This window comes from Myxine glutinosa, chromosome 5 (genome assembly GCF_964187855.1).
Source record: "Myxine glutinosa chromosome 5, kmMyxGlut1.1, whole genome shotgun sequence".
Taxonomy (NCBI): Eukaryota; Metazoa; Chordata; class Myxini; order Myxiniformes; family Myxinidae; genus Myxine; species Myxine glutinosa.
The window spans coordinates 45,099,408-45,243,586 of NC_136265.1; the positions used below are offsets into that span (position 1 = coordinate 45,099,408).

At 45.1% G+C, this 144,179-nt stretch overlaps 2 protein-coding genes across 3 annotated transcripts; both read left to right on the forward strand.

Moving 5' to 3' along the window:
- The first annotated feature begins 35,691 nt into the window (after window positions 1–35,691).
- On the forward strand, window positions 35,692–77,236 carry LOC137427572 (CD9 antigen). The gene is made up of 9 exons (XM_068117168.2): window positions 35,692–35,974; window positions 56,582–56,684; window positions 63,591–63,688; window positions 63,893–63,967; window positions 67,758–67,859; window positions 67,970–68,074; window positions 68,846–68,929; window positions 71,598–71,679; window positions 76,350–77,236. The coding sequence occupies exons 1-8, from the start codon at window positions 35,909–35,911 to the stop codon at window positions 71,661–71,663; spliced, it is 699 nt and encodes a 232-aa protein (XP_067973269.2). The 5' UTR covers window positions 35,692–35,908; the 3' UTR covers window positions 71,664–71,679; window positions 76,350–77,236.
- A 9,298-nt stretch (window positions 77,237–86,534) lies between these two features.
- Window positions 86,535–116,294, forward strand: LOC137427571 (CD81 antigen). Of its 2 annotated transcripts, none has more exons than XM_068117165.2 (9): window positions 86,535–86,647; window positions 95,856–95,939; window positions 99,414–99,511; window positions 99,707–99,781; window positions 103,989–104,090; window positions 104,208–104,315; window positions 105,931–106,005; window positions 112,755–112,839; window positions 115,662–116,294. In XM_068117165.2, the coding sequence occupies exons 2-9, from the start codon at window positions 95,891–95,893 to the stop codon at window positions 115,763–115,765; spliced, it is 696 nt and encodes a 231-aa protein (XP_067973266.2). In that variant the 5' UTR covers window positions 86,535–86,647; window positions 95,856–95,890; the 3' UTR covers window positions 115,766–116,294. The 2 variants fall into 2 exon arrangements, with proteins under 2 accessions (XP_067973266.2, XP_067973268.2); XM_068117167.2 differs by lacking the exon at window positions 86,535–86,647 and adding an exon at window positions 94,847–95,391.
- Window positions 116,295–144,179: the final 27,885 nt, after the last annotated feature.

A 144,179-nucleotide genomic window follows, 5' to 3' on the forward strand; every position in this document is an offset into this window, starting at 1 on the left:
GTGGATTATGCTGAGAGAAATGGGGATGTCGGAGCACCTGATATGTGTGTTTGATAAGAATCCAGTACACTAAACAAGAAGCTACAGTAAGAACAGAGTTTGGAGAGACAGAATGGTTTGCAATTGCAAAAGGGGTTAGACAGAGGTTTCCCTCTCTCCCCTTACTTGTTCAATCTGTATTGTGAGTACATCATGAGGAAATCAAACCCGGATGCCATGGAGGCTGGAGTCAGGATCGGTGGAAGATGTATCAACAATCTGAGGTATGCTGATGATACCCCTCCAATCCCACCGACTGCAAGAAGCACAAACAAATCAGCTCTTTGAAGAAATTAGACCTCCATGTACATTAGAAGCCCTGATACTAAAACAGAAACTGTCATACTTTGGACACATCAAGTGTGTGGAAAACGAAAGTCTGGAGACATCAACCATGCTGGGTGTGTTGAGGGAAGAAGAGGAAGCGACAGTCCATGCAGTTCTGTGCTGGATGGATGAGACAAAGGCTGCAACCAAACTGTCTGCCAGAGCTTCAGGAAGCAGTGCAAGATTGGGATGTTTGGAGAGAGAAATCTGATCATGAATGTCACCAGAAGTCGGACATGACTTAACGGAACTAAATAAGTACCGGTAACAGCATATTGATAAATAAAATATCATTTCTGTATCTTGGACAAATTTGTAGAACTGGTTGAACATCCCACTTATTGGGATTGATGAAGACAAGGACTGGAAGGAAAAGAAACAAGGATACAGATGAACATGCTGGGGAAAACACTCTCAATCATGACAAACCAGGAAATCCATGACAAAGGTGCATGCCCTGAACCACTCACCTTACTTCCGCCAGCACAACAGCACATAGGCCTCGACTACTATTACAACTTCCGTCGTGAATAATGAAAAGCATTGCTCTCTCATAACTTTCTTGCTGCTTCTATGAAATGGTGAAGTTTTTTTTGGTGAAGATCCGGATGTGAATCTGAGAATTTATTAATTTTCAAAGTGATGCTTCACCATTAGAAATAGGCTCATAAACGATATAAAGCATGAAATTTCAAAATGTTGTGGATGTATTGGGACGAAACTTAATGGACAGGTTGGGTATGTGACATAAACGAATTGATTGGATTTTGGTGAAGATTTGAATCCGGATCCGGATACGAGATTTTTAAAATTTTTAAAGTGATTCTTCTTCTTCACCGTTGAGAGATGGGGCCAAAATGATATACAGTACTGTATTGCATGGTATTTCAAAAATTTATTGGGCCCGATATTTTCTCCTGGATCAGGCAATGTGTGGCCGAGGCAAGCGCTCTACCGAGTGCCCTTCTAGTTTATTTTTGTAATTCTCTCAGGTTCACAAGCTTGTACATATATCACATGATTCACTTGCATCAGTGTTCTCTTGCATGAATTACAGGAGTAATCGGAGACAATGAATTCGTAGCTAACACGGAGACGTTGCGTTAACGTTGGCCGAACATCAGGACTACAATTGGCCCAACATCAGCACTACCTTTGGCCCAACATCAGGACTACCATTGGCCCAACATCAGCACTCCATTTGGCCCAACATCAGGACTCCCATTGGCCCTACATCAGCACTCCCTTTGGCCCAACATCAGCACTTCCATTGGCCCAACATCAGCACTCCATTTGGCCCAACATCAGGACTACCATTGGCCCTACATCAGCACTCCCTTTGGCCCAACATCAGCACTCCCATTGGCCCAACATCGGCATTCCCTTTGGCCCAACATTAGGACTCCCAATGGCCCAACATCAGCACTCCCTTTGGCCCAACATCAGGACTCCCATTGGCCCTACATCAGCACTCCCTTTGGCCCAACATCAGCACTCCCATTGGCCCAACATCGGCACTCCCTTTGGCCCAACATCAGGACTACCATTGGCCCAACATCAGCACTCCCTTTGTCCCAACATCAGCACTCCCATTGGCCCAACATCGGCACTCCCTTTGGCCCAACATCAGGACTCCCAATGGCCCAACATCAGCACTCCCTTTGGCCCAACATCAGGACTCCCATTGGCCCTACATCAGCACTCCCTTTGGCCCAACATCAGCACTCCCATTGGCCCAACATCGGCACTCCCTTTAGCCCAACATCAGGACTACCATTGGCCCAACATCGGCACTCCCTTTGGCCCAACATCAGGACTACCATTGGCCCAACATCGGCACTCCCTTTGGCCCAACATCAGGACTACCATTGGCCCAACATCGGCATTCCCTTTGGCCCAACGTCATCACTCCCTTTGGCCCAACGTCATCACTCCCTTTGGCCCAACGTCATCACTCCCTTTGGCCCAACATCACGACTACCATTGGCCCAACATCAGCACTCCCTTTGGCCCAACGTCATCACTCCCTTTGGCCCAACATCAGCACTCCATTTGGCCCAACATCAGCACTCCATTTGGCCCAACATCAGCACTCCCTTTGGCCCAACATCAGCACTCCCTTTGGCCCAACATTAGCACTCCGTTTGACCAAACATCAGCACTCCCTTTGGCCCAACATCAGCACATTTGGCCCAACATCAGCACTACATTTGGCCCAACATCAGCACTAAATTTGGCCCAACATCAGCACTACATTTGGCCCAACATCAGCACTCCATTTGGCCCAACATCAGGACTACCATTGGCCCAACATCGGCATTCACTTTGGCCCAACATCAGGACTCCCAATGGCCCAACATCAGCACTCCCTTTGGCCCAACATCAGGACTCCCATTGGCCCTACATCAGCACTCCCTTTGGCCCAACATCAGCACTCCCATTGGCCCAACATCGGCACTCCCTTTGGCCTAACATCAGCACTCCATTTGGCCCAACATCAGGACTACCATTGGCCCAACATCGGCATTCCCTTTGGCCCAACATCAGGACTCCCAATGGCCCAACATCAGCACTCCCTTTGGCCCAACATCAGGACTCCCATTGGCCCTACATCAGCACTCCCTTTGGCCCAACATCAGCACTCCCATTGGCCCAACATCGGCACTCCCTTTGGCCCAACATCAGCACTCCCTTTGGCCCAACATCAGCACTCCATTTGGCCCAACATCAGGACTACCATTGGCCCAACATCGGCATTCCCTTTGGCCCAACATCAGGACTCCCAATGGCCCAACATCAGCACTCCCTTTGGCCCAACATCAGGACTCCCATTGGCCCTACATCAGCACTCCCTTTGGCCCAACATCAGCACTCCCATTGGCCCAACATCGGCACTCCCTTTGGCCTAACATCAGCACTCCATTTGGCCCAACATCAGGACTACCATTGGCCCAACATCGGCATTCCCTTTGGCCCAACATCAGGACTCCCAATGGCCCAACATCAGCACTCCCTTTGGCCCAACATCAGGACTCCCATTGGCCCTACATCAGCACTCCCTTTGGCCCAACATCAGCACTCCCATTGGCCCAACATCGGCACTCCCTTTGGCCCAACATCAGCACTCCCTTTGGCCCAACATCAGCACTCCATTTGGCCCAACATCAGCACTCCCTTTGGCCCAACATCAGCACTCCCTTTGGCCCAACATCAGCACTCCCTTTGACCCAACATTAGCACTCCGTTTGACCAAACATCAGCACTCCCTTTGGCCCAACATCAGCACTCCCTTTGGCCCAACATCAGGACTCCCATTGGCCCTACATCAGCACTCCCTTTGGCCCAACATCAGCACTCCCATTGGCCCAACATCGGCACTCCCTTTGGCCCAACATCAGCACTCCCTTTGGCCCAACATCAGCACTCCATTTGGCCCAACATCAGCACTCCCTTTGGCCCAACATCAGCACTCCCTTTGGCCCAACATCAGCACTCCATTTGGCCCAACATCAGCACTCCCTTTGGCCCAACATCAGCACTCCCTTTGGCCCAACATTAGCACTCCGTTTGACCAAACATCAGCACTCCCTTTGGCCCAACATCAGCACATTTGGCCCAACATCAGCACTACATTTGGCCCAACATCAGCACTAAATTTGGCCCAACATCAGCACTACATTTGGCCCAACATCAGCACTACATTTGGCCCAACATCAGCACTCCCTTTGGTCCAACATCAGCACTCCCTTTGGCCCAACATCAGCACTCCCTTTGGCCCAACATCAGCACTCCCTTTGGCCCAATATCAGCACTCCCTTTGGCCTAACATCAGCACTACAGTTTGCCCAACGTTAGCCCTTTCCCCATCACTTTTATGCCAAGCGACTATGGTTAGACCAACGTTGGAAATCCTCTTGCGACCATTTCCAACCGATGCCAATGTTGTGCCAACGTCATTGCGCTATCTGGGAACGGACAAACTAACATTGAAAGATATGTCAGATATTCATCCCGCAGTGTAGTTCAGATGTTCTGGTTTGGATTCTATTTACAGTAGAGTCAAATGTGCTGAGCTTCTGGTGCAGTGCCAGGAGTGATCGCCATAATTGCTCGTACTGTACCTACATGCCCCCACCCTCACCCTCCTCCCGCACACAACCCTGTCTTCAAAATGCCACGCAAATCCGGCTTTCTCATCAGCATTTAGGTCGTAGACATTAAACGTCCCACTACATAATTCTCCTAGCCCATCGTGCCTGTTATCATACCCCAAATGCCTTCGTCGGGGCATAATTAGCATTAGCTGCACTCGTTTTCGGCATGGGATGCGGATACGACACGGGCACGACGAGCCAAATGACCACCTCATGTGTGCGAATTTCATTGCGCAGTGCTTCCTTTTCTCTTTAGGATCTGGAATGCATTCAGTAACGGTGCCAACGTACATTCTTTAACCACACATGCCGGTTTGGTTGTTTAATAAATAAACAATCGTCAACATACAGTAAATACTCTGAAAAGTCAAGTCGCAAAAAGGGGCAACGTGCACTAGATGCCTATAAGTGCTAGAACTGTACTTTGGGTGACGCCCTATGGAGAGAATTCATTACAAGTGCCAAGGATGGGAAAAGCAGGAAAGGCGTGCCAGCCAGAGTCGGATTAATGCTCGAATGGAGAGCGCTCGTAACTCCCATAAGCTTTCAAACAAAACGAGCACCGGTGTGGCTGACCATAATATGAAATACGACTGCAATATAAGTTTGTTGGACACATTATTGTTTGTCATAATTCATCTGAACATAGCACTCACCCATCTGCATTGACGTAGCACAGGAATCATGGGACGAATGGCATTTTGTGTATATTTGGATGTTATCGCCGCATTGACATTGTATGGCCGTCCCTTGCTGGGCTGAAATTTTTTCCGTGGGTATTTGTTCTATTTAAGACACGGATTCTTTCTTTGGCCTTTTCATGCTAAGAGGGCTTTTGTGAGGCTTCAAGCATCCAGGCCCCGAATGGCATGCATCCTGTTTGCTATCACAGCATCGGTACTGTTTATAGAAATGTCAGAGTGAAAAACTGATGGAGAAGATCTCTGAGCGAGGATTTTCAACAAGATCAGGACAATTCGGCATCGGCATGTTTTATCATGCTCTAGCAACTTGATGGGTAAATGCTGAAAAATAAATAAATCACTTTTGCAATGGGTAAATGAATCATTCACAAAGAGGGGCGCAGGGCACAATCATGTAAATAAAGCACGTCCAACTCTTTCTTTTTTTTAAATAAATGCTTAGGAATCCAATGTTTTTACCATGCATGGACTGGCCTTCAACGGGGACTAAGTGGAACACATGTAGGCTACCATGATGTACCATGACGTATGGAACAGTGGTGTGCGGAGTGAGATAATGGACATGGCGAGACTCCAAGAGAGGGGGTTCTGCAAGATAATGAAGAAAGCGGAATCTGGCGATAAAGTGGTTATGGGTAAGTGGGGGCACCGGCCTGCAAAGAGGAATTTCCCCTGCCCCCCTCTCCTCATTCCCAGCCCCCTCCCTCCACTCATTCGCACCCCGTACACACTTCCCCTTTAGCACGCTCTTTTATCTCCCATGCCTCGGCCAAATGGGTCCTGTTTAGCCCCAAAGGTCAACCTGCGGTCGAAACCTCGTGCTACTTCCTTACTTGACACTCGGCAGTTAAAATGATAGATTCCGGGAAGGCAATGGCAAACCATCTATTGTAAAGCTTGCTAATCAACTGCTTCAGCAGCAGCAATCCTCTGCGTAGACTATGGTAAATCAAAACAAAAAAATATAAGTCAGGAAAAAAACATTAAAAACAAGTACACAAACATTCAACCTACACCGCCCCCATGCCAAAATAAATAAATATCCTCCAGCACGGCACGTAGAGGCGTTATTGGGATGGAGAATTGTACAAAAATTTATTGATTAATTGCATAATTAAAATCAATAAATAATGATCGTAAAATAATTTCTTAATCAATAATTGGCTAATTAGTCCGGCAGATATGTGAAGAATTGTGGTAGAATTGTGCCTTTGATGATACAAGCATGAAACTTGGCACACAGTTAGGGCATACCCTTACAGTGAAATTTGGATGTAGGGGCATTCCAGATTTCTCCTTGGCCCAAAATGGCGGCCATTTTACAAAATGGCGGCTAAGAAGGACATATTTACCTATTATTTCAGACTTGTCATTTGTGCTGCTATTGAAACACAATGTAATGAGCATATTATAAATTGTCATGTACATGCTATGCAATACCTTCATACTGGGTTCAAAATTGGAATCTACGGTGGCCTATAAGGGGCAGAACAAATGGTTTACCATTGCAATAGACAGGACTGGTCTAGCGGTTTAATTATTTAACTTTGCATGACTATCTGATTTCTCCTGGGTGTAATTTTGGTTCAATACCTTTATATGAACAACTTTGATGTAGCTTTATGAATTTTCCTATCATAGACTAGGTGACTATAAGGAACAATGCAAGGCTAGTGAAAAGTTACGAAAGCGAATTACTATATTTATGATAATAATGTATGTATTTCTTTTTCAGATGATAACTCGACTGCACTGCACCTTCGCTCATTGACTGTAGTAGCTACCTAGATTTGGTTCCCAATTTGTATATTGATTGGATGGTGGTGGTGGATAATGCTTAATTGACAATGGCCAACAAAAATTTCAAGCTATTAGACCCCCAAAGCCCTAGTACATCTGGAACAAACATGCCTTATCTGACAGATTGGGAGAAGTGTGTGTTATGTCAGGAGGTCACCGATGAGGCCCTTGCCTGTCCAGCTGATTCCAAGCGAACCACAGGGTCCGGATACCAAACTCTTGCAGATTATCTCCTCACCTTCAGCCAGATGGGCTGCCTGCCAAAATCTCTAGAACTGTCCCGCCTGGACGATGGTGAAGGTATCCAGTCAACCTTCCAGAGCCACAAGGCTAAGTGGCATGATTCATGCAGACTGAAATACAACAAAACTGAACTGCATCGGGCACAAAAAAGAGAAACGTCTAGTGAAGAAACCGCAAGTGTCTCAAGAAAGTACACCCGTCACAGAGTACATGTAGACCACACACAGCCACAGCCTGAAAAGTGTTTCTTTTGTGACAAACCAGCGGGTACTAATTCTCTGCGAAAAGCTTCCACCTTCGACCTCGATAAACATGTCAGGACAGCTGCCCTGAAACTAGGAGATCAGGCACTTCTTGCTAAACTGAGTGCAGGTGACCTTATAGCACAAGATGCACAGTACCACGTGAAGTGTCTGGTGTCACTTTATAACAAAGCAAGGGCCACAAGCACAACACTGAATGAACAAGATGATATCAATCACGGTATAGCACTTGGAGAGCTAGTGTCCTACATCGATGATGCCCGCACAGATGCTCTTGTGACACCAGTGTTCAAGCTGGTAGACCTAGCAAGACTATACACCACCAGGCTGGAACAGCTTGGAACAGTCTTGACCAGGCGTGTCCACTCCACCAAACTCAAAGATCGAATCATGACATATTTTCCAGACCTAGAGGAGCACATGTCCGGTCGAGATATTCTGCTTGCTTTCAACCAGGATGTTGGCTCAGCCCTTCAGAAGGCATGTGATCACGACACTGACAGTGATGGAGTTTGTCTTGCTAGAGCCGCAAATATAGTTCGTAGTGACATGTTGAAAATGAACTCAACATTTAGTGGTTCATTTGAAGCCCACTGCCAAGAACATTCGGTACCTAATTCGCTTGTATCACTAGTTTCTATGATCTTGAATGGTCCTAACATCCAAGAGCAGTCAAGCCACTCGTCGGTATCAACACCTACTCTCACAATCTCACAACTCCTTATGTTCAACAGTTACTCACGCCGCAGAGAGAGTAGCAGTACTACCACGTCCACGAGGCACAGTCACAATCGGGAGACTCCCCTGCCTGTGTACCTGGGCACCCTTATCCACACAAAGACTCGAAAAAGAGACCTGGTTGATACTATGTTCAACCTGGGTCTCTCGATCTCCTATGACAGGGTGCTTAGCATCTCCACGGACTTGGGGAACAGAATCTGCCGTTTCTTCCAAAATGAGGGTACAGTTTGCCCCCCTGAGCTAAAAAGTGACCTCTTCACAACTGGGGCAGTGGATAACATTGATCATAACCCCAGTTCAACAAGTGCCCACGACTCCTTCCATGGCACTGGCATTTCACTTTTCCAGCACCCAAATAGCGATAGCCGTGGAGTTCAACGGGTAAACCCAGATGACACATCAACAACAGATGCACACCTGCCACAGTCATACACCATCGTACCTCCTGTTGTTCTGGGTAAATGTGACCCACCTGTACCCAAGCTAGCGGGTCCCAACAAAAGCAACTGCCAACTCATCCCTGAAGCAATGCAGATTGAGTACAGGTAACTGATTATTGTGTTTGAACTGTGGACAGTTATATGTGTACCTAAATAACCAAGACTTGTTAACTTGTGTGGACTTGTTTGTTCTTAATTGTGTTCATTATCTTGCATTTTGACATGTGGCTGGAGCAGATGGAGAAGACAGTGCTATCTGACACACCACTTAAGGGAGACGAGACAGTATCATGGGCTGGATACCATGCCAGCAAGCAGTCTATTCCAGAAGAACCAGAGTGTAGTGTGGCCTTAATTTAATTGCTGCCTCTCTTCTATGACCAGGCAAAATCTGTGGCAATGATTCGTCACTCCATGGATGTCATCAAGAAAGCAATCGATATTCTGAATCCAGGTCAGATCCCTGTAATCACACTTGATCAGCCACTGTACACACTTGCCAAACAGATCCAATGGAGATGGCCAGAAACACACGGAGAAGATCACTTCGTCATGGTCTTTGGTGGACTCCATATTGAGATGGCAGCATGGAAAACCCTCGGTGACCTTCTGGATAGCAGTGGGTGGACAGGCGTTCTGATGCTTGCAGGGGTTGCTACAAGTGGTACTGCTGATTCCTTCCTGAAAGTGACCCATGTGACACGCACACGACAAGCACACCAAGTCACAGCCAGTACTCTCTATCTTCTCCTGAAGGAAGCCTACAGCCAGTACACCAGTGGACTAGATGAGGGACAGGATACGATACCACTAGATGACTGGTGCGGTGAACAAGCCAATGCAAGTCCACAGTTTCAGTTCTGGTTCCTAATTATGCAGCTAGAACTGGCAGTCCTGATCTATGTGAGATCCGTCCGTGAAGGAAACTTCCAACTGTACACTGATGCTCTGACCAAGCTTGTACCATGGTTCTTCGCCTTGGGACATACAAACTATGCCAGGTGGATCCCAGTTCACTTGCGCGACATGGTGACACTTGCAACAAAGCATCCAACTGTATACGCACAGTTTCTGGCAGGAAACTTCACCATGAAGAAGACTACACGTGCATTCTCTGCCATAGCCTTAGACCAGGCACACGAGCAAAATAATGCATTGGTGAAAGGTGATGGAGGGGCTGTAGGTCTTACGGAGAATGCTGCAGCTTTGCGCCGATGGATGGTGTCTGGTCCAGAGATGGCCAAACTGATCTATAAGTTCGAGGCCACAACAGAAAAAAGAATTAGGAAAACTGAACTAAAACACCATGAACAGACAAAGCACACGCAGGTAGCCTTTGCTCGAGATGTGAGAGCACTCACCCGTGTCATAGGAGAGATGGGGAACCCATTCTGTGACGACAGCAAATATCTCTTGGTGCTAGACAGTAGAGACCTGGCAGACCCAGCAGTCATCAACACCCTTTACCAGATCGAGAAGCTGGGAAAAGAACAGTATGACACATATGTGAACGAGAGGCTTGTACATCAGACAAAGCCTATCACTGACCCAATAAAAAGAAACAATCTCCCTCTCTTCAGCCGACCCCCAGTCAGAGAGAAGTCAAGAACAGAGTTGAAGGTGGTATCTCTGAAGAATGACTGCGTTCTGTTCTCCAGGCTGTTTATTGCATCCCAGACACGGAATGGAGATCTTGATGAATTATTTGCACATGAAAACCAAGCTTGTCCCTCTGCATTGTCACAAATGGGCAAAATCCGGCTTGGAACCAAGTCTGATCTGGTTGGGTGCTTAGAAGATCTGATCACCTCACGGGAAAATGATGATGTAAGCCCCCCTGTTGAAGTCATGATCCTGGATGGAGCAGCCATCGTGAACATGCTGGCACCTCGTAATGCAAAGACCTTCTCTGAGTATGCATCACTAGTATTCTTGCCATACATCACATCTCAGATACAAAATAAGAGCAGGGTTGATATTATCTGGGATGAATATTTCCCAGACAGTTTGAAAGCCGACACCAGGAAGACGAGGGGTAAAGGCACCAGGAGACGAGTTGAGCCATCTAGTTCCATCCCTCGAAACTGGCAGGCCTTCCTTCGCAAAGACGAGAACAAGGTGGAGTTGTTTGACTTTCTAGCAACGAGGATAGCAAACATTGAGACTGACAAGCAAATCGTCACCACAAACCACAAATAAGTTTTTTGTACACAGCCACGAGATGTTACTGGTCTTTCCCCATGTAGTCACGAGGAGGCAGATACAAGGATACTACTCCATGTCCAAGATGCAGTCAGACAGGGCTATACCAAGGTGTCAATCCGCACAGTGGACACAGATGTTTTGATCCTTGCAGTGGCAGCAACTGGATATCTTGACATCGATGAACTCTGGGTTGCTTTTGGCACAGGGAAGAATTTCAGGCACTTGGCAGCTCACGAGATGGCTGTGGCACTGGGACCAAACAAGTGCCGAGGGTTGCCATTCTTCCACGCCTTCACTGGGTGTGACACCGTGTCCTGCTTCGGCGGAAGGGGGAAGAAAACAGCATGGGAAACATGGAAAGCCTATGATGAGGTCACCTCAGCTTTCTGCGCACTGGCTGCCACACCAACCATTTCAACTGCAAATGACAACATGGATCCACTGGAGCGTTTTGTTGTTCTGCTCTACGATCGAACAAGCAGCCAGGAACATGTTAACGATGCCCGCAAGCATCTCTTCACCCAGACTGGTAGATCAATAGAGGCTATCCCACCAACGCAAGAAGCCCTCAGACAACACATCAAGAGAGCTGCCTACCAAGCCGGCTTTTGTTGGGGCCAGATGATGATTTGCGCACCTGAGCTCCCATCGCCAAGTGAATGGGGTTGGAAACAGAGTAATAACGGCTGGGGGATATATTGGACAACCCTCACAGAGGCAACTGAGGCATGCCGACAATTGATTAGATGTGGATGCAAGAAGGGTTGCAGGAAACAGTGCAAGTGTGTTAAGGCCGCACTCCAGTGCTCAGCTCTGTGTCACTGTGCAGGGGAGTGCACACGATAGTATACAGGAGGAATAACACACCTGTTACATATACACAAACATGTGGAAGACTGTTTTGTAGACTGTTTTATAGTGAAAGTCACTTCCACAGCGTTAATGTGGCATTTTCACTTCATTTCCATTGTGTTTCTGGAGTTTGCTCAAAATAGCTCAAAAAGTAATTATTTTTGTAAAGAATAAGGACCAAATAAATGTTATGTGAGTTTGTTGACATTTAATTATGATCTTACAACCTGTTTACGTGAAAAAAACATCATAGGTGTGCTTGAGCAATAAGTAAATCTAGTTTTATAGACATCGGTACTGTGTATCTTATTATCCGTAAACGGCCATTTTTTAAATGGCCGCCATTTTGTCCCTAGGAAAAGATTTGAATGCCCCTATATCCAAAAATCTTCCTAGTAGTATGCTCTATCAGTGTTCAAAATTTCATGCTTGTATCACCAAAAGCACAATTTTTTCACATATCTGCTGGGCTAAATGGCATACCTCAACTACCAGTGTTTAATCTGAAGCTGTAACTGTTTGAAACAAAGTAATTTTTTTTTTTTTTTTGTATACAGAGTCGAGGCTCGTGAAAGAGCTAACATTTATCAAACAAACAAATCAAACAAACAAGCAAACAAAGTACGTATATAAAAAGGGGAGCGGTCGACAAGATGGGGCGACAAGGGGAGGAAGCACACAAACACAACATTTGAGAGCAGGGACATCGGGAGATGTTTTTGGAGGCAGAGGGCCTGGGGGGAGGCAGGATAGGTATAAAACGCAAGGACACCAAGGACACCAATTAATCAACAATGAAATAATTAATTGATTAATCAATAATTAATTAATCAATTAATCAATAAATAATGAATAGATTAATTAATTAATCAATAAATCAAAAATATCCTTTATAGCCACATCACTTGGTCACTGTCGTGTCCAAATATCAGCTTCCTAGCTCAAAATGGGCCTGAGATATTGCCCACATGAGAAAGAAAATAAATAAATGATTAATAATGAAAATAAATAAATAATGAGCATAAAATAATTAAATAATTAATCAATTATTGGCTAATAGAATACCTAAATCGTCACCGTTTCATCCGAATATGTAACTTAAAAAAAGTAATTAATTAAACCATTAATCGAATAATTAAATAAATTAATCGATTAATTGATTAATCAATAAATCAAAAATACCCTTTACAGCCAAATCACAGTTTTGGTTTCAACCGCGTGAAGCCGAGCTAGGTGTGAGGCAGGAGCACCAGCCCAGAGGGGAGAGCAGTATTCCATTGAGCTGCGGATGAAAAAGCCCAGAAGAGAAGAGATAAAAGATAAAAAAGAAGAAAGTAGAGATAAAAAAGAGATAATGCCCAGAAGTGAAAGGAAATAAATATGTACTTAATTAATCGATAATTAATTAATTAATTGGTTAATCAAAAGATAAAAAATAACGTTTTTGCCAAAGCACTGGTGCACTATTGTGCTGAAATTTCAACTTCTTAGCTCAAAGGATGGCTGAGATATCTGCCGGACAAACAAACAAACAAACAACCGGAGTGAAAACGGAGTCCTCCCTTTCAGTGCGCGTCATTGCCGGGCCCCCTTCGGTGCCCGGCAATGACGTTATGCAGCAACTGGAGATGGCATAGGAAAGGAGCGGTGTACAAAAACTACAGCAATGTGACTGCGTCACCAATATCCCATCGCATAGTCCCTGCCCATGATAACGGGTAGATAATCGCATGAAGATGTTTGAGGTAGTTGTAGATTTGTAGTGTGGGTTGGTGTAATTGCGTATTTTATTTGTTGTGGGATTGAGAAGGAAAAGTGTCAAATGATGTTGTGATGGTAATCCGTAAGAGGATTGTGGTGTTGTATCGTAGTGTTATTCCTACCTTGTTTTGTTGTTTTTTGGGGGATTCTTAGAGGTGCACACACTCATCTCTAAGATTCCATTCCTCCATGTTTGTCATTGTTGTACACAGCTCCATTCCTATTCCATCTCCAGGCACTGCATGACGTCATTGCCGGGCACCGAAGGGGGCCCGGTGATGACGTGCGCTGAAAGGGAGTACTCAGTTTTCACTCCGGTTTCTTTCTTGTTTGTTTGTTTGTCCGGGCGATATCTCAGCCATCCTTTAAACTAGGAAGCTGAAATTTCATCACAATAGTGAGCAAGTACTTTGGCGAAAACTATATTTTTAATTTTTTGATTAAACAATTGATTGATTAGTTACTTAATTATTATCGATTAATTAAGTACTTATTTATTTCCTTTCTCATCTGGGCATTATCTCAGGCACCTTTTAGCTAGGAAGCTGATACTTGGACACGACAATAACCAAGTGATTTAGCTGTAAAGAGTATTTTGATTTATTGATTAATCAATTAATTGATTAATTATTTAATTATTCAATTAATGGTTTAATTAATTACTTTTTTAAGTTACATATTCAGATGAAACGGTAGCGATTTAGGTATTCTATTAGCCAATCGATTAATTATGTATTGATTAATCAATTATTTATTTATGTTTTTGATTAATGACTTATTTAATTAATTTCGGAAAAGTTTTGGTATGCTATTATCCAATTGATTAAGAAATAATTTTATGATTATCGTTTATTGATTTTAATTATGCAATTAATCAATCAATTGCACTGGTCAACAACCAAATTGGTTCTGACTTATTTTCAACTGTTTCTAACTAATTTGGTGCCCACGAATCCGAATCTGACCTTAAAATTTCGCTATCACGTAACCTTAACGTAGTACATCATAAGTGTGGAAAAAATCTTTAGAGCATGCGAATTTATTGATTAAGTCTCAATAAGTCTATTTATTGTCACAAAAATTAATATGAACTTAAAGTTTTTATTTACATCACATAAAAAAATGTAAATCTCCAAAAATAATATGAACTTTAAGTTTTTGGTTACATCACATTAAAAGTGCTTCTGAACTTTACTTTTGCGTTTGTAGGAGCAATCACTTTCACGCTGTAAAGTCCAACAGTAGTCACCCATCATGTTTGGATTGAATCGGCCTTGATATCGAGTCTCCATGATGGCAATTTCCTGGTGAAACCTTTCTCCATGTTCATCACTGACATCGCCAAGATTTTGTGGAAAGAAGTCCAGATGAGAATGGAAGAAATGTATCTTGAGTGACATTCGAGCACCGAGCGCCTGGTAACTCTTCAACACCTTGTCCACAAGCTCTTCATAATTTGGGGCTCAAAAATTTCCAAGGTAATTGTTAGCAAGAGCCACAAAGCTATCCCAGCAACGCTTTCCAGCTCAGATTGTCTCGTTACAAAGTCCTGATTTGTGAGTACAATACGAATTTCGGGTGTGGCTGATATTCCTATGGTATACTGGTTCTCAAAAACTGGATGTGCTCGTGAAAATTGGATATCATAATCGAAATCTACAGATTCATGTTGGTTAGAATCACCTCAAAATATACTAGAACCATAAAACTTTTAAAATTTTGTCGACCAGTGTTATTGTACACCTCTCCCTCCCAATACCATCTCTATGAGCTGCACGGTGGTATCGCCGGTCGCCGAAGACGCCCCAGCAATGCTGCGCTGGAGGATGTTATTTATTTATTTATTTGGCATGGGGACGGTGCACTTTGAATGTATCTGTACTTTTTTAAAATGTTTTTTCATTGCTTTTTAACGGGTTTTTTCCAGGCTTGTTTAACTCTATTTTTTCCAAATCGGAGTGGCGTCTGCATGGGGAACTGCCCGACCCCCATCCCCCCAATGATATATCTCATACAAGTCTCTTCCCAAGTTCCTTTAATACCCCGTCCAACATTCCCGTCCCTTCTGTCTCCACTCAGACACTGTGATACACACTTGTCCATCACTTTTTAAGTCATGTATTTATTTTGTAAGCCAACATGGCAGAATTTTCTTTACCCTCTCTCCATATTCTCTGCTCCATCCCTTCTATTCTATCCCCATACTCCTACATCCTCCCAATCTTCCTTTCTTTCCTCTCTCCAAAACTTTGCTCACCTCCTTTACTTATCCTTCCGTTGTACATGCTTATCCAATGATTCTGACCACAGGAGAGATAACAGTATTTATTAAATCATTCAATCCGCCATTTCCCTCTCCCAACGCTGCTTTCTCTGCCCCTTTACGAGTGTCCTCTCGTGTCTAAAATCACAGGAGCATTTACATGACCAATGTCATAACAAGACACATCACTGTCCTCTTCTCTTCTGTTCCTTTTCTCAATGAGGGTATTTCCAATTTGTTCCCTCCCGACCTCTCCCTAGGCCAAGAGTCTCGACATACGAGGAGTTTTTTTTTTTTTTTTTTTTTTTTTTGTATACAAGATCGAGGCTCGTGAAAGAGCCAACATTAATCACACAAAAAGACAAACCGACACACAAAACACAAAAAACAAGGGGAGCGGCAGACAAGATGGGGAGAGAGGGGGAAGGACACAAACACAACATTTGAGAGCAAGTAGCGACAACTTGAAATTTGACGCCATTTTGATTACATCGAGCGCTGCGCACTGAACCTGTGCCCATTCTACATGAAGCATAACGTGTCCGTTTTCTAATCAGGTTGTCTTTGTCTGTACCCAAAAGAAAGATTATATTTCTTTATGGTTTTTTGTTTTGTTCTTCCAAAGTGTCAGAATAAGTAAATACAATAAAACAGGATTGATTTAAAGTTAAAATATATATTACACCAGAAATCTCCACGCATGGCTGGCGGACTTCCTCTCTGGTTGTAGTCAACGTGTGGCCCTGAATGGGTTTCTCTCATCTCCTCTCCCTGTTCAGGCTGGAGTTCCCCAAGGCAGTGTTCTGGGCCCTGTGCTATTTCTGATCTTTATCAATGATCTCTCTGACTCTCTTGAAAATCCCCTCTATCTCTTTGCTGATGACTCCACTATCTGCCGCTCCATTCCTCTTCCCTCAGATCGGCAGTCTGCAGCCTCCTCACTCTCTGCAGACCTGGACAAAATCACAGACTGGGCAAACAAGTGGAACATGTCTTTCAATCCTGCCAAATCTCACACTCTTACTATGTCTCTCCAAAAAGACCGACTGGACAACCCTCCCATCCACTTTCTGAATAATCCTCTCCAAGAAGTTCTGTCACTCAAGCTTTTGGGTCTCACTATCTGCCATGATCTTTCCTGGGAAAACCACATTTCCAAGCTGGCCTCTAAAGCCAGTCGCCGACTGGGCATCCTCCGTCGTGCGAAGTCCTTCCTTGGCACACCTGAGCTCCTCACCACAAACAAGGCTTTCATCCGCATTAGCTCTTTCACGAGCCTCGATTCAGTATACAAAAAAAAAAGAAAAAAAAAGAAGCTCAATGGAATACTGCTCTCCCCTCTTATCTGGTCTGGTGCTCCTGCCTCACACCCAACTCGGCTTTACGCTGTTGAAACCAAAGCTTTCAGAATCATTGGAATCTCCGCGATGAAGCTGATTCTGAGGGCATTTCACTCACTCACCGCAGGCAGGTAGGTGGTCTTTCTGTCTTCTACCAACTCCTCTCCGGCCTTGCTCCCCCTGCTCTGTCTGTGCTCTGTCCCCCAAATATTCCTGCAGGACACACAAGATCTGCCAGCAACCCTCTTCTGGTGAAACTGCCAAAATCAAGACTCTCTGCTCACCTTCACTCTTTCATTCCTCTTTTCTCCCACCTCTGGAACAAACTCCCACACTTTCTTCAATCCCACTCCTCCCTCCACGTCTTTAAAACAGCTGTTCACCACCATGTCATACCTTCCTGCATCCAAAACCTTGATCTTTTCTACCCCTGTTAATACACCCCGAATCCAACTTTTTCAAATTCCGTTTTCTTTCCTGAAAGTCCTTGTAGTGTCCATCTTGTTTAGCCCATGTACCCCACCCCAGCCCTCTCCCTTCCCCAGATCTCCTGATGTCCCTGTTCTCTACTGTTGTTGTGCTTAGCGCTCTCTCCCCCCTCTCGTCTCCCTCTCCCTTTATTTAATGTTCTTTGTGTTAGCTCTTACATGAGCCTCGACTTAGTATGGAAAAAGAAATTGTGGCAAAATGAAATGCAATGTGTGAGTAAAGCTTCACACTGACAAGTGCCTAATTCGAGGTGTACAGAGTGTGTGAGCAGAAGAAACACACAGGTAGTGTTGAAATAATTGTAAGAAGGAAAGTGAAAGAGAGAAAAGGAGGCACACCATCCATGCCAGATGCGCACACCATCAAAGGAGCAGAGAATTAGAAAAGATAACAATTGTGAATGAAAAACATAAAGAGCTTGAGCAGATTGACTGATTGATTGATTGATTGTGTTCTCTGCTTGAATGCAGGTCCTTGGCTACTTGGGAAAGGATGACCCTGAGTGGGATGCTATTTCCTTCCCAGAAAGTTAGGGCAGGAATTTGTAATTTCGTCAGGATGCAGGTGATAGCTCACCTACTCTTGGCAAAGTACATGTATGGACCTATCTTTTTCATACTTGGCACAAAGACAATACATGATGATATACACATGCACATCATATTGTTTTGCGATGCGATCAAAGATGGCCGGCTGGCGGCCATTTTAGTTGTAAAAATCCCGATGTTCAACACGTTCTCAACCATTTCTCGGACATGCATTTACCAATGTTGTTCAAACTTGCAACACAGGTAAAAAATGATGGCCTACATAAGCACATCATTTATTATCGAGAACAGATCAAAGATGGCCGACTGGCGGCCATTTTGTTACGTAAACGTGTCCCCAACCATTTATTGAACATGCATGGTCCGATTTGGTTCAAACTTGGCACAAGCAGAGCACATTATGGCATACACATGCACTTTACTTTATTGTGCGATCTGATTAAAAATGGCCGACTGATAGTCTTTAACTCCGTCCAGCAAAATTACTTAAACCACGGGGGCTGACATTTTATGTCCTTTTTTTTTTTTTTACTCTACATTTATTTTAACACAAGTACTGTATTACTGGAAACATGCATGTCATGTAATCCTTCATTTGTTTATATTCCTAATAAATCTCTCATCTTCCATGGTTTCCCTTTTCCCACCTATCGTTAATACGCTCTTCGACTCTCTGCTCGTTTTCCCCCTTTTTCTCCCACTCTTCTGATTCTTGTACTTTTTGTTTTACCTGCGACTTGTCACAGGTCTACAAGAGGTTTGTGTTTTTTTTTTTTTTTTTGTTTTTTTTGTATACTGAATCGAGGCTCGTGAAAGAGCTAACATTTATTTCACAAACAAATCAACCAGACAAACAAAATATATAAAAAGAGGGAGCGGAAGACAAGATGGGGAGAGAAGGGGAAGCACACAACCACAACATTTGAGAGCAGGAGAGGGCTTGGGGGGAGGAGGCGTGGGAAGGGGGGGGCAGTGGGGGAAGTATAAAGCACAAGGACACCAAGGACTTCCAGGACAGAAGTTGGTATTTCAAAAAAGTGGATTTGGGGTGAAATTAGTGGGGGTAGAAAAGATCAAGGTTTTGGATGGGGGAAGACAAGAGATGGTGGTGAGCAGCTGTTTTAAAGACCTGGAGGGTGGAGTGGGATTGAAGAGAGTGAGGGAGTTTGTTCCAGAGGTGGGAGAAAAGAGGAATGAAGGAGTGAAGGGTTGTTGCTGTTGTTGAAGTGAAGTTGCTGTTGTTGTTGGGATTATTGTTGTGGGTCAATTTTTTAAAATGTGCACCCACTGGTCAGACAGCTGCTGGATCAAACCTACATCTGTCACTTGACTCCCACCGTAGCACCGAGATGCAATGATATGTCTGCCATCTTGGTTTTCTGGGGGGGGGGGGGAGGGGTGGGGGGGCTAACACATGTTTGAGGGACTGTTTGGGCTTAGTGTTATTCACGACGAGGGACCCCAAATAATTAATTAAAGGTTTAATCAAGCCCATCAAGAAATTGGTTTTCTTTCCTGAAAGTCCTAGTCGTGTGCATTTGTTTTATACCATGTACCCTGCCCCAGCCTTCTCCCTTCCACAAATCTCCCGATGCACCTGTTCTCTACTGTTGTTGTGCTTCCCTCTCTCTCCCCCCTTTGTCTTCCGTTCCTTTATTACATGTTTTATGTGTCTTTCTGTTCGTATTTTTATGTGTTTTATATATTAGCTCTTACACAGAGCCTTGACTTTGTATACAAAAAATATATAATAAAAAAGAAAAGAACACATTGTACATCAGTACGCACGGTCATAAAGCATTACGTTACGCATATTCCTAAAAATATATAGCATTACGTAATAGAGTTGTTGAAGGTAGCCATATTTGGGTTAAGCAATCCTTGACCGTTTGACGAATCAGCTTGTTCTGATATAACCGTGGAGAGGCTGTCATTGGTTTAAGGGGTTGAGTTAATTTTTTAATAGCACATTAAATGCGTTTCCCAATCAGCCTGTTACCGGATAAAATACCAGCGAGGTACCTTTAGTATCACGTCATCATGAACCCTCTCCAGTCAGGTACGCAGTGAAAAGGCGAACCACGTGATCATGAACCTTCTCGAGCCACGGTTTCTCGGCGGCAGATTCGCTACGTAGGCGAGTCACATGGGCATCGGGCGTCGAACAGAACAGGAGCCGTTGTGCCATGTCACGATGACGTCATTGGCATAAGAGCCAATCAGCCAAGCCCAAGGAGAGGCAGACAGGAAATCGGAAGAAAGAATCGTGCGCCGTTTTTTACATGGTTTTGGAGGATAAAACAAACTTTAAAAACATTTTCCATAAAAGAGTAATTATGTCTTCTATTGGAATTGTAGACGGTGACTTGCAAACCGAGCCTCAACGGCGGTGTACAGAAGCGTTTTTAAAAATAACAATAAGTAGAAGGCACAGAAGGTGAAATTTGCTGCAAGTGATGGGCAAGGCACGCAGAGTAAAACAAGTGTTTATTTACGTCCGTATGATCATGATGTCTAATAAATAAAGAAGATATAAGCACACCTGACACTAGGCCGAGGCTTCAGACTTTGGCGTGCGCATGAGGCTGCACCACCGAATACACTGTTCTAACCAGTCATTTTTGGCGGGCTTTTTACTAATTAGTAAATAAGACTCGTTTTCCTTTTTCCAGGTGAGTACTTCGAATGTTGTGCCTTGAAAAAACAAACAAATCTGAGTCGAAAAGGTCTTCAGCCGGAAATGCAGGTGCACGCTGTCATAAAGGAGCTCCAAGCAAAGTGTAATGAGAAGGAGGTGAAGACCAAAGAGAGAAGGCTGCACATCAACCGATAAATAGAACACGTGACAACCTGGTCTGCAGAGAAGAGCTGCCATTTGCCTTTTTGAGATCACTCGATCACCTGGACAGCTCTCTCAGCCTGACCATTCGAGGCAAGTTTGAAGGGAGCACTGCGATAGTGCTCGATAACATTCTGCAAATCAATAAATCCTGAAACACGTGCCATTATCACCAACTACACAATCAGGTAAACCATGAGTGGCAAACATGGCACGTAAACTCCCAACGGTGATTTTTCCTGTACAGGATGATAAGGCTAAACATTCAATCCACTTTGAATGAGCATCGATTGCAATCAAAAACATCTTCGCAAAGAATGGTCCAGCATAACATATGGGTAAGTCGAGACCATGGTCCGGAAGGCCAGGACCACATGTGAAACGGTATCTCAGGTGAGTTTGTGGAGGTAGCTTGACACACGGAACAATGACGACCGTAGCACACTTGGTTTTCATCTATACCCAGCCACCAAACATGGCTCCTGGCAATTTACTCCATGGTTACAATACTTGGATGTGATTCATGTAGCTAAACCCGCACCATGTTCCGACCTTTGGGTGGTACAATAACCCTGTTGCCCCACGGCAGGTGTCCAGAATGTAAGGACAGCTCATTTTTACCAGCAAGGTATGGTTTCAATAATTTCCAATGGAATCCATATGGTGCAGTTGACCATATGCCCTTGATAACACTTTGTTTGACCATAGATCGGATCAGGTCCACATTCGTCCATGATTGAATTTGTTTTTAAGTGATTGGAGCATTATTGCAGTCAAACACACTCATTGCCATTATATCTCTCCTGTTACAGGTACATTTTTTTTTGTATACAAGATCGAGGCTCGTGAATGGACTAACATCAATCACTAAAAAGGACAAACGGACACACAAAACACGATAAAGGGAGCGGGAGACAATATGGGGAGAGAGAGAGAAGCACACAAGTTCAACAGCAGAGAACAGGGACTCTACTCTCTGTCGCTCCATTCTTCATCCCTCAGATCGGCAGTCTGCAGCCTCCTCACTCTCTGCAGACCTGGACAAAATCACAGACTGGGCAAACAAGTGGAACATGTCTTTCAATCCTGACAAATCTCACACTCTTACGATGTCTCTCCGAAAAGACCGACTGGACAACCCTCCCATCCACTTTCTGAATAATCCTCTCCAAGAAGTTCTGTCACTCAAGCTTTTGGGTCTCACTATCTGCCATGATCTTTCCTGGGAAAACCACATTTCAAATCTGGCCTCCAAAGCCAGTCGCCGACTGGGCATCCTCCGTCGTGCGAAGTCCTTCCTTGGCACACCTGAGCTCCTCACCACATACAAGGCTTTCATCCGCAGCTCAATGGAATACTGCTCTCCCCTCTGGGCTGGTGCTCCTGCCTCACACCTAGCTCGTCTTCACGCTGTTGAAACCAAAGCATTCAGAATCATTGGAATCTCCCGCGATGAAGCTAACTCCAAGGGCCTCTCACTCACTCACCGCAGGCAGGTTGGTGGTCTTTCCGTCTTCTACCGACTCCTCTCTGGCCTTGCCCCCCCAGCTCTCTCTGGGCTCTGTCCCGCAAATATTCCTACAGGTCGCACAAGATCTGCCTGCAACCCTCTTATGGTTAAACTGCCAAAATCAAGACTCTCTGCTCACCTTCACTCCTTCATTCCTCTTTTCTCCCGTCTGGAACAAACTCCCTCACTCTCTTCAATCCCACTCCACCCTCCAGGTCTTTAAAACAGCTGTTCACCACCATCTCTTATCTTCCCCCATCCAAAACCTTGATCTTTTCTACCCCCGCTAATTTCACCCCAATTCCACTTTTTTTGAAATACCAACTTCTGTCCTGGAAGTCCTTGGTGTCCTTGTGTTTTATACTCCTCCCACCTCCCCCCCCCCCCTCTCCCTCCCACACATCTCCCTGCTCTTAAATGTTGTGTGCTCTCAAGTGTTTGTATGCTTCCCCTTTCTCTTGTCTTCCGCTCCCTCCTTTTATATATTTTGTTTGTCTGGTTGATTTGTTTGTGAAGTAAATGTCAGCTCTTTCACGAGCCTCGATTCAGTATCCAAAAAAAAAAACCAAAAAAAAAAACCGGAAGATCTGTGGGAGGGAAAGGGCTTGGGGGGAGGAGGCATGGGAAGGCGGGGGGGGGGGGGGGAGGAAGTATAACACACATGGACACTGCTGGAATTTCCAGGAAAGAAAGAAGTCGCGATTTCAAAAATAAAAAGTGGATCTGGGGTGAATTAGCGGGGGTAGAAAAGATCAAGGTTTTGGATTGGGGAAGATAAGAGATGGTGGTGAACAGCTGTTTTAAAGACCTGGAGGGTGGAGTGGGATTGAAGAGAGTGAGGGAGTTTGTTCCAGAGGCGGGAGAAAAGAGAAGTGAAGGAGTGAAGGTGAGCAGAAAGTCTTGATTTCGGCAGTTTAACCATAAGAGGGTTGCAGGCAGATCTTGTGCGACCTTTAGGAATATTTGGGGGACAGAGCCCAGAGAGAGCTGGGGGGGCAAGGCCGGAGAGGAGTCGGTAGAAGACGGAAAGACCACCAACCTGCCTGCGGCGAGTGAGTGAGAGGCCCTTGGAGTTAGCTTCATCGCGGGAGATTCCAATTACCTGGGTTGACAGGTAGTGGTAACCTACTGAAGGCCTCATCACAGAAATTCTCACTGCCTTATGGAATAGTCACGGGCTGCTAACTTCTCAGCCCAAAGCTGAATACGTGCAGAGGCCTGTGGGTTAATTCCCTCACACTCATTAAACAGAGACTGCAATGGTTTGTGGTCGGTTATGAGTTCAAAATGTCGACAGAAGAGATACTGATGCATCTTTGTTACACAAGAAATACATGCAAGAGCTTCTTTTTCAACCATGGAGAATTAAGTTAAGTTACGTAGCTGACAAAGTGTTTGATGTATCGGCTACAGGCTGTAGAATACCGTTTTGTTGCTGAAATACACAGCCAATGCCATAGGACGATGCACCACACCTGATAATAAGTGGCTTAACTGTATTGTATTACACCAATACTTTGGATGAACACAGCAACCGTTTCACCTCAACAAATGCCTCACGAGACTGCGTACACCATTGCCATTGAACACCTTTACAAAGGAGTTTGTGGAGAGGTTCAAGAACAGTGCTCAGATTCGGAAGAAAGTTACGATAGTTCAACATACCCAGGAATGCTTTAAGTTCAGTGGTGGTCTCAGGAGTAGGAGCATCACTGATGGCCTCAGACTTGGACTTGCTGGGCCTTTTGACATTAGCACTGATAATACGACCGAGAAATTTCACTTCTGGTAAAAAAAATCTACAATTGCCACTTTTCACATTAACACCGACTTTGATAATCACCGGCTTCAATTCCCATATCCTGAACCCACAATCTGAAATGGACATTGTATATTGAGACTCTCAGGCTTTCTTCCCTCTGCTGTCTCAGTCCGCCAACGCCCCCCAGCAATTCCAGGATATACTGTATCTTCGTCCAGTATAACGTCCCTTCCTGGTTAAACTTCCAAAATTCAGCCTATGACCCTACTCACCTCTTTTGTCATCACTTTTTCCATTTGTGGAACCACCTTCCAGAGACTGTGCTCTCCCAGGGTCCTGCACCATCTCATAGTATTCCCCATTGTTTCCCACAACCTTTATTACTCCCCCCTGAACCATTCCTAACCCATCCTTCTTACTTGTATATGACTGTTTCCTTCGCTTTTCTCTCTCCTCTTTTCCTGTTAATTAATTATCTTGGTTCTTGTGATCGACTGATACCTCGTTTTACCACTGTCAGTCCATACCCTCAGTCATCTTGTTCTTCTATGAACCTCGAACTTGCAAAGAAAAATGAAAACACTGATAGGGAGATAAGGCCCAGGAATGAAAGAGAGTCTTGATTTTGACAACCAAGTGACAATGACACCTTGACAATGACAACCAAGTCAAGTTGGAATTAAATAAATCTTTAAGTGGTCTTTGAAGATCAGAAGACGTCTCTGTGATAACGCAGTTCACCACGCACTGGAAGAGAAAAGATCCCAGCAGAGAAGTCCAGCAAATGATTTCCAAATAGTAAGTAATCTTTCCTTTGGTCCTTCGTCTTGGATGCTGCAAAGACTCTAGACCAGCAGAGTAACTCACCGCATATGTTCCAGGCATTGAATGTGCCACACGACACAACACCTGGAGCAAATTTTTCCAAAAGCAGCTAAGTTTTGCCTTTTTCTAAGGAGAGACAATATTAGTACAACTCAAAGGTGCAACGCCAGCTTTTGTATAAACTGGTTTAAAGTGAAGGCGATTGGACGAGGTTGCTTCATTGACATATGAGCTTGATGAAACAATCAGAAACAAGAAAAAGAGCAATCAGAGATTGCAAACCCTCGCCAGGATGTATTTTTCAGTGGTTTTTAAGGCTTTTGTGTTAAAACAAATATCGGCCGAACCACGTGATCGATGACGTCAGCATTATTTTTTTATCCACTAATTTTTTCCGAGATTATGCTCAAGAAATTTCATCTTGATCGGATGACGTTTTGTACTTGTCAAATGATGACATCATAATGGAGGCACCTATGACATCATCATTAACATATTTTATTCCACATGGAGAGTTATTTTACAATGAGCCATGTCTCCATTTTTTCTATTCAGCACTTTCGGAGATATAGAGGTGCAAAGTTTTTCGGTTTTTCCAAGATGGCGGCCGAACCACGTGACCGATGGCGTCATCATTATTTTCTTTCTCCACCAATTTATGCCTACATGACGCTCAATAAATTTTATCTTGATAGGATGAAGTTTTGTACTTGTCGAATTATGACGTCATAATGGAGGCACCTATGGCATCATCATTCACAGATATTATTCCCCATGGAGAGTTCTTTGTAATGAGTTATGTCTCAATTTTTTCTATTCAGCGCTTTCAGAGATATAGAGGTGCAAAGTTTTTCGGTTTTTCCAAGATGGCGGCCGAACCACGTGACAGATGACGTCATCATTATGCTTTAAAAAATTATACAGGTGGAGATGCACCTATAGTGAAATTTTCCTGTCAATCGAACCAACGGTTGCAGAGAAAATCATATTTATTCTTTGCGGACAAACAGACAAAGACAGACAAACGGACTCAAATGCAATACCCTCTCCTCTGGCGAGGGTAATAAAACTGTGGACAAAATAGGTGCTGACACAAAAAAGGAAGTAGCAAATAACCTTAATGTGTTCCATTAGAGATCGAACCGGTTGATTATGTAGTAGATATACAGTCATTATGATGGTTTAAGCAGATACAGTATATGATGGCGTACATAATCATCCGGAGAGCTTTAGACACTCTCTGCGAGATTCCAGCAGCTCCTTTAATATGCTACAAAGTCATAAATGAGCTCCAAATATGAAATGCACACAATGTCACATGCAAACAAAACTGAAACCGACTGTGAAGATTACAGAAGGGCAACAATAGCTGTCGATGGATTTGCTTGAAGGGCTGTCTATGCGTTTGTATAAAAATGGCTCAGATTAAAATCCTTCCCCCCATGATCATAATGTTCCCCCTTTCCTGTACTTCCTGCATTCTACTTCCAAAGCCTCTTACTTATTTCTCCCTGCCCTTCCCAACTTTCCTCACCATAGTCCTGTGTTCTCTCTTATCCCTCTCCGCTACTTTTACTTTTTGCATTATCCTTTCTCTTCAGAACCAAAATACATCCATGGGAAAACACACCTTGTGATGGATGTAACACCCTGCCTGCTAAAGCCCCGATCTGACAGCTTATAGTTGGGTTGGGCATATAACCCAGAGCAGACAGCCGAAAGTCCACTACCTCTACATCAAGGGGGTGTTTTTTTGGGGGGGTATACAAGATCGAGGCTCGTGTAAGAGCTAACATTAATGGCAAAAAAAAACAAAAAAAAACGGACACATAAGACGAAATAAAGGGAGCGGGAGACAAGATGGGGAGACGGGGAAGCACACAAGTACAATATTTGAGAGCAGGGACATCGGGAGATCTGTAGGAGGTAGAGGGCGTGCGGGGAGGAGGCGTGGGATGGGGGTGTGGGGGGTGGGAGAGGTAAAAAAAACAACACATGGACACTGCTAGGACCTCCAGGAAAGAGGAGTGTTGTTGGTTGTGTTGTTGGTTGTTATCTCCATATACGGGTTTCAGAAGATTGAACGGAGCCCTCCCAGATCTCAAAGTTTCCACATCTGTTTCGGTAAGGGATCATGATTCATGGACCAATTTGTGAAGTTTTCTTGTTCTCAAAGTTTTGTTCTGAGGGCTCTTTTCAAGATTGCCACTGGGCCCAGGACAGCTTCTAACTGGAGTTTGTTTGTAATAATATTCCCGGGGATGCTTTTTAAGATCTCTGTGAAGTTATTCTTTATCATTCCTATTGCTCCAATAATCACGAGTACAATTTTGGCATTCTTCAGATTTGAGGCTCTTTTTACTTCATTTTTGAGATCCTGGTATTTGGTCATCTTCTTGATTTCTCTGTTGTTTAAGCCAAAGTCGCTGGGTACCGACACCTCAATTAGCAATGCCGTCTTTGAGCTTCTCTTTTTTTGTACCGAAGTACGACATCTGGTCGCAATGTTTTGTTTTCTATGTTCACGCTCGATGGGATCATCAATGTAGTACATGAGCGTCACTTCCTTATTTTCAATTCTCGCTGTTGGTTCGTGTTTCCATGAGTTTTCTGGAACTAAGTTATTGAAATTTTTGCAGATGTGCTTGTAGATTACTCTGCATACTTTGTTGCGCATTTGTGTGTACAGATGTCATGACATGACTTTTTCACACCATGAGAGGAGGTGGTTCATACTTTCTGTTAAGGAAATGTACTTTATTGTTACCCTAGCCAGAGGAGAGGGTATTGCATTTGAGTCAGTTTGTTTGTCTGTTTGTCTGTCTGTCTCTCTGTCTGTTTGTCCGCACAGAATAAATATGATTTTCTCTGCAACCGTTGGTCCGATTGACAGGAAAATTTCAAAATAGGTGCGCATCCTCCTCTAAAATTATTTAATGATAATTATGATGTCATAGGTCACGTGGTACGGGCGCCATATTGGAAAAAAAGAGAAACCTTTGCATCTCATCTTAGCCATTCCAATGAGCCTTCTTTGTATGTGCCCAATCTGTCCAACTCTTTTTTTATACCTTCCTGCTCTTTTATCATTTTCCTAGTTGGCAGATTTGTTAATCTTTAGTTTTATTTTATTTTTTTGTCCTTTTTTTGCAGTCGTTGGAACTGTATTTGTTTCTGTTTCGGTTTCATGTGTGACATCTTCTATTCACATTTGTTTTGATTTTATTTCTTGCAGAAATTTCATTTTCAGGATCAGCGTCATTCTACGCATTGATCCGCCTCATGGAAATTGTTTGGCACATTTCTTTGTGACATATTTAGTGGCCTTGTGACATATATTTAGACAAAGGATAATTCAGAATCTTCCAATAATTCGTTGGCATTGAGGATGTGTATCGGTGCGGGTTAAGGGGTGATTTTAGTGTTGGTTGCATTATTTGTTATTAGTTCCCGACCTGGAGGGGACTATAGGTTTGCTCTCCGTCTATCTGTCTGTCACCTGTGGTTTTCTGCACTTTTCTTCATACCCTTTAACATATTCAACTGAAACTTGGTACATGGCTTCATTATGATAAGTTACAGAACAAGTTTGAGTTTTGGGATGTTTCGTCATTTTTTCATGGAATTATACCCTTTTTGCTTGGAACAAGAACATTCATTGGGACTGGTAGGAGACATGTATTGCAAAGCAATTCTCCCTCTAGTTATGATTGCTTTATTCTTGTAAATTCCTCATGACCCCCAAGCCATTGATTTGCTTGTTATTAAATATACCTGGTCTCAGGGTCCTGGCTGATTTTTTTGGTTTCAACTGGTTGCAGGTTAATTAAAATAGTTGGAATGCGGTTCAAAACACTTACACCGCACCCGCAACCAAATAGCTTGCTCGGCCGAATTACATCGGTCACATGGTCACCTATCGGTAAAACCTGCTGTCGGTTATGGTATTGGGAGTGGAAATTCCCTGACCCGGCCTGGGATCACGGACCCACCTGACTGCATTGCTTTGCTTTGACACGACTCGCAGGATTCAAACCAGGTGACTGGGATGAGTCCGACGGCTGTAACAATATATAGCCCTCAATAGGAAGCTCGACATTGTAAAATTTAATTATCCCCTCTGAAAAAGAAAAACACTTGTTGGACAAATACTTGAGTAATTAAGGACATTGAGCTGCATGTACAGATAAATTACAAGGATAGTGGTAGAAGATGGAGAAATCAACACACTATAACGAGATTTGAACATGGGAGCCCAACATGTTATGTGTAATGTGATCACATGGGAATAACAAAACATTGGGGCAATACCCCTGGTGTTCATCTGGTAGAATAAACATGATACTACACTGTGTTACGTGGTCCCCTCGGTGAATACCTGGTCTCGGTGACCCCCGGACCGTGAGAGGAACTTCGCCAGAAAGCTGTATTATATATGCGCTTTCGCCACGCAATCCATATGAATTTCACCCAAGAGACAACTGACGTTCAAGGATATATTTCAATGGGAATGACCATACAATTGCAATGACACAACCACGGAGATTTTCCCCGAGCAATCAACCATATACAACCATCAACAATTCCCAATTCACAAGCACTTTCCTATGAGTAAGATGGCCATCTTATATATGTGTGTCCCGGTGAGTACTCACACCCCCTTTCGGTCTCTGCTCCTCACAATGTCTCTGGGCCCCTCCTGACCAAGATACTGGTCGGCGTCTCCGCACTCGGGCGGTTGAACGAACCCCGGGTGGACGTTTCTCCACCGGGCAGGTATCGTACCAGGCCCCGTGGCTGCAGCCCCTCGTGGCCACGCGGAGCGGGTACGGTAGAGCAAGCCAAACCCCACGCCGCTTGCAAGGCGCGTTAGGCCCCAACGTGCGACCCGCACGCGTCTGTTTAGACGGTGCCGCGACGATACCAGACGCGGGGTCGATGCACGGCCCCACGTCACTTGACGTCTCCACCGGGCAGGTACACGTCCCGGTGATTCCTCTCGCCAGACAGGCTTCGGAACGCCGCTGTTTCACGCAGCGCAAGGTCGATCCCACCTTTTGTCGGAGCGGGGCGAGGAAGAATAATACTCGTCCTTTTTTCCTCGTGTCTTTTTTCTTCCGTTTCCGGTCACTTCCGTTTCCGGCCACTCCCTCAGAAGGGCTCCTGACCCTCCAACCACAACAACTACACAACAACTTAATATACTACACACGGATAAGCAAAGACCTGAATGGTAATTCACATACATTCACATAAATATGTAACACTCCCCCCCTTCAAGAAAGAAAGTTTGAACCCAGCGAAAACTTTCTTTGCCGGCCAATTTGGAGAAACAAACCAGATAACTCAACCCCCCCCACATTATCCGTTCCCCCCGGGCACAGTTATCACTTAAAAATAAAGCAACCAAAATTTCACCACAACCCCTCCAGATTACTCCCTCTGGACTAAGTACCAACAACGACATTGTCCCTGCCAAATCAAACTCCATCTCATGACCCTCTGACTTTGACCGTCAGTTTCTTGGGAATGAAGGTTAAGGGGTTGATCAAAGATCCAAAGTTAAGCAACTCGATAGCACTTTTTCCGGGAGGCCAAGCCGAGTATTCCCTACATGGATGCCTTTAGGAACGCGGAGTTCACGGTTAGTCCGTGCAGGAAAGTTCTCTACATGGGCGCCTTGAGGAACGTGGAGTTCACGGTTAGTCCGTGCATGAAAGTTCACTACATGGACGCCTTTAGGAACGGCGTTCACGGTTAATTCGTGTAGGAATCTTGGCTCGGCGGCTCCGCCGCCTTCAGTGCTTCAACTTCTCAGAACTTCCCTAATAATTAGGGTGGGACCACTGGTCCCTGTAGTCCCATGAATAGCGGTCTCCTTCTCGGCCACTACTTTGCCAATCCTTCCTTCGGGAGCGGCCGTAACTCAGGGAGCCTCCTTAATAATATTGATTGCGGCCACCACCAAAACTACCGCCCAGTTGTCCTCTCCTGTAGACCTCTCGACGCCTACGAAATGCCTTCCCTACTGTTATGGTCCGACCCTCCAAATCCTTGCCATTCCAATTCTTCTCTGCCTCTCTGGCGTCTTTTGTGCTGGCAAACGTGACAAAGCCGAACCCTCTTGACTGTTGCGTTTCCCAGTCTCTTACCAACCGCACTTCCACCAGCGGCCCATATCTGTTGAAGACAGAGGTCAGAACTTCTTCCTCTGTTTTGAAGTTCAGTCCCCCCTACAAATAACTTGGCACTTTTGTCGCCATCCCGAGCTGGTGTGGTGTTATTTTCCCTGCTGGGCTCTTTACCAACCCTCAGGTTACCATAAACTTGACCCCCGGCCAAATCATTCCCGATAACCACAGATACACCCTCTACAGGAAGCGTGGCTTGTAAACCGACGGTGACCGGTCCTGACACCAAATCGGACTCCAACTGGATGACCTGAAGGGGAGCACTAACACCGCCCCCGATCCCCTGTAAACGAACACTATCCCCCGTTGCCGTCTCCTCGGACCATGGCAAAATGCCTTCAAGCATTAAAGATTGATGGGCCCCTGTGTCCCTCAATATCCTAACCGGTCTCCGGTTAGTCGAGGCTCCATCCAGTGACACAAACCCCTCTGAAATAAATGGTTGGTAACCCTTTTGATGGCGATTTCTTACGCTAGCCATCGCATTCGGAGTTGTAATAGTCGGACTCCGCTCTGGGTTGTCCCTTTTCATGAGGTAACAACTGGACATCAAGTGTCCAGGTTTCTTGCAAAATGCGCAAGTAGGCCCGGAGGAAAAACTCGGGGTCTGCCTCGGGCCCCCCGAACTATAAGTTTGTCTTGGGCCCGCATCCCTCTGATTTCGAACCGGTGGGGTATCATAGTTGTCCCCATAATCATCTCGAGGCCGCCGCCATGTATGGTCGTTCTCCGCACCTGCTGTTCCCCACCTCCCCTGCGGAGATCTAGGCGAGGAGTTAGGTTCGTGGACCCCTATTCGGTGGGTTAAGGCATAATCATCTGCCATGGTGGCTGCGTCCCACAACTTTGGTACCTTCTTTTCCTGCAGGTACACTTTGATGTCCTCGTGGACACACTGCTGGAATTCCTCCACCAGGATCAAGTCCCGCAATGTCTCGAAGTCTTTCCCGACTCCTTTTGACTCACACCACCGATCAAACATGTTTTCTTTCACTCTGGCAAACTCCAGCTCCTTGAATTTGATTTCTTGCTGAAGCTCCATGTCACGTTCCTTTAATTCCCTTTCCGCTTTTCTCTCCTCTGCTTCGAGGTCCCTTGCAGCTCTCCTCTCCTCTGCTTTTCTCCCTTCTAACCTTTCCTGGAGTTCTCGTTCCACTCTCCTTTCCTCTGCTTCTGCTTTCCTTTCTTCTTCTTTTAACCTTTCCTGGAGTTCTCGTTCCACTCTCCTTTCCTCCGCTTGTTTCTCTTCCCTCCTCTCTTCTGCTTTCCTTTCTTCTTCTGCTCTTTCCTTTTCTGCTTTCCTTTCTTCTTCTGCTCTTTCCTTTTCTGCTTTCCTTTCTTCTTCTTTTAACCTTTCCTGGAGTTCTCGTTCCACTCTCCTTTCCTCTGCTTGTTTCTCTTCTCTCCTCTCTTCTGCTTTCCTTTCTTCTTCTTTGATCCGTTCCTGGCTCCGTAATTGCAACTCCAGTTTCCGGAGCTCAACGTCTTCTGGTTCTTCGGGTAGCCACTCCCAGGCTAACTCGTCCCATGTTCCTAATCCCACCATAGATTGTATCACCGTGGCCTGCAACTCTGCCTTCCTCAAATTAGTTCGGACCTCCAAGTTAAAATGTTTGGCCAATTTCAAGAGGTCCGACTTTAGCAACGCTCGGAACTGTGCCTCACTCGGGGTTACCCCAAAGTTCTGTGCCACAAACGCCATGGTGTCTATCGTTAACACCTGGTAACCTTCACCCAAGACTTTACCCCAATTTCTCCAAAAATATTTTTTTACCAATTAATAATTAATTAATTAATTTTAATTAATAAAAATTATTATTTTATTATTTTATACAATTTTAAATCCCGGACGAGCCCCCAATTCTGTTACGTGGTCCCCTCGGTGAATACCTGGTCTCGGTGACCCCCGGACCGTGAGAGGAACTTCGCCAGAAAGCTGTATTATATATGCGCTTTCGCCACGCAATCCATATGAATTTCACCCAAGAGACAACTGACGTTCAAGGATATATTTCAATGGGAATGACCATACAATTGCAATGACACAACCATGGAGATTTTCCCCGAGCAATCAACCATATACAACCATCAACAATTCCCAATTCACAAGCACTTTCCTATGAGTAAGATGGCCATCTTATATATGTGTGTCCCGGTGAGTACTCACACCCCCTTTCGGTCTCTGCTCCTCACAATGTCTCTGGGCCCCTCCTGACCAAGATACTGGTCGGCGTCTCCGCACTCGGGCGGTTGAACGAACCCCGGGTGGACGTTTCTCCACCGGGCAGGTATCGTACCAGGCCCCGTGGCTGCAGCCCCTCGTGGCCACGCGGAGCGGGTACGGTAGAGCAAGCCAAACCCCACGCCGCTTGCAAGGCGCGTTAGGCCCCAACGTGCGACCCGCACGCGTCTGTTTAGACGGTGCCGCGACGATACCAGACGCGGGGTCGATGCACGGCCCCACGTCACTTGACGTCTCCACCGGGCAGGTACACGTCCCGGTGATTCCTCTCGCCAGACAGGCTTCGGAACGCCGCTGTTTCACGCAGCGCAAGGTCGATCCCACCTTTTGTCGGAGCGGGGCGAGGAAGAATAATACTCGTCCTTTTTTCCTCGTGTCTTTTTTCTTCCGTTTCCGGTCACTTCCGTTTCCGGCCACTCCCTCAGAAGGGCTCCTGACCCTCCAACCACAACAACTACACAACAACTTAATATACTACACACGGATAAGCAAAGACCTGAATGGTAATTCACATACATTCACATAAATATGTAACAACTGACTAAAGGTATTTTAAACCAATTTGAATGGTTACTAGAAGACAGGACAGCATGTAGAACCATACCAACATAATCATAAGACTTTAAACAAAATAAACCAAAAAAATACCTATTTTAGGGGGCAACTCCCTCCCCCCTCCCCCCACCCTGTTTACCTCCTCAGACCACAATTTTTCCAATGCCTTGAACAAACATTGGTACATCACAGATGATGAAGGTTGTGGTGAAGTTTCATCGAAATTGTGTGTGTAGTTTCAGCGGAAAAATAAATTCCTATTTTGGGGGTCAAACCTGGATCCATTTTGCCCCGGTAAACCCCCTTACACCCCGAATTTTAAATGTCGTGAACAAACTTTAGTCACAACACAACAAATACAATTTGTGCCAAGTTTGGTCACAATCCCATCAGCGCTTTCAGAGAAGAAGTTGCAAGTGTTTACAGGACGGACGGACGGACAGACGGATTGACGAACAGACGGACGGATGGACGGACTGACGGACGGACGGACGGACAGACGGACGAATGGACGGACGGGCTGACGGACAGGCGGACGGACGGACGGATTGACTGACGGACGGACGGACGAACGGACGGACGGGCTGACGGACGGACGGACGGACAGACGGATTGACGAACAGATGGACGGACGGACGGACTGACGGACAGGCGGACGGACGGACTGACTGACGGACGGACGGACGGACGACACGCCACCGTATAAGCTCCTCCTGAACTTCGTTCCAGGTGAGCTAAAAAGTAACTTTTTATTTGACGAATTACCATGAAGGTATATTAGGAATGGATAGCTTACTTCATCTGTTAAAAAAATACTTTTAATTGCAGTGAACAATGCGATCCTAAACCCCCAAACCCGAATTGTTTTGAACGTTGTCCTTCAACCCCCTTTGAGGTTTGACCATTGGCCAATAACCGATTTGCCCATATTATATCAACATCGAAGTCATTCCCTACTCTTCCCAATCCCTCATCCAACTCAATGTAACATCTCACACTCACACTCGAAAACCATCTAATTGGGAACCATGTGATCTACTTATTACGTACGCAAATATGGCAGAATATTTGAACCAGTACCCCCCCAAGTATTTTCATGAACCCCCTTCACCTCCATCCCCCTATATGCATCCCAACAAAACTGTAGCTCTTGCAATTTCGTTTCAGGTCTAATGCAATGGAAGCTTAGAGTTCATTTCCTCGTGTACTCGCTTTAGAAGCTGTCTGGAATTTAAAATATTTAATCTGTTGCGAAACGAGTTCGATAAAATTTCGATTTAACTTCAACACATCAGTTTTCATGACTGTTGCACACAACGGTGTGACGTCACTCGATCACGTGACCGTCATGTGAAGATGTGATTACTAAAGCAGCAATTGTTTTTTTAAATTTTAAATCACTGTTAGCTTACTTTAATCGGACTCTAAAAAGAAAATAACTATCGAGTCTTAAAAAAAATCGCAAAACTGTTTAAATTGAAAGATGAATGAATAAATTACTCCTTGGTCGTGGAGGAGCAGGTTTGCTCCTGGCCAATGTCAGAGACAGAGGATGATCCGGAAGGAATAAATAAATAAAATGTAAATTATACATCCCTCCAACAACAACAACAACAACCTCGATTCGTTCGTTCCCTCAGCACGCACAGCTTGCTGATTGCGTGTTTCTGTGCTTGGGCGGGGCTCGGTCAGCGATTTGCCAAATACCCCGAACTCTCCCTCTCTCGCTCTCACACTTACCATCCATCTTTCGAGCTTGCCCTGCGCCGAATCTACCCGTCCATCTCCATCGCCCGCCACAGGCCTTCGAACACGATGGGTATCCAGGGATGCTTCAAATGCGTAAAAACTCTTCTCTTCATCTTCAACTTCATTTTCTGGGTGAGGTCTTCGAACTTTCCGATTCCTTTGTTTTGATTTCTGTGGAATTTTTTTTTTTGGAAGTACTGTATTTATTATTTAAATCTGTTCCCTCGCATTCCAAACGTTTGTCTTTGTTCGATGTATGTAGAGCGTTAGGAATTAATTATATATATATTTTATTACAACGGGTTCCTTGTCTCGTACGTCTCCTCTAAGTTAAAGGGAAGTCGGACCTTCCCAAACTCCCGTTTATTTCATGAGTCACACCTGCTGGCGTCCGCGGTCCCGTTTTAGTTTTAGTTTCTATTTGAAATCGCCATAAGATGTTGTTGGCGGTGAGTTTGAATCGGGGATTGCGGTGAGTGTGTGGCCTCGTTGAGCATGGCAGGAATTTCCATGCATTTGCCAAGGAAATGTTTTTTTGTTTTAAAAAATATATATAATTAAATATATATATATTATATATATATATATATAATTTTTTTTTTTTTTTGTATACAAGATCGAGGCTCGTGAAAGCCAACATTAATCACAAGTCAAACCGACACAAAACACAATAAGGGGTGGTAGACAAGATGGGAAGAGAGGGGAAGGACACAAACGCAACATTTGAGCAGGGACATCGAGAGAACTGTGGGAGGGAGAGGGCTTGGGGGGGGGGGGGGGGGCAGAGGTGGGAGAGGTATAAAACATGTGGACACTGCAAGGACTTTCAGGAAAGTTGGAATTTCAAAAAAGTGTATGGGGTGAACTAGCAGGGGTAGAAAAGATCAAGGTTTTGGATGGGGGAAGATTGGAGATGGTTCGTAGAATAGGGGAGTTTTGAAATTGAGATGTTTATCTTTTGAGCTTTACTAGCACTACCCTACTACTACTACTACTACCCTACCATGATTGATCCCTGCTAAGATTGCAAATGTAACCTTGATACTTGAGCAATGCGTTGTATCTGATCCCCACTACTGCCCACTCTTACTGTGCAATGTATGAATACAGTTCTGCTTTATTCATATATTTTGAGCTTTGACTCGTGTTTATTAAGGAGATAACATCCCAGCATGCTTAGGGTCACATATAAAGATGCTGCATGGGCCTGGTTGCCTATAATTACTTCTGCCATCAAAGGTGGATGGAGATTGTTTTCACCCCTGTTTGTGAACAAAATATTCCAAAAAGTTGTGGACCGCTTCAAACCAAGTTTGGTCGAGATGTAGCGTATGTGACACGGACGAAATTATTCGATTTTGGTGAAGATCCAGAGTTGGATTTGGCTAGTATAATTTAAGTGATTCTTCACCATTGGGAGATGGGGCCAAAAGGCGATACATAGCGGGATATCTCAAAGTTGTGGACGAAACTTGGTGGAGAGGTTTGTGTGACGAGGAAGCATCGTTTCCATTTTGGTGAAGATCTGAATGAAGATCTGAATACGGATTCGGATATGAGAATTATTTAATTTTTTAGTGATTCTTCACCATTGAGTTAGGGTTTAACAGACATATCAGTTATGGATGGATTTGGACAGGTTGTGCTTGTGATGAGGAAAAATCGTTTCAATTTTGAATTTAAGATCTGGATCCAGCTAGTATTTATTTATTTTTTTGTCATTCTTCATTTGGAGATGGGGCCAAAAACGATACAAAGCAGGATATCTCAAAGTTGTGGATGGATGATTTTGTTTAAATGATTCTGTATTGTGAATTTTCTGGCCTACTCGGATACAAAACGTAAACTGCTCACCTGGTGGAGGTATGCGCTCTCCTGAGTGCTGTTCTAGTTGTGGCTGCAAGAGGAGGCCCACATCTGCAGAGCACACGTCACCCAATAATTTGAGCGTGACGATGTCATCCACGTGTCCTGGCCTTCTCGGTCACCACAACTGAACCCAATCGAGCATTCGTGGGGTATTCTGGAACGACGCCTGAGACCGTTTTCCACCTCTGTCAAACAGGTCTGAGTTGATTGACGTTGTCGTGGAAGGTGCCGCATACCTCAAATTTGAAACTGGTTGACGATGCTACAACGCATACTGGCCGCACGTGCTGGCCCAACGCCATATTAAGTGGACATTTGTACATTTGATTTTACCCATCCCCTGAAAGTGAATGATATTTAAAAATCATCCATCCACAACTTTGAATGATATTTCAAAATCTGCTTATCCTGGCTGCTTCTTTTGGTGGTTTAGGCTCCTTGCAGGTTAATAGTTGGAATGCTGTTCAAACCGCTTGGACCGCACTGATGACCCAAATCCCAATGATTTGCTCTGCCGAATTGGATAGGTCACATGGTTGCCTATCGTTGTAGCTCTGTGGTTCCATGGGTATGGTATACCAACTACCTTTAGTGTAGAGGCCACTTTTTCCCGCAGAGCAAGGGTTGGCCTTTTTCGGGCACCGGGGTCCCCTTTTTGAAGTGATCTTTTATGGCCGGATGCCCTTCCTGCTGCCAACCCTGTTGGTCGCCTCTTGCGACACACAGGGAATTGCCAGTGAGCTGGTACGCAATTTGCTGACCTTGGAAGGATGACAGGCTGAGTCAACCCCCCCTGGTGTTAATTCAGCAATTGATGGATTTGAACCCATGATCCAAGGATCCCAAGCCCATGGGTATGGTATCTGGAGCAGAAATTCCATGATCCGGCCCTGGAACGTGGACTAAGTAAAAGCTTTCAAGTTGTTCCTGGGGGAAGGGGTATTGATTGGGGTAAAAAAACAAAACAAAAAAAAACCTTTTTTTTTCTTTAAAAAAAAAACTTTCATCCGGTGTTGTGCCCTGACGGTGTATTTAGTGCTGACGCAGCTTACACCAGGTCAAACATGGCCAGGTTTTTCACGAACTTTTTGGGCCAAATGCTGACCCAATGAGAACAGGCGAATTGGTCTCTTCGACGGACTCTAACTTCTGGCAGATGAGGCGCCAAGTTTAACGGCACTCATTGTTTAATCGCCCTGCCTGTGAAACATCAGGATGATGGTTTGGAGCTGGGTCGCGATTCAAACCCAGAGTATATGGCTTAGGACTTAGGTCATTGTACCTCAAGGCGATCCTGTCAGCCTTTTTAAAATTATTTTTATTATTATTTTTTCCCCCTTCCTCATTTTAGCCAGTAACATTTTTCACAGGGCACATTGGCTTTTGCTGCTTCCTGTTTGGTTAAACCGATGCACTTTTGCTTATGAGAAGTATTGCCTTGTTATTAGAAGTATTATTGTCTGCAGAAAACGTTTGGCCTTTAAAAAATCAATCCTGATTATCTTTCAGCAAAGTGATGCACGTTTGCCGCGATCGAGCTGGCTTTTATTCAAACACTTACCCTTTCTGTTCCAGGTACAAAGTGGCCAAAATTCTGAAGACCAACTGCTTTGTACCTCATTACCTCCGCCACCAAAGGTGGATGGAGGTTGTTTTCACCCATCTGTCCGTTAAAAAAAAAAGAAAGAAAAAGTATATGAATACATGTATGTGTTGTGGACGGATTCTGACGAAATTTGGCAGATTCAGCGTATGTGACAAGGACGAAATGATTAGATTTTGGTGAAGATCCGGATTCAGATCAGACTACTAGAATTTTATAAGTGATTCTTCACCATTGGGAGAAAGGGCCAAAAACTATACATAGCAGGATATCTTGGTTATGGATGGAACTTCGTGGGCAGGTTGTGTGTGTGACAAGGAAGAATCTATTCTATTTTGGTGAAGATCCAGTTCCAGCCAGTAGAATTTTTTTTTTAAAGTGATTCTTCACCATTGAGTGATATGGCCAACCAGGCTGAGGTATGCTCTCTCTCTCTTTCTCTCTCTCTCTCTCTCTCTCTCTCTCTCTCTCTCTCTCCTGAGTGCCGTTGTCGTTTTGTCTGCGCATCCTGTTTGCCACAACAAAATTTAGTTGCCATAGTTTATGGGTGGACTTGGGCTTAGGCTTCTAATAACACCATATGTTTTGAGGTGGAAACTTTGCTGCTTACGATAAATGTGATGAAAGATGACAACTTGATGACAGTGAAAAAAAATATATAAATAAATATAAAAAAGGCACTTTTTTAGGCCTTGCATCTGATGATAGTATGTGTACAATTTAAGCTCTGCTAATGTTTGGAATGTAATTAACTGCTTGTGTGCTAGCCCTAGCTTTTGTTTGACTTTTGTATTTTTCATCCCAGTGCTTCATCCAGCCGTTTCTGCTGTAGTTTGAGTGTAAGTGGGATTGGTTTATGAAATATAATTATTGCTAGGTTGACCTGTTGCTTGTTCATGTTTACGTATTTGCTTCTACATGTGAGTACTGTCGTTCATTCTTTGTTGGAAGTTTGGGGCCTCCTGTCCTTATGCAAAGGTTTTGTGCTACCTAGCCCTCGCTATCATTTGAAAGTGCCAATTTTGGTGCCTTTGACAGTTTCTCTCAAAATTCCATTGGGTTAAGGCCAAAAATTGAATTTGAGAAATGAGCGGTGATGTAGGTATTTCATTTTGTTCTGTCAATTTTACGAACATGTCGTTTTTCTTGATTGGAATAATGCGGCTTTCTGCAGTGAACTTTTTCTCACTAGGGAGCTTTGGAAAAATTGAGACTTTGCGACAAAATTGAGATTTTGATTTTTAAATCCCCTTAACGTCAATAGTTAATTTGGGGAGGGGGTGAGGGGGAAGGGAAGTGGTGCATGCATACTTGCAATCCTCAAGGATTTGACTTTGGTTGTTTAGGTTGTGCAAGGTCATGTGGAATGTTATCTGGCCTTGCTTATTGCTTTTGTTGCATTAAAAAAAAAAGATGGCATTTTAAATCCAATTTTCTGGGACCTCTAAAATTAACACTTCCTCCCCAGTCAACCCCCTGCTCTTCCCCAAATAGCTTTTTGAGATGTAACATAATTAAGCACAAGTAGTGCATGTATGTGGGTAGAGCAATGTAACACATTCCTTATTGTAGTAGGATTGTACAGCCTTTTATGAGTTACCACCCAAAAGGACCAAGTTGCCACAATCTAATCCGTCTATCTACACGTTTTTAGTGTTGCAATAGGCCTTTTCAATGTTGTGAACATGTTGGCCACATGCCCAAATGTGACCACGGTGCGGCCATTAATTGCAACTGTTCTCTGAAGTTTCTTGGAGTGCGTAGCTTTTGATGTGCTGCAGCTTTGTCAACTGCACCTATGTGCATATGAAGCATAAAATGACCAATAGACCGAGGGTTGTGTAAACCTTGCTAATATAACCCTCAAACGTTTTTTGGGGGGGTTATAACTATAACTGAACTGAGTTGAGTTCCAAACAATATGAAGTTTATACATCTGGCTTGTGCCATGGACTTGCTGGCCTAACTGTGGCTGGACACTGTATATCAACTGTTGGGTGGACGTCAGATCTTCTACCTGGGCGATCACAAATTTGGTGGCGGGTTGTCCTCTGATCATGCATTGTCAGCCAGGAAAGCCGTATATATATTTGCTTAGGTTTCTGAAGTAAAGGTGAAAAGATGTGTAAGAGCATGTTTTTAGGACATGAGAAGAAACTTGGGTACCTCCTGTGCAAAAGACAGTCCAATATCAGTTTGGAGTGACTGTGTAGGGTGGGTACAGAGCGAGGCATTGGGGGGACGCAATATTTGGAAACACAGAATTGAAGCATTTGGCCTCAAGAATGTCTTCTGTGGTGCCATTTGAAGTGGGAAGGGATGGAGGGAGGAGGATACTACAAGACAGACTTGACAAGGTGGCACCATGTTTTGAGCGTGACATTTGGAAATTCATGAGTTTGGGCAGATGTTGTCTTCTGGCTCTCGTGGATATACTTGTTCCCAGACTTTTTGGAATGAGCTGAGATTGTTTTCCAGGTTTTGGAGCAACTTCCTCACCACAGTATGTGGAGTATCACAAAGGAGGGTAGGATAACTGAAGACTAGATGAGATGCGTCCTTGCGTAAGAGCAGGTTTGTGGAAGAATTCCCAGATTGAATTTATATTGGGGTGGGGAGGAGGGGGCCCTAGATGTAGACCAGTCCTGAAGTGATATGGCTGCTTGCAATCCCTGCCAATTTGCCTGATTCACCAGCACTGAGGCAGCTCCCTGTGAATAACCAGAGAGCAAACATGTACATACGAACCAATTACAGGAGAGGAGGAGCACGAGAAATTTGCAAGAAAGTTTGTCTTCAAATCCAGAAGGGAGGATTTGCTGTTTGCAGAAAGCCGGGTTGGAAAGTTGAAGGGGTCACGAAGTCCTTTGCTGAAGTGCCATGGCTGGTGAGTTACCACCACCAAGCCAATTGGCATGGTAATTTTAATCTCCACGTGACGAGTTGGGATGAGTGGTTAAAAGTTGGTCCATGCTATGGTTAACCTCTTGTGGTTAAACTGCCAAAATCGAGACTCTCTGCTCACCTTCACTCCTTCATTCCTCTTTTCTCCCACCTCTGGAACAAACTCCCTCACTCTTCAATCCCACTCCTCCCTCCAGGTCTTTAAAACAGCTGTTCACCACCATCTCTTATCTTCCCCCATCCAAAACCTTGATCTTTTCTACCCCTGTAAATTCACCGCAGATCCCCTTTTTTTTTGGGAAATCCCGACTTCTTTCTTTCCTGGAAGTTTCAGCAGTGTTCATGTGTTTTATACCTCTCCCACCCCCCCCCCCCCCCTTCCCATGCCTCCCCCTCCAAGCCCTCTCCTTCCCACAGATCTCCCGATGACCCTGCTCTCAAATGTTTGTGTGTTTCCCCTTTTCTCCCCATCTTGTGTACCGCTCCCCTCATTATATACTTTCTTTTCTTGGTGTGATAAATGTTAGCTTTCACGAGCCTTCATCCTGTATTTAAAAAAAAAAGATGGAGATCTGTAGGTGGAGTCGTCACTGCTTGGACAAGGTACAACACAAACGAGGTTGCAGCCAAAGGTACTCCTGAGAAATGCAAGTTCCGTACAAGGGCAGTGAGCAATTGCGTTTTTTATATAAAGTGCAAATCCACTGCCAGTGTAGGGTTCACTCCCATTAAACCGGAGATAACCAGGGACAGACGAAGGAGTCATGGACATGCTTTGCGGAGGCAATGTGAGGGATAGGCTTTGGAGGTGGTTTCGGTGGATTTAAGGTGGGGGAGGGGCATGTGGAAAAAGAGCACATGGAGGATTGCCGATTCCCAAATTCGATAAATGGAAATAAAGATCATTGAATGGGTGTTAAGAATTTTTGTTGAAGGCAGAGTTGATGCTGTCGATGCAGGAGGATTGTTGGAACAAGCCCTTTACTGATAGTTTTAAAAAGTAATCTTTGAAGGAGAGGAACATATCTGAAGTTCTCCTGCCAGAATTATAAACGTTGGGGTTCTCCGAACAAAAATGAGGTGGAGCATTTTTAAATGCTTTTAAAGGAAGCTTTTATATTAAATGAAGATTTAGTTTGTAGATATTGAGGGAAGGGAGAAAAAAAAATGGAGGGTCAGGAATTCAAATTTTTCCCCCCTCCCCCCCTTAAGTGATCAGGGAAAGTAGGATAATGTTGCTAAAGTACAATATTTGAAAAAGCAAAACTCGGGACAATTTTCACCGGCTATTCAAGTTGTCCTTTAACAGCACAAACCAATAAATACAGCATAAGGTACAATTTGCCATGGGAAATTGGACCAACAGATGAAAGTAACTATGACACTGAATCGGCCTCAAACAGCTTCAATTGGGTGGAAGTTGGTGCTGCAGATTCAACTGCATATGCACACCTATCGGGGATGCCACCTCCATGGTGTTTGTATTTCCCCTCATGCAAGTGGGAGGGGGGGGGGGGGGCAAATCTTCCTCATTATTCACTGCTGCTGCCCTGATTCGTCAGTAACGCGGTCATGGTCAGTGGTGATCTGTCCCCATGGACAAGCCCTTTCACTCTTGTCTTTCTCTGTCGTGGCCCTGACTTAGTGAGGGTGGGCTACACCATCCTGGATGTGGGGTTATCTGCGACGCTCCTGGACATGATCTGCTGTCTCCGTGCCGCTGGCTTGTTGAAGAGAACTGTCCGGGGCTATACAACAACGACAACCCCATATTCCAACTCCTGGACTGCAAGTGCAAAAATTCAACCATGTGTGCAAAGAAAAAGACAGATTACCTAGAGCATGCTTTAGATTTGTTTGTGGGGAAGCTTGTCGACACATGATTGTGGGGAAGGGGTCATGATTATCACCTAAAACTTCAACGCATGCTCTATCGCTTTGCACAGAAACCTCAAACTTATGGTAAACATGTACTGATGTTATAATCAATGTTTTAAACCCGTTTCCCCCTATTCATGTTCCTCAATATTTGGGAGAAGTCTCATTCTGCCATTCCTTCCATATATTTTTAGTTTTAAGTTCCAGATTTCCCACCAGCACCTAGTCCCAGTGAAATGAAATCGAGTTGAGTGAGCTGATGTTTGGTGGCATCACATGTTCCTCTGACTCGGATCACATGATGTTGATCAGTGTCAACAGATGCGCCCAAAGAAATGTTTGTTCTTGTTTCATGTTTGATGTACTTTTGTCAGTCTTTCCCTTTGCCAACTTGAAAGCAAATGTAATTTCCATTAAAATCCGTTTTATGCCAAAGTGCATGTTTGAGATTTAACTGTGAAGATGAGATTTATCACTCAAACTCGCACTCAATCCCAGTTCCCTTTGTGAACATGGTCACTTCACTTGCTTCCTCATCACCTGCTCCAATTTGCCTTTGTCGTTAATGCTGTGGCATGGGCAGAGATCTTGGTGTTTATACAGATGGTTATTTCCTATTTTATTTATCATATTGTCTTCTGTGACTATGCTGCTGTATGGGGAAAGCTTGGCCTTGTCATTTTTGTTAACTTTGATGTGGGTGGTGCTTCCCATTTTGTTTTATGGACAGTTAATTGTTTTGTCTGAGGGCATTGGCCACATTGTATACTTCTGACCCATCACATGTAGGTAGGTGAGAGCAGGTGGATTATCCATCAAACTATGAGGTCACTGGGGTTTTTGTTGTTGTTGACTTGATTGCAAGTACTGTGAGGTGGTTCTCCTCTAACTGCTTCCAGATGTCTTTTTGCTGCCTTTGGGTAGATTCTAATCCACAATGCAACACTAATAAAATGCCCTTGCCATAAGAATAAATTGTCATGTGAAAAAGTAAGTACACCCCATGTAAAGTTGACTTTTTCAACATACAGCTATTTGATCTTCATTTCAACAATACTGATAGATAAAGGTGATATAATATAACAAATATCATGAAACATTTACATTTTGTACTCCATTGAATAATTTAAATAAACATAAATGCAAATTTCGCATGTGGAAAAAGTAAGTACACCCCGACATTTATCACTACTTCAAATACCTAAAATTAGAATCGGGTGCACCAGCTCAGTGCAAATGATTAGAACATCGTCAGAGGATCTTGGAGGAACCTGTCTTATTTAAACCTCAGACATTTAGTTTGGTTTGCTCTTTGTTGAAGTGTGGCATCATGCCAAGATCAAAATAGCTATCTGAGGCCTTCAGAAAAGGTTATAGATGCCTACGAGTCGGATGGGATTTAAAAAGATCTCCAAACAATTTGAAATCAATCATTCGACTGTCCGGAAGATCTACAAGTGAAGATTCCAAACAACTGCCAACTTGTTCAGGCCAGGCCGCCCCAGCAAGTTCAGCCTGAGCAGACCGCAAGATGCTGAAATAAGTCTCTAAGAACCCCAGGGTATCACGGGACATACAGGTTGCTCTTGCCACTTGATGTCAAAGTGCACGAGTCTACCATTAGAAAGAGGCTGCACAAATTTGATCTACATGGGAGGTGTGCCAGGAGGAAACCTTTGCTGTCCAGAAAGAACATCAGGGCAAGACTAAAGTTTGCCAATGAACACCTCGGCAAAGACCAGAACTTCTGGAACAATGTGCTCTGGACAGATGAGCAAGGTAGAGCTATTTGGCCACAGTACCAGAAGACATGTTTGGCGAAAACCAAAGACAGCATTTGACCACAAGAACCTGATACCAACTGTAAAGCATGGTGGTGGAAATATTATGGTTTGGGGCAGCTTTGCTGCATCAGGGCCTGGGCAGCTCACCATCATAGAATCCACGATGAATTCTTCATTGTACCAGAGGGTGCGGGTGCTTGAGGATAATGTGAGGCCATCTGTCGGAAAGTTGAAGCTCAACCGAAGGTGGACCTTGCAACATGACAATGACCCTAAACATACCAGTAAATCCACCAAGGAATGGCTGAAAAGAAAAATGGAGGGTTCTGGAATGGCCGTCAAAGCCCGGGTCTAAATCCCATTGAGATGTTGTGGGGGGGATTTGAAACGAGCTGTGCATGCAAGAAACCCCTCAAACATCGCACAGCTGAAAATTCTGCATGGAGGAGTCAGCAAAAATTTCTGCCAGTTGATGTCAAAGACTGGTAGACAGTTGTAAGAAATGCCTACTTGAGGTTGTTTCTGCCAAGGGGCAATACCGCCTACGAGAGCCAAGGGTGTACTTACTTTTTCCACATGCGAAATTTGCGTTTATGTTTATTTAAATTATACAATGGACTACAAAATGTAAATGTTTCATGATATTTGTTATATTATATCACCTTTATCAATATTGTTGAAATGAAGATCAAATAGCTGTATGTTGAAAAACAACTTTACAAGGGGTGTACTTACTTTTTTCACATGACTGTACATGAGGACTTCTAATGCACAGCAGGCCATTTGGCCCTTCACGTTTGCACTGCACCAACCATGGAATCCCTCATCCATCTGCACAAACTACTGAAGTCCTCCCAAAACCAACATACCAATGTATCTCCAATGCATCCAGGTACCGATAAAATTCCAAATTGAACCTATTTACTTCCATGACATTTACAGACCATTGTATGCATTAACCACACTGACTGAAAGATTCCTGTCCTAACACTTCCTTTACACTCAGGTTGTCGCCTCTGGTCTTAACACTGTCTACTCTGCTGAAAAACTCCACTGCACCTATCTTGTCCACATTCTTCATTATCTTGCCATCTCTGTATAAGAACCCCTCCACCATGATTAATGCAAATGTCTTTTAACCGTTCCTCATAGCTCATAGTATAACAAGATGGTATTCATAGAATACTTACCATGCAGTGAACTTGGTGTGAGCCAACTCTTCTGTTTGAACGTTTTTGGGTTGTTTTTTTTCTTTTCGTTTTTTCTTTTCTTTTTTTGATCCAATGGCTGCCAGACTACGTGAGCGATGACAAATTTATATTCTCTAATATAATTGTTGAATAGATCATGCTCAATAAATTTCAAACTGATCAGACGAAGCATTGTCCCTGTCGAATTATGACGTCATAATTATGGCACCAATGACGTCATCGTTGGCAACACATTCCCCATAGTTATTTACAATGAGCCATGTTTAAATTTTTCCATAGAGCGGTTTCAGAGACGGGTGCGAAGTTTTTCTCCAAGATGGCGCCTGTATCACGTGACCTATGACGTCATTATCATTAAAATATTCTGGAGGAGGCCCTCCTATGGTGAAAATTGTGTCCATCGGACCAAGACTTGCAGAGAAAAAAAAAATTCATACTGATCGAATCAAGCATTGTACTTGTCGAATTATGTCATAATTAAGGTGCCCATGACTAACGCATCGTATTCCTCAATACTTGACAATGAGCCATGTTTCAATTCTTTCTTTCTTGGAGTGGTTTGGGAGATGTGGAGGTGCAACGTTTTTCCAAGATTGCGTCTGTACCACGTGACCTATGACGTCCTAATTATCATTAAAAAAAAATTCTACAGGAGCAGCCGCTCATTCTGAAATTTATGCCAATCGGACCAGCAGTTGCAGAGGATTTTTTTTTTTCCATACTGATCAGATCAAGCGTTGTACTTGTCGAATTATGACGTCATAATTAAGGCACTGATATCGTCAACATATCTTGTTCTCCATGGGGTACTTGACGATGAGCCACGTTTCCTATTTTTTTTCCATCGAGTGGTTTGGGAGATATGGAGGTGTAATGTTTTTCCAAGATGGTGTCCGTACCACGTGACTTGTGACGTCTTAATTATCAGCAAGAAAATCTACAGGCAGAGGCGCTCCTACGGTAGACTTTCATGTGATCGGACCAACTGTTGCTGAGAAAATGAATTTTTAAAATGCAGACATGTACGTAACCGATTGTTTGACCCCGCTTTTCACTTCACGAGCGCAGGGTAACTAGCCTGGGGACGCTGTACCCTTGGGTGCCCCGGCGGCCTGCATTCAAAGGATTTGTTTTGAGAACTTTCACTAATGTTGGCTGGGCCTGTGTTGTGGAGTGAGGAAAAGTCTTGTTTGCCTGCATCGTTGCCCTCGTTTGGCTGTTTGAGTAAAACTCATTCGTTCAGTTTGTAATGCATGACTTGGAGACTTCTGCGCTGTAAATCGTCAAACTCATGGCCATGCTCCCTGCCTTGTGAAGGCCACATAGTTTCCTAACTTCACTCCCTTCACATGTGCACAGTTTTTCTCAAGTCTTGGTTTCCTGGTTTGGAAATGCCTGTTTCATGCCAAGAATGGAATTTATAGTCATTGTAATCCGTTCTCCAACAGGGGTGGTTTGTTTCCCTGTGATGCTGGTTCTAACTTGCACATGTTCATTTGCGCAATGAAACGGTTTTGTGCCGTTCATGAAACTGCCTTTTATTATTTTAAGGCATTTTTTGGGCCTGGTGTTTAAACCTGAATAACTAATGCATTGTAATTGTTAAACTTGTAATTGCATAAATCCTTTTGTTGAAGAATTGCAATTGTTGACTACTTCTTTTGAGAAATTGTCTGATTTTTGTGTAAAATTTGAACTGTATCCTCTAACTGCACAGTTGTTTTGGGTGTTAAGTTTGGTGCAGCACAAGGAAGAGTGTGCTTGTTTTGGAGCCAATTTTTGTAAAAAAAAAAAGGAAAAAAAAAAGTATTAAAAAAGTTATTTTCTACTTTTAAAGCCCGTCAAAAATGATGGGTTGGAACAGTTCAATGGTGCAGCCTCGTGTGTGCGTGCGCTGGTCAGAAGCTTTAAATTTTTAATTTTTTTTTTTACATCAGATGTAAATCAACACGTTTTACAATGAACTCATGTTGCACATGTGCAGCAAATTTCACCTCCCTGCACCTTGTATTAAAAAAATAATTTCTGTACACTGCCCTTGAGGCTCGGTTTGCAAGCCGCCCTCTACAATTCCAACAGACATAATTGCTCTTATGGAAAATGTTTTTTTGTTTTATCCTCAGAAATAGACTGCAGTGAACACAGACTAGTGTTAAAAGATTGGCCTACCCTTGTGAAGGTGCAGACCTCTGTACAAACACACAAACTGACTGTTTTATATGGTAGATATTTTGGAATGACATTTAAATAGTACTGGGCAAAAAGGGTTAAGAAGCTCCCAGACCATATGAGGTGTCGGATCCAGCTATTTGTGGCAGCAAGATGTAACAAGATTTGTATTTTCATGTGGTGAAGATGTACAAGTTTTCTTGAATTTGGTTACCATTAGATAATGGTAATGATGTACTGCATAGTCTTTCCAAATGCAGACGTCCATGAAATGGATACTCCAAGGTTCTGCATCAATTTTGGTACGTACGTATAATGTAGAGGTGGGGGTATCGATCTTTTGATAATGCTTCCATTTACAATTTGTGTGCAGACTCCAAATTGACTTCATTCCCTGAAACTGAGCCGAATTATCCTATCGCTGTCTAATGGACAGTCTACTCCCTTATCCTTGCCGTTTGAGGGTGGTGGTGCTTTTGGTTGGTGTTGAAGGCTGACTGATTTCTGGGAAGTCGTCACATTTGCTAGGGTTTAAAAAAAATTTCCCCCCGGCCCCCCTCTCTGCTTCCCCTTCAGCCAAGTCATGTGGTTCTGGATGCTATAAATGCCTTTTTTTTTCTTTTTTCTTTTTTTTCCCCAAAAATGCATGAGGGGAAAGGAATCCTTTATAAAATAAATAAATGTTTTTAACCATACCTTTTCATTATTTGTAAATGCAGGTGTTTCAAATGGCAGTTCTTTTGGTTCACACCAAACATTCTTCAGTCTGTGCCAGTTGATTTGCCAGCATTGGGAGCATCCAGACTGTCTCGCTCCCTTTCCAATTCTGTTGTGCTGGAAAAAAAAAACAATCGCAGTTGAAACCTTGTGGATTTCCATCAGCCGTGACGCATCTTGGGTAGAGCATAAATCTTGGCCGCCGACAAAGGCCGGCGCTGCCTGGGCACGCCTCGCTGCACCAAGCCTTTTCTTATCCTTCAACTCCCCAGCAAACTAGGCATTTGTATGCAGCGTTGCATACAGCGTACAGCTTCCTCGTGTGTTTTTGAGCCTTTCCAGGCAACGCTGTTTGACTACGGTTTTTATTTAATCTATATTCCAACGAGCCAAAGCAGATCGATGGCTCGCTACAGGTGGACTTGTTGCAGGAGGAGCTCATGTTGCAGCTCATCCTGGCTTCCACCATGTATTTTTAATTTTCTTTTTTTCTCCTTCCCCCTTGCTGAACCAATTTGTAGGATCAGACATGAGTAGTCTTACCCATAATCTCACCAAAAGGTGTAAATGCTCCATACTGGTCATTGCTTTGGAAGCTGAGTGAACCGTTGGATCAATCTTAAAATTGGCCTGGAATAGGGTGCCATTATATGCAAGATAGAATTTATAAATGCTGTATTGGTGAAATTTATGTAAAGAACTGTAAAATGGTTGTTGTGGTAGCATCTGGGAGTGAACCCTGTATGAGTCTAATTGGGTGCAGAATGTAATTTGCAGAAGTATTTTTTCATTGCTTATTGTCTTTTCATCTGTTGCTATTGTGGTCGTATTGACCTGATTGATTTGCTGCTTTATTTAAATCAAATTTAGTTTCGTGCAAGTCTTCACTGTTAACGTTTAGTCTCTGAGACTGGTTTCACCAGAGGTCTCTATGCAAATGTATTTTTGTGCTGCCGAGTGGGAGGTTAAGCATGATGACCACCTACACTGCTGTTGGTATCTCCATGTGACCTTGTATAGATGCCTGAAAATCCCAGAGCATGCTCGAAAGAGCCCCACTGCCCAGGTTACCGCACTTGCATGTGACCATCTACAAATTACATATGCATCCCAAGGCCACACGCGCATGGGAGTCAGAGTTGAAAATTGGTGATTGTACTTGGGGCGTGCAAGGGAACGATTTGGGTGCATATAAATATTGCTACTGGGGGTTGAGGGATGATTCCAATTCTCTATGTAGATGTTTATAAACTTGGCAAGGCACAGTTCCCAGTGAGGGAGGGCGTTTAAGCTTAGTTGAAAAATCTGTTAGCAATTTAGTTGGAATTTTTTAAAGCCAAATTTGCTTTCCTCAAATAAAACATGAAATGCATGTTTAAAACGCAACAACATGCATTTTGAGGCCATTTTCCCTGCTAGAGCAGGGTTAGCCTTGTGGTCCCATGACAATCTTCTCCATTTTGCCCTATTTTCTGCATCTCTCCTTGTTAACCCCCTTGCCCGCATTTCTTCTTCCACCATCTTTAGCCAAGTCTTTCTCGGTCTTCCCCGTCCTCTACTTCCTTCTACATTCATTTCCATCACTCTTCTCAACCAGTCAGTTTCATCCTTCCTCAACACATGACCAAACCATCTCAACCTGTTCCTCTTCACAGCATCAATCACAGGCTCTATTCCCATCATATTTCGCAATTCATCATTTGACTTCCTCTCTCTCAACGATACTCCGCACATCCACCGAACCATTCACATTTCCACCCTTTCCAGCCTTCGTTGCTGCTCTACGTTCATTACCCATGTCTCGCTCCCATAAATCGACACTTCTCACACATGCAGCGTACACCTTTCCCTTCAGCTTCAACGACTCCCCTCATCAGCACGCCACTCAGTTCCCGAAACTTCTTCCATGCACATCTCACTCTAGCAACCGTTGCCGCGTCTGATCCACCTTCTCCATTCAGCATGTCTCCGAGGTAGCAACATGTTTAAAACCCACCTCCAAATTCCGTTTTCTTTCCTGAAAGTCCCTGCAGTGTCCATTTTTATCATATGTACCCAACCCTCTTACACAGATCTAATGTCCCTGTTCCCTGCTGCTGCTGTTTCCCTACCCCCCCCTCATATCTCATCTCTATCTTGCTTGGTTAGATGTATGTTCGCTCTCGAGCCAAAACATATACCCCCCCAAAAATACCACTTCGCACATCAGAACATGCATCAGAACAGTATTGGTGTGCATATTTGATAAGCTTCCAAATTGGCTTTTGGCAAATTTCGAATGGAAAAATTGGCCAAATTTAATTAAATATAAATAAACATTAAGTAAATATAAATAATGATAAAGCACCGTGAAATATCCATCCCCACCAATGGCTTTTAGACATGTCTTTTCTGAACATGGTTCCATTTGGTCGATATTCTATCGGCACGTGTGCTGTTCATTTTAACCACGTGATGCACATCCAATTGTACTACATTTAGCTTCCTCTTCATTGTACCAACCATCTTCCATTTCTGACTCGCTTCCCTTCGTACAAAGCTTTTTGTTTCCGTTCATACAAAGATTTTTTTTTTTTTTCCCCCATTTGTCACTTAGCAACTCCTGATTAACAATCTATCATCCTAAACTATAACAGAACTCGGTGGAGTGCATACCTTCTCCACACCGACCGGTTTTTGTATCCCACTGATGGGCCGGATCCGGATCTTAACCAAAATCGAATCCGCTGCTTCTTGTCACCTAACAAACTTGTCCACCTAGTTTTGTTATAAATAACTTTTTTGAAATATGCTGTATATCGTTTTTGTGCCCCACCCCTCAATGGTGAAGATCACTACCATTGAGGGTGAAAATAAATAAATAAATCTTGTATCCTGGTCTGGCTCATCACTAAAATTGAATAATTTGGTCATTGTCACACACCCAACCTGTCCAGCAATTTCTGTCCAAATCCATCTCAGATATTTTGCTAACAATCAAATGTAACCTCCGTCCATCAACCTTGGGTGGCAGAGGTAAAATATGGGCATAAGTTTATTTATTTTGAAGTGTGGCCAGAACACCTGCTAGCATGCTGGTGCACTGCAAACAGTATGGGTGTGTGCATATTTGATAAACTTCCAAATTGGCTTTTGGCAAATTTAGAATGGAAAAATTGGCCAAATTTAGCTTTTATTAGTATTTGGTGAGTGACCACTTAAAATGAGGGTATGACGAGTCGTACTAAAATAATCCAATTATCTGCCTGTGAATCAAGTGGGGGAGTTGACAGACTAGTTCTTTGCTAGTCGTGCTCCAATTAAACGTTTCACTTCATTGTGCTTCTGAACCGCTCGACTGAATGAGTTGAAGTTGTCGATGTACACGAAGGTTCTGGGTGGCTTAAATAACATTAATAGCCCTTGGGGGTTCAGGGTGAGGACAGGATGCCAATTCCCAATGTATACGTATGTGGTTATATATTGCCTCTCCTGTGAGTTTGTATTGCAAGTCCTAATAAATACTTCCTACTAAATACTCAAACTACTTTTTCTTGAACACCGCTCCTTTCCGACGCAATCTCCAGGCACTGCATGACGTCATTGCCGGGCACCCATCCGGCATTTCCTGATTGGGGGAGGGCCCGGTGATGACGCTCACCAAAAGGGGTTACTGTTCACTTTTTGTTTGCTTTTTTTCTTTTTGTCTGGGTGATATCTCAGCCATCCTTTGAGGAAGCTTTGACAATGACCAAGTGATTTGGCTATAAAGGGTTTGTGATTTGTTGATCTATTAATTTATTTTTCAACTAAATTAATTTTCAAAAAGTTGGATTCTGGTGAAGCAGTGGCAGTTTAGCTGTTAGCCAATTTTATTTATTTATTTTGGTACACTACTTGGTCAAGCTTATAAGAGCTAAAACAGAACGCAAGGAGTGGGTGACAGGAGGGGGAGGGAAGCACAACTGTAGAGAACGAACATTGTGATCTGTGGAAGGGAGTGACCTGGGGTGCTGTAATTAATTATTTTAAGATTATTATTTTGATTGTGCAATCAATTGTACACATCTCCCTCCCAATTCTGTCTGTGCTGCATGGTGGCATTGCCAGACACCTGGCAATGTCGTGCGCTGGGCAATGTTATTTATTTGGCATGGGGGTGGTTTTTTTTGTAGTAAATGCAGTCGATGAGCTAGGACTTGTATATTGTATACTGGACGGATCAGGAGAAAAGTAACAGCTGAGAGGGTGGGTGGTGTGGAGAAGTGAGTATCTATGGGGTAGATAAGGGGAATGTAGAAGGGAAAATTGGGGTGGGGGATAATGAGGGTACAATATTTTTAGATTGGAGACTGCCTGAGCTGGTGCTGGACAGCTATCTTGAAGACTTAGAATGAAATTTAAGAGTATGTGGGAGTTGGTTCCACAGGTGGGAGTGGGAGTGGGAGTGGGAGTGGGGGGGGGGGGGGGGTGAGAAAGAGAAACACATTATTGAAGGAGGGTTCACCAGAAGGGGGCTTATGGTGAACCGTGTCCCCCCTGCAGAAACCTGGTGAGTGGGGGGTGACAAAGCATGGAAAAAGAACAACTTTCGTTCGGGAATAAATGCGGGTGACCCTAGACACTGCTTTAAATGGCTCCCGGCTTGTTGGCTGCTTTGAAGAAAAGAAAAAGTACACTACTTACAATAAGTTATGAATATTGGCAGGTTCTTTGGTGTGGTTGATTTTGTGTATTGATTATGTTGAAAAAAGTTGTTGGTCCTAATTCTATGGTTATTAATGAGTGAAAAACACAGCATTCTTGATTTCAATACCCTAACCCCTATAAAAAAATTAACTCACTCCCACGATATCCTTAACTTAGCCTGGTGTTGGCTTAGCGGTTAGGGTGCAGGCTTGGGATCCTAGGATCCTGGGTTCGAATCCCGGTCGATCGCTGAATTAACGCCAGGGGGGTTGACTCAGCCTGCCATCCTTCCGAGGTCGGCAAATTGAGTACCAGCTTGCTGGGATGAATGATCCCGGTTTAGAATAGGTACACCGTATCCCTGCGCATCGTAAGAGGTGACTAAGGGTTGGCGTCAGGAAGGGCATCCGGCCATAAAAACATTGCCTCAAACAGGGAACCATGATTGTCATGGGGCCCGCAAGGCTAACCCCCGCTCTAGCGGGGAAAATTGCCTTAAAACGATCATTCATTCATTCCACAATATCCTTAACTTATTGTGAGTAGTGTTCTTTCAACTGAGTCAAACAGAATAAAATGAGTTCAAAGTAAATGTTAATGCTACACAATTTTAAGGTATAGAAAATGTGGCTGGGACAGACACCCTTTTGTATTGGATCGATTTTTACATGAGCAAGCCATAGATAGCCCCAAGCCTTATTTTATTGTATTAGTTAGTGGATTGTTTTGGTGGCACGAAAGGCATCCGGCCATAAAAACATTGCTTCAAAAAGGGGACCATGGTGCCCAAAAAAGGCCAATCCCTGCTTTGTGGGGAAAAATGGCCTCTAAAGGTGGTTGGTTTTTTGTTTTAGTTAGTGGATTGTTTATTTATTTATATTTGTATTTTGAATTTTTTATTTATTTATAAAGTCTGCTTCTCTGGAAGTCAGAATTAAAAATCATTCCAAACAGCAAACTTTCAGCAAAAATGCTTTCAGGCCCTGCTTGTTTCTCAAGACTGTAGTCTATGAACTCAAGTTGAATGTTTTTATTGAGCTCTTACCAGTTTCACTGGAGGGGATTATAGGTTTGCTGTCTGTCCGTCCATCCCATGTATTCCCACCCCCAGTTTTCACGTCCCTTCCTTTTAACATATTTAACTGGAACTTGGTACATGGCTTCAAGGTACAGAACATTGAGTTTCAGGACGTTGCTCCAATTTTTCATGTTTGTAACTTGTAACCTTTTTGTAACCTTTTTTGTAACCCTAAAAGGTTTGTAACCTTTTTAACTTGGAAAATATCAGTCAGTTATCAGCTGCCTTGACTCCACCCCACAGCTTTACACCCATTGGCTGGACAGGTGGCCTGACTACCCCAATGAAGCAGCACATGTTGGCAGGCCCTAGGTGTTAGTCCACTGAGGACTGATATTGCAATTGTAATGATCACAGGTATATAATCATGCTATATTATAAGCCGTACGTATGTTTTTGCCTCATGTATGCACATTGGGCTATTTTTTGGCACTGAACTTGGCATTATACACCGCCCAAATAAAGGGATGTTTACTGATATTTAACTCAAACTTGTTGGACATGTATTGCAAAGGAATTGTCCCTTTTGTTTTTTTTGACCCGGCACTGCCTTGGTCTTTGACGATTTAATATCGTGTACTATTTTCAGTTTTGTGTGACGAGTGGTTTGCAAGGAGATGCAAAAATTACACACACTGTACGTGTGACACCTTGATTTTAATTTTTAGTTGCATGTGGTGATCTCATTGGTATTAAAACAGTTTGGCTGTGCATTTGTGTTGAAACTCTGCAAAGGAAACTGCTCCATGTATGAGGGTTCAGATTGATCCCACAAGCAGAAGTTGCTTGTTGGCCACAGTTTGGTTGCAAATTTGGTGGTTTTTCTTTTGTATCTAATTGCCTGTTTCCCTTGGATAGCTTGCCGGTGCTGCCGTGTTGGGCATCGGCTTATGGCTCCGTTTCGACAACCAAACCAAGGACATGTTCAATTTGGATAAGGCACCTTCAACCTTCTACATTGGTGAGCAAAGCTACTTTAACTTGCCGTTGCTATAGGTTTTCTGCAGTTAAGCTGTTTGTCTCAAATGTTTGCATTTATTTTGTAATGTCATACAGGGTATAATTCATGATGGGTTTTTCATGGGCATTTTGGTTTTGATGTACTGTATTCAAATATCATTGAACTTTGTTTATTCTTCTTCTCTCGTTTGTCCTAACACTGACCCTTTACAATTTCTTGTGGTGGTACTCACAGTCCAGCTTTTGCTTTAGCATTGCTTGCTCATTCTGGTGAAATGAAAATTCTGGTGAGGATGAAAGTGACTGGTTGAGAAGTGATGGAAATGAATGTAGAAGGAAGTAGAGGACGGGGAAGACCGAGAAAGACTTGGCTAAAGATGGTGGAAGAAGAAATGCGGGCAAGAGGGTTAACAAGGAGAGATGCAGAAAATAGGGCAAAATGGAGAAGATTGTCATGGGGACCACAAGGCTAACCCCCGCTCTAGCAGGGAAAATGGCCTTAAAATGCATGTTGTTGCTCATTCTCGTGTTGGCAATTTTCCTCGTTTAATGTTTATTCCATATTGTTTTGATCAATATTCTATCGATAATTGCTTTGGCAGACCTTGAGCTTTTAAAATGAGGGGCAGGGTGCAAGTGAATTTTTGAAGGTGTGTGTGCTGAGGCCAGAGGTATAGTGCCAAATTTGTAGGAACTGTAGCCATGCAAAAATGTTAGCCTTGACTTCATCGCCACGTCAAAGTTTAACATTTGAGTCCTGAAAATGAGTTAGATGAAATATGTACCTTTTACCATGATAAATAAGGTAAACAATAGGGTGGGCTTCAAAAAAGCAAAATGCAGATTTTCTCCGGGACATGGTCTATTTTTGTTCCTTTTGGTGTCAAAGGAAACCACACCAAATTTGAATGGAATCCAATAATATTTAGGGGTGCCACATCAGTGATGAATTTTCCCCCATGCAAAAATAGGAATTCCCATTTTTTGGGCTGTATATACACAAAATAAATACATAATTATATATATACATTAAATATAATATTAAAAAAATATATATAGTAAATATACATTAAATAATAAATATACATAAATACACATTATACATTATATATATATAATATATTATACATACAGTTTTGAGACTTCCTATGATCACTATCTGGGCAATTTTCATGCATGTTTTGTACAGGTTCCCGGGGTCAGGGGTACGCTTTTTTTAGTGTGTAATATGTAGGCCTAACTTATTGACTGTGGCTCTTTTGTAGAGTGACCCTGTGGAGTAAGAATTAACAGGATTTTACCCACATTCTTGCTTATTTTGCAGATATGGCATGTGCTAGTACCAGTGTTTCATTGAAAACTCGGGCTCAGGATAATGTGTATCTCATTGGGTCCACTTCTGGAGATGCCATCAAAGGTGCCAAGCCCCGACTGTGCATCAATCTCTTGTCCTGTTTTTCCATCACCTGAAGGAGAATCGCACTGCCCGGGAGAGTGCAACTCTCACCATTGAAGAGGTTGTGAAGTTCTGGGAAAAAGCTCACCTACCTACAACGACGAAGCAGCACTGCATCCATCGTTTGGAGAGGCTATATGAAGAATGGAGGAGCCTCCAAAAAGGTGCAAAGAGGGGTGGTGCGACCCAAGAGAAAAAGGAAGCATCCTTCAAGGCCTCCTTGGAGAAGACGTTTGATCTTAGGCATGCAGATTCGGAGGCCATAATCACCAACCCCGAGGACAGGAAGTTTCTTCACGATCAATTCTCAGAGAGGAAGGCTTCAATGGGATCTGTAGACACTGTGTTGGAAGCAAAAACGTTCTTGTGTGTTTGAAAGATCAGCAGCCACGAGATGATTATCGTGAACTCCTAGAACTGACTGTCATCTACATGGGAGGAATCGCATCTCGTGGAATCCGGATCATGGCTCCAGGAGCAATGCACAGAGCCAGATGGATGGCAAAAGCACTATATTCACTACAGGTGTTCATGTTTCGGTCAGAGTTCCACTTGACACTTCGAGAGGCGAGAGAACTCCGAGCCTTCAACATTTTTGTCTGCCTTGTGTATGTACAGGCTTGGTTTCGGGCTCCACAAGCTATTGAGGCTCCCCTGAATGACATTAACCTCTTCAAGAAGTTGGAAAAGTTTGAACAAATCAATCAGAAGATGGCTCAGGCAGCCTTGAAGGCACTTGGCCGCCACACATGGTACATGAGCCCAGTACTAGTGGCATTTGCATTCTTTGACACCAGAATTGACAAAGAAAGCAAGATCAATATGATTGAAGCATTGAAAAATGACGGTGAAAACCCCTCTCCAAAGAGACCAGCTATCAAACGAGGAACCGCCCTGTCAATCGCTGGCCTCATAACAAAACACACCAAGCATTTCTTCAGCATCCTAGGGACCCCAACTGATTGGATGGATAAGGATCCTGATTCATGGGAGCAAGAAACCAGCTTTCAGGAAGCAAAGAAAGCCGCCAGTGGCTTAGTCGTGGTGAACGACAGGACAGAAAGGGGTGTCGCATTGATACAAGACTACAATAAGCTCCTTACAAAGGATGAAGAGCAAAAGCAAGCTCTGCTCCAAGTTGTTGCTGCTCACAGGAAGATGTACCCCGATGCCAAGAAGGCAACAGTGGTGAAATAGGCCCAGAAATAGGAGTTACATTTCTCATTATATTTGGGTTTTTTAATATTATGTGATATGGTGTCTTCATTTTATGAACTGAACATTTGGATTGTTATCATTGAATTTGAGTTTTCATAGCAATATAGTGCTATTTGTGCAGCTATTGTAACTTGTGTTTGCTAGAATACAAAAAGTGAGTGGAGGGTGGATTTTCATTAAACAAACTTCTGGTTTTGCTTTCGATCCATATATAGAAAAGTTTTGTAGACACCTTTAGTTTGAAGGCTGATGTGGCACCCCTAAATAAAATCAGATTGCTTTCATATTTGGTGTCTTTTCATTTTGGAACAAAAGGAACAACATAAAGCCATGTCCCAGTAAATATTTAAAATTTTTTATTTTGAGCACCACCCTAGTAAACAAAACTATTTTGGAAAGTTTCTTTTTATTTTTTATTTGATGCAATGTGGTAAGGGCTTGTAGGATTGTGTCGAGGTGCACTCACCCATTTCAGCTGTCCTGGCTCATGGATGGCCGTTAAGCTGGTTCTCTGGTCTGCTATCCATTTTGTTTAGTTGCTTTTTTAAAATTTTTCATGCAAATTGACAGCTTTGGGGTTGGGTAAGCGTCTGAGTATTGAAGATGTCAGAGCAGATGAGGATTATTATATCATGGTTACCTGCTCCAACAAGTCAGTGTCATTGTTGTATTATAGGCCTACCTTTGTTTGTACAACGTGATCTCCACTCTTCACAAACTGATCCACCCAGAGTCCCAAACTTCAACTAGTTGGAAACATCCAAACTTTTCCATGTTGCCACATCTTCCAGGGTGTAGATACTTTTTTTTTTAAGACAAGATAGTTCATGAAGTCTGGATATAAAATGGTTGGAAAGTTTGTTTTTCTTTTGGACCTTATTGGATTCAGCAATTTGTCTGGGTCTGTTTAACGTGTATTGTTGTATCGCTCCCTCGACGGTGTTTAATGTATCGACAAACACAAAGTTTAATCCCTAATCGATTTGGCCATGAAAGTGCACAATAACTCAACCGATTGGAATGTGGGTTGTTTTTTTTTTTTTAAACTGTTGCTGAGCTAAGTTCCGCCTCCGATGGATTGATGTGCATAGCTCCGCTCCGGTGCACTTTGGCTATACTATGCCCCTGGCTGAGGCATTCATAAATGAGTGGGAATGGAGGGTATCCAGAAATGATGCAACCAGCCACCACAGGCTGCATACGAAACAAGAAGTGTCGTTTGTGATGTTCCATTGAGTGGTGGAAGTCGAGTGTCAGTTTATCTTTCCTTGTCCAACTGTATGCACAATCCCATTTTGTGATTTGTATTGGTGCTATGGTGTGGGCATGTCTCGGCTCTCCCCCGTTCGACCTTGTCTTAATGTGCCGCACCAACATAATTTGGTGTCTGTCACAGGTACCATCCAGGTAAATTGTGGTCTGACTCGAGGTAATGGCTTACTCACGTTCCCAAAGTGAGTTCAGTTAGTCAAGCCTCTTCCCGTTCCACCAATGCATAATTGGTCAACCGCTGCATGTAGTAGTAGTGAACGACATGTTTTGTTTTTATTTATTTATTTTTTGCTAGTTGACTGTTAGCTTGGAGATTACAGCATGGATGGTGCACACACACACACATACAATCATACATATATATATATATATACACATACATATATATACACACACACACACACACACACACACACACACACACACACATACATACATACATACATACATACATATATATATATATATATATATATATATATATATATATATATATATATATATATATATATATATATATATATATTATTATTATATAGTTACGGGGATGGCGCTCCCCTTACCAAGGGGGGGGGTTAATCCCCTTTCTATTCTGCACTGGCCATCTCCGATCCTGAAGCTACCCCACTCCCCTGTGGTGTGGGATTGGTCAAGGGATTCCTGTACACCGCCAATCCCTCCAAGGCAGGTGGGTAACTCAGCTCGAAACCACGGACAAGATGGTATTTGCCGAGCGGGTTAGCAGTCCGAAGTTCGAGCCGTTAACAAAGACTAACCCAATTGCGAAGCGCTGGCTGAAATCGCACCACAGGAACTCAATTGGGAAATCTCTGAAGCGATCGGATGAGAAAGAAGAAATCAAAGAATGGAGGAACAGATATTTATTATTATTTACACAAACCCAAAGAAGAACGAAGTAATTTACAGGGAAGAGGAAGAAGCCGATACACAGGGCAAATCCTTATACAAACTTAACTTGTACCCCAGACAACACAGAGGACATGACGGGCAGACTCACACGAATGGGGAATTGCAGGTTGGATTGGCTGGAGCGAGAGAAGGGTTCGTGCAGGCTGGAGGTGAGCAGCCGCCGACTCCACTGCAATCTGGTCCACAGAACGGCGACAGGGAGGTCTGAGGATCGCGGCACGTCGAGGTTCGCGTGCCCGCACTTGTTGTCTGTAGCCTTGTAGGTTTGCGCGTCTCCGCCTCATGCGTCTCTGAAGCTCTCAGCAGGACCGCCACCTGCGCAAGCACCTCCCTCAACAACTCTTGCAGAACTGCTTGCCACGGAACTCAACTGAGGTGGGGGCTCCGTAACGGGTTATATAGCGCCACACCCTGGAACGTTCGCGAAACTGCTCGATGTTTCTTGGTCACGCCTCTAGCCATACCCCTGATATCTGGTTGGTTGTTGGGGGGCTCCACCCTTGATGACGAGGTGGGGCCACGCCCTTCGAGTTGGAGCACATGTTGAATGGAGGCAATGCAGTTGGCAATGGAGGCAATGCAGTTGGCAATGGAGGCAATGCAGTTGGCAATGGAGGCAATGCAGGCAATGCAGTTGTCAATGGGGCTCTATCTTATTTCATTTGGTGCAGCGCAAGGTCAACTAGTGGAGACACAGCCTTAACTGATGCACATAATAAAGAAATAACTCGAGAGGTTCTATGGTTTTCTACGTGTGCGATGGACTAACTAAAGGACGACCTTTGACCTTTACACAAATGGAGCTATTTACAAGAATCATTACATCATTTACAATTGTTTTTTTGTTTACAAGATCGAGGCTCGTGAAAGCTAAAATTGCACAGTGCACGGTTTCCCAAATCCGTTACTATATATATATATATATATATATATATATATATATATATATATATATATATATATATATATATATATATATATATTGGTATCTGTAATCTGGTTCTCCAACCTAATGAGCGGACAACATGACATCATCGCCATGCACGTCCGCCTTGCCTGCAAAGTTCCAGAGGAACCATCTAGCAGTGCGTCATTATGGATTATAAATACAGATACTGTCAAGTGCATGCAAAACTCAGTTACCGACCTGGTTTCGCCCTTGTTGGGGCTTCATGGCAACGCAGTGAGGCTTTCCATACACTTGTAACTCTGACCCTTTCGGTTTTATATCAGTCACTATGCGACCTTCATATCAGTGGAGAACCGCCAGCAAGGTGTCCCATACAGCTACTGCTGCACCTGGTATCCATATGATGAGTGGATACCAGAGATAACCACCGCGTGGCAGGCGGTGCGTATCACTCCCAGCAAGGTGCAGCAGCAGCTGTATGGGACACCTTGCTGGCGGTTCTCCACTGATGATATGAAGGTCGCATAGTGACTGATGTGTGTGTATATGTATATATATATATATATATATATTTATACTTTTAGACCAATATCTACAAGTAGTACAAAGGTTTGGAGTTTGCCCTCTTGTCCCACCTTCTTTTTATGAATGGCTCTCTGATTGTTGGAGATTTTTCTTTTAGTTTTTAAAATCTTATTTCCTGCTTTTCTTTGTGCTGTAACCGAAACGTGCGGCCAAAACCTTGTTTTGTAGCTTCCTGTTGGCCACTCGGTTCAAATGTTCTGAATCCATTGTTACCTCCGCCACCAAAGGTGGATGGAGGTTGTTTTCACCCCTGTCTGTCCGTTTGTTAACAAAATCTTAGTTGTGGATGAATTCAGACAATTTGGCAGAGATGTGTACGTGACGAGGACGAAATGATTGGATTTTGGTGAAGATTCGGATTCGGCTCCTAGAATTTAAGTGATTCTTCACCATTGAGTGATATGGCCAACCAGGTGGAGGTATGCTCTCCACTGAGTGCCGTTCTAGTTTCAAAATGGGATTTTAAAGAACAATTATTCATTCCTGCTAATCCTGGCATTCTGCTGATTGCTTTGTGACTGCTGTAATCTTGCCAGGTGTGTACATCCTGATTGGAATTGGTGCACTCATGATGCTCATGGGTTTCCTCGGCTGCTGTGGAGCAATCCAGGAGTCTCAGTGCATGTTGGGATCGGTCAGTATTGCTGCTCAAGATCTTGCCACCTCCCATTTGGGTGCAAAATCTGGTTTAAACTTCAGAATTTAATCATTGCATTTGTATTATAAACTTGATTTGAAGTTTGTCTTGTCTCAATGGTATATTTTGTCCAAAACTGGAAGTTCGATCTTTTGCTACATCTTTAATGCATTTTCTGATGCCGGTTTCCATTTCTTTCAGTTCTTTATCTGCCTCCTAGTAGTGTTTGCAGCAGAAATTGCAGCTGGAATTTGGGCTGTACTGCATAAAGAGCAGGTTTGTCTATATTGTAGTGTAAAAAATTTTAACAAAATATTTGCACTGAACTCATGACCTCTCCAAACCCCACCTCCCTCTCACCCCTGCCTTTGCTACTTTAACATGGAAGGTTTTCACCCCCAAGCCCAATGAGCTAAGGGGTATCGTCATCCGGGCGTCCAACTTTTGGTTTCCGTCAATTTCGAGCAGAACGTCTTGTCCGATTAAATCAGTTTGCAGTGTGTTGGGGTTGAGTAGAGGAAGGTGCCTTTCGAAAATGGGCACGTTGTGATTTTCAATATGGCCGCCATGGCTTCCTTCCACCATGCATGGGCTGAGGGGTTCTGCCTGCTTTGTGGTGCTATTTATTCTATGTTGTATTGCTCCCCTCCAATATTCTGAATTTTTTTTAATTCTGAAAGGCTCCAGAGTATGCATGATGTGCCTTGGTGCGGCCTGTTGAGCGATGCAAAAATGATTTGTATATATATATATATATATATATATATATATATATATATATACATTGTTGCAGATCTCAACGTCGGCCTTTCCCCTTACCAAGGGGGGATTTCTTTTTGCTAGCCGACGCGATCCGGGGCTATGACGTTCCTTTTGGGTAGGGTCGTAGGCCGAATTCCTAATACCTAATTATATCAACGCCTCCCAGGAAGCAAGGAAATAACCCCGCCTGAATCATGGTTGTAGTGGAAACGCCGAGCGATAGCGAGCCGTGATCCGAGCTGTTAACGAGAACTAACCCGATCTGAGCGGTTCCGAATCGTGCCCACGCTTACCCAATGGAGGAAAGGACTAATACGGTCGAAACAGGAAGAACAGATTGGTTTATTTATAATTTGTACAGGAAGGAGAAGAATACACAGTGAAGCTTATGCAGTCTTAACTTATCCCTGGACAAACGGGCCCGGCTCACACGGGGATGTAGGTGGTCAGGTTGATGGTACTGGGATGGCGTCCAGGCAGCTCACTCTGGTCCCCGACTCGTCCCATGAAGCAGATGGTCAGAGCGGCAGAAGCTCCCCGCGGGTCGTTTACGCGGAGCGGACAATTACAGGGCGAAAGGAAAGGCTGGCGGTTACTGGCGACCACGGTCGCGTACGTATTAGATGCACTGGCGCTATATGCGCTCCCAATACCACTCAATAGACGCTCCCTAATGCAAGTTCAATAGCATACGTGCTCTTTCAAAGCGCGTATCCGCTGCAGTCCTCTTCCAATGCGCTTTCCTCACGAGTCCTCTTTGCACAGTCACGTCGCATAAGTCCTCATACAATTATCATACGGGCAGTCCTCTCGCATAAGTCCTGTCGCATCAGACCTCTCAAGGGCTTTGTGCGCGCGTTTATATAGCTCCGCCCAGCGAACCTTCCAGCACTTGCTGGATGCACCCTTACCACGCCCCTTAAGCCATGCCCACCGAGCCCTGGTTGGTTGTTGGCTCTTACCGTCTCGCTACCGCTCCCCGACCTCCGCCGGCTCCACCCTCTCGGGTCTACCTTGTGGCCCTCGACTAGTGAGCATCCTAAGGCGAGGTGCAATAGCCAAAATGGGGCGCAGGATGGATGCTGCCCAACGAGGTAGATTTGGAGGGTGGAGGCAAAATGAACGGGACCTAAGCTTATTTCTTTTACACAACGCAGGTATCACTAATGGGAATGGCCTTATCCTCACACATACTATGACATAACTAATGTTCTAAGGTGGCCTACGTGTTGCTTGTGGAATAACTATGGGGGCAAACCTTTCACCTTTAATCATCAATATGTACACTCAGAACCGCAACAATATATTGTTGCGGATCTCGCCGCTGGCCTTTGCCCCTTAGCAAGGGGGGATTCGTCCCCTTGTCTTTGACTGGCCGACGGGACCCGGGACCTATGATGTCCTTCCCGGACAGCGCGAAATAGGGTAGTCGGACCAAGAATTCGCTATTACCTAATTACTCGCGCTGCTCTGAAACAAGGAAATAAGCCCCGCACGAATCACGCGTGTTGATGCCGAGCGGTGCGTATACGCGATCCGTGCCGTGTAGTTGGTGACCCCGGTTCTAGCGACCCTATTCGTACCACGCTTCGTCAATGGATAAATCACAAGCGGTCGAATTGGAAAAAGGAATGACAAGATTTATTTACACTATACAGGGATTCCAGAAAAAGGGGACACAGTGCAGCCTTAAAACAGTCTTAACTTAATCCCCAGGACAAACGGGCCCGTCACACAGACACTCGCACGGGGCTTGCAGCTGCAGGATGATGTTCACCACGTCCAGGGATGGCTCTCGTGCAGCTCCCTCCGGCCTCCGGCTCGTCCCTTGCAGATGGTAAGTAGAGGGGCAGGAGCTGTCCGCGTGTCATTTGGCGCACAGGGGTTAATACGGGGCGAACGGTAGGGTCTGGGCTCTGGCGGTTGGCGGCTATCACTGGCGGCTATTGCCGCGTTCACTCGCGTGGCTGAAGTAAGAGCTATTCGCCACCGGCGCGTCTGGCTGCCTTTCCTCTGGCGCGTACGTTATACTCGAGATATAGTGCAATGCCTCCAAAGTGAGCGATGCGAATCGAGTTCTTCAGTCCTCTTGATCAACAAGTCCTCTCACGTTGGCTCTCCCCTTGCGAGTCCTTCTCCGCGAAAGCTGTGCCATCCTTTCAAGGGCTTTGTGCAATCACTTTTATAGGCACGCCCCGCGAACCTTCTAGCACTTAACAGGCCCTGTCACGCCATGCCGTTAGAGCCCTGGTTGGCTGGTGGCTCTTACCGTCATCGTCTGATGCGCTGCCTTGACGCCGCCCCCACCCTGACCTCACGCTCCTTCTTAGGCCTGCCTCGTGTTTCTCGACGAGTGAGCGAGCAAAGGGCAGCAAATGCTGCGGGCAGCCAAATGGGGCACGGGATCAATTATGCCCATGGAGGTGGAATTGGAGGGTGGACGCAAAATGACCGGGACCTAAACTCATGTCTTTACACAACGCAGATATTACGAGGGGAAATGGCCTATACTTACACATACTATGACATAACTAATACTACAGGTGGACTACGTGTTGCTCGTGGACCAACTATGGGGGGGCAACCCTTCAACCTTTAATCAATATGTGCCAATCTCAAAACCGTAGCTATATATATATATATATATATATATATATATATATATATATATATATATATAGACACTTCTGTTGAACTTAGACGACGAAGAAGACCTTTGTTGTCGAAAGTTTGTCAAATTAAAGATCGATGTCCTGAAGCTACGTCCGCGTCTGATTTAACCTCCTGATTATTTATTTAATGCAAATGAGACGCCCTGCTTGTACTGTTGAGTTTCTCCTATTTCTCAGAGATGTGTGTATATATATATATATTTCATGGAAAACCGACGCTGACAATCTTGTCCGAGCCAGTTTCGTTCTGTCGCAAACTGGCTATCTTTAAAACCATACTTCAATGATTTTGTGAAGGATTTTCACTAAAAAAAAAAACAATAACCACCTTTAGAGGCCATTTTTCCCCCGCCTTTTTTCGGGCACCGTGGTCCCCTTTTTTGAACACCACAGCAAAAATAAATTCAATTGTGGCTTATTCATTCCTCAGTCTTAAGATTAAACTTGATAACACAGTTGCTCCATCTCCACTTTTGGCTTTCATGATCCTTTGTTTCAACTAATTGTGCTCGCGCATTCGAGGTTTTTTTTTTTTTTTTTAAATATTCAAAAGATTGCATGAGTAATCAGTACTGAGCTTTTCTCAGTTTGTCGTGTAAAAATGTCCTGATTATTATTATTCTTTTTTTCAGATCCCCAAAGAGCTGAAAGTTTTCTACGATGCCAGCTTTGATGAATACCAGAAGACAAAAACGGACTCATCCAAGATGACATTATTTACGCTGCACAAGGCGGTACATTTTCATACAAATTCTTATCTTTATCTCGCCTTTATCCCCCACCTGTGAAAATTCCCCCTTGCAATTGAGTTTGTTTTGCCTTTTGTTTTTATTTTTGCTTGCAGCTGGACTGTTGTGGTACCAATTTAGTAACGGGTGCTATCGCTGCCTTGGGCAGTGATGTTTGTCCATCAAAGGGCTTTGTCGATAGCCTTACAAATCCCACAAAGGTGAGATGTTCAAATCTTCTGCATGAAAACAAATTTTCTGCATAATGTAAACTATTTGAAAAACGATATATACATTTCATTATAAAACAAAACTATGGCACTTGGGTGGAATTTGTTTTGAAATCCATTAATTAGATGTACTGGCTGATGTATATTCCAAGCTTAAACTAGTTTTGATGTATTGCATTTGAGATATGAGTACCGACACACTACGGACAGACACCACCGTGAATTTGAGGGTTTTCTAAATAAAACAAGAATGTGGAAACAGATGTTGCTGAAATTTTGAACATATTACCTCGATGTTCAAAGTATTTACTTCTGAAATTTGCAGTTTATTTCGTCCAGTAGAAGCCGAGAAACGTATTTTCAGTCTCCATGTTAAAGTTGCATACAGAGAAAATGATCCCTTGTAATAAAGGGAGGGGTGCTTTGCACCTGCCTTGATTTATTTATTATAGATTTGGGCTTCATGTTGACAGAAAATGTACAAATGGGGTAATGTGTGGGTGACAGATTCAGACTGGAATCCAACTGCACTGCTCAGTTGTAGTTATTTTCACCTTTATTTTATTTTGATTTTTAACAGCCCTTGTGACAACTTAACAGAAACAGAAAATCCAGGAGGCCTCAAGCTCTTTTTGCTGCAGTTGATGTACTAATGAGGTTTTTATTTGTTGAGGGAGAAAAATCTCCTCGCCAAGTAACACCATGTCTTACCCTACACTGCTGCTATGTTATCGCTCGCTAACGAGTTACCTGCCCATTCAGGATTGTCACACCAGCATCGATGAAATACTCACTTCAAAGGTCTACATTATTGCAGCTGTTGGCATTGGGATTGGTGTCATCATGGTAAGTTGTGTGCACTTGGCATTGCAATTTTTGATTTCCACTTTCCCTTATCCTGATGGGTGTTGTGGTGCCTGACTTTAATTATTTTTATTTTTTTTATTATGTTGGGTAATGGGTTAGGGGCAAGAATTTGGTAAAGATACTAGTGCACAATGGCTGTATATGTATATAAATACTGCACTGTGGATTGAGTCGAGTATTCTGTATATATATATATATATATATATATATATATATATATATATATATATATATATATAGATATGTAGATAGATATGTATATATATATAGATATGTAGATAGATATGTCACACATACACACAATGACTATTTTTATTTTTTAAATCTCTATATTGCGGTCGGGTCTGGGAAGCTGTGATATTGTCAATTAATTGCGTACTGTTGGAATATACCTTTAGACTGAGACCCTTTAGACCTTTGAAGACCCTTTAAGTTCCAAAAGACCGCAGAGTCCAGCAGGCAGATATGTCAAGGTGGTGAAGACGAATGATAAGTTTGTACAATGGGCCCATTAGTTTTGGAAAACATTTTATTTTCACAAATGCACTTTTTTTTCTTTTTCTCCCCCAACCCCCCCATTGGAAATTGTACTTAAAAAAAAAAAAAAAAAAAAAAAAAGCATTTACTATTAAAGGTAACTAGGGTGGGGATGAGTGAAGTGGAGGGGGGGGGGGCGGAACGAGGGGAGTGTATGATAGAAGTGAGTGATTTGGGTGGGGAAGAGGAGTCAAGTGATGTAAATGGGGGATGGGGAGCTCCATATATGTATGCATATTATGTCTGGGGGGTAAAGGAATATCTAGAGCCAGGTAGATCTGTATAAGTAGGTATTCGACTGTCGCGATAGGGAATCTACCCTGTAATTTCCATGTTAGCTTGGGTTGTCGATATAAGCTGTATTGATGTCCCCGCTACGAGGGAGCAGGGCGTGCTAAATAGTGCAGGGATTATGGATGATTCCTTTGTTCGTCCCCCTCTGTTGTCAAACCTTTGGCCCTTATGGCAACGCACTCACATAAACATGTAGATAGGCCCTTTAATGCACACAGTAATTAATTCCCCTCGCTTACCACAACGACTTTGGAAGACAGGCAGGAAGCCAGACCGGGGCGCCGCCGATGGGGCCGCCGCCGGCCACCTCCGCTGGCCTAGCAACCAGTCTCGTGGCAAGGCTGGGGGCCACGCCCAGGAGGACTTGATTGGGCAGGGGGAGGGGCGAGAACACCACAGTGCGGGAGGCACTCGGCCAATGACGGCGCCAGAAAAAGGGAACATTGGAGGAGAGTCGACGAAGGTCATAAAAGGGTGCGCTGCACGACATTTCCTCTTAGCTCTTGGGTTCTTCGCTTGTCTCTTGCGCTGCACGTCTTTCTCTTCTGGCCCTCTCCCTTTTGGCCCGTTCTTCTTCGCTGCTCTCTTGGGGCTGCTCTTCTCTGCTTCGCTCTTCATTCTGAGTTTGTGCTCGTTTTGGAGATCGTGTTCTTCGTGGTGCTTGGAGCGGTGCTCGGCCCTGCGCGGTGCTGTTGGTGCAGGGAGCGAGTGTTGGTGCTGAGCGGGCGGGACCTGGTGGTGTGCAGCGGAGTGAGTTGCATCGGGGCCTCATGAAGCGTGCTAGCGGACTAAGGGGGTTCTTCGCGCTGGAGCTTGGAGCCGCGTGGGGACAAGACAACGGACAGATAAGACCGCACACCACATACACCAAACATAACGAACGTTTCTTTTCGTAATTCATTCCATCTCGTATCCGAAATCTGTCGTATGGGGACGTCCCGATTAGGACATTTATTACCGGCGTGTGGTTTTCCTGTCCCACCATCCTTGTGAATAAACCCTTGTATTTTTCTATATATATCAACAGTTTCTGTGTGGTTTATTTAACAGGTAAGACTGCAGGGCTCTTGCGCTGCCCCCCCCCCCTCCATCCCGCGCACTTTTGTCACTTGTTTTTGGAGTCCGCCATTGAGTTTTCGCCTCGAGAGCTAAGGCCTTCGCAATCGGCTTCCGTGACCGTCTGATTTTAATCAAAGGCGGCCACACGACAATATATATATATATATATATATATATATATATATATATATATATATATATATATATATATATATATATATATATATATATATATATATATATATATATATATATATATATATATTGCAGCCAAAATGATGCATATATAGCTTCACCGCCTACTGTTTTACTGATATTTACTTTGAAATGAAGTTAAAACCCGACCATAGAAACCAAGGCAATGACTTGTAACGTATGAGGTGACAGGTATGTAAATATTTGAACTTTTTCCCTGCTCAAACACCTGTTAGCATTGTGCATCTCTGCCCAGTTGTGCTTTAAGCATGCTCTGTCATGGTTGCATCCAGGGTTAATCTGGACTGGTTTTGTATTGTAGTGCATCAAATTTGTCCACCAAATTCTGTATCAGCTGGAACTCGCCCCTTCTGATGTGAACAGCAGCAACTCCTTTTCCCCTCATTTTAGTCATCCTTCTGTCCCTTCATTGTATGCATATCTTATTGTGCATATGAAACAGGCTATAACCCTGGAGGTGGGAGGGTTCTCGTGTTCACCTTGCAAAATGATGTTCCTTTACTTGAAGCTGTTCTAATGATTCCTTCTGCTGCTTTTTCAGATTTTTGGAATGATATTCAGCATGGCTCTATGCTGTGCCATCCGAAATAATCGACAGTACATCTAACAGCAATTAGTTTCAGGTGAGGATTTGTTGCAGAATTTCTTGTGCGCTGGGCTGTATTGATTGTAGTCTGAATCTGAGTCTTTTGATTTTAAAGTTATTATTGTACTCCTCGGTTGGTTATTGGATATTTATCAGCACTCGTCTGCGTTGCTTGTCGTGGAGCTCCAGCCAGCAGAGGGAGCTGCAGGCGAGGTTCTCATGTTTGTTAGATTTGGGAATTTATTGGGTAGGTAGCTGTTCCATCAAATTTTCATAGCTCAAGTTTGTGGCACTTTTAAGCACATTCCCTTTCCAGATGTATTTGTTGAAATTTGTGATTTGGTAGTTATTTATTTTCTTTTTGAGCAAGAACTACAATGAACATGCCAGAAATGATCTTTTGGGTTACTTGGTTCCACATTACCATGTGAACCTTGGTATGAATGAGTCTTGGCGTTACTTTTGATTCTCATACACATCACCTGTATTGCTGGGCTCATGGGTAATCATGCCCAACCCATTATATATTTATATGTACGAGCTGAATGGGCGTTGCCTGGGTTTTTGAATGAATTTACTACTACAATTCAGCTTTTACTCACGGCTGGAAAAGATCGACGACTAATTCAGCTCAGCTTTTAATTGCGAAATGGGCCCAGTCTGGCTGAGGCGGCCTCGACTGGCCTCGCCACCAAGCCTATAACCTTCCCGGGGCCCGTCCCAGCATTTTTGGTTTTTTGAATGAATTTACGACTACAATTCAGCTTTTACTCGTGGCCGTAGAAGATTGACTACAATAATTCAGCTCAGCTTTTAATTGTGAAATGGGCCCAGCCCAGCCGAGGCGGCCTCGACCGGCCTCGCCACCTAGCCTATAACTTTCCCGGGGCCTGTCCCGACATTTTTTGTTTCAGGTTTCCTCCTATCTTTCACCATTCAGGAGATTAGCGTGTGCAGACAAACAAACAAAAACTTTAAATATATATATATATAGATTTTTTTTATGATTGAATTTTACTATCTTCACACTCCTAAGAATTATTTTGAAAGCTTGCTCCCATTGACATTCATTCTCCCACGATGCCTTCAACATTTTGATCATTCTGCACTAGAAGGGTGACTTATGAAGGGTGACTTTTGGTTATGACTAACTTCCCTGAAAATGTCTACTGCTCTTCTTTGTGCTCCAATCGGCTCATCTGATCATGTGCTTGTTAAAGTGGACATCTCTCTGACCATTCTCAGAGAGCCTCCTCAGCGTCTTAGTCTGGCATTTCACTCAGGCCAATTGGCACGGTCTTCAAGCAGCCATCAATCATCTGGACTGGTCTCCCATCCCTACCGCCTCTGACATCAACTCATCCTGGGAATTCTTCCAAAGTAAATTGCTCTCTCTCTCTCTCTCATGCACAAATTTATCCCATCTCGTCTTCAGTTGTCATACCCTTCCTCCTGTCCATGGAACACGGAATCTTGTGGTGAGGCTGTTGCCCAGAAACAACTTGCTTTCGTCTCCTGGAAAGCAAATCCAACGGAAGGAAATCTCATTTCCTTTCACAAAGCCCGAAACAAGTGTGTCCACCCTCAGGAGAGCCAGGAAACAATATCTCTCCGTTCTCAAGACCGAACTCTCTTATCTGTCTCCCTCTTCCAAATCCTGGTGGCGTCTGGTCAAATCTGTTTCTGGTGTTTGTTCCCCCTCCATCCCCTCCCTCACCTCAAACGGCTACACGGCTGACTCCGCACGTGAAAAAGCTGAATGCCTCAACTCTGTGTTTGCCTCCAAATCTTGTCCCAAACCCATCCCTCTCTGTACCCACCGTACCCAGTCGTACCCAGCTGCTCCTGGACTCTGTCCTTTCCTCCCGACAAGGTGGAAAAGTTTCTGTCAACCCTCGACTGATTCTGCAACTGGACCTGACGGCATCAGCCCACGGGTCCTAAAATCCTGTTCTTCTGCTCTTTCACTCCCTCTCTGTTCTCTTCACCCTCTCTTTTGCTCAAGGTCATCTGCCATCTGCTTGGAAATCAGCCAATATCACCGCTTTGCACAAAAAAGGGGCAAAAACAGATCCAAGCAACCACAGACCATTTGGCCTTCTCCCAATTATCAGCAAAGTCATGGAATCCATCATTGCTTCAGATTTGAAATCTTTCCTCTTCTCCAATGGCTCGATCTCTGATCAATTTGGTTTCAGACCTGGTCACTCCACTCTGGACATGCTGCTTCTGCTTTCTCAACAATGGATGGAGGTACTCAATGGCAAACAGGAAATTAGAGATGTCTCCCTTGACATATCACGTGCCTTCGATACAGTCTGGCACCCCGCTCTGCTCACCAAACTCTCCTCCTTTGGTATCCATGGAAATCTCCACGCATGGCTGGCGAACTTCCTCTCTCGTCGCAGTCAATGTGTGGCCCTGAATGGGTTTCTCATCTCCTCTTCCTGTTCAGGCTAGAGTTCCCCAAGGCAGTGTTCTGGGCCCTGTGCTTTTTCTGGTCTTCATCAATGATCTCTCTGACTCTCTTGAAAATCCTCTTGATCTCTTTGCTGATGACTCTACTCTGTCACTCCATTCCTCATCCCTCAGATTGGCAGTCTGCAGCCTCCTCACTCTCTGCAGACCTGGACAAAATCACAGACACGGCAAACAAGTGGAACATGTCTTTCAATCCTGACAAATCTCACACTTATGATGTCTCTCCGAAAAGACCGACCAACCCTCCCATCCACTTTCTGAATAATCCTCTCCAAGAAGTTCTGTCACTCAAGCTTTTGGGTCTCACTATCCGGCATGATCTTTCCTGGGAAAACCACATTTCAAATCTGGCCTCCAAAGCGTCGCCGACTGGGCATCCTCTGTCGTGCGGTCCTTCCTTGGCACACCTGAGCTCCTCACCACAAACAAGGCTTTCATCCGCAGCTCAATGGAATACTGCTCTCCCCTCTGGGCTGGTGCTCCTGCCTCACACCAAGCTCGTCTTCATGCTGTTGAAACCAAAGCTTTCAGAATCATTGGAATCTCCCGCGATGAAGCTAACTCCAAGGGCCTTTCACTCACTCACCGCAGGCAGGTTGGTGGTCTTTCCGTCTTCTACCGACTCTTCTCTGGCCTTGCCCCCCCCCCAGCTCTCGCTGGGCTCTGTCCCCCAAATATTCCTACAGGTTGCACAAGATCTGCCTGCAACCCTCTTATGGTTAAACTGCCAAAATCAAGACTGCTCACCTTCACTCCTTCATTCCTCTCTTCTCCCGCCTCTGGAACAAACTCCCTCACTCTCTTCAATCCCACTCCACCCCCCAGGTCTTTAAAACAGCTGTTCACCACCATTTTTTTTTTTTTTTTTTTTTTTTTTTTTGTATACAAGATCGAGGCTCGTGAAAGAGCGAACATTAATCACACAGAAAGACAAACAGACACATAAAACAAATAACATCGGGAGCGGTAGACAAGATGGGGAGAGAGGGGGAAGGACACAAACACAACATTTGAGAGCAGGGACCGAGAGACATGGAGACATCGAGAGATCTGTGGGAGGGAGAGGGCTTTGGGGGGGAGGCATGTGAAGGGGGGGAGGCATGTGAAGGGGGGGAGGCATGTGAAGGGGGGGGGGGGGGGGTGGGAGAGGTATAAACATATGGACACTGCCAGGATTTCCAGGAAATAAGTTGGAATTTCAAACAAGGTGGATCTGGGGTGAATTAGTGGGGGTAGAAAAGATCAAGGTTATGGATGGGGGAAGATAAGAGATGGTGGTGAACAGCTGTTTTAAAGACCTGGAGGGAGGAGAGGGATTGAAGGGAGTGTGGGAGTTTGTTCCACAGGCGGGAGAAAAGAGGAATGAAAGAGTGAAGGTGAGCAGAGAGCCGAGATTTCGGCAGTTTAACCATCAGAGGGTTGCTGGCAGATCTTGTGCGACCTGTAGGAATATTTGGGGGACAGAGCACAGAGAGAGCTGGGGGAGCAAGGCCGGAGAGGAGTCGGTAGAAGACAAAGACCACCTACCTGCCTGCGGTGAGTGAGTGAAAGGCCCTCAGAGATAGCTTCATCGCGGGAGATTCCAATGATTTTGAAAGCTTTGGATTCAACAGCGTGAAGCCGAGCCAGGTGTGAGGCAGGAGCACCAGCCCATAGGGGAGAACAGTATTCCATTGAGCTGCGGATGAAAGCCTTGTAAGTGGTGAGGAGCTCAGGTGTGCCGAGGAAGGACTTCGCACGACGGAGGATGCCCAGTCGGCGACTGGCTTTGGAGGCCAGCTTGGAAATGTGGTTTTCCCAAGAAAGATCATGGCAGATAGTGAGACCCAAAAGCTTGAGTGACATCTCTTATCTTACCATCTCTTATCTTCCCCCATCCAAAACCTTGATCTTTTCTACCCCTGCTAATTTCACCCCAAATCCACTTTTTTGAAATACCAACTTCTGTCCTGGAAGTCCTTGGTGTCCTTGTTTCATACTTCTCCCACCCCCCTTCCCACGCCTCCTCACCCCAAGCCCTCTCCCTCCCACACATCTCCCTGCTCTCCAATGTTTGTGTGCTTCCCCTTCTCTCCCCATCTTGTCTTCCGCTCTCTCTTTTTATATATTTTGCTTGTCTGGTTGATTTGTTTGTGAAATAAATGTTAGCTCTTTCACGAGCCTCGATTCAGTATACAAAAAAAAAAAAAAATTCCCTTGGTTCACTTTCCCTTCTCTTCTCTCCAGGTGTCCCTGGGAACCTTCCTGGGATAATGTACAGCGGACTTCCGTTACGTGCTCGAGCATCATTCCTCTTCAACCCTTCACTTGGAGTTAAATTCGCTCTTTTTGTTTTCTAGTAAAGTATAATACTGATCAATATATTTCCCTTGCAGGTTAATGCTTCTGATTTATATATGGGGAAGTTTTTTAAAGGTCGTTAACTTTGTTCGGAGTGGGGGGTGGAGGCGTGGCTGAGGCAGCATCACAGGTGGTTTTTCTTATGGGCAACTAATTTGCCAAATGTTGAAATTGATGAAATTCAAATGTATTCTGAAGTACCCCCCTTGATTGCTCATGTTGCATTTGTCTTGAGCTCTTCCCCTACCAACCACAGCTTTTCTCAAAAGGGCTTTCCCACAATGCTTTTGCTTGTGAAGTAACCTTCCGGCTCGAGTGATCGCTTTCGTTCTAATGTTGGAAATTCATGTTCATGATGGCTACAGGATGCTTCTGGTCTCCATGGCAAAAGATTGTAGTCTTTGATATTGGAGATTTGAACACAACTGACAGATTTGAAAACTGGCTTTGAATAACCAATTTTGGGTGAAACGATGCTGTTGCTAACTTGAGGGGAGTTTTGGTTTCAAAATGTACGTTTGAGGTTTGTCATGGCTTTGGAAGAAAAAACAAACCCAGGTACATTTTCGTCTTCTCTTATCGCTTGATTGACTTGTAACTTTTCAAGCAATTGATCCGTGTGCACCTTTGCTGCTTGGTTTATGAAGATTTGCATTTATTTAGTTTGTGTATTTGATGCTACAGTGACTTATTTTATTCTTAAGCATTCTAAACTAGATTCCATGTTTTTTTTTCTTGCTTGTATTTGACAATAAAACATTGTAACCACGTTACCGTTTGCTTGGAGCTAAGTGTTGCAAACTACCCTTTTAAACTAGATGGCATTCATAGAATACTTACCCAGCACAGCCAACTTTGTGCGAGCCAATTCTTATGATTTTTAAGGGATTTTATTTTACTTTGATCCAATATGGCTGCCAGACCACGTGACAAATGACATAAATTTACATTCTCCACTATAATTGATGCGTGGATCACAAATTTCAAATTGATCGGACTGGGCGTTGTACTTGTCGAATTGACGTCATTAGGCACCAATGATGTGGTTAACGATTCTTATTCCCCATGCAGATTTCTGTACAATGAGCCGTGTTTCAATTTTTTTTTTTTCCATGATGGTACCCATGATGGTACCCATGATGGTACCCATGATGTCATAATTCAGTAAAAAATTTACAGGAGGCGTTCCTACAGGTGGAAATTTCGTATCCATTGCAGACGACCAACAGTTGGAGAAAAAAAAAATTATGCTGATGGGATCAAGCATTATACATGACGTCATAAAGAAGGAACCAATTACATCATTAACATAGTGCATTAAGAGTATTCAGACCCCTTCACTTTTCACATTTTATGTTGCAGCCTTATGCTGAAATCGTTTAAATTCTTTCTTTTTTTTCCCTCATCAATCTGCACTCAATACCCCCATAATGACAGAGAAAACAGGATTTTAGAAAGTTTTGCCAATTTATTGAAGAAAAAACTGAAATATCACATGTATTCAGACCCTTTGCTATGACACTTGAAATTTAGCTCAGGTGCCTCCCATGTCTCATGATAATCTTTGAGATGTTTCTACACCTTGATTGGAGTCCCTGTGGTAAATTAAATTGGCCATGATTTGGAAAGGCACACACCTTTTTAAGGTCTCACAGCTAACAATGCATATCAGATCAAAAGCCATGAGGTAGAAGGATCTGCCTGCAGAGCTCAGACAGTTTTAAATGTTTAAATTTTCTCCATGGAGCAGTTTTGGTGATATAGAGGTGCAACGTTTTCGTTTCCCCCACCCCCAAGATGGTGCCTGTACCACGTGACATATGATGTCATAATTATCATTAAATATTCTATGTGGAGGCACTCGTGGTGAATATTTCGTGTCCATCGGACAAACGGTTGCAGGGAATTTATTTTTTTTCCACTGGTTGTACTTATAGAATTGTCACAATGAAGACTGACATCAGACATATCCTATTCCCCATGGAGAGTACTTGACAGCAAGACGTGTTTCAATTTTTATTTTTTTCTCAGCTGTTTCAGGGATAGAAGTGGAACTTTTTCCAAAATGGCATCAGTACATGACCTATGATGTCATAATTATGAATAAAAACAATTATACAGGTGGATGCGCTCCTGTGGTAAAATTGTCAATTGGACCAACATTTGCCGAGAAAATGAATTTGAAACCTCAGGTAGACACGTAACAGATTGCTTAACCCTGCTCTTCGCTTTATGAGCGAAAGGGAACTAAACCTAATGTGGTTCTTATTTATGAACTATTTGAACATTAGTACTTTGCCTGACAAGGCAGGAGTTGCAGGGGTGGGATGACCATGCCAAGTGACCAGGACACAAGTAATTGAAAGATGGGTTCATGTGAAGCACTGTCCCAGGTCAGGACTGAGTAGAACACCAATACATCAAGTGGAGCACCAGGTGGTAGTGGTCAGTCTTCTCTAAATAATCGCAAGAAGTTGTATTCTGTCCTCTTGGAAATCACCTCCCACGGATTGGGATTGTAAAAAGGGTGTCATCGGAGACACGGATAATTCTCCATGCAAAGCTATGGACACCAATTTGGTTGACATCGTGAGGTCCTGGAGTACATCCAGCCGAGTGAAGGCTGCTTCACACTTGTCAGTTATGGAACAATGTGTGGATTATGAAGAACATTAAGAGGAGGCCAGCCATCGATGGTACCCTGGCCAAATTCCAAATTTCTGCCACAACCAACATGGGATGCTGCATTAGTGCAGCATGGCCACACACCCAGACTGATGATCCCAGGGAAGCGGACAAATATTGGGAGTGGATCTCCACAATGGTGAAGTGATAGGCCAATAGACCCAGCTTCATCGCGGGAGATTCTAATGATCTTGAAGGCCTTAGTTTCCGAGGCGTCAAGCTGAGCGAGATGAGGCAAGGGAACTGGTCCAAAGGGAGAGCAGTACTCCATCAAAGCTGGGGATGAAGGCCTTGTTGGTTGAAAGGAGTTCAGGTGTGCCAAGCAAGGACTTTGTAAGACGGAGGAAACTCAGTCGGTGGCTGGATTTGGAGGCCAACCTTGAAATGTGGTTTGCCAAAGAAAGACCATGGTGTGTGACCCACGACTTTGAATGATTCAACTTCCTCAAGAGGAATGTTGAGAAAGTAGATGGAAGTTTTGCCTGATAGTTCTCTCAGAAAGACAGATTTAGGCTTCAATTTGCAGGTGTGCAATTCAGACGCTTTACCATCGAATGGGAATTTGAGTATCTCACCTTAGCAAAGCTGAGTCTGCCGTCAAAATTGTAAAGAGCCTGTGCAAGAACGCTACACGTGATGGCAATGACTCCTGGAAGGCCATACTCCAGTGGAGGAACACACCGACAGAGGGCATGGATAGCAGCCCAGCACAGCGCTTGATGTCGAGAAGGTTGAAGACGCCTTTAACTGTGGCCAACAAGTTGCTTGAGCCTTGTCGTGCCAGGTGTTTTGGAGAAACCGTCAAAAAAGCAAATATACAAGCTCACCTATGACAGGTTAGCCAGAGACTTGAGCTCAATGTTGGTGAGTACATCCGCATGAAACCGCTGCCTGGAGACCAGGATGGTCACTGGAAAGTAGAACCTGTGTGCAACAGGTTGCCCAGCGCTCCTATCTCGTGGATGTGGAGGGTGCCCTGTATCGCCGCAATTGTGTGGACCAGAGTGGCCGAGTTGGTACCACCTCCCTGGTATGGACGGTCCTTGGATGCACCAGCGGAGGAAAGGCACAGCATTTCAATGTGTAACAAACATCATGGAGTAAATGTGGTCAGCACATCGCAAGATCTGATATGTAATGTGGAGTCAAAACTGTCATTGAGTCTGCAGGTCACTGCTGAGAAATTGGTGCGTGTGAGCGCACCAGCTGGGAGGACCTGCAGCACACCCTCAACACTGGCCGAGGTTAAAGAGCCTCTCACAGGCCCTGTTTTCTTCTGCAGTAGAAGACTGTGAAGACTCCCAAACAGACCATTTCTGAACTGGTACAAGTAACCAACAACATTTATTAGTTTGATGTGATTGGTTCGTTGAACTGTTCAGCTCTGAGCAAAGTCCTGAATTATCATTTTGCCAGAGTAGTTTTTGTTTTTTTTAAACATTTTTTTTTCAATGAATAAAGAATGTATTGGGTTTATGTTGGTATGCTGAAATTGTGGTTGCCGAGAGAAAACATTTCCCAATACTTTAATTGTTATTACCTGTTTACATCTCTTTGCAAAATGTCAACAGAACAAATTGCATGACAACATATCAGCAATGTTTAAAAGGGAGATGTTATGGGTGTTAATTTGTTGCCTAACACATACACCGCCTAGTGGATGATTATGGCATGCATGGTAATACTGTGGGGATGTACTTCTGGAGACACCTTTGGGCTGGAGGTGGAACATGGCTTCCTTGAACATCGGCTCATCAACGCATCAATATTGGCAGGAAGTGAGGATTCCTCTGATCTCTCCAGGCATAACTCAGCTGGGACCACTTCATCAGCAATGCATCCACTGAGAATGATGGGAAGTTGTGATGTTCAGAGGCGAGCACATGAGCGAGACTAAATCAGTCTTATTAATCAGTGAGGGCCAAAGCTTGTCCATTTCTTGTGGTATTGGGTCATCTGCACGTATGAATGCCATATCAACAGCTCCAATATCAGATGCACACCGAGTTATCTCACCCCCGTTGACAGAGAATTCCAGATAGCTGTCAGATAATATGGAGGCTGGTCCTGGAACAGAGATTGACATCTTGTCGCATTTGTGAATGTCCCAAAATAAGACAGACCTGGGAAAGAATGGATTTTAGATATTAAGTCCAATATGACAACTGAATCACCTCGTGGGAAGACCATAATCTTCATGCGCTAGATACTTCTCAATTTCCGCTGCTTGCTTTCTCTTTTTTTTCTTTTTTTTAAATGCTAGATCACCTTCAAAGATGATTGGAGATGGCAGGATATCACGAGAGTAGATTGATTCCAGCGACATGCCCGCTCTTTCACAATATCGATGTCATGCCAAGCATCAGCTGGTATCTTCTGTGAAACAACAGTAGAAACTAGGGTCTCGGAGGGTGATTTGTAATCGAGTCGGGGCAGGTTTCTTTTTGAGATAGTGCAGAGAGTTTGTTTTTCTTAAGAAATTGCTTCTCGCGAAACTCCTTGTAGCAGCGGTTACCATTCTCGAGAGCCTGAAGACGCACAGACACCATCATCTGCTTGCTGCTTCGTGACGAGGTCATGCAGCTTGATCGCTGGCACTCCAATGATGGAGGGATTGCCTCTGTTGCACACAAAGTCCAGAAGCCATGCCACATTTCCGTTCAGATGCTCTGCTTGTCGATCTATAAGATCACGAAGGACCATCGAGTGTCTTTCCCCACCAAATCAAGGTTGCCTGATTGATTGAAGGGGGTTCCAAGGTTCCTATAGAGAATGCTCATATTAAAACCATATATTCCGAAAACCAAAAATGTCTAATAAATGCCTTTAAATATCATATACATTAATTTCTGTTGATTTTGAATCGAGACTACATCAAAACATATTTGTTGAAGAATAGGATACACAAATTAGTAGGAAGACATTTCATTCATCCCTCTAGGTCAAATATATATTGTCAGAATTATGACGGATAATTTGACATGGTTGCATGGGCTGCCATCTTGTATTTCTGGTGACTTTTTTTTTCTTTTTTTTTGTATACTGAATCGAGGGTCGTGAAAGAGCTAACATGTATTTCACAAACAAATCAACCAGACAAACAAAATATATAAAAAGAGGGAGCGGAAGACAAGATGGGGAGAAGTGTAAGCACACAAACACATTTGAGAGCAGACACAGGGCTTGGGGGGGGGGGGGGGGGGGGGGGGAGGGAGGGAGAAGTATAAAACACGGACACGAAGGACTTCCAGGACAAGTTGGTATTTCAAAAAAGTGGATTTGGGGTGAAATTAGCAGGGGTAGAAAAGATCAAAGTTTTGGATGGGGGAAGATAAGAGTGTGGTGAACAGGTCTGCCTGTTCAAGGTGAACAGGTAAGAACAGAACAACCCTCTTATGGTTAAACTGCCAAAATCAAGACTTTCTGCTCGCCTTCACTCCTTCATTCCTCTTTTCTCCCACCTCTGGAACAAACTCCCTCACTCTCTTCAATCCCACTCCACCCTCCAGGTCTTTAAAACAGCTGTTCACCACCATCTCTTATCCTCCCCCATCCAAAACCTTGATCTTTTCTACCCCTGCTAATTTCGGTCCCCTTGTTTTATACCTCTTCCCCCCCCCCCCCACCTCCCCTTCACATGCCTCCTGCCCCCAAGCCCTCTCCCTCCCACACTTCTCCCTGCTCTCAAATGATGTGGTTGTGTGCTTCCCCTTCTCTCCCCCATCTTGTCTTCCGCTCCCTCTTTTTGTATATTTTGTCTGTCTGGTTGATTTGTTTGTGAAATGTTAGCTCTTTCACGAGCCTCGATTCAGTATACAAAAAAAACCTGTTTTAAAGACCTGGAGGATGGAGTGGGATTGGAGAGTGAGGGAGTTTGTTCCAGAGGTGGGAGAAAAGAGGAGTGAAGGTGAGCAGAGTCTTGATTTTGGCAGTTTAACCATAAGAGGGTTGCAGGCAGATCTTGTGTGACCTGTAGGAATATTTGGGGGACAGAGCCCAGAGAGGAGTCGGTAGAAGATGGAAAGACCACCAACCTGCCTGCGGTGAGTGAGTGAAAGGCCCTTGGAGTTGGCTTCATCGTGGGAGATTCCAATGATTCTGAACGCTTTGGTTTCAACAGCGTGAAGACGAGCTAGGTGTGAGGCAGGAGCACCAGCCCAGAGGGGAGAGCAGTATTCCATTGAGCTGCGGATGAAAGCCTTGTATGTGGTGAGCTCAGGTGTGCCAAGGAAGGACTTTGTGCGTCGGAGGATGCCCAGTCGGCGACTGGCTTTGGAGGCCAGATTTAAAATGTGGTTTTCCCAGGAAAGATCATGGCAGACAGTGAGACCCAAAAGCTTGAGTGACAGAATGTCTCGGAGAGGATTATTCAGAAAGTGGATGGGAGGGTTGTCCAGTCGGTCTTTTCGGAGAGACATCGTAAGAGTGAGATTTGTCAGGATTGAAAGACATGTTCCACTTGTTTGCCCAGTCTGTGATTTTGTCCAGGCATGCAGAGAGTGAGGAGGCTGCAGACTGCCGATGTGAGGGATGAGGCATGGAGCGACAGAGAGTACAGTCATCAGCAAAGAGATAGAGAGGATTTTCAAGAGAGTCAGAGAGATCATTGATGAAGACCAGAAAAAGTACAGGGCCCAGAACACTGCCTTGGGGAACTCCAGCCTGAACAGGAAGAGGAGATGAGAGAAACCCATTCAGGGCCACACGTTGACTACGACTAGAGAGGAAGTCCGCCAACCATGTGTGGAGATTTCCATGGATACCAAAGGAGGAGAGTTTGGTGAGCAGAGCGGGGTGCCAGACCGTATCGAAGGCACGTGATATGTCGAGGGAGACAGCTCTAATTTCCTGTTTGGCATTGAGGACCTCCATCCATTGTTGAGAAAGCAGAAGCAGCATGTCCAGAGTAGAGTGACCAGGTCTGAAACCAAATTGATGATCAGAGATCAAGCCATTGGAGAAGAGGAAAGATTTCATATCTGAAGCAATGATGGATTCCATGACTGCTGATAATTGGGAGATGGCTGATTGGTCTGTAGTTGCTAGGATCCGTTTTTGCACCTTTTTGTGCAAAGCGGTGATGTTGCCTGATTTCCAAGCAGATGGCACATGACCTTGAGCAAAAGAGAGGGTGAAGAGAACAGAGGGAGTGAAAGAGCGGAAGAACAGGATTTTAGGACCCGTGGGCTAATGCCGTCAGGTCCAGTTGCAGAATCAGTCGAGGGTTGACAAACTTTTCCACCTTGTCAGGAGGAAAGGACAGAGTCCAGGAGCAGCTGGGTACGACTGGGTACGGTGGGTACAGAGAGGGATGGGTTTAGGACACGATTTAGAGGCAAACACAGAGTTGAGGCATTCAGCTTTTTCACGTGCGGAGTCAGCCGTGTAGCCGTTTGAGGTGAGTGAGGGGATGGAGGGGGAACAAACACCAGAAACAGATTTGACCAGACGCCACCAGGATTTGGAAGAGGGAGACAGATAAGAGAGTTCGGTCTTGAGAACGGAGCGATATTGTTTCCTGGCTCTCCTGAGGGTGGACACACTTGTTTCGGGCTTTGTGAAAGGAAATGAGATTTCCTTCCGTTGGATTTGCTTTCCAGGAGACGAAAGCAAGTTGTTTCTGGGCAACAGCTTCACCACAAGATTCCGTATACCATGGACGGGAGGAAGGGTATGATAACTGAAGACGAGATGGGAAAAATCTGTGGATGAGAGAGAGCAATTTACTTCGGAAGAATTCCCAGGATGAGTTGATGTCAGAGGCGGTAGAGATGGGAGACCAGTCCAGATTGATGGCTGCTTGAAGACCGTGCCAGTTGGCCTGAGTGAAATGCCAGACTCGTCGACGCTAAGGAGGCTCTCTGAGAATGGTCAGAGATGTCCACTTTAACAAGCACATGATCAGATGAGCCGATTGGAGCAGAAGAAGAGCAGCAGACATTTTCAGGGAAGTTAGTCATAACCAAGTCCAGAAGAGAAGATGCTCCGTTGACTGAGATCCGGGTCGGGAAATTGACAGATTGTGTCGGTCCCAGTGAGTCGCAGAAGTCCTTTACTGAAGAGCCATGGCTGGTGAGAGAGGTACCCACACACAGCCAACTGGCATGGTGACAATTGAAATCACCACATATGAGGAAGAGAGAGTTGGGATGGGTAGATAGAAGTTGGTCCATATCAGGCAGCGAGATGTAGATGGAGTCATCACTGTTTGGTGGACGGTACAACACACATATGAACAAAAGGTGGGAGCGAAGGGGAAGCCGTAGCCAAAGGTATTCCTGGGGGTGAGGTGGAGAGAGGGCAGTGCAGGGCGAGTGAGGAAGTTTTTTTTTTTTTAAAATAAAGATAGCAATCCCACCTCCAGGACGAGGCTCAGGTTTATCATACCGGAGGGAGTAACCTGGGAGAGAGACTTCGACCTCAGGCAACCTTGAACCCCTCTTCATTCAATCAGGCAACCTTGATTTAGTGGGGAAAGACACCTCATTCATCCCTCTAGGTGAAATATGTAGTGTCTGATTTGTGACAGTGGGATAATTTGACATAGTTACAAAAATCGATCGTTTTCTGTTCACACCGCTTGCGTGGCCTGGTAAATTGAGGCTTCTCCCCCTCCTCTGCCCCCCATCGGTGTTTTGTGAATTTAAGTTCTTATCTTCGCTGTGTTGCTTATTTCTTAGATTTTCTCTTCTCCCACCAACTTCCCCGAACATCTACCCTTTGTCTAACGTAAAAAAAAAATTTTTTTTTAAATTCTTTCCTTCTCTCCTCGTGGGTTCCCACGTGTGCTGTTGTTTTGCCCCGCCCCTTTATCTCCTTTTCTTCCACCTCTGCCTTCCATGTCCAGCCGAAACTCGACTTTCCAATTCTAGTTTCCACCATACTCATGCAACCCTTTCTTCTTTCTCTGATCGACGCCATCACTTCAGAGACTTTTCCCAGATTTTTTTTCACGGTTTTGTTTAAATACGTTTAAACTTTCCTCTGCGGTGTTTTATTCAGTGGTTTATAACAAGACGCTGTTTTTGTTCTTATTTAAAAGGCTTTTTTCAATTTCCTCTTGAAATCATTCCACTTAAAAAAAAAATTCAATCTCTTAACACACGACACAGTCCTTCCTTTCGACTTCTCTCAACTCACCTTCATTCCACCCCTCTATCGTTTTCAAACGGATCTGGCTTGAAAATCACAATAAACCCAGTTTGTAATAAAGGTCTATATATATATATATATATATATATTTGTTTGCAGTCACCTGAAAAACGTTCGCATTGACACACCTTATCTCTATTTCATGATCGATTTCCCACTTACTGTTGTCGATTGTTTCGATGTATTGTCGGCCACTTCCGGTTTCGTTTCGGTTGATTTCCGCTCTTCCGCCTCACTTCTGGGAAAGGGGCGTGGTCTATCCTCAAAGACTTAGCATCTCGATTAGTCGTTTGAGAGTTGAGACTTTTCCAGCGCGCTCACCAAAGGAAATTCGGCGAAATAAAGCGGTTCGTATCTTTCTTTTGTCTTATTTTATGACGTAAATGTACGCAATATATATATATTTAAAGTTTATTTATAATCCGGTACTAGGATGAAAAGTTTAATTGTTGGTAATTTTATGCGTCTTGTATAACAATCCTTATAATAAATTAATTGTCAGGTTATAGTATTCCACTAAGTCTAAATACCATTAAGATTAACACTAACAGGCCTCATCATCATCATGTACCATGCAGAGCGTCGGGGCTGCCGAAGCAGTTACCATTCCGAGTTTGGAAGTTATCAGGAAATTAAGGTGGGAATTTGTTATTTATTCAGAATGCCGGCGATGGCTCGCCTCCACCAATTGATGCCAGCAGACGGGACGGCCAGTTTATCCGAAGGACGGAATCATCCTGCCTGTGAATCACCAGGATGGCAGTTTATGGCTGGGTCGGGCGGGATTCGAACCCAGACAAGACGGCTTATAGTTAGTTATACTTAATATTTGAGTGTGTGCACCTCTCGCCATCCTGTCAGCCCCAGGAAACATCCTATGCTTATAAATAGTCAGTGAATAAGCGTCTGAAACGATCTTCGGAAAAGGCAAAATAAAAAAAACACCACTTGATCGTCCGGATTTGTTTTGAAAAAGGGAGGAGGCCTTTTTTATTTATTTGTTTTTTTCTTTTCAAAATGGTCGCCATGCACATTGTTGTACCCCTCTCCTCCAAAAAAAAAAAATCACGCCAGGTTTTTACCTCCACTCCAGTCAAAAATAAACACGGCAGGTTTTTACCTCACCACCTCTCCTCAAAAATAAACACGGCAGGTTTTTACCTCCACTCCAGTCAAAAATAAACACGGCAGGTTTTTACCTCACCACTTCTCCTCAAAAATAAACACGGCAGGTTTTTACCTCCACTCCAGTCAAAAATAAACACGGCAGGTTTTTACCTCCACTCCAGTCAAAAATAAACACGGCAGGTTTTTACCTCACCACTTCTCAAAAATAAACACGGCAGGTTTTTACCTCCACTCCCGTCAAAAATAAACACGGCAGGTTTTTACCTCACCACCTCTCCTCAAAAATAAACACGGCAGGTTTTTACCTCACCACTTCTCCTCAAAAATAAACACGGCAGGTTTTTACCTCCACTCCAGTCAAAAATAAACACGGCAGGTTTTTACCTCCACTCCAGTCAAAAATAAACACGGCAGGTTTTTACCTCACCACTTCTCAAAAATAAACACGGCAGGTTTTTACCTCCACTCCCGTCAAAAATAAACACGGCAGGTTTTTACCTCACCACCTCTCCTCAAAAATAAACACGGCAGGTTTTTACCTCACCACTTCTCAAAAATAAACACGGCAGGTTTTTACCTCCACTCCCGTCAAAAATAAACACGGCAGGTTTTTACCTCCACTCCAGTCAAAAATAAACACGGCAGGTTTTTACCTCCACTCCCGTCAAAAATAAACACGGCAGGTTTTTACCTCCACTCCAGTCAAAAATAAACACGGCAGGTTTTTACCTCCACTCCAGTCAAAAATAAACACGGCAGGTTTTTACCTCACCACTTCTCAAAAATAAACACGGCAGGTTTTTACCTCCACTCCAGTCAAAAATAAACACGGCAGGTTTTTACCTCACCACTTCTCAAAAATAAACACGGCAGGTTTTTACCTCCACTCCAGTCAAAAATAAACACGGCAGGTTTTTACCTCACCACCTCTCCTCAAAAATAAACACGGCAGGTTTTTACCTCACCACCTCTCCTCAAAAATAAACACGGCAGGTTTTTACCTCACCACCTCTCCTCAAAAATAAACACGGCAGGTTTTTACCTCCACTCCAGTCAAAAATAAACACGGCAGGTTTTTACCTCCACTCCAGTCAAAAATAAACACGGCAGGTTTTTACCTCACCACTTCTCCTAAAAAATAAACACGGCAGGTTTTTACCTCCACTCCCGTCAAAAATAAACACAGCAGGTTTTTACCTCCACTCCAGTCAAAAATAAACACGGCAGGTTTTTACCTCCACTCCAGTCAAAAATAAACACGGCAGGTTTTTACCTCCACTCCAGTCAAAAATAAACACGGCAGGTTTTTACCTCACCACTTCTCCTAAAAAATAAACACGGCAGGTTTTTACCTCCACTCCCGTCAAAAATAAACACAGCAGGTTTTTACCTCCACTCCAGTCAAAAATAAACACGGCAGGTTTTTACCTCCACTCCAGTCAAAAATAAACACGGCAGGTTTTTACCTCACCACTTCTCCTAAAAAATAAACACAGCAGGTTTTTACCTCCACTCCAGTCAAAAATAAACACGGCAGGTTTTTACCTCCACTCCAGTCAAAAATAAATACGGCAGGGTTTTACCTCACCACCTCTCCTCAAAAATAAACACGCCAGGTTTTTACCTCACCACCTCTCCTCAAAAAAATAAAAAAACACACAAGGTTTTTACCTCCCCACCTCCCCTCAAAAATAAACACGGCAGGTTTTTACCTCGCCACCTCCCCTCAAAAATAAACACGGCAGGTTTTTACCTCACCACCTCTCCTCAAAAATAAACACGGGAGATTTTTACCTCATCACCTCTCCTCAAAAAAATAAAAAAACACACAAGGTTTTTACCTCACCATCTCCCCTCAAAAATAAACACGCCAGGTTTTTACCTCACCACCTCTCCTCAAAAAAATAAAAAACATGCAAGGTTTTTACCTCACCACCCTCAAAAAAAAAAAAATCATGCCAGGTTTTTACATCACCTCCTCTCAAAAAAAAAAAAACGCAAAGTTTTTACCTCACCATCTCCCCTCAAAAATAAACACGGCAGGTTTTTACCTCGCCACCTCCCCTCAAAAATAAACACGGCAGGTTTTTTTCCTCACCACCTCTCCTCAAAAATAAACACGGCAGGTTTTTACCTCACCACTTCTCCTCAAAAATAAACACGGCAGGTTTTTAGCTCCACTCCCGTCAAAAATAAACACGGCAGGTTTTTACCTCCACTCCAGTCAAAAATAAACACGGCAGGTTTTTACCTCCACTCCAGTCAAAAATAAACACGGCAGGTTTTTACCTCACCACCTCTCCTCAAAAATAAACACGCCAGGTTTTTACCTCACCACCTCTCCTCAAAAATAAACACGGCAGGTTTTTACCTCCACTCCAGTCAAAAATAAACACGGCAGGTTTTTACCTCACCACCTCTCCTCAAAAATAAACACGCCAGGTTTTTACCTCACCACCTCTCCTCAAAAATAAACACGGCAGGTTTTTACCTCCACTCCAGTCAAAAATAAACACGGCGGGTTTTTACCTCCACTCCAGTCAAAAATAAACACGGCAGGTTTTTACCTCCACTCCAGTCAAAAATAAACACGGCAGGTTTTTACCTCACCACTTCTCCTCAAAAATAAACACGGCAGGTTTTTACCTCCACTCCCGTCAAAAATAAACACGGCAGGTTTTTACCTCACCACCTCTCCTCAAAAATAAACACGCCAGGTTTTTACCTCCCCACCTCCCTTCAAAAAAAAAATACACCAGGTTTTTACTTCCCCACCTCCCCTCAAAGTCAAATAGAAAAACACGCCAGGTTTTTACCTCCCCACCTCCCCTCAAAAAAAAAATACACCAGGTTTTTACCTCCCCACCTCCCCTCAGTCAAATAGAAAAAACACGCCAGGTTTTTACCTCCTCACCTCCCCTCAAAAAAAAAATACACCAGGTTTTTACCTCCCCACCCCCCTTTAAAAAGTCAAAAAGAAAAAACACGCCAGGTTTTTACCTCCTTGCCTCCCCTCAAAAAAAAAAATGCCAGGTTTTTACCTCCTCACCCCTCAAATATAAGAAACGTGCAAGATTTTTTACCTCCTCACCTCCCCTCAAAAATAAACACACCAGGTTTTTACCTCCCCACCACCCCTCAAAAAAGAAAAAACATGCCAGGATTCTCCTCACCTCCCCTCAAAAAAAAAACACGCCAGGTTTTTACCTCTTCACCTCCCCTCAAAAATAAACACACCAGGTTTTTACCTCCTCACCTCCCCTCAAAAAGAAAAAACATGCCAGATTTTTACCTTACCACCACCTTTCAAAAAATAAAAAACACAAGGTTTTTTCCTCCTCACCTCCCCTCAAAAAGAAAAAATATGCCAGATTTTTACCTCCTCACCTCTCGTCAAAAATAAACACGGCAGGTTTTTACCTCCCCACCTCTCCTCAAAAAGAAAAAAACACACCAGGTTTTTACCTCCTCACCTCCCCTCAACAATAAACATGGCAGGTTTTTACCCACCACCTCCCCTCAAAAAAATTTAAAAAAAACACCAGGTTTTTCCCTCCTCACCTCCCCTCAAAAAAAATTAAAAACACGCCAGGTTTTTACCTCACCACCTCCCCTCAAAAATAAACACACCAGGTTTTTACCTCACCACCTCTCCTCAAAAAAATTAAAAAACATGCAAGGTTTTTACCTCACCACCCTCAAAAAAATAAAAATCATTTCAGGTTTTTACCTCACCACCTCCCCTCAAAAAAAAAAAAACACGCAAAGTTTTTACCTCACCACCTCCCCTCAAAAATAAACACGGCAGGTTTTTACCTCACCACCTCTCCTCAAAAAAATAAAAAACATGCAAGGCTATTACCTCACCACCCTCAAAAAAAATAAAAATCATGCCAGGTTTATACCTCACCACCTCCCCTCAAAAAAAAAAAAACGCAAAGTTTTTACCTCACCATCTCCCCTCAAAAATAAACACGGCAGGTTTTTACCTCGCCACCTCCCCTCAAAAATAAACACGGCAGGTTTTTGCCTCACCACCTCTCCTCAAAAATAAACACGGCAGGTTTTTACCTCGCCACCTCTCCTCAAAAATAAACATGCCAGGTTTTTACCTCACCACCTCTCCTCAAAAAAATAAAAAACACGCCAGGTTTTTACCTCACCACCTCTCCTCAAAAAATAAAAAACATGCAAGGTTTTTACCTCACCACCCTCAAAAAAAAAAAAAATCATGCCAGGTTTTTACATCACCTCTCAAAAAAAAAAAAACGCAAAGTTTTTACCTCACCATCTCCCCTCAAAAATAAACACGGCAGGTTTTTACCTCGCCACCTCCCCTCAAAAATAAACACGGCAGGTTTTTTTCCTCACCACCTCTCCTCAAAAATAAACACGGCAGGTTTTTACCTCACCACCTCTCCTCAAAAATAAACACGGCAGATTTTTACCTCATCACCTCTCCTCAAAAAGAAAAAAGCAAGGTCTCATGGGATACCTCCTCACCTCCCCTCAAAAAAATTGAAAAACACACAAGGTTTTTACCTCACCATCTCCCCTCAAAAATAAACACGCCAGATTTTTACCTCACCACCTCCCCTCAAAAATAAACACACCAGGTTTTTACCTCACCACCTCTCCTCAAAAAAAAAAAAACATGCAAGGTTTTCACCTCACCACCCTCAAAAAAAAAAAAAATCATGCCAGGTTTTTTCCTCAACCCCTCGCCTCAAAAAAAAAAAAACGCAAAGGTTTTACCTCACCATCTCCCCTCAAAAATAAACACGGCAGGTTTTTACCTCGCCATCTCCCCTCAAAAATAAACACGGCAGGTTTTTGCCTCACCACCTCTCCTCAAAAATAAACACGGCAGATTTTTACCTCATCACCTCTCCTCAAAAAGAAAAAAACATGGCAGGTTTTTACCTCACCACCTCCTCTCAAAAATAAACACGGCAGGTTTTTACCTCACCACCTCTCCTCGAAAATAAACACGGCAGATTTTTACCTCCTCACCTCCTCAAAAAGAAAAAAACACGGCAGGTTTTTACTTCACCACCTCCCCTCAAAAATAAACACGGCAGGTTTTTACCTCACCACCTCTCCTCAAAAATAAACACGGCAGGTTTTTACCTCACCATCTCCCCTCAAAAATAAACGTGGCAGATTTTTACCGCCTCACCTCTCCTCAAAAAGAAAAAAACGGCTGGTTTTTACCTCACCACCTCTCCTCAAAAATAAACGGCAGATTTTTCCCCCCTCACCTCTCCTCAAAAAAAAGAAACATGCCAGATTTTTACCTCCTCACCTCTCCTCAAAAATAAACACGGCAGGTTTTTACATCCCCACCTCTCCTCAAAAAGAAAAAAACACGCCAGGTTTTTACCTCCTCACCTCCCCTCAATTAAAAAAACGCCACGTTTTTACCTCCTCACCTCCCGTCAAAAATAAACACGGCAGGTTTTTACCTCCCCACCTCTCCTCAAAAAGAAAAAAACACGGCAGGTTTTTACCTCACCACCTCTCCTCAAAAATAAACACGGCAGGTTTTTACCTCACCACCTCTGCTCAAAAATAAACACGCCAGGTTTTTACCTTCCCACCTCCCCTCAAAAAAAAATACGGTATGTTTTTACCTCCCCACCTCCCCTCAAAAAAAAAATACACCAGGTTTTTACCTCCCCACCTCCCCTCAAAGTCGAATAGAAAAAACACGCCAGGTTTTTACGTCCTCACCTCCCCTCAAAAAAAAAAAATGCCAGGTTTTTACCGCCTCACCCCTCAAATATAAGAAACGCGCAAGATTTTTACCTCCTCACCTCCCCTCAAAAATAAACACCAGGTTTTTACCTCCCCACCTCCCCTCAAAAAGAAAAAACATGCCAGGATTCTCCTCACCTCCCCTCAAAAAAAAAACACGCCAGGTTTTTACCTCTTCACTTCCCTTCAACAATAAACATGGCAGGTTTTTACCCACCACCTCCCCTCAAAAAAATTTAAAAAAAACACCAGGTTTTTACCTCCTCACCTCCCCTCAAAATTTTTTTAAAACACGCAAGGTTTTTACCTCACCACCTCTCCTCAAAAATAAACACGCCAGGTTTTTACCTCACCACCTCCCCTCAAAAATAAACACGCCAGGTTTTTACCTCACCACCTTCCCTCAAAAATAAACACGCCAGGTTTTTACCTCACCACCTCTCCTCAAAAAAATAAAAAACATGCAAGGTTTTTACCTCACCACCCTCAAAAAAAAAAAAAATCATTTCAGGTTTTTACCTCACCACCTCCCCTCAAAAGAAATAAAAAACACGCAAGGTTTTTACCTCACCACCTCCCCTCAAAAATAAACACGGCAGGTTTTTACCTCACCACCTCCCCTCAAAAGAAATAAAAAACACGCAAGGTTTTTACCTCACCACCTCCCCTCAAAAATAAACACGGCAGGTTTTTACCTCCCCACCTCTCTTCAAAAAGAAAAAAAACATGCAAAGTTATAACCTCACCACCACCTACAGAAAAATGCAATTACGGGCATGGGCACAGTTTATTGTTGCAAACGTTTTCTTTTAAATCTAACTATGTTTATTTTTGTCTCCCGTCGCACAGCGTAGCGAAAGGGGGACTATGGCTTTCCCCTCTGTCCGTGTGTCCGTGCGGGCGTGCGTGTTTGCGTGCGTGCGTGCGTAAGCGAAGGACCGCATTCGAATTTGGTGTGTGGGTGCAACCCACGTCAAAATCCAAGATGGCCACCGCCATGTATGTCTGATGCCATGTAAGTCTGAACCTTGTGAGATGAATATCTTGAAAAATAAGCGAAGTACCAACTTCTAATTTGGTGTGCGGGTGTATCTCGGCATAAGGAAGAACGCTATTGAAAATTGGGTCGCCACGTCAAAATCCAAGATGGCCGCCGCCATGTATGTCTGAACCTTGTGAGTGGAATATCTTGAAAAATAAGTGAAGTACCAACTTCTAATTTGGTGTGTGGGTGTATCTCGGCATAAGGAAGAACGCTATTGAAAATTGGGTCGCCACGTCAAAATCCAAGATGGCCGCCACCATATATATATCTGAACCTTGTGAGCGAAATATCATATTGTTGTGGATATGAGGATTGTGTTTTTTTTTATTGCTTTATTCTGGACCCTCCTGCCTCCAGTCTGTGTATAAAGGTCAAAGGTCGTTCCGTAGTTATTTCATAAGCACTCACGTTAGCCAATCATAGATTTCCCCCTTGTTGACAGTTATTTCCTTATTCTGTGTATTAGGCTAAGGATTTGTCTTCCATTAATTGACACTCCATTGCACTGAATTCAAATAGATAGATCCCAATTCATTCCCAAAGCCCCATTCACAAAGCCTCGATTGCCAACTGCATTCGCCGCCATTGCCACGTGCTCCGTGCTCTGTGTGAACAGGAGGGGCGGGGTCGCCGGGAAGAGGCAAGCCCAGGGCGCGCCACGAGGGGCGGGGCTGTTCAGCCCCATGCCCAAATAAGGGAACAAGCCGTAGCTCGCCACGAGGGGCACGCCGTTCGGCGCCATGTCCAAATAAGGAGGCAAGCCCGTGGCATTGCCATATAAGGTCACAGAGCACGGGGGGAGGGCGGGACCGAACCTGAGGAGGGCGTGTCACACCGGCGCTTGAGGATGAGATATGCGTGCGAAGATCATGAAACGGCAGATGAGTCCTGAAAAAGTACACGACGTCCCCACGGCAGCACGGAGAGCGAACCATTGAATAAGACTGAGAGAGAGAAACGTGAGGGGGTGCCTGTATTGCGGCAATAGGCTGATACTCTCTAGGCCCTTTTGCCGGTCGGTGAGACGCGAGGCTGTTTGCCGGGTTTTCGCCTCGACCCCAAAGCGTGGATCGGAGCGCGCGCTTGGAGCCGGACCTCGACGCCTACCATCTGCCTGGACCCTCCTCTGCCGTCCCAAACCATCCATTCCATCCTTCTTGTGTACGTGAGTTTGTTTTGTTTGTTCTGTCCAGGGTATAAGTTAAGCCTGTGTAGATAAGCTAGCAATTTTCACTGTGTCTCCTTGATTTCTTCTGTAAATTATTTTATTATCCTTCCTTCTCCTTGGTTACTTTTGGTTGTAAATAGCAAATAAATTATATTTGTATTCCCTACTTCTGTCTTCCTCTTCTTCACATCCGTCGCCTTTGTCTTTTCCCCATTGAATATCTGTGGCACGATTTGGCCCACGTTTAAGGAATCGGGTCTAGTCATACGGTTCGGGCCGCGGCGCCATCCGCTCGGCAAATTAACATCTTATCCGCGGTCCGTAACAATATCATAGCATGTTTTCTGCGTCTTCTACTTTGTCAACTCACATCATTTCCCCGACGGGGGACCTAGGCGTAACGCTTGTCCAAATTTCCTTTTACTTTAATTGTGTTGTGTTTGGCATCGTCTTACAGATCTGCTTTGGCAAGCAGCCAACCATACCAAGAAAATGGACCTTTTGGAAAATGTTGACGAGGAATCTTCATACTTCTTCATTGGTGAGAAACATTTATTGAACATGCCATAGATGGAATGTAATTCTTTTTCCCTCAGTTAAGTCCTGGTTGCCTCAATCAAATGCTTGAATTCAAGTGTTTTTATTGTCTCCGCCACCAAAGCTGGATGGACATTTTGTTTTCACCCCTCTGTCCGTCTGTATGTGAGCAGGATATCTCAAAAAATTATGGCTGGACTCAGATGAAACTTGGTGGATAGGTTTGGTGTCTGACAATGACTGATCGATTCTATTTTGGCAAAGATCCGGATCCAGATCCAGCTTGTAGAATTTTTAAAGTGATTCGTCACCATTGAGTGATATGGCCAACCAGGCGGAGGTATGCTCTCTACTGAATGCCGTTCTAGTTATCTCTGCCACCTAAGGTGGGCAGAGGTTGTGTTTTCACCCGCCTGTCTGTTTGGCTGGCTGTCGGTCTGTGAACAGGATATCTCAAAAAGTTGTGGACGGATTCGGATGAAATTTGGTGGAGAAGTTAGATGTTTGACATGGACGACTTGATTCGATTGTGGTGAAGATCCGAAACAGATCTAAGAATTTTTTAATTGTTGAAGTGTTTTTTTCAACCTTGAGAGATGGGGCCAAAATGGTGTGTAGCATATCTCAAAAAATTATTGATTAGTTTTGACAAAACTGGTGAATGGTTGTAGGTTAGAAGAACAAGCCAATTCGATTTTGGTTCAGGTCGGAATCCAGATCTGGCCTCTCAGTGGTTCAACGTAAACTGTCCACCAGGCGGAGATATGCACTCCACCGAGTGCCGCTCTAGTTAGGTATTTTTCAGAAATAACCTCAGAGAGTGGGTCCCGGTTTCCGTCTGGCAAGGATTATGGAAGAGCTAGAATCGGTACACTGATCCGTCTGTCAGTTAGCATGTGACAAAACATCTCTTCACAAATTACCTGACCGATGTGGACCAAATTTGGAATGATGCATCAGGACAGCAAGGTCTCATGGGATTGTGCTCCCCTTCCGGATCTGCCCATTTTAAAGCATTAAAAGGGGTTGTTTTTTTTTACCCAAATATTGGTATTTCATTCAAAAATCTTCTTAGAAACCAACCGGATTCAGACCAAACTGGCCATGCGGCATTGTGACCATGCGCTAACCTTAAGTTGTGCTCCCCATGGCCGTATATCCATTAGAATGAGATCAACTTATACAATGGGTCATGTTGTCAGAATGTCTGTCCGTTTGTCTCTCCTTCTGTTAGCTTTTTGCTCTTTTTGCGAGTCCTCCCTTGTCACCCACCTGATTGTTCTGAAACCTGACACATGAGCACAAGACGGTAGCCCGCATAATCGCTCAGGCTTCGATTTTTCTATTTCTGATCATGGGTGCTTCACGTTGCTGCTGTTGTTGGGATTCTTGTTGGGGGTCGATTTTTGAAATGTGCACCCATTGGTCAGACAGCTGCCGGACACCACCCACATTTGTCGCTTGAATCCACCCACCATAGCATAGAGGCGAAATTATGGTAGTCGTGCAATGCGTTACGTTATGCAAATGACTAAAAATAGGGGCAATACCCCTGGTCACTCACCTGAATAAAGCAGTATACTACATGACTAAAAGGTATTTTAAACAGTATCATGGTATATTAAGGCAATTTCAATGGTTGCTAGGAGACTGGGTAGGATGTAGAATCATACTGACGTAATCATAAGACTTCATGCAAACAAAAAAATACCTATTTTGGGAGGCAACTCCTCCACACTCCCCCCTCTCTGTTGAACCCCTTAGACCCCGATTTTTCCAATGCCGTGAAAAATCTTTGGTATATCATGGGTGATGAAGGTTGTGGTCAAGTTTCATCGAAATAGCTTGTGTCGTTTCAGAGGCAAAATCAAAGTCATTTTGGAGGTCAACCCTGGACCCACTTTGACCCCCGGTAGACACATTCAGACCCCCAATTATTTTTTTTTTTTTTTTTTTTTAATGCCGTGAACAAACTTTTATAATTTTAGCCAAGTTTGGTCACAATCCCATCAGCAGTTTTGAAGAATAATTTGCAAGTGTTTACGGACTAACGCACGGACGACGAACCATCCCATAAGCTCCCCGGAACTATGTTCCCCTGCTAAACAACTGCTAAACATACCCTAAATAATACCCATGCTAAAAAAACTCTTGCTAACAATCCTGTCATGGCCATAACATGTAGTTTAAAAATAGCGTTAAGGAATTTTTTAATTGCCCCATATTAGTGTTAAACAATCTGACCTTGTGATGAATCAGCTCGCTCTGAGATAACTGTGGTGGCGACTATCATGGGTGAGAGATGTTGATTTAATATTTTAATAGCATTTTAAATGTGTGGTGTTTTTTTTTTTCCATTCGGCCCGGTACCGGATTTGGTCGCAGATTGTGACCACAGTGGTTTTTGATTCTTGGTATGTCAATTCTTGGTTTTTGTATCGAAGGTCCGGGCTCGTGGAAGAGTGAGAACACTGAATGGATCAGGACACAACAGAACAAAAGTAACAGTAGAAGGGGGAACACCAACAGGAGGATTGAAAGACAGAATAGAGGGAGCCTTGGGCAAATAAGGGAAGTAGGAAAGAAAGAGGGGTTGGGGAGAATGCATGGGATGGATGAGGTGGAAACTTGGAAAGAGGTGGGCTAGGGGTATAGAAGTAGTGAGGGGGTTAATGGGAATGGAAAAGGTCATGGTTTTGGATGAGGATGATTTGAGATGGTGGTGAACAGCTGTGTTGAACACCTGAAGGGAAGAATGAGATTGAGGAGAATGTGGAAGTTGGTTACACAGGTGGGAAAAAAGGGGAACGAATGCCGACCTGATTGGCTCTTACTTGCTGATTTTATTTTTTCCTCTTCTTCTCTCTCTTCCTTTCTTGTTCATTTATTCTCTAGCTGCTTAATGTCCAATTGTTGCCCCACTACCCCATTGCCAATTTAACCTTGCTCGAACATGAGCCTTTGTCTTATAGAGAAAATAACATGTCAAATTTGACCTAAAGGTCAAAAGTGAGAAAGTCATCCAGTCAGATCTTAATTGACCTCTCATGTGGGGTATATTTAACGTAGATGAATGCTTTTTATACAAAATAGAATTTAAGGATTTTCTAGCACACTATAGTGGTAGTTAGAGGGGAAGGGTATTAATTTATGGAAGGATTGACAAGAAATGATGGAAAGATGTTTGAAAGGGAATGGTAATGCATGTATGAGAATGTGCATAACTATACGTAGATAACCCTTTAAATTGTTTGCTTTTGGGCTCTATTTGAATCGCACGGGACTATGTTTTACCTCTTACGCGATCTCATGTTGACCACTCAAAGCTCATACGTTGCTCTAAATCCAAGGTTATGACATTTTAAAGAGCAAAATCATTAATTATTTGTCAAACCAGTTCTTAGGATGTATTACAGCTAATCCTGGCATCCCGTTGATTGTTTTTCCAAGCCTTTGCCTTTTCTTTTTCATTTTCCAGTTCTGTTCATCCTGATTGGATCTGCTGTATTCACAATGCTTGCGTGCTGTCTCTGCTGCTGTGGATCGAGCAAAAAGTCTCGGTGCATGTTGGCATCAGTGAGTATTTCAACTCGAGACAAAACTTGGTGGTGATGGTTTCAATTTGTTGCTGTTTTTGTTTTTGCTACTCATGCAAATTTAAGTTGCTGCAGATTTTAATTATTTGTTGCTTTTTTCATCCAAAATGTTTTAAAAGTTAAGCTTTTTGCTTCATCTCGAGTAACTTTTCTGTAATCTCAATTTATTTCACAGGTGTTCATCTGCCTGCTGGTGGTGTTTTTAGCTGAAATTGTGTTTGGAATTTGGGCTTTAAACAACCAGGAGCAGGTTTGTCTTTGTTCTCTTAATGCTTCTTCTCCCTTCACGGTTTGTACATAATATTTTTAGATCTTTTTTTATTTTCCCCTTCTTCCAATTTCCCAAATGAATTTCCCACTTCGGGATGAGGTTTTATGTTTTGTTGTCTTTCTTTAGTTGTGCAAACAAGTTCCCACCACCACCGTGTGCTATACGGGACACACTTGCATAGAGAAATTGCATTGTGCCCCAGGCCCGAACCCCCGCAACAACGAATGCTTGAGACCTTCCTGGGCACACCCCAAGTACAACCCTCAAATTTCAGACTGTGACCGAGACTGAAGGAGCTAGACTGTGACCATAAGTGTAAGATAGTCTGTGTGTTTCCAGTGGGTTAGACTGCTGTGTCAGATTAAGTCCTTTTGTTGCATGTGATGCTGAGGAGGCAGCGTATGTAATTTATAGACAGGATAGTCAGGGTAATATTGTATGTGTAAACATCTCTTGTGGACAGGGCCAGTTGGGGACTTCCCATCACAAAAAGGCAAATGCGAAAAGGCCATCACGATCTTTCAGGCCGATGTGTGCAAGCCATGGTGGCGTATTACGCTGTAGGGCCTGGAAGGAGGGAAAGACTTTTATTCTTATTGGGACCATCCCCTGGGTGAATCATCCCCTGGCTCTTGGTGAACGTCATCTCGGGATATGCTCCGCAGGTCGGTCGGAGCGATGAAGAGAAGGACAAGTTCTGGTGTGCGATAGAGAAGCTGATGGAAAACGTGAAAGATGAGGAAGTTGTTGTGGTAGGAGGAGACCTAAATGGACATGTGGGAAGGAGTATGGACGGTTTTGAGGGAGTTCATGGGGGTTACGGATATGGTGTGAGAAATGGAGAAGGTGAAAGGATTTTGGAGTTTGCTGATGGAGCTGATTTGTTGATTTGTAATACTCAGTTCCAGAAAGAGGATAATAAGCTTGCTACATACACGTCAGTTGGGTCGACGACAACCGTTGACTACCTGCTGGTGCGTAGGCGAGATAGGAGGCACCTCCGGGACACAAAGGTGATCCCGGGGGAGGAGGCTGTTTCACAGCACCACTTGGTTGTCTGCGACATAAGGGTGAAAGGTGCGAGGAGAGCTCGGCGGGTGAAGTACCAACCGAGAATGAAGGTGTGAAGGTTGAAAGAGGTGACAGTGAGGGTGGCATTAAAAGAGAGGCTGAGTATGGTAGAGGATGATGTGGTTGAGCTTGAAAGTGGTTGGATGTCAATGAAAGATAGTCTGTTGGGAGCCGTTGGTGAGGTATGTGGATGGACAAAAGGACCACCGAGGCACTCGGAAACATGGTGGTGGGATGATGAAATTGGAAAGAAGATTGACGAGAAGAGGAAGACGTTCAAGGAGTGGCAGAAGGTGAAGGGTATGGGGGCAGAAAAGGCAGAGCATGAAAGTTATAAGGCAGCCAAGAAGGCTGCAAAGAAAGAGGTAGCAAAGGAGCAGGAGGCATGTAGGAAAATGTTTGGAGAACACCTGGATTTGGAAGAGGGTCAGAGAGCGGTATTCAGGATTGCAAAGCAGATAGCGAAAGAGAGGTGTGATGTGATGGGGGTGAGTTGCTTGAAGGATGAAGTGGGACAAATCGCTATGGACCCAGATGGAATTAAAGGAAGATGGAAGAGATATATGGAAATACTGTTGAATGCAGAGAATGAATGGGATGGCAACATAGAGAGTAACCCAGTTTTAGGACTGGCAGAGAAGATAACCGAGAAGGAAGTTGAGGAAGCGATAAAAGCAATGAAGAGTAGAAAAGCGGGAGGGCCGACGGGAGTTGTGTTAGATATGTTGAAGGCAGCGGGAAATTTGGGTGTGAAGAGAATGACAGAGATCTGCAATCTGGTGGTGAAAGAGGGCCGCATTCCAGTGGATTGGGAACCGAGTACCCTCGTGTCTCTATACAAGGGGAAAGGTGACCCTCTGGACTGTGGCTCGTATCGAGCGATAAAGTTATTGGAGCATGGAATGAAGGTATTGGAAAGGGTGTTGGAGAGGAGGATAAGGAAGAAAGTGAAGATTGACGAAATGCAGTTTGGATTTATGCCAGGAAGAGGAACGACATATGCGCTTTTTATTGTGAGGCAGTTGCAGGAGAAGTGCATGGAGAAGAGGAAGAAGTTGTTTCTTGGGTTTGTTGATCTGGAGAAAGCATTCAATAGGGTTCCACGTGAAGTAGTGACATGGGCATTGAGGAAGTTAGGAGTGGAGGAATTGTTGATCAGAGTCGTGATGGCAATGCACGCAATGCGTGCACAGCGCACAGCACACAGCAATGTACGCAATGGCAATGCGCGCACAGCTGTAAGGACGAAGGACGGGAACAGTGGTGAGTTTGAGGTGAAGGTGGGAGTGCATCAGGGGTCGGTACTAAGTCCACTACTATTTGTAGCTGTGTTGGAGGTGCTGGCTCGGAACGTAAAGGAGGGTTTACCCTGGGAGTTGTTGTATGCAGATGATCTGGTGTTGATTGCAGAAAGTATGGATGGACTGAAGGAGAAGATGAACAAGTGGAAGGAATGTATGGAGACAAAAGGTCTGAAGGTGAATATCGGAAAAACGAAGGTGATGGCAAGTGGTAAAGCATGTGGTGAGGTGGAAAGAACTGGGAAGTGGCCGTGTGCTGTGTGCAGGAAGGGTGTCGGAGTGAATTCCATTCAATGTACAATGTGCGCTGAGTGGGTTCATCAAAAATGTAGTGGTTTGAGAGGGTCATTAACCAGTGTGGCAGCTACATTCAAGTGTAAGGTGTGCACAGAGGGAGCTGCAGATGGAGGAAATGTTGAGTTGGATCTTGGAGACGGCGTGAAGCTGGAAGGTGTGAAAACATTTTGTTACCGAGGAGACATGCTGAATGGAGAAGGTGTATCGGACTCGGCAACAGTTGCTGGAGTGAGATGTGCATGGAAGAAGTTTCGGAAACTGAGTGGCGTGCTGACGAGGAGGGGAGTGTCGTTGAAGCTGAAGGGGAAGGTGTATGCTCCATGTGTGAGAAGTGTTATGATTTATGGGAGCGAGACATGGGTAATGAACGTAGAGCAGCAACGAAGGCTGGAAAGGGTGGAAATGCGAATGGTTCGGTGGATGTGTGGAGTATCGTTGAGAGAAAGGAAGACAAATGATGAATTGAGAAAGACGATGGGAATAGAGCCTGTGATGGATGCTGTGAAGAGAAACAGGTTGAGATGGTTTGGTCATGTGTTGAGGAAGGATGAAAGTGACTGGTTGAGAAGAGTGATGGAAATGAATGTAGAAGGAAGTAGAGGACTGGGAAGACCGAGAAAGACTTGGCTGAAGATGGTGGAAGAAGACATGCGGGCAAGGGGGTTAACAAGGGGAGATGCAGAAAATAGGGCAAAATGGAGAAGATTGTCATGGGGACCGCAAGGCTATCCCCCACTCTTGCATGCAAAATGGCCTTAAAATGCCTGTTTTGTTGTGTTGGACCATCCCCTGGGTGGGACCTGCCAGAGAATGACTCTTCCGAGAAGGGCCAGAGAAGGAGTGGTGGAAAATAATCACCAGAAGGGACCAAGAGAATTGACACCAGGCTCCTGGCATGCAGGAAGACGAGTCAGGGGAAGAAGCGCCTTGAAAGAGGGTCACAAGGGCTGGTTCAGGGTGCACGTCCCGAGGTGCTTATTCTATCTGGCGCTCCTCGTGGCAGGCTTATCTCATCTTTAGCTCACTTTGTCGCTGGTTCACTTCGTCACTGGCTTTCATAACATCATAACCCTGCACATTGCGCCAAAGGAAAGTCGTCATCGCCTGCAATTTTAATGTTTGTATAAGTGTGATCTGTGGTGCCTAGTGTGGGTTAGGTTTTATTTGTTTCTCATCCTTATGTACAAGTTTGCATGTTCCCAAGAGTGCAAGAGTGCATTTCAAAAGAACCATCTGAGCTCAGGTAGATTACATCACACCTGTGATGGAAGACCTGTTGTTAAGTATTTGATTGACACAGAGGTTGGAGATGCACACAAAGCCTTTTATTGACCCGGTGAACGAAGAACATCAGAACCCTTTACAGTAAACCACTAAAACACGTCCTGATGAGGGTCTGCAATCTCTGATTGCTCTTTCTATCGTTACTGTACTGTTTTCATTACAGAACTAATTACAGCTTTTATCTTGTGAACTTGATGCAAAAGAAAACCTTGATATCTTTTGTTTTTGTTCAGGTCTCGAAAGGGCTGAAAGATTTCTACGACAGCGTCTATTCCGAATATGCCAGGACACGATCTACTTTTTCCAAAATCTTTGTAGTTATGATTCACAAGATGGTATGTTATCCTTTTATAATCTGTTATCGATCTTCCTGATATTTCCTTTATATCCCTGTCCCATTATTGATTTTTCTTTGCAAGCAAGTGTTGATCTGTCGTAACATCTACCTGCAGCTGGATTGCTGTGGCAGCAACGCTTTTTCTGCTGCCATTGAAACCCTTATCAACGATGTTTGTCCAAATGAGAATGGATTTGTGAGCTACATTTCAAATGCCCTAAAGGTGCGGAGTTTTGGGCAATTTGATGGGGAAATAGGGGTTTGGTGTTGTGATATCATTGCGTCAGTAAATGCTGCAGAAATCATTTTGGGCATTTTTTTGTGAATCGCAATAAAGAAGGGTCCCATGCTATATTCAAGATGAAGGCATGACATGACGCTCGTGCTTTTAGTAACAAGTTTGTAATTTGAAATGAACCATGGCGAATGCTGCAATGGCCAACTAGCATTTTTACCAACATTTTGGAAGACCAGATCGTTGTGTGTTCACACCACATTGAGATGCATGGCATGGAACATTTAGTTAGGAGTCCGAGTCTGGGATGTGTAATACTCTGTCAGGCAATAAGACTGATTGAGGAATCGGAGCACAAAAGCATTGTGTGTTAAATACTTTGGAAGGATTTGCCCTTGAATTGGCACAGAATTTGTGACTTCAGGAGGGTTATGATTTTTTCCTCATTTTAAAACCACTTTTCCACGACGTTTGTTGCATATTTGTTATTTCTAGTTAGCCTTCCCAATACCAACCTTGAATGTTCATCTCCATTCCTTCATCTGACTTTTATGTTCTTTGTGAATCCGACTCTGTCTGTCTCATACTCTTTTTCACACAGCTTCACACTCCCTAATCCTTTTCATCTTGCTACTCCTCTTCACTAAATGTCGTGCATGTATTCCTCGCATCCCTTTTAATTTAACTTGTCTCTGTAATTTAGCTTAGATACAGAGATTTATAAAACATTTTGTTTGGAGGGCTCACAATTACCTTATTTTCGCCCGACAAGATTGAGGCTCATGGAAGAGCAAGGTGATGGGGACGGTATGAGATGACAGTATTGCAGAGCACAGCAACTTATTGCATGAAGCCTTGTTTACTTTTTTGAGGTGTGTTTTGCCATGCTTCATGTTCAATTATTACCCTTGCCAGAAGAGAGGGTATTGCATTTGAGTCCGTTTGTTTGTCTGTCTGTTTGTTTGTCTGTTTGTCCGCACAGAATAAATATGATTTTCTCTGCAACCGTTGGTCTGATTGACAGGAAATTTTCACCATAGGTGCAACTCCACCTGTAGAATTTTTTTTAATGATAATTATGACGTCATAGGTCACGTGGTTCGGCCGCCATCTTGGAAAAATCGAAAAACTTTGCACCTCTATATCTCGGAAAGTGCTGAATAGACAAAATTGAGACATGGCTCATTGTAAAGAACTCTCCATGGGGAATAAGATATGTTAATGATGATGTCATAGGTGCCTCCATTATGACGTCATAATTCGACAAGTACAAAACTTCATCTGATCAAGATGAAATTTCTTGAGCATAATCTAGGAATAAATTAGTTTAGAAAAAAAATAATGATGACGTCATCGGTCACGTGGTTCGGCCGCCATTTTTTTTTTACTACAAAGGCCTTAAAACCCACTGAAAATACATTCTGGCGAGGGTTTGCAATCTCCGATTGCTCTTTTTCTTGTTTATTTTGTTAACCGTCACCTGAAGTGCACCTTTTGTAAACTCATTCCCCCCACCTCCCAAGCTCCTTCCCCATCCCCAGGTGTTTGTTATGCTGTGCTGGATGGTAATAACAGTCACTAACAAGATTGCCTGCCTTTTCAGGATTGTCACACCCGCATCGATCAGACGTCCTCTGCATTTATAATCATTTTGGGAGTTGTTGTTGGTATCTTCCTGGTAAGTTGTGCAGTTGCCAATTCAATTATTTTTGATTTCCATTTGTTCTGTCATAATTCCCTCATTTTGATAGGTATTGCCTGGTTGTATTTTTTGTATTTGTTTTGGCAGGAATCTTAATTTGTTTTTTACAAGGCCTCAGGCTCATGGAGAAACTGTAAACTAAATTATGCACATTCAAACAGGGATATTAAACAACTCCGGACTTGACCTTGGAGGAAGTGACCTATAACTTCCCGGTGCACTCTGGGTGCCAGCTACGACATTTTGTAATGGCAATTTTCTCTCTGCAGTTAGTAGACAATTTAAGATAAATCTATCTCTCCCTCCCACCTCCATGGGATGCCAACCTACCTGGTTTGTCCATGCTCTATCCTTTAAAACATTGAGCATCAAGCAAGAAAGCAACACATATCATTTTAAAACTCCATGGTGTGACTCGGTCCTGATTTATCAGACTCAAAACAGATGCCCTAATTTGATGAGGATATTGGCACAGGATGATAACAGCAGGGTACCCAGATTAATGTTTCTCTGTAGGACCACACACTTATTGATGTAATCCCTTACATGTGTTTCACCAGGATTACAATTTCTGCATATTTACCGATGACGTAATTCCCCCATAATTACCTGATGGCTTTAATTCCCCTAGAATTACCGACAAATAGATTCCCCCAGAATTACTGAGGACTTGCTTCCCCCAGAATTACCGACGACTTGATTCCTCCAGAATTACCGATGACATGATTACCCCAGAATTACCGACGACTTAATTCCTCCAGAATTACCGACGACTTGATTCCTCCAGAATTACCGACGACTTGATTCCTCCAGAATTACCGACGACTTGATTCCTCCAGAATTACCGATGACATGATTACCCCAGAATTACCGACGACTTAATTCCTCCAGAATTACCGACGACTTAATTCCTCCAGAATTACCGACGACTTGATTCCTCCAGAATTACCGACGACTTGATTCCTCCAGAATTACCGACGACTTGATTCCTCCAGAATTACCGACGACTTGATTCCTCCAGAATTACCGACGACTTGATTCCTCCAGAATTACCGACGACTTGATTCCTCCAGAATTACCGACGACATGATTACCTTAGAATTACCGACGACTTAATTCCTCCAGAATTACCGACGACTTGATTCCTCCAGAATTACCGACGACTTGATTCCTCCAGAATTACCGACGACTTGATTCCTCCAGAATTACCGACGACTTGATTCCTCCAGAATTACCGACGACTTGATTCCTCCAGAATTACCGACGACTTGATTCCTCCAGAATTACCGACCACTTGATTCCTCCAGAATTACCGACGACTTGATTCCTCCAGAATTACCGACGACTTGATTCCTCCAGAATTACCGACGACTTGATTCCTCCAGAATTACCGACGACTTGATTCCTCCAGAATTACCGACGACTTGATTCCTCCAGAATTACCGACGACTTGATTCCTCCAGAATTACCGACGACTTGATTCCTCCAGAATTACCGACGACTTGATTCCTCCAGAATTACCGACGACTTGATTCCTCCAGAATTACCGACGACATGATTACCCCAGAATTACCGACGACTTAATTCCTCCAAAATTACCGACGACTTGATTCCTCCAGAATTACCGACGACTTGATTCGTCCAGAATTACCGACGACTTGATTCCTCCAGAATTACCGACGACTTGATTCCTCCAGAATTACTGACGACTTGATTCCTCCAGAATTACCGACGACTTGATTCCTCCAGAATTACTGACGGCTTAATTAGCGCAGAATTACCATTAGGGGTGCTGAAAAGTGGGTTGGTCGTGAAATGCCTGCGTACCTGATGAAATAGTCGGGATACTGGGGGAAATCCCGAGAGATTTTTTTTACTTCTTTTAGAAGTTATGTACACATACACTTTAAAGTTTAAGGTTTTATGAACATTTGAATATCCACGTCCACTTTCGTACATTCACCATCACCACTGAGTTTATGTACATTGAAAAAAAAAGTCCTTTTGTCAGCCTTTTTTATGTATACTGTATACTGTATGCTGTCGAGATGTCCAGCGATGTATTTGGTTACCAAACAGCTTTCTGGCGCTTGCCAAAGCAACCCATCCTTGTCAACTGTTTTGTTGGAGTGCTAGCTTGAGTGCTTAAGCCACTAGGTGAGTGCTCTTCAAGCTTATTGGTAATAATGGCACACACCCCTGCTTTCCACCCACTCTGCCACCTTCTCCTCCTGATCCCCGCTCACTCCTCCTCCTGATGCCCTCTTACTCCTGCTCCCCACTCATCCCTTCTTCAGCTCCTCTCTCCCTCTCCCCACTCAACCATTCTGCTCCCAGCTCACCCTCCCCCTGCTCCCAGCTCACCCTCCTCCTGCTCCCTGCTCTCCCCTCCTCCTGCCCCCTCCCACCTTCCTCTCCCCACCTCCCCTGTTCATCCCCTCCTCCTCACCCTTCCCCTGTCCCTTCCCCTTCCTCGCCTCCTCTGCCCCTCTCCTCCTCTGTCCCTCCCCTCCCTCTTCTCACTCCCCCACCTCTACACCCCTCACTTCCCCCTCCCTCTACTCCCCCTCCTCCTCTCCTCTCTCTTTCTTTCTCTGTCCCCCTTCCTCTCTCTCTCCCCTCCACTCCCATCCCCCCTCCACTACCACCCCCTCCTCTCTCTCCCCCTCCTCTCTCAATATTCCCATCAGCAAAGCGACCCTGCATTGCCCAGCAATGCCAGGTACCTTTGCGAGTGTTATTATAAAGGCCTTTTTTGAGTTCTGGGAATCTCACGACATTGTGAAATAAAACATCTGTGATTATTTACTTTTAACGATGTGTATAAAGCAAGTTGCCTATTTGCATCGGGGACGTGTTCCTAAAAGCTGCAACGTTATACGAAACCCACACATTGTATATAATTTCCCCATATACGTAATGGGGGCGGGAGGGGGAGGGGGGAGGGAGACATCGGACAAACGGAAGTACACTGTACAAATTTCAAAGGACATTCTATTGAAACAACAAATATAGACTCGACATTGGTGGCTTATTTATGCATCAAGAAGAAGGTAATTGGTTCCGAGTCATTTATTGGCACAATTAGGCTGCTCACGGTCACTTGAGAGTTACAATTCCATGCGGTTTCCGCATATCTCGTGAGCTGTGAGTTGTACAGGTGACTGTGATAGGCCATACCATGAAAGAGTTGCTGTTTCGGTCGCATTTTTTGTGTTCGGTTGGTGCTGGGAGTTGTGGTGGGGAGAGGATTGAAGACTTTGGGCTCAGAGGGGGAGGTTGAGGACTCAGGGTTGGGAAGCAGAGGATGAAGATGAGTACTTGAGATTTGTGAGGATGGCGGGAATTGAGTAATTGAAATCACATTTTACATTGTGAGAATGTTCCGCGGGTCCCTGCTTGTAATAAATATTTTAACGATAAGAAACATCTTCCTGTGTGCACATAGGCAGTATCCTTCTCACGTGCGACTGACCACTAGTTACGGTTATCTATTGAATGGTCCTTGGGGACTGTGATTTGGTAAATTAATGCAGTTTATATTAAAGCCACAACCATTGTCGTCCTGAATGTCACCAGCTTGCACAAATTTCGGCTTCATTTGGGTGAACGTTAGGGAATCTTAGAATTCAGTGAACATTTTTTAATATATTTTTATTTTGTATACATAATCGAGGCTCGTGAAAGAGCTAACATTTATCACACAAACAAATCATACAGACAAACACACAAAGTATATAAAAAGGGGAGCAGTAGACAAGATGGGGAGAGAAGGGGAAGCACATGAACACAATATTTGTGAGGGACATCGGGAATGTGTGGGAGGGAGAGGGCTTGGGGGGAGGCGGCATGGGAAGGGGGTGGGGGGGGGGGTGGGAGAAGTATAAACACAAGGACTTCCAGGAAAGAAGTTGGTATTTCAAAAAAGAGGATTTGGGGTGAAATTAGCAGGGGTAGAAAAGATCAAGGTTTTGGATGGGGGAAGATAAGAGATGGTGTTGAACAGCTGTTTTAAAGACCTGGAGATAATGCTGATAAAGCTGATAATGCTGATAAAGAAGGCTTTTAAAGACCTGAAGGCATTAACTCAAACACTGTGTCGATCCTTCGTGGGGGTCTTGTACCCCCGGTGCAGACGGTCTGTGTTAATGGAACCATCTGACACGACAGTATGTATAAACTGTAACCCTGGTGTTTCACATGCGGTGCGAGGCATCAATACGTGCTCTGGTTTTTTGGGGGGGTTTTTTGTATACAAGATCGACGCTCTTGTAAGAGCTAACATTAATCAGAAAAAAAACAAATGGACACATAAAACATGTAATAAAGGGAGCGGGAGACAAGATGGGGAGAGAGGGAAGCACACAAGTACAACATTTGAGAGCAGGGACTTGGGAAGATTTGTGGGAGGGAGGGGGCTTGGGTGGAGGAGGCATGGGAAGGGGGGGGGGGGTGGGGGGGGGGGTGGGAGAGGAAAAAACGCAAGGACACTGCAAGGACTTACAGGAAAGAAGTCGGTATTTCAAAAAAGTGGATCTGGGGTGAATTAACGTGGGTAGAAAATATCAAGGTTTTGGATGGGGGAAGATAAGAGATGGTGGTGAACAGCTGTTTTAAAGACCTTGAGGGAGGAGTGTGATTGAAGAGAGTGAGGGAGTTTGTTCCTGAGGTGGGAGACAAGAGGAATGAAAGAGTGAAGGTGAGCAGAGAGTCTTGCTTTTGGCAGTTTAACCATAAGAGGGTTGCTGGCAGAGCTTGTGCGACCTGAAGGAATATTTGGGGGACAGAGCACAGACAGAGCTGGGGGAGCTAGGCCGGAGAGGAGTCTGTTGAAGACAGAAAGACCACCAACCTTCCTGCGGTGAGTGAGTGAAAGGCCCTCGGAGTTAGCTTCATCGCGGGAGATTCCAATGATTCTGAAAGCTCTGATTTCAACAGCGTGAAGCTTAGCTAGGTGTGAGGCAGGAGCACCAGGCCAGAGGGGAGAGCAGTATTCCATTGAGCTGTGGATGAAAGCCTTGTATGTGGTGAGGAGCTCAGATGTACCAAGGAAGGACTTCGCACGACGGAGGATGCCCAGTCGGCGACTGGCTTTGGACGTCAGCTTGGAAATGTGGTTTTCCCAGGAAAGATCCTGGCAGATAGTGAGACCCAAAAGCTTGAGTGACAAAACTTCTTCAAGAGGATTGTTCAGAAAGTAGATCCAGGGAGGGTTGTCCAGACGTTCTTTTTGGAGAGACATCGTGACAGTGTGAGATTTGTCAGGATTGAAAGACATGTTCCACTAGTTTGACCAGTCTGTGATTTTGTCCAGGTCTGCAGAGAGTGAGGAGGCTGCAGACTGCTGGTCTGAGGGATGAGGTATGGAGCAGCAGAGAGTGGAGTCATCAGCAACGAGATAGAGAGAATTTTCCAGAGAGTCGGAGAGATCATTGATGAAGACCAGAAAAAGCACAGGGCCCAGAACACTGCATTGGGGACCTCCAGCCTGAACAGGAAGGGGAGATGAGAGAAATCCATTCAGGGCCACACGTTGACTACAACCAGAGAGGAAGTCCGCAAGCCATGTGTGGAGATTCCCATGGATACCATCGGAGGAGAGTTTGGTGAGCAGAGCGGGGTGCCAGACCGCATCAAAGGCACGTGATATGTCAAGGGAGACAGCTCTGATTTCCTGTTTGGCATTGAGGACCTCCATCCATTGTTGAGACAGCAGAAGCAGCATGTCCAGAGTAGATTGACCTGTGTGAAACCAAATTGATGATCAGAGATCAAGCCATTGGAGAAGAGGAAGGATGTGATATCCGAAGCAATGATGGATTCCATGACTTTGCTGATAATTGGGAGCAGGCTGATTGGTCTGTTTTTGCACCAAAACACCAAAGGTGTTTTTGCATTTGTGAGATTCTGTTTTTGCACGCTGTGTAAAGTAGTAATGTTGGCTGATTTCCAAGCTGATGGCAGATGACTTTGAGCAAAAGAGAGGGTGAAGAGAACAGAGAGAGGGTGCGAAAGAGTAGCAGAACAGGATTTTAGGACCTGTGGACTGATGCCGTCTGGTCCAGTTGCAGAATCAGAGTCGAGGATTGACAGAAACTTCTCCACCTTGTCAGGAGAGAAGGACACAGAGTACAGGAGCAGTTGGGTTCGACTGGGTAAGGTGGGAACAGAGAGATGGGTTTGGGACACAAGATTTTGGGGCAAACACAGGGGTGAGGCATTCAGCTTTTTCACGTGTGCAGTCAGCTGTCTCGCCGTTTGAGGTAAGGGAGGGTATGGAGGGGGAACAAACACCAGAAACAGATTTGACCAGACGCCACCAGGATTTCGAAGAGGGAGACAGGTTTGAGAGTTCAGTCTTGAGAGTAGAGAGATGTTTCCTGGCTCTCCTGAGGGTAGACACACACTTGCTCCTCCGGGCTTTGTGAAAGGAAATGAGATTGCCTTCCGTTGGATTTGCCTTCCAGGAGGCGAAGGCAAGTTGTTTCATGGCAACTGCCTCACCGCAAAATTCCGTGTACCATGGACGGGAGGAAGGGTATGACAACTGAAGACGAGATGGGATAAATCTGTGCATGAGAGTTTTAACGTTTGCATGGTTATAATGTTTGGTGCATATTACGGAATCAGTATATACGGCTCCAAAGGTGGAAGCGGTTTTATGTTCACACTTTTGAAATGATATTACTTTACTTGAAGAAAATGCTTCCACCCCTCCCTTTTAGATTTCAGGAATGGTGTTCAGTTTGTGTCGCTTCTGTGCCGTTCGAAATAATCAACAGGTCGTGATCTACCAGCATTTGGTTGAAGGTGAGAAATGATTTATTTCTGAACATTCTCCACACGGTCTCAAATTAAATCTTTGAATCTTCTTTAGATTTTTAATCATATTGTGGGATGTTTAAGCTCATTTCCTTTAAATTTTGTGCTTGGTTTTTTTTGAGTAAGAACTACAAAATATGCATTTTTGTAATTGTCCTTTGTGGATTTGTCACGGTTCCAAATTTAAATGAGTATCTAGGTTTGAATGTCCCAAATATCTTGTCCACCTCTGGTTCTTGGGGCTCTTCCATTGAGTTGAAGGTTACACAATTTTTACGGCTTAGGCCTTAGGCTTAGGGCAATGCCGTCTGGAACAGCGTTTGTCTGTCCGTCCAGTGTACATATATATTGTCGCATGTCTACCCTGTAGTGAACACCGCAGGGTGACGGAGGACCAAACGAGCTTTAACCCCGAGGCGTTCAGTTAAAAAGATAGCGGAGAATACGTGTGTGGGGGAGTGGGAGAAGGGCCACGAGCACTTACCTTCGCGGGTCCACCGGCCGTCTTTGTACCTGCGATGATTAATTTAAACCCACACAGGATTTAAATTATACAGTAAAAATGTTTAATTAAATAAATGCTACCAAACAAGAAAATGCACAATAAAACTAGTATCCTAAAGGGAGTGCCCCCCATACAGACTTGTATACAGACAATGGGAAAAATAACTGTGAAAATAAATGCGTTAGTTTGTGGGCACTTAGCTCTGAGCAGCTCTTGAACCTCATCAGGAATCGTCCAGAACCCCCACGTCCTTGGCGGGAAACCGCTCGTTGGCGCGAAATCTGTGCGCGGGAACGGCCTTGGCGCGCAGCTCGCTCTTCCAGCCCCGAACTCAAAACGAGCAGGCCATGCTCGGCCACTCGCCATCCGCCTCACCAGCACCCACGTCGCCCAGCGCAAGAGCTTATCGGCAACCGTTCACCTCTGGTCTACAAGCCAACCAGAAAAGGTCTACAAGCCACCAAACCCAGAAAAGTAGAGCACGGAAATGCGTCCACCTTTCACCAACACCTTTAGGACCCGAGAGAGACAAAATGTCCGCCCTCCAATTCCTTTGTACTCAAGGCTGTGACGTCATCCTGCGACATCTGCGTGTCCGCTCCTATCAGCTAGTGCCATCTCCTCGCTCTTCGTGTCCTGACCAATCACTTCTCCTCGGGGCGTGGCCCCACAGCCTGCCTGCTTGATGTGGTGATGTAGCGGCTGGCAGTGCCAGCGGTATTGTCCAATTTTTTGTTCCGGTCACTTTTATTTAGTGTCATTAATGCGCGATTCCTTAGCTTGTGTGTGTGCTGCTGTGTCATAAGGAACAGAGGGAAAATAACCAAGGCCATTACATACAGGGGATTCATTACCCATAATCCCTGGCTAATTAACATAACCCCACCCCTCGTGATGGGAATAAAGATAAGCGCTTACACGACATCCGGTCAAAACGAATTTCCTACTTATGATACATGGGGTTTCTTCTTCTTCATCACGACATACGGAGCATGGTAATCTATACACTCTACCTGGCTCTAAGGTAATCATTGTCTACCCCCTACAAACGTAACAATATGTATGTATGTCCCCTCCGCCAGCATTTTGCGGGTTTATTCCCTTTAAAATTAGTTTTCTCTGAAACCGTTGGTCCGATTGACACAATTTTCACCATAGGAGCGCCTCCTCCTGTAGACCTTTTAATGATAATTATGACGTCATATGTCTCATGGTGCGGGTGCCATCTTGGAAAAACCTAAAAACTTTGCACCTGTATAATCTCCGAAAGCGCTCCATGGAAAAAAATTTAAAGGTGTCTCATTGTAAAGTACTCCCCATGTGGAATAACATATTATGTTAATGATGATGTCATAGGTGCTTTAATTATGACATCATAAATCGACAAGTAGAACGCTTGATCTGATCAGTATGAAATGTGTTGAGCGTGATCTTGGGATAAATTGGTCAAGAAAAAAAAAGATTGATGTCATCGGTCATGTGGTTCGGCAACCATATTTTTATGCTGTAGCCCATAAGGCAATGCCTTATGGAAGTGTTTATTTGTCTGTCCGGTGTATGTATGTCCCTCACAAACATCCACCAATCAGAGCTGAGGATCTGGTCACGTGACGGGGCACAGCAGATCCTCCACTCGGCAGATCCAAGCCTGTCTACCCTGTTGTTGGACTATCGGTCTTATTTATTTTCATGCAGGCATGACAGTACCACGCTGTGTCACAGATTCTCTCATGTCATCCATTTTTTATTCCTCCACTGATGAAGTTGCCAGAGGTATTATGTTTTCGGATTGTCCGTCCGTCCATGAATCTGTCCATCCTGTCTGTGTGTGATAACTGCGATATATATATATATATATATATACTGCGATAACTTAACACCGAAGGGATCTTCATCAAACTTGTATAATGTACATATAATGACGCGAAGATAAACTGATTAGATTATGGTGTCAAAAGGTCAAAGGTAAGAGGTTGTGTCAGGTAAAAATGTGATACTTGAGAACAGCTGAAGGGATTTAAATCAAACTTGGTACAAGTTTGTATAATGATGGAATAATGTGGGCGAGGGCATATCGGTCGACGTTGCGACGTCAAATTATGTCTTGTTTATTTTCTTTAAAATCATTCTTTGTACGGATTTATGTACTGCACTCTCCAAACACATAGAATATTAATGATTTTGAATGCTTGCTCCTAATAACCACCATGTTTATTCTTCCACCATCCTGTCACTGTGTCCATAGTTTGCAACTTTTACCTTTTTGTCATTTTCTTGGTTCACTTCTCCCTCTATTTCCCCGCAGGTAACCCTGGGAATTTGCCTGCGACTATCTACAGCGGAAGTTCATCCCACGTTCAAGCATCATTCCCCCTCAACCCTGCAGTTCCCCTTACAGAGTTTAATTAGCGCTTTTTGCAGTAACACCGTTCTGATATATTTTTCTTTTGATTGAGAAGATGGGCAGAATGTTCCGACTCGAGTACGATCGCATTCAGTTGGAAATTAATGTTAATGTTGGTTGGTTCCGGGATGCTTCTGGTCTCCATCGCAAAATAGTTTAAACACTTAAATCTGTGAGGTTTGAACACAGAACTGTCAAAATTATTTGAAAACAGGATTTGAATATCTACAATTTTGGTGAAATTATGCTATTGCTAACTTTTGAGGGTAGAGTTCTGATTTGAAGATGTACATTTGAGATGTGGGACAGGTAAATTTTCACATTTTCTTATCGCTGAACCGTTTGCTGACTTCTAACTTTCAATATAATTGTTTGTGCTTTGCTGTTTGGTTTATTAAGATTTGCATTTCCTATTTAGGTTGTGTATTTTAGACAAAGGTAACTGGTGTTTTTGTGGTTTTTTTTTAAGCATTCCAAAGCAGACTGTATTTGGATTTTTTTCACTTGTATTTGACAATAAAATGTTTAATCACATTTGTTCAGAGCAAAATGAGAAATGTGGCAAATACGGCCCTTTTATATGTGGCAAACGGTGCCCTTTTATACTGCGGCTGCAACGATTAAACGTCCATTTGTCATTAAATATGATCTCGCTGACAATGTCTTTCAGACGCTCTGGAAAATCCTCTATCTCTTTGCTGATGGCTCCACTCTCTGCCATGACATCCCTCATCCTCCTGACAGACAGGCAGCAGCCTCTTCCCTCACCTCAGAGCTTGAAAAAAAAATCACAAACTAGTCAATGACTTGGAACATGTCTTTCAATCCTGAGAAATCCTACACACTCACTCTCTTTCTCTGAAAGGACTGTTCCGCAAACCCTCCCATCTACTTAAAAACCGTCTCAAAGGTTCAGTCACTCAATCTCTTGGGTCTCACTTTCAGCCATGACCTCTCTTGGGCAAGCCGCATTTCAAAGTTGGCCTCCAAAGCCAGAATCCAACTGGGCATTCTCTGTCATGCAAAGTCCTTCCTTGGCACACCTGAGTACCTATCCAACTACAATGCTTTCATCCACAACTTGATGGAGTGCTGCTCTCTCCCCTGGGCTGCCTTACATCCTCCTCAGCTTGACACTGTGGAAACAAAGGCTCTCAAGATTATTTGGAATCACACGATGAAGCTGAGTCGATGGGCCTATCACTTTGCCATCACAGACAGGTCGGTGGTCTTTCTTCTTCTGCCTCATTTGTGGTCTTGGTCCCTCTGCCCTTTCTATGTTTTGTCTTCACCTTCCCTCACCCCCCCCCCCCCCCCCACCACCCAAGTATGTACAGGATGCACGTGCTCCACTATCAACCCCCTCCTTGTGAAACTGCCTCAATCCACAACCACTGCTCACCTCAACTCATTTATTCTTCTCTTTTCCTGCCTGTGGAACCATCTTCCACACACTATATGATCTCATTTTTCCCTCTGGATCTTCAAGAGAGCAGTGCACCACCATCTCAGGTTATGTCCCATCCAAAGCCCTGATCCTTTCTACACCCATCCAGCCTCATCGCCCCCCCCCCCCCAATTTTTTTTTGCTCATGTTTCCATATTGTCCACCCCTTGCGTTCTTGCCTTTCCCCCCTGTTTGTCTGTCTCTGTCTACCTTCTCCTTCCACCCTGCTATTGGTGTTTCCCCTTTCTCTTGCTGTTCCCTTTGTTAATGTTGTGTCCTGATCTGTTCTGTGTCCTAGCTCTTCCATGAGCCTAGACCTTGAATAAGAAAAAACAAACACTGTAGTACACAAATCATCTGTCATAATATTTCTAAGAACGTCAGGTTTTGTCCCATATGTTTGTATGAAAACCATGTTTTGCATGATTGCACGGATATGTGTGTATGTATATATATATATATTGTTACAGACGCGGTTGTGGATGTTAGTTTACCGAGCGGTTTGGTATGACCACGTCTGCACAGTTTACCCGATTATGCTCGAACGTTGACTAGTCGCGCTACGCTAGATCAATGAAGGAAAAGGACACAACGGCTGGATTAAAATGACACGACACCAAGGGTTCAGTTCTCAAGACCTCCGGAGGAGGTTATATTAGGGCGGAAGGTTAGATTACAACTACAAGAGGGACAGCATAGAAAGACAAGCACTTAGACACACTCTTATATTAACCCCAACAGACGACAGATAAACGGGACAAAAACTGACTCACACGGGGATTGATGGCAAGGAAAGGCAGGATCGATGGCTCCAGGTGCACCTGGGCTCAGGGCAGAATCGACCCGGTTCGGTCCGGTCCAAAGATGCGGGGAGGTATCGTCGCGCTGGGGGTGGCGGTGGCTTCCTCTGCTCTCCGTAGTTCAGGCGCATCTCACCTCACATCCGGTAAGTCGCCGCGTATATCCGGCGGGGAGTGACACGCCCTCGGCTCGTTAGCTCCGCCCCAGATGGAATCGGCACGTCGCTTCTCATTGGGTGCGTGCGGGGGGGTTACCGGCTCCGCCCTTGACGAGGGGCTGACAAGGAGCCCCTTCGTGGTAACCCCGTGGAGCGCATGGTCATGGCGGCTAACCGAGCCGGTGTGAGGACGCACACTCCCCCCGCGCCGCGCCCCTCTGTTGTTGTAGTTGTTGTTGTAGTTGTTGTTTGTAGTTGTTGTTTGGGGAAGAAGATGGGAAGAGGTATGGGAAGGTCCTAAACTCACTACTGGTGCCATATAATCACATTCTGGTGCAACGAAGAGTCAGAATTAATGGAAACGAGTCCTTAACTGACATAGACTAAGAATAACTAGCAAGATGTCCGAAAGTTGTCTACGTGAGATGCGGTGGACCTGGGCACGACATTTAATGGGGGAAAAAGGGGAAGGTCGGTTCTACAGAGTGTTGTTTACAGACAATGGGACTAGGGAATGGGGTATTGGGGATAGTTGGGGAGTATTGGGGAAATAGGGGAATATTTACAAGCGGATATGGAGGCCAAATTCCATATTCGCAACAATATATATATATATATATATATATATATATATATATATATATATATATATATATATATATATATATATATATGTTGAGAACACCTCTTCAGCGATCGTAACAGAAGTTCACCAACAGTTTGAGATTGAGAATGACGAAACTTTATTAAAATACCACTTATACAGATCTGGAGGAGACTGAGACGTCTACAGCACGAACCAGCTTCATGCCACGTCTAGCCTTCCTGAAAATGCATTGATTCACAGTCCGCTTAAATAGGGACACGTTTATCAGAAAATCTCCGAGAGAACAAAGGAACTGGCGAGAGTTCCTCCCACCGTTATCCCTAGCCCCCACCGTCATCCGTTCTTTCATCTTGGGGGAGTGGAGCACGCACCGTTAGGATCCGGACCAGATGTGTTTTCAGGGCTCCGAGGTGACAGAAAATGTAACTCACTGAAAGGGGAATTGCATTCTTGGTTCCGATAAGACCGTAAAGTAAATGAGGTTGTTCTGATGAGTCCCAGGTGTTAACAGCACCTTCAGTTCACATTTCTCATTTAAACATAAATTCAAAGCATATTTATTGTAACTCAAGCGCCGCGGTGATTATACGAAATATAATTAATGTTTTGGCCGTTTATCAAAGGTTATATGTCTGCGGTCCAAGCATCCTACGTGAAGTTTACACATTCCGCGCGCATTTTATTCATTCTCCTGCCCGCGGTTTGGGCGCCATCTGGGAAAAGAGAGAAGGTTTATGACTTAGACTTATCCAGCCGTCAAGGGGCGCATCGTATACAATGAGGCCAGACGTTCAGCACGGATGAAGCGAGCTTTTTCTCATTTTAAACTAAAACGAAGCGGTAACCTTTATTAACTTTATGAAATAGCATTTTTAAGCAGCATTTATAACATAACATATTTTAGCCTGACGGCATCCATAACAGGGCAATTAAGCAGTAACAGATCTGCGACCTGACATCCCTTCCTCTTGTCTCGTCGAGACAAAGTATCTCAAGAGACAACGTGCCACATCGGGCTTTATTGAAAGACAATCGTGTAATGCGGGTGTCTCCCAAGGGCATACCGTGCGCACATAGCGCCTCGCCCGTGCATTTGGGGAACGTGTCGTGTGGTGCATGCTTGGAACCTGAGGGCTCAGAACATGAAAGTCCATTAACGTTTCGGATCCACAACAAAGGCGTCTGGTCCAGATGAGGTTCTGCCCTGCCAGGGGGCCAGTCACCTCCCCTGCGGAACTTGCTCCCCCCACCCTTTGCAGACGCGGTCCTTGCAGATCTTCGAAGTTAATCAACGATCATGCCCATGAGATCTCTCACGTGCTGCTGTTCTGGGGAATACATAATGTCGTCAGTATCTTGTGTCTCATTTTCCTGGTCAGGGTACAGAGCGTAAAAATCCGATTCACTTGAAGCATTTGAACTTAAAACATTTGAAGCAAAGAGAGGGACTTCCTTTATGTCAAAGTCTCCCATGGGCGCCTGGTCGGCTTGCGGGTCTAGGATATCCACATCGGGTCCCTTGACTGCCAGACCCAGCATCGCAATCAGATCCATAGTTGGGTCGGAAGGGGGTGTACAGCTGTCAGCTTGTAATACATAAGAGGCGTTAGCCAGTACACGCAAGGGGTTTACAGCACAAGTATCACATTCATCACAGACATCATTACAGGCAGCAGCCAGTTCCCACATGGGATCAACACAAGTATCACAGTCATCACAAAATTCAATACAATTTTCTGGAGCGCTGGTCGCAACTGCTTTGTTGTTGTTGAAGGGCCCATTCAGGTCGACGGCCTTTGTGGTCAGAACCATAGTCGTTGTCGGCGGCTTCTTCACTTTCCATCCTGTAAAATACTTTCTCATACAGAGGAGGACTAGAGATTTCATTAGTGCCCCCCAAATTACTACCCCAATTATCACAGCCAGTGCGGTCAATAACCACTTCACTATGGTGCCCGTCCATCCCCGGAACCAGTCAGTGAGCCAGCTAAATTTATAAGAATTCTCGCGCGCGATCCGATCGATCGTCAGGGCGTGGCTAGTTTCCCTTAGTCTCACTATTGCGGCTGACACTCCTTCAGATGGATCAGGTATGTAAGTGCAACATTTTCCCTCTATTATTCCGCATACCCCTCCTTTCTCTGCCAGGAGCATGTCCAAAGCCACCCGATTCTGCATCACCATTGTACGCATGTGAATTACCGTGTCCAATAGTATATCATGAGCCGTAGCGGTGTCGTTTGCCACCTTTTCTAGGGCCAAAGCCAATTTGTCTATCCGGAAGCTGTTCATGGCTGTGCCCGCACCTGGGAAGAAGAAACCTAACACCTTTTCCCATAGGCTCCCGTGTAGTTTGGTGGTTCCATCTTCGTTCATGACTGACCTCTTATAACGCCTGTCCAAGGACTTTGGGTCTAGCTCATCCAGTATCTCAACGTCAGGAAGGACTGAACCCAGATAACATGTGCCCCCCCCAATTATTTGGTAAATAGGGGTAAGCCTTGTCGCCGCATATAAACATTGTCCCATGGGGTGGGACCAGGTGGGTGGATAAGCACTGGAGTCCCTTTACCACCCCATTAATCCTACTAACCCCCCTAGAGAATGTTATAGCCGTTATGTTGTGGTTGTGTTTATCTTGCAGTACTATCCGTAATGTAATCCCCGAGCTCCCTTGTCCCAGCTTCCCGGGGAGAGTGTAGGCGCATTCTGATTCTCCCATACGCAAGTGGCCGGAACCCTGGAGGCAGACCGTCCCTTTCTGTGGTTTGACCCAGACGGGGGCAGGCCTCTCGGCCACATGGGCAATCATTGACGGGCGATAATTAAATTGTCGATTGCAACTCTTGCCGTTGTCAACCCCTTCTCTTTCCAGCGTGGTGACTAAACATGGGGAATCGATAGGTTGTGAGCAGAGGTCATTGAGGGACAAAGGTAGCACTATCATGTGTATTCCTGTGGTGCCTGCTTGGGGAAAGTGCATGCACGACCAGCAGTGTCTCCTATTTTGAATTGTTGCCACCTCCCTGGCCACTTTCCAATATGTGTTTTCACCCTTCTTTGGGGCCTTATCCTGGGGTTGCGGCGTGAGTATGTATTCGTTGCATCGTATGTAGTTCGTTTCGCCACCGGCCGCGCCAGGGGTCCAGACGCTGCACCGGACCTGCATAGTCATGTCTTTCTCTAGGCGTGTGCGTGTTTGTAGCTTAAAATCAGGGGTTCCCCATTGGTATCCTGGTTGGGCCAAGGTCTTAATGCTAGCTTGCCCGTCTTCCCGGAACTCTCGTATCTTTCGTAGTACAATGCCAACGCGTCCAGGCCCTGCCGACAGTGCTAGCCATCTTACGGCTACCCAATTTGTGTACAGGGTTTTCTGTTCGAAACATGGTAGTGATACTCTTTGTCCCCATGTTACCGTGAGGTGTCGGGTTCCGTTTTCGCATCTATTGGGATCGGAGCTTCCCCTAGCTGCTGTTGCTATCAATAGTATCGTACCTATGATTAGGCCCATCCTTACTGTGGTTGTTGTGGTGTAGTGTCTGGTGCTTGTATGGCCAACTTACAGTGCGTGGCGTGGATCCACGAGGTCTTGCCCTCGCAAAAGACTGCCGTTGGTGTAGTCAGCAACACCTGGACTGGTCCCTTCCACCTTGGTTCCAAGGCGTTCTTGCGGGTGAAGTGTTTTACGAGCACGTAATCGCCGGTCTGGAAGTCGTGGATGGCGTGGCTTGTTGGTTCAGGCAACGCCTCTCGTACCCGGGCGTGGATGCTGCGTGCCACATTGGACAATCCTCTGCAAAACTTTAAAAGCATGTCATCCATCACAGGCAAGTCAAGTTTGGACATGTCCATCGGGGCCGAGACAGGCAAACTCATAGGTCGTCCCATTAATATCTCGTGGGGGGAAAGGCCCGTGGTGCGGCCCGGAGTGGACCGAATACTCATCAACGCCAGCGGGAGTGCTTCCGGCCACTTCAAACCTGTGTCTGCACAGATCTTGGCTACCTTAAGTTTCAGAGTCCCGTTGGTGCGTTTCACAAGTCCCGCTGATTGTGGGTGATAAGCGCAATGGAAAGATTGTTTCACGCCCAGTGCCTTTAGGATACCCTTAATCACCTCTCCCGTGAAGTGGCCCCCTTTGTCTGACGAAATTTTCTGAGGGATGCCGAATCTGCACATGAAATCCCGCACGAGGCGCTTGGCTACTGTCGGGGCGTCTGACTTAACGCATGGATAGGCCTCGACCCATTTTGTGAACATGTCCACGATTACCAGGACATAGCGGAACGACATACTTGGTTCCATGTTTATAAAATCGAACTGGACATGACAGAAGGGCCCGATTGGTCGGGGATGGCCCGCATTATGTGGGTGCCTTGGTGGTGCCCCCCTGTTGTGTTGTTGGCAAACCGCGCATGACCGGCACACCTCAGATGCGATTCGCGACAGTCCCGGTGCCGCCCAGGTATAGTTTATCTGTTCCATCACCCCCCTCTGGCACACATGGCCATTTTGATGTCCCATACGTGCCAGCCAAGGCAGTAGTTCCTTGGGTGCTATTGGTTTTCCGTGAAGGGTCCACATCGCATTTGGTCCGGGGCGTGTGGCCCCTCGTTTTACCCAGTCATCGTGTTCGGCTGCTGTTGCTGCGTTTTGAAGTTTTATAACGTCTTCATTAGTCAGTGAGGCGGTGATGATGGTGCACCCATTTTGCGAGGAGGGGGTTGGTCCTGAGGTCGGTACGTTGGCAGTTTGCGTGTGTGCCCCCTTTGCTCGCGTTACCATCGGCATGTTCCGTCCTATTTGTTGGTTGGCCGCTTTTCCTGCCGCTGCGTCCGCTCTGGCGTTGCCTCGGACGACGTCAGAGTCTGTCTTTTGGTGGCCGCGACATTTAATTACCGCGACCGCGCGGGGAAGCAAGATGCTTCGGAGTAGCCCTTCAACCAGTTCGCCGTTCTTTATGACCGAACCCGCAGATGTGAGAAAGCCTCGCATCTTCCAAATTGCCCCTTTGTCGTGAACTACCCCGTGCGCGTATGCTGAATCTGTATAAATGTTGACGGCAAGGTCTGCCGCCAAGCTACATGCTCTAGTCAAGGCGCACAGCTCCGCCTGCTGGGCGGAAAATGTGGGCGGGAGGCGCCCGCTTTCTACCGTCTCATTATCTGAACACACCGCGTATCCGGATAGCAAAGAGCCGTCCCATCCGCGTTTAGCTGATCCATCGACGTAGTACACACGATCGGGGTTGTCGAGGGGAACGTCCTTCAAGTCCGGACGTACCGTGGAGACTTGCTGTACTACATCGACACATACGTGGGGTTCGCCCTCCTCTGGAGTGGGCATCAGTGAGGCCGGGTTGAGTGTAGTGCAACGTTTAATGGTGACGTTGGCGGCCGTAATCAGTGCTGTTTCGTATTGCATTAATCTAGTGGTCGACAAGTGTTGTGTTGTCCGCTGTAGTAACAGTGAAGTGACGCAGTGTGGTACCTGTAGCGTTACCGGGTGCCCCATTACAATGTCCGCTGTCCTTTCCACTGCGTACCTAGCCGCTGCCACGGCTTGCAGGTACACCGGAAACCCTTGCTCGACTGGTTCTAGCTTTTTGCTAAAGTAGGCTACCGGTCGTTCCTTATCTCCATGAGTCTGTGTCAAAACGGACTGAGCAAAACCCCTTACTGCATGAGTGTAAAGGGTGAATGGTTTCGCATAATCGGGGAGTCCTAAAGTCGGTGCCGTTACCAATGCCCTTTTCAGCCCCTCGAAACAGCGCATCAATTCGTCCGTCCAAACCAAGTAGTTCGGTTCTCCTATTCTGGTGGCTTCGTACAGCGGTTTAGCAAGTAGTGCGTAGTCGATTATCCAAGAGCGGCAGTAACCCGTCATACCTAGGAAGCGCAACATCTGTCGTTGCGTACTTGGTCGTGGCGATTCCATGATGGCGGTCACCCGTCCGGCATGCAATTCTCGCTTCCCGTGTGAAATGGCATGACCCAAATAGGTTACTACCTTCCGTACAAATTGGAGCTTTCTCCGTCCCACCTTGTGGCCCTTGGTTGCCAAGGCTCTCAGCAGGGCCATGGAGTCCCCTTCACAGGCTTCCTTGGAAGGGGAACAAATCAACAGGTCGTCAATGTATTGCAACAACACCGAACCCCCTTTTAGTTCCACGTCTGCCAAATCGCGGTGCAGCGCCCGGGAGAACAGGGTGGGGCTATCGGAGAACCCTTGGGGTAACACCGTCCAGGTGAACTGGCGCCCCCTAAAGGTGAAGGCGAACAAGTATTGTGACTCAGGTGCGATAGGTACGGAGAAAAAGGCAGAGCATAGGTCAATAACGGTAAAATGTGTTGCGTCCGGTGGGATAGATGTCATAAGGCCTTCCGCATTTGGTACCACGGGGTGTATGCCTTGTATAACTTTGTTTACTTCCCTCAAATCCTGCACGAACCTCCATTTATTCTGCATTGGTTTCTTCACGGGCAAAATTGGTGTGTTGCATTGGCTGTTAGTTTCCACAATTATTTTCTGTTTCACCAAAGATTGAATCACTGGCTCTATGCCCGCATCGGCCTCGTGCCGCAATTTATATTGTCTCACGTTTGGGAGGGGCATTCCTGGTTGGACTGGTATCACCAGAGGTTTGGCATCGCGAATTCGCCCGACATCATTGTCGTGTTGGGACCACAAATCGGCCGGAACCTCCTCCAAAAGGTCATCGGACTCGCCCAGGCTCTGAGACACCGTTCGTACAACGTGGGTGCCCTTTGGGGGTAGGTCTGTCTCTTCAAATTTTCCTTCTATACTTTGCTCCTCAAGGGTGATCAAATACCCCTCGTCCTTGTCGAGCACCGTCACTGTCCAGTGGTCCACTTCATAAATGGCGCTGCACGGAATTTCTCGCAAGCGCCCCACCATCCAGCCTACACTTTCCGCCGGCCACCCTTTGGCGGTGGTGAGGGTAACATGGGCGTCCACCCCTGCGGGATACTGAGACAACGCCCGCTGCTCCGCAGTTAGGGTTACCTCGACGCCTATTCCCTCCCGTCCAACCCATATGTTTGACAATAGTAGGTCCGAATTCTTACCTATTGACCCCTTTATCTTTTCTCGGTACTCATCGTCGCCGCCCCTGGCATCGTAGTAAGCCGTGCAATGGGGAGGGTTGTCCTTTACGTCTGTTGTAATTTGGTGTACGCGCAGCCAATCTCGCAGCCCGTCGTTCCGGGAGCACACTGTGTCTAGGACGTGTGCCCAAGTGGCCAAAGCCCCCTTTTCCAGGCTCCACCAGTAGGCGGTGGGGCCGGGCCGAGACAATGCCGTCATGCACAGATCGCGTTTGGATTCCGCGACATCTACAAAAACTCCCTGCTCCGTACATGAAATTTGGCAGCCTAAACGGCAAAGTACATCCCGTCCCAACAAGTTAGTCGGGGCGGTGGTAGTCATCAAAAAAGCGTGTCTAGCCTCTAGTGGGCCGCACACCACTCTTACCTCTTCTGAAATAGGGAGCGCTTGGGGCAAGCCTGAAACTCCCACTATCTGAACGTCCCTATCAGTGGGGCGCAAAGATGGTAGCTGCCCTTCGTTAATAGTACTGCGAGTCGCACCCGTGTCTACGAGGAAGTCTACCTGTTGCCCATCCACGTCTAGTGTCCAGGTCGGCTCCTCGGTTGGTGTCATAGTCAAGAGGGGGCATTCTACGGGCGGCCCGCCGGCGTCCCGTCAATAGGCTACTTGATTTCTCGGTGGCGGGTATCCCTGGCGGGGCCCCCGGCAATCACGTTTCCAATGTCCCATCCGTCCGCAGCGGAAGCACGCCCCCTGTGGAGCGGTGGATGCGGGGTACCCGTTGCTATTGCGCGGACCCTGTTGCGTCGGACGCCTCGCAGGCTGTTGGTTCCGTTGCCCCCATTGTGGCGGCCCATTCCCGTTTGCTCCGCTTGGGGCCCAATAACTTGGGGGAGGCCCATCGTTTTGGGGAGGGGTCCCTGTGGATACCCGTTCTGGGGAGGGGGCGTTTGTACTGCCCAGGTCTGTGGAGGGGGTGTTCGCACGGCCCAGCTCTGCGGCGGTGGAGGGGGCCCCTGCATGTTCCAGGTTTGGGGAGGGGGCCCTTGTGGGTTCCAATTTTGGGGAGGGGGCCCTTGTGGGTTCCAATTTTGGGGAGGGGGCCCTTGTGTCCGCATGTCGACTCGTGCATTGTCGTTGTCGTCAGCGTCATTTTCGTTTTCGTCATCGCGGCCCCACTCTTCGTTGGGCTCTAACCTGGTGTTCCGATTCTGGGCCCGTCCTTGGCCTCGATTTCCCTTCTTATTTTGGTTGAGTTGGGCCCGTTTCTCCTGGACAAGCATTTGCAACATGTCGTCCTTAACATCGGCCTTCTTCTCGTCGCCATCGCCACATTGTTCGGCCGCTTCGACTAGTTGGTCGGTTGGGGTGTTTCTCCATCCTATCATAGCCGTTTGAATGCGCTTCCTAACTGCCGGTCTCATTCCTTCTACCAAAAAATTGTTCACTACCGCGTGAGGGAGATCTTGTGCCCGCACCTGGCCCAGTCCTCCCCACTTTAATACTGCTCTTTCTACCCTCTCTCTCCAATCGATGGCTGCTTCGCCATGTTTCTGTTTTAGGCCGTATATTTTATTCCAATCTGGCCCCGCGGCTGGCATCAGTGCGGTATATACCCCGGCCAACAATAGGTCGACAAGGGCATTCCAATCGGCGAGGGTCTGGGCCGCGGTTTGGGCCGGGGGTGGTGCTACATTTGGCCAGCGTGCGTGTATTTTGGCCTGGTCCCACACCCGCGCGGGCAATACAGCCTTCCCCATGTGGCAAACGTCCCGCCAATCTGCGTCTGTATCGTGTATCCACAAACGCATAAATTCCGGTATCTGACCGGGCTCGTCGGCCAGCAAGGTTCTCACCCGCTCCTGCATAGACGCCAAATCTGATTCTCTCCAGGCTATCCTGATGTTAATGGGTGCCCCCCTGTTCAGTCCTATGGTTTTTTAAGGGACACATCCCAATTGTAGGCTGTGGGTTCTCCGATTCCGTGAACCCTTCCAATGAGGGGTACAATACTCCTAGCCCTTCTGGGGCCGCGAACCCGCTGTCCGCCCCACTAACTTCTTGTCCTCTAAAAGGATTGCCCGGGCTAAGGTGAACCTGAGGGGCGGCTGGTCTAGTTTTCTGGGGGTCTAACCCCCCTGGGGGAACAGGGGCGGGGGTGGGAGAGTTGGCGCCTGTGGCCCGGGGACAGGGCTCAGGGCTTGGGGGGGTAGAGGCATGGTGGCTACCTCCCCTGTCGCGGGGTCTTGGTCCGGATTTTGGACGAGCGGCATTAGCCGCTGATTTGCTTGCTTAACTACCTCCCTGATTGTTTTGTCCTGAACCTTGTCTGCTTGCTTCTTTTGGCCCTGAAGCTTCAGTACTTCCCCTGCCAAGCTAGCCTGTCTTGAGGCCGCCAGTCGCTTCATTCCTTCCTTCTCCCACCATCCATACACTTTCCAATAATCGGGTGGGAAGTGTTTCCTTTCCTTTTCTAGCTTATCCAAAGCTCCGTACAACACTTCCAATTTGTCAAGTGCGAACGATCCCTCCTCTGGCCAGGGATTACTTAAATCTTTAGTTAAAACAGCCCAGTCTTTTCCTGGTCTTACCGCGGCAAAATGATGCCTCTTAAACATGAAAGATGCCGGGGTTCCCTTGAGGGGTTCCCCTTCTTTCATTAGCTTACTTCCCATCTTATTGCTCTGGGCTGATCCTTCCTGGAAAGTTCTTGGTCACCGGCTCAGCTGTTATGGCTGTCCGACCTCACGTTTCCCCCTCTTCCTTGTTAACTGTAACGTTATCCTTACTGAACGTTATCCTTACTGTTATCCTACGCAAATTCTACCCTTAGCGTTACCTGTTACCCTCTTAACGTTATCCTGGTAAATTTAACAAAGGCTCGCCATTCAAGGCTTGAAAATTAGCCTTTACTTACAATTTCTGTTCGGAGTGCAGGCAGTACAGGTGACAGGGGAGACGAACTGTGCCCGTTCGAGGAGGGGGGTACGAATTTGGATTGCCCTCTGATAAAAAAACAATGCTCACCTTAAACAAATCAGCGTGCCGGCGTCCCGGCCTCAGGCAGCCCCCCTCGGGTCGTTCAGGATTCGCCTCGACTGTCACTGTCCTGTTGCATCCGAGTCACGGCACCAAAAATGTTGAGAACACCTCTTCAGCGATCGTAACAGAAGTTCACCAACAGTTTGAGATTGAGAATGACGAAACTTTATTAAAATACCACTTATACAGATCTGGAGGAGACTGAGACGTCTACAGCACGAACCAGCTTCATGCCACGTCTAGCCTTCCTGAAAATGCATTGATTCACAGTCCGCTTAAATAGGGACACGTTTATCAGAAAATCTCCGAGAGAACAAAGGAACTGGCGAGAGTTCCTCCCACCGTTATCCCTAGCCCCCACCGTCATCCGTTCTTTCATCTTGGGGGAGTGGAGCACGCACCGTTAGGATCCGGACCAGATGTGTTTTCAGGGCTCCGAGGTGACAGAAAATGTAACTCACTGAAAGGGGAATTGCATTCTTGGTTCCGATAAGACCGTAAAGTAAATGAGGTTGTTCTGATGAGTCCCAGGTGTTAACAGCACCTTCAGTTCACATTTCTCATTTAAACATAAATTCAAAGCATATTTATTGTAACTCAAGCGCCGCGGTGATTATACGAAATATAATTAATGTTTTGGCCGTTTATCAAAGGTTATATGTCTGCGGTCCAAGCATCCTACGTGAAGTTTACACATTCCGCGCGCATTTTATTCATTCTCCTGCCCGCGGTTTGGGCGCCATCTGGGAAAAGAGAGAAGGTTTATGACTTAGACTTATCCAGCCGTCAAGGGGCGCATCGTATACAATGAGGCCAGACGTTCAGCACGGATGAAGCGAGCTTTTTCTCATTTTAAACTAAAACAAAGCGGTAACCTTTATTAACTTTATGAAATAGCATTTTTAAGCAGCATTTATAACATAACATATTTTAGCCTGACGGCATCCATAACAGGGCAATTAAGCAGTAACAGATCTGCGACCTGACATATATATATATATATATATATATATATATATATATATATATATATATATATATATATATATATATATATATATATATATACACACACACACACACACACATATATACAGGGTGAATCAAAAGTAGCACCCGATTTCTGTTTTTTCAGCTGTCAGATTCCTTCTGGGATGTCATGTTAATAATTGTCTTGCAGATTATTTTCTTAATTTATTTATTTTTGTTTTTGGTTTGGAAAGTTACTGAATTTGCACCAAATTGAACCATGAATTACCTTTCAATGAATCAACGCATTGTGGCCGTGAAACATTACCACAAATGTAATGAACAACCAAAGATGGCGGCATGCCGTTTGGCACAGGAATTCGATATTAACTCATCCCAGGGAAGAAACATACGATTGATTGTCGAGAAATTTGAAGCAACAGGGTCAGTAGCCACTGCAAAGAAGTCCGGTCTTCTGAAAATGGCAACGAATGTAGCTAAGGCTGAAGAAGCCATCAGGAGACTGGAACAAAGTCTGCAAAAGTCAATTCACCGTTTATCTGCAGAGTTGGAAGTGAGCCAATCAAGTGTTATCCGTATCCTTCACCAGAAAAACTGGAAACCTTACATTCCACGCTTACTGCATGCCCTTCATGATGGAGATGACGACCGCCGTCTTCAATTTTGCGAATAGTTCTTAGCTGTCTTCAATTTTGCGAAGAGTTCTTAGCTGAACTTGACGAAGAGGACACAATGCTAGACAACATCTGGTGGTCAGATGAGGCATGTTTTAAGCTTAACAGCACAATTAACAGACACAATTGTGTCAACTGGGCTGCAGAGAACCCAAGAGTTACAATTGAGAAGGAGGTAAATTTACCTGGCGTGACAGTTTGGGCAGCCATATCTCCATTAGGGATAATTGGACCCTTTTTCTTTGAGGGATCTGTCACTGCAGAAATTTGCCTGGATATGCTGCAAACCTTCTTTTGGCCCAGGGTACAACATCAGGACTGTTATTTCCAGCAAGATGGAGCTCCACCTCATTATGGACGTCATGTTCGTCAGTGGCTTGATGAAAGCTTTCCCGGAAAGTGGATCGGCCGCCGCGGTCCGATCGAGCCGGCACGCTCCCCAGACCTTACACCTCCAGATTTCTTTCTTTGGGGGCTCATGAAAGACCTTGTTTATCATGAAAAGCCTCGTACCATTCAGGAATTGAAGGCTCAAATCACTGCAAAGTTTGAGGAAATTGATATCGAACTCTGCAAGTGTATATGCCACTCTGTGCCTGCTCGGCTGCAATTGTGCATCGATCACGAGGGAGGGCACTTTGAAAATTGCAAGTAAAACAGCTTGGTACACTTCCGTAATAATTTTCCCCCGAATAAATGGTTAGATAAACATGTCATTCATTTATTTCTACCTTCTTGTACACTGTAATACAAATGGCAAACAATCAACTGACAGAATTTTATATATATATATATATATATATATATATATATATATATATATATATATATATATATATATATATATATATATATATATATATATATATACATATATATATATATATATATATATATACACATATATATATACACATATATATATATATATATATATATATATATACACATATATATATATATACAGTGAAACCTTGACTTACGAGTTCAATTCGTTCTGTGACCGAGCTCGTAACTCAATTTGCTCGTTTCTCAAATTAAATTTCCCCATTAAAATGCATTGAAATGCTATTAATCCGTTCCAGCCCGCCAAAAACCAAACCAATTTTTTTTTAAATATACAGTATATATAAAAAATATCTCGCGCTTTATATTTCACCTGTATGCAGCATACAAGTTGGCAGGATGGCCTGGACTGGAGGTACGCACACTTGACTCTAAACTGTCCAGCCTGGGTTTGAATCCCGACCCAGCTATAACCTGTCATGGGTGAATCACAGGCAGGGTGATTCATCAATGTGTGTACCGCTAAACTGGGCGCCCCGTTTGTGTCCCATTCGTTGTTGGATGTTAAGGATCTCACCGTGTTTTCCACAAAGAGAAGGCGAGCTATCGCCGGCACTCTGAACAAGTTGTAGCCTGGCATGCTCTTCTCTGCCGTTATATACGTCCTCCTCGGCATCTTTTTCCAGAAGAGCCCTGTCTCGTCACAGTTGAAGATTTGCTGGGGGATGTATCGTTCGGCTTCTATCAGTTCGGCAAAAGTTATAATAAAATCTTCAGCTGCCTTCACATCCGCCTCACCAAGTCGACAACACGCACACCTCGCTCATGTTTTTCGACGATTGCGTGTTTTATATCCAAGCACATCATCCTCTTCTTCTTCTCAGTACTGCCCTTGGCACTCAATTTCTTAGGACCCATGGTTAAAAGTAAGAAATTTCCCAAAATAACCAAAATGCGAAAACAAAGCAGCAGCTATATACGGCAGAGATGCTTGCACGGCAAGATGACCACGTGACCTGAACCCACCTGGTGGCGGGTGGCGTAAGCTCCAAAATAACCAAAATGCGAAAAAGCAGCAGCGATATACGGCAGAGATGCTTGCACGGCAAGATAACCACGTGACCGGAACCCACCTGGTGGCGGGTGGCGTAAGCTCCAAAATAACCAAAATGCGAAAACAAAGCAGCAGCGATATACGGCAGAGATGCTTGCACGGCAAGATAACCACGTGACCGGAACCCACCTGGTGGCGGGTGGCGTAAGCTCCAAAATAACCAAAATGCGAAAACAAAGCAGCAGCGATATACGGCAGAGATGCTTGCACGGCAAGATAACCACGTGACCGGAACCCACCTGGTGGCGGGTGGCGTAAGCTCGTAACTCAGATCTCGGCTCGCATCTCAAAGCAATAAACCGCCCGAGCGACGGCTCGTATCTCGGAAAACTCGTAAGTTGGTGCACTCATAAGTCAAGGTTTCACTGTATATATATATATATTGTTATGGACCGCGGATAAGATGTTAGTTTGCCGAGCGGATGGCGCCGCGGCCCGAACCGTTTTTACAATGACTAAGACCCGATCCCTTAAACGTGGGCCAAATCGTGCCACAGATATTCAATGGGGAAAAGACAAAGGCGACACGGATGTGAAGAAGAGGAAGACCGAAGTAGGGAATACGAATATAATTTATTTGCTATTTACAACCAAAAGTAACCAAGGAGAAGGAAGGATAATAAAATAATTTACAGAAGAAATCAAGGAGGCACAGTGAAAATTGCTAGCTTATCTAAACAGGCTTAACTTATACCCTGGACAGAACAAACAAAAGACGGACTCACACGAATGGGGAATTTGCAGGCAGGAATGACAGGAGGTGGGTGGCTGGAGGGGGAGGAAGGCACGGAGCTGGCTGGAGCTTGATCCCGCACGGGACGTCGGGCTGGACCTCGACGGCCGCCGATGCCACCGATCCTGTCGTGTGCGCGGGGTAACGGGTCGGAGCTGCCTGGTGGAGCCAACGCTGCTGGTGGGGGGTCTGGCGTGACGGGTTCTCTCTCCCTCTCTCACAAACTCGCAGGACTCCCTTCAGGCTTGTCTGTCACCTGATCTCCTCCCTCCTCGACTCTTCTGGGGGCGTCTTCCTCGGGTTATATAAGCCCCACCCTTGACCCTTTTGCGAACCTCCCCCAAACGTTCTCTCTCCGCCCTCTAAAGCCAACCCCTCGTTCTGGGTTGGTCGGCAAGGGCTGGTTCACTCCTCCCCTCTATGACGAGGTGGAGACACGCCCTTCTTCCCCGACCTTACCTCGTGGCCAATGGTGGTTTTGGGGCGATTCGAGCTAGCCCCAGCCAAAGGGCAGCAATGGCGAATGAAGAAAACCGCCCAAATGCAGTTGGCAATTGCAGCAAACCTGGCAAACCTGGCACTTTGAAGATGCCATGTCGGAGGGATCTACTTTATTTAATGCAGTGCAATGGAGTGTCAAATTAATGGAAGACAAATCCTTAGCCTAATACACAGAATAAGGAAATAACTGTCAACAAGGGGGGAAATCTATGATTGGCTAACGTGAGTGCTTATGAACTAATTACGGGACGCACTTTGACCTTTATACATAACTGGAGCAAGGAGGGCGATATTTTTACAACAATTTACACAACAAAAAAAACACCATTCTCATATCCACAACAATATATATATATATATTGTTGTGGATATAAGGATTGTATTTTTTTTATTGTGTGTTTTATTAATACTAGGGCATGCCCGTACTATATATATATATCTAAAATTATATCCCCCCCCTCTATTTACATGAAATGGTTTGGTCCAAAGCGAACGGCTTGCGAGTGGTGACAATCCCCCCCCTCTATTTACATGCAATGGTTCGGTCCAAAGCGAACGGCTTCCGGAGTTTGGTAAAGAAATCGCCATCGCGTACACAAACGCGCAGGAAAGCGAATGAATCGCAAATTCGTTTTTATTAGTTGTAAAACATAGTTTAACGCCAACATAGTTTGCAAACGTGAAATAAATGAATACGCTCTCAAATGTGCCATCCGAGGCAGAGTGTGCCCGCCACGTTCGGCACACGCGATCGTTCGCTGCTCTCTGATTGGTTGAATCGTTTTTTGGACATAGCTCGGTAAGTAATTGTCCGATTAATATGAAACCTTGAAAAGGCACATCCTCGGGTCCCCAGCAATATACCTGGCAAGTTAAAAGTATATCGGACCCGTGGTTGTCGAGAAACAGCGGTCACAGACAGACAAACGTACAAACGTACAAACGTACAGACAGAGATTACTGGAATTATAGATAGATTGCTTTATTCTGGACCCTCCTGCCTCCAGTTATGTATAAAGGTCAAAGGGCGTCCCATAATTAGTCCATAAAGCATACACGTCAGCCAATCATAGATTTCCCCCTGGTTGATAGTTATATCTTTATTATGTGTATTAGAGTAAGGCCTTGTCTCCCATTAAGATGACACTCCATTGCACTGCATTAAATAGAGTAGATTCCATTCACATTCCCCTTTCGTCATTGCCAAGCCTCGATTGCCAATTACATCCCCTCCAAAACCACCATTGAACATGTGCTCGGGTCGGGGAAGACGGGCGTGCCCGCCCGTCGTCATCAAGGGCGGAGCCAGAGGGTCGCGCGACCAACCAGGGCCGAGGTGAGCACACCGATGGGCGTGTCCTGAAGGCCGGCGGCTTGATCGCCGGAGGCGCTATAAAGGCGCGCGCGCAAGAAGCAAGGTAGTTGTCGGTGGTGAGGAGTGATTGGACCAAGAGAGAAAAAGAGTGGTTGGACCAAAAAAGAGATCATCCAGAGAGATCATCCAGCAGCGATTCTTGTCCAAAAGAGATCATCCAGGGAAGCACAAAGCCTGCTATTCGTCGCCTTGCTCGCCAAGGTTGGACTGAGCAGTAGTTAACAGCAAGAAGCCTGTTGTAGTCCTGGAAAAGCGCGCGACGTCCACCGCAGCAGCAGCAGACAACAGCAGCAGCAGCGGCGGCCACAGCAGCAACGACAGCAGCGTGGGGCCTTGACGGCAGTTCCGGAGTAGGGCCGCGAAGGAACGGCGGCTGCCAAACGTGCCAATCGTGCTGCAGTACCGGTGGACCTTCCTCTCCCTCCAGCCATCCACCTCCCGCCAGTCCTATCATCATTCCCCGCGTGAGTCTGTCTTTGTTTGTTCTGTCCTGGGTATTTAATTAAGTTTGTATAAGCTAGGTTGCACTGTGTCTAAAATCTTCTGTAAATTATTTTATTATCTTTCCTTCTCCTTGGTTACTTTGAGCCTGTATATAGTAGGAATAAATTTAGTAGTATTTTCAACCTTTTTTTTCCGTCTTCTTCTTCTTCTTCACATCCGTGTCGCTTTTGTCTTTTCCATATTGAATATCTGTGGCACGATCCAGCCAACGTTCGGGAATCGAGTTAGTCGGGGTAACTGTTAAGGCCGCGGGGCCTCCGCTCGGCAAAACGAACATCTTATCCGCGGTCCGTAACAATATATATATATATATATATATATATATATATATATATATATATATATATATATATATATATATATATATATATATATATATACTGAAACGCAAAAGAAACTTACCACCTTTGAAACCTTTAAATATCATCAATAACACTGCGTGTAGTAAATGTGTGAACGTATTTGTGGACAATAGTGTCCTCACTGTCAGACAAAACGGTCACGGATGGTCACTTGAACCTTCAATGGTCACTTCATAGCACAGCTGTTGAACAGCCGTTTTGACTGTCAGTGATTAGCCAAGGGGTACGGGATGATTTTAATGAGCTGCACGTGATGTCTTGATATTGGCTTTAAAAAGGCCAGTGCAAAATCGGCATTTTGACCGAAAAATTTGACCATTTTGACCAACTTCAAAAAGACCGAAAACGCAAAAGAAACTTACCACTTGTTTGAAATGTAATAAAATTGTAACAGTTCAAAATAAAACAAACCAACAATTGCTAATTGAAACATTGGCATTTTATTGATGACATGTCAAGTTTTTGACCAAGATACACCATCTCATCAGTTTGTTCTACAGTACAGAACAGCACAGGGTGCAATGTCAGTCCCCTTTCAATAGCGTGTGTGGCCACCATTGTTTTTGACACAGGCAGTGCATCGTCGGCGTATACTGCCTACCAGTCTTTGGATGGATTGCTGCTGGATTCTGTCCCACTCAGTCCTCAATGTCTGAAGCAGCTCTGCCCGTGTCCTGGCCCTGCCAACTACGCATCTCCCAAGCTCATCCCACAGGTGCTCCATGGGATTCAGGTCAGGGGAGAGTGCAGGCCACTGCATGGTGTTGATGTTCTCGCCTTGGAGAAATGCAGTGGTAAAGCGAGCAGCATGGGGACGAGCGTTGTCATGTTGAAAGTTTCTCAGTTCTGGGTGGTCTCAGGTCTCAGTTCTGGGTATTTAAAGGTTTCAAAGGTGGTAAGTTGCTTTTGCGTTTTCGGTCTTTTTGAAGTTGGTCAAAATGGTCAAATTTTTCGGTCAAAATGCCCATTTTGCACTGGCCTTTTTAAAGCCAATATCAAGACATCACGTGCAGCTCATTAAAATCATCCCGTACCCTTTGGCTAATCACCGACAGTCAAAACGGCTGTTCAACAGCTGTGCTATAAAGTGACCATTGAAGGTTCAAGTGACCATCCGTGACCGTTTTGTCTGACAGTGAGGACACTATTGTCCACAAATAAGTTCACACATTTACTACACGCAGTGTTATTGTTGATATTTAAAGGTTTCAAAGGTGGTAAGTTTCTATTGCGTTTTCGGTCTTTTTGAAGTTGGTCAAAATGGTCAAATTTTACAGTCAAAATGCCGATTTTGCACTGGCCTTTTTAAAGCCAATATCAAGACATCACGTGCAGCTCATTAAAATCATCCCGTACCCCTTGGCTAATCACTGACAGTCAAAACGGCTGTTCAACAGCTGTGCTATGAAGTGACCATTGAAGGTTCAAGTGACCATCCGTGACCGTTTTGTCTGACAGTGAGGACACTATTGTCCACAAATAAGTTCACACATTTACTACACGCAGTGTTATTGTTGATATTTAAAGGTTTCAAAGGTGGTAAGTTTCTTTTGCGTTTCAGTATATATATATACATATATATATATATATATATATATATATATTGTTACAGACACGACTTTGATGTTAGGGTGGGCCGAGCGGAATGGCCGCCGTGTCCGCACAAGTTACCCGATTATACTCGAACGTTGACTAAATCGCGCTATGCTAAATCAATGATGGAAAAGACACAATGGCTGGATTAAAATGACACGACACCAAGGGTTCAGTTCTCAAGACCTCCAGAGGAGGTTATATTAGGGCGGAAGGTCAGATTACAACGACAAGAGGGACAGCATAGGAAGACAGGCACTTAGACACACTCTTATAATAGCCCCGACAGACGACAGATAAACAGGACAAAAACTGACTCACACGGGGATTGATGGCAAGGAAAGCGGGCCGTCGATGGCTCAAGGTGCACCGTTCTCGGAGGGGGTGCACCGTTCTCGGAGGTACTGCAATACCGGGTCGATGCGTGGAGCTCGCTCAGCGCTTGGAGGTCGCGACTTGTCTTTTTCAGTCGGGGGCGCATCTCACGTCACGTCCGGTAAGTGGCCGCATATATCCGGCGGGGAGTGACACGCCCTCGGCTCGTTAGCTCCGCCCCAGATGGAATCGGCCCGCTGCTTCTCATTGGGTGCGTGCGGGGGGGTTACCGGCTCCGCCCTTGACGAGGGGCTGACAGGGAGCCCCTTCGTGGTAACCCCGTCGGAGCGCATGGTCAATGGCGGCTAACCGAGCCGGTGTGAGGACGCACACTCCCCCGCGCCGCGCCGCCCCCATTCTCCTCTGTTGTTGTAGTTGTTGTTGTTGTTGTTGTTGTTGTAGTTGTTGTAGTTTCATGGGGAAGATGGGAGGAGGTAGGGGAAGGTCCTAAACTCACTACTGGTGCCATACAATCACATTCTGGTGCAACGAAGAGTCAGAATTAATGGAAACGAGTCCTTAACTGACAGACTAAGAATAACTAGCGAGATGTTCGAAAGTTGTCTACGTGAGATGCGGTGGACCTGGGCACGACATTTAATGGGGGAAAAAGGGGAAGGTCGGTTCTACAGAGTGTTATTTACAGGCAATGGGACTAGGGAATGGGGGATTGGGGATAGTTGGGGAGTATTGGGGAAATAGGGGAGTATTTACAAGCGGATATTGAGGCCAAGTCCCATATCCGCAACATTGCACCCTTCTCTACCCTCGGGGCGTCCCGACCCGATAAATTTTTACCTACTTTAGTGTGGCACGCAGATGTAGTTCCCTCTACTATTAACTCTACCCTGAGTGCGACAGTTTTACAGATATTCACAAATGAGTAAATATGTCCCCCTGCGACGTTGCACCCTTCTCCTCACAGAAACACACCCACAGGATAACCGAATCCGGAAAGAATTCGCAAACTAAACATACAGCCGGTAGGGAGCATTATTTACACAAGACTACGCTGATATTTACACTACGATCCAGGACCTGTTTTTGGAGGAACACATGCAGATGTTATGCATAGAGAGAGCACGCATGCCAGCATCGATACACCAACCCACGAGTGCTCTGTGGCCTTACGGCCTTTAATAATGTGCAGTGCACCCCTTCTAAGCACCAAAAGCACCACCCCATCATGTACAGTCAGCACCATCCGGTGCACCAATAAAGTGTCTATAAATCACCGGTGGTGTCGCAGCCGGCCGATGTTCTGCCGCTGGTCTTGCCTTCGTGTGGTGCACTTGGCCTTCTGGCTTCTTTAAAAATAAAGAAAGGCGCCAACCGCGTCCATTTCTTTATTGTGGCCGTCAGGGGGCCAACTGTTAGTGGTTCACCTTGTATGGCATAGGTGCCACATTGACCCATAGGTCCATCCATGGGTGGTGCTTGGCCGCATAAGAACTGCGGTCCATGGTGGGTGGCCACAAACATTGCGGTCCATATGGTGTATCGATCCAGGCAGCAAGCAGCGAAAGTGCAGGCCCACAACTGCGAAGCCAGCACCTCTCTCTCCTCTCTCTCTCTGCCCCAAAGCCAGATCCTCGGAGGTGGGAGACAAAAGAAGCAGACAAGTGAGTAAGGTGGTAAGGGCGCAAAAGTGCACGCAACACAAGGTAATGCACACTAGGGGCACATGGGAACCAGGTGAGACAGGTACGTTCCTACCGTACGCTCCCCCCCCCCCCCACCAGGTAACCTACATGGCCCCTCCCTTACCCCTTACTGTATCCACACAACACAACACTACCCATAAACATCTATTTTACAAATCAACAAACGTCCCTACTGTCTTCCCCGTTCCTCCCATAAACCAAATTCGTCTTCTCTCCCTCCTAACCAATCAAATTTGCCATTTTCAACTTTCATCAAAATTTGCCATCTCCAACTCAACATCATAATTTGCTATCACCAATTCATCATCAGTCCCTCCTAGGGAGGGAGAGATGGAATCACCCCAATGTCTCATCCACGTCGTGATGCGTCTCAGCAATCCACACAGCAATTCTCAGTTCCTGCACACAGAACAAAGAAAACACAGGTGTGGAGTCATCATCATCACCACAGGTAAGTGGCTGCGTATGGTGCGACAGGTTCATCAATCCTAACTATTTCCTAAATGACTTTACAACTTTACACTACCCGGGGTCTTTCTCCGGCCAAACCGTTGGCCCTCTTACACTATGGGTTCTAAAAACCAATTCCCATTGGCCAAACTGTGGTGCTTTTCAATTTGGGGTCTCACTCCCCCGATTCATCTCTCGGTGCCCTCGCACAATTTCTGGGCTGTGGCGTGTACCTCTCCCAGCGGGTCTACCCACCTGCACACCTCCACCACTGCAGTTGCCTCCGAGCTTACCTGCTCCTTACCCTAACCTAACTACCTGGGGAAGGCCCTCTGGCGCTCTCCCCACTCGGTGCCCTCTCTGGCACTGGGCTGCCCGATCCACACCCGGGATCCTCAGGCACCCACTCACAACTACCGGCTCCCAGAGCCCACCTGCGGCCTCACCTGGCCGACATCCTCACAGTGGTGGAGTGCTCAACCAACTACACACACTAACAGGCTACACGCCCAGCCATTTCCACAACACTAATGCACCCATCCACAATACCATTCTGCAACCGCACCACAAATGCCAATATCCAACCACAATTTACCTATACCCTCTACCTAACACTTACACTACCCGCCCCGGGTATCCGTGATGGGGATCCACTCTTCCCCCATTCACACCTTCGCACCATGCACACCACTCCGTACCACTTACTCCAACTCTCTCCACACACCTGTACTTGCACACCTGTGCTCTCACACCTGGTGCCACCTGCACCCTTCTCTCCCCAAGCGCATTCGCGCTGATCCACAACACTCATTACTCACACACTGCTCCACACACCTGTCCAGTTGCACACCTGTGCAATCACACCTGTTCAATTCTCACACACACGGCATCATCTCAGCTAACTACTCCCCTCTGAAACTTGCGCTTCCCAGTCGTCCCTTTAAACTATTGCGCTCCCTCGTCATTATCATCCACACTAATCTACCTGCGTCCCCACTACAGGTATCAGTCACTAACTAAACTTAACGTTACCTAATGTCATCTTCTAGGGCCCTATCAATATAACCTAACCCACCCGGGCTAGTTTTCACTGCCATACACCCCATAAGCTATTGCGCATTTGCCCCCCATGGGAAGGGTGGCAGGGATGCCACCCTTACCCACTGGGCCTATCGCTCCTCAATCCCCCAGTCCTCTGGCACTAATAAGCCCCCCTTATTCAGAGGTACTGGGTCCCGCCTCGGCATCTAAAGCCGAGGCAATCCACGGGGGCGCCTGCTCGCCGGTGTAAGGTCTTATCCCGTCGGCGTGGACGATCCGAGGGAGGGCTCGTGGCCCCATTTTGATCTTAATGACCACGTCACAGATTTGCGACAGGACGACTCCTGGGCCTTGCCAGGGGGAGGTGAGCTTTGGGCACCTTCCCTTCCGCCTCCGGGGATTAAAGAACCAAATCTTCATCCCCGGAGCGTATTGACTCCCCTGGCTCCGGTCGTCGTACCTGCGCTTCATCTTTTCCCCCGCCAGATGGAGTTGGCGGCGGGCGAAGGCATGGACTAGCTCCATGCCTTCCTCTAGGTGACGTGCGTACCCCTCCCTCGGCGGGTTAACCACTGTGTCTGGCACGGGACCGCATAGCAAGTCGGCGGGAGCCCGTAACTCCCGCCCATACATAAGCAACGCTGGACTGCATGCGGTGGCCCCGTGCTGGCTGGTTCGGTAGGCCATAAGCAAATAAGGGAGATGTTCGTCCCAGTCATCCTGACGGGTGGCGGTGAACAGTGCCAGTTGTTGGATTAGAGTTCGATTAAATCTTTCCACCATCCCGTCAGATTGAGGTCTTAAAGGCGTTGTTCTGGTTTTCCGAATTGACAGGAGACTGCACACATCTTTTAGCAATTTGCTCTCAAAATTTCGTCCCTGGTCGGTGTGCAACTCCTGTGGAATCCCATGCCGGCACACAAATCCTTCCACGAAGGCCTGCGCTACCACCCCTGCTTCTTGGTTGGGGAGGGCGTAGGCCTCCGGCCACTTGGTGAAATAGTCCATTACAACGAGGATATACTTATTACCTTGACGGGTGCGGGGCAGCGGTCCTAGAATATCCATAGCCACCCGCTCAAGGGGGGCCCCCACCTGATGTAATTGAAGGGGGGCCCTCATCCTCCGTGCTGGTCCCTTTTTGGCAGAACAGGCGTCGCATCTCCGACACCAGTCCTGTATGTCGCGCCCCATATTCACCCAATAGAACCTCCGGCGGACCCGGGATATTGTCTTTGTCCTGCCCAAATGGCCGCCGGAGCGGGTACCATGCACCTGTTGCAATATGACGTTCTTGAATTTGTCAGGGACTATCACCAGCCAGGAAGTTCTATCAGAGGGAACCTCCACCCACTTGCGATACAAGATGTTGCCTTTCAATTCCAGGGTCTGCCACTGAGCCCAATATGCCTTTGTTTGTGCCCCGAGGGGGGTGACCTCTTCCCCCTTTGGTCTTTGCCCCAATTTGACCCATTGGAACACCGGCCCCAGAACAGGATCCTCCTGCTGGGCCGTGCTCCAAGCCAACTCTCCAAATTCTTCGTCCGCGGTTAGTGGCAAAATTGGCCCTCTCACCCGGGTTGCCCGGACAACGAGGGTCGGGTCCGAATCGCCCAATTGTTCCCTCTCCTCGTGTCTCGCACAAAATTTGCAGTTTTCCCCCAGACAAGGACGCCGAGAGAGTGCGTCCGCATTACCATGGGCCTTCCCGGCCCTATGGGCCACATCAAAATCGTACTGCTGCAACTTTTCCAACCACCTTGCAATTTGGCCCTCCGGTTCCTTGAACCGAAGGAGCCATTGCAAGGAGGAATGGTCAGTTCTAACCAAAAATTTCCGCCCGTACAGGTACGGGTGAAAATGGTTCATGGCAGCCAGCATGGCCAATAACTCTTTGCGAGTGACGCAATAATTTCGCTCGGGCCTACTTAAGGCCCGACTATAATAACCAATCACTCTCTCCACGCCCTCCTGTGTCTGAGACAAAACTGCGCCCAATCCTTCCTGGCTCGCATCCGTGTCCAGGGTAAATGCCCCGTTGCTAGTGGGGTACGCTAGAAGGGGTGCGGATGTTAGACACCCCTTCAATTTTTGGAAGGCCTCGTGGCACTCCCGTGTCCAATTAAATCGCGTCCCCTTCTCCGTAAGCCGGTGGAGGGGACGGGCCAACTCCGCAAATTTCGCCACAAAGCGCCGGTAGTAGGAGCAGAGTCCCAAAAATCCCCGCACCTCTTTGATGGTACGTGGTGCGGGCCACTCCTCTACCGCTTTAATTTTGTCGGGGTCCGTTTTTACCCCCTCGCGGCCGATCACGTGACCTAGATAGGCCACCTCTCTTGCAAACAAAGTGCACTTACTCGGGTTCAGCTTCAACCCTGCCTGTCTGAGGCACCCGAACACCTGGTCCAAATTAGCTACTGCCTGGGGGAACGTTTGGGCATGTACCAGGACGTCATCCAGGTACACCAGGCATGACTGCCATGGCATGCCGCCTAGTACATGCTCCATCAATCTTTCAAAGGTGGCGGGGGCGTTACACAAACCAAACGGCATCACAGTAAACTGATACAGTCCCTTACCTGTGGAAAATGCCGTTTTCTCCTTCCCTGCCCTATCCATTTCCACCTGCCAATACCCACTCTTGAGGTCCAAAGTTGAAAACCAATTTGAGCCCGCAACGGCATCGAGGGTGTCATCAATCCTTGGCAGGGGATATGAGTCCTTGAGTGTCACGTTGTTTAGCTGGCGATAGTCCACGCAGAACCGCGTGGTCCCATCCTTCTTTTTGACCAGCACAACAGGTGACATCCAAGGACTTCCCGAGGGCTCGATCACGCCTGCGTCGAGCATTTTTTTAACCTGCTCGTCAGCTTCCGCCCTCTTGCTCCAAGGGAGCCGTCGGGCGGCCTGACGAATAGGCCGGGCCTCACCGGTGTGGATCTGATGTTTCACCAGGCCCGTACGTCCAATATCCTCGGTGGACAGGGAGAAGAGGTCCAAATGGGACCCAACCAGTTTGTGTAAGGCCTCCCTCTGGGTACCTCCCAACTCTACGCTACTACGATTTACCATCTCGCAAATGGGATCGGGCCAATTCCTACTTGTTATTGAAGGCTCCCCCCGGGGTCGGCT

Bases quoted from the DNA above. Each gene is read 5' to 3' on its own strand.
- LOC137427572 (XM_068117168.2), top strand. From the start codon at position 35,909: ATGGGTATCCAGGGATGCTTCAAATGCGTAAAAACTCTTCTCTTCATC. The intron at 35,975-56,581 runs GTGAGGTCTTCG...TCCCTTGGATAG, and splicing joins TCTTCAACTTCATTTTCTGG to CTTGCCGGTGCTGCCGTGTT. The intron at 56,685-63,590 runs GTGAGCAAAGCT...TAATCTTGCCAG, and splicing joins ACCTTCAACCTTCTACATTG to GTGTGTACATCCTGATTGGA.
- LOC137427571 (XM_068117165.2), top strand. From the start codon at position 95,891: ATGGACCTTTTGGAAAATGTTGACGAGGAATCTTCATACTTCTTCATT. The intron at 99,782-103,988 runs GTTTGTCTTTGT...GTTTTTGTTCAG, and splicing joins CTTTAAACAACCAGGAGCAG to GTCTCGAAAGGGCTGAAAGA. The intron at 112,840-115,661 runs GTGAGAAATGAT...ATTTCCCCGCAG, and splicing joins CTACCAGCATTTGGTTGAAG to GTAACCCTGGGAATTTGCCT.